Source organism: Aptenodytes patagonicus, chromosome 24, assembly GCF_965638725.1.
Source record: "Aptenodytes patagonicus chromosome 24, bAptPat1.pri.cur, whole genome shotgun sequence".
Taxonomy (NCBI): domain Eukaryota; kingdom Metazoa; phylum Chordata; class Aves; order Sphenisciformes; family Spheniscidae; genus Aptenodytes; species Aptenodytes patagonicus.
The window spans coordinates 4,300,279-4,440,865 of record NC_134972.1 but is presented as its reverse complement, the minus strand read 5'-3'; the positions used below and the strand labels follow the sequence as shown (position 1 = coordinate 4,440,865).

Here is a 140,587-nt window from a genome sequence, read left to right as displayed (position 1 = left end):
TCTGGACTCCATCGTAAGTCCAAGTTTCAGTTCTTGTGATCAGACCAAATGAGACCAAATCAGAGGACTGGGGGGGGAAATAGATTGAATGTGTTTCTTATCGAAGGGAAACAAAGCTCTGTTGTACAGAGGTACAGCTCTGATCTGCAGTTTGTGGCAGTGGTACAATGCTCCCGGAACAGCAGCCTGCAGAAGCATCCACGCGATGTGCACGTGGCCTTGTGCCGGGGGCCAGGCTGGGACCCTGGGAGCGGTGTGTAGGGACGTGTGGTCACAGCAGATTTCTGTCCTGCAGAGCCCAGGCTGGGTGCAGGTCCTGCGTGCCCCTGCCCTCGCTCCGGCCAGCACTCGGCAGTGCTGCTTGGGGCAGAGGGAGAGGAGTTCTGGACTCCAGTTAGCTGAGAGCTGAAATCAGGTTCAGGTAATAAAGCAGCATTCATCTTCACTCCTGTGGTTTCACGGAGTGTTTTGACAGGGGAGCCCAGCTGTGCATGAGCATGGAGTGGCTCCCTCTTGCATCTGGCACCAAGGGTTATAAAGATAAATGTGCTATTGCCACCTCTGCTAAGGGCTTGTTCTCTGTGCTCTTGGCTAAATGCATTGACTAATAAGTGTTTTACAGTGACTCTTTAATGTAACTTTTATTGTCTTCAAAATAGTAAGAGGATTTCAATGAAAGCTGAGACCTTGGAGAGTCCCCTTCCTGGGCCAGCTCTAGCTGCTTCCATATTAGTTGTCAAATCATTATAATTATAGATTTGGAGGGTACCAGTAACTGCTCTGTTACTGGTAAGCCCCAGCTTCAGGGACCTAGACCCTTCCACTGACACTGTCCCCTGTCCTGGTGACCCTGGGGAGAAATTGCTCCTGGCTGGCAGTGAGAAACCTTTTGGAGTAAAGCTCTGCATGCAAAAAGTGATGGCTTCGAGTCAGTCTATTTAGCCACTGTTTGTGCCTTGCAATACAGGGAGGCCCATTGCTTCTCAGAGGGGGTCACGTGCCACCTTAAGTGTCCACGTTGGCCACAAGCAAGTGCATCTTAGAATAAACCTCTCCAAGGCTGCCTGCCCTCTCCCATGCAGACTGCGTGTGCTTGTGCAGTGGGACAGGGAGGCAGCTGGGGAGGATGGAGTGACCTGCCATTATTGCTAATAGATAGGATCAATAATATGAAACGTATCATCCTTCTTCATTTCTCATCATCTTGAAATCGATACCCTGCCTTGTGCAGAGGCCGCTGCAGAAGGCTGAGCTCATCCATTATTGCACACCTCCTCCTGGATTTATACCAATGTTACATTTCTCTCATGTAAAAAATGGGCCACGTGTTAGTGTTGCTGATAGCATCTTGGGCTTGGTAACCTCAGAGCAACTGCACCAAAATTATTCTATAAGAGCGTCTGCATGCGTTAGTGATTTATCCAACAAATCGTGTACTCTCCTGTGACTCAGTCTGGTTGCTTGTCACTGCAGAAGGTGAGAAGAGTATGGCTGCCTCACTGAAATCACGCATTTCCATGAAAAAAGTGTGAAAGGGGGAGACATTTAAATAATAGTTATTGAGGACTAAAAGCTCAGTAAGTGCTGAAAAAAGCATATCCATTTAAGTTGTTGCATCAAACTCTTGCTCAGCAGAATGTACGCGATCTATTGGGGAAGTTTCTTCTTGTGGGAGTCAGGACTGTCTGGATCTGTGTCTGTCAGGGACTAAAACAAGAGATCCAGCTTGCTTAGCATTTTATTTAGCACACAGAGGCTCAGCAGTAGGGTGCAAGCCCTGAACCCTGGCAACATCTGGGCACATATAGAATGGAAAAATATAAATCAGCTGTGCCCTTTCCACAGTGCCCTCTAGCCTTGTGTGAATGCTCTCCTAGTGTCCTTGCTGCTGCCTGAGTGAGCCCTTATCACCTTCTGTTTAACTGAATTTAGCCCCTTTATAGGTTACTAATGGGAAAAGTGTATTTGTTAAAGTCAATATACTTTAAAGCAGGAAAAAAATTTGTTCATGGTCCTCTTAAAGGAAGAGGATGAAAGCTGCTTGTCACTTGGCTGGTTCACTATGGGATTTTGACACTGGAAGCTTCAGCTCTTTTATTAGCAGCAACTCTTTCAAGGCTTTAATTACTCTTCAGATGCAATACTTTTGCAGAAACTGACTCCTGCATTCCTGTCTGTCTCCCCATCACTCTTATCTGCTTGCAAATGAGTTTATTCCCTGGAGAGATGTCTCTGGGCGTGGATGAGGCACAAACAGGGAGACAAAGAAATGTCTTGTCCATCACTTGTCTTTCCTGCTTGTGCTTTTTGTGTGAGAGGAGGCCAGGACATGCATTTCCAATGAGCTTGTCCCAGGCCTGATCTCAGGAGGGTTTGCTCCTGATGGTTTCCAGAGCCTCCTGCGTGTAGAGGTGCAGTGCTGGCTGATCAAATTCTGACATGTTTAGACAAAGTTAATTACCAATTCTATAGAACTGTCCACATCAAAGGTTTAAGAATTGTACTTATTTGATAAGGAGTCACTTGTAATACCTTGTTACTTTCCCAGATCTAATTATGCTTATTGGTCCATGCTGATAATTAGCATTGCGTGCCAGGCGAGTACTAGCATGGTGCCCAGGGAGCAGATGGAAATCTCTCACTATTAAGGCTGGAGACATGCCAGAGGCAGTGTGGTGACAGCCAGGTGATAGTACAGTCACATGCTGGGGATGCCTTCCAGGCTGTCCCCAGCAAGGTCTTGGAGGATGCTTTCTGGGGTGGGTCACACTTCTACCTGGAGTGCTGAGACAGCACAGAGAAGCAGCCTCACCAATGTGCTGCACCTGCTCTGTGTCCAAGATCCCTGGCAGGCAGACATGGAGTGAGCTGCCTGTCAGCCCGAGCTGCCTGCTTAATTGTGCAGAAGGAGCACTTGTCCAAGGGCTTATTACTGCTCAAAGCTAAATGTCAGCCCCTTGCATTAACACAATCTTTTTCTAATTCTATTAAGTTATGAAAAAGTTTAAGGGCAACTTTCAAGAGCTTTTATAGCCATAAGATCTTGAGACTATTCAAGCCATCATCCAGTGTAACTGCCTCATCTGACCCACTTTCTCCTGGGGAAATGCTCATGAAGGTATCTATAGGTATAGAAAATCTATACTACAGCAGATGTGCTGCTTTGCTGCACTCTGCAGAAGGGTGGTGCAGGTGAAAGACAAAATTGCAGGAAGCTAATAAACTGCACCATTTACCAAACTATTAAACACACTTTTAAAGTGTGACTTGGCTACCCAACCAGCAGAAAACAAGGTACAAGGAAATACAGCCTGAAACAACTGCCCTATTGCCATTCTAGATGCATCTATTACAAAGTTGATGTGCCATTAATCGCCAGCGTATGGTTTTATCTTCCTGGAATATGTTTCTTTTTGCAAGTGTTTCTAATGTTTTAGATGTCCTTTTTTACTTAAAGTTCACAGCATTTAAAAAATACATTTGAATAGATTAAAAAAATAACACTTCCAAAATGCCACCTGCCTCCAAGCTGTGGGAGATACTTCAGTTAATATGAAAATTTGCCTGTCCATCCTGCTGGTGCCAGACTCTCCTGCTGCTGTAGTTCATGCCATTTCATTTTTTTAAGTAATGGCTTACTGAAATTCAAATATTGTGTTTGCATGTGTTGTCACTATCAGTTAAGTGGCTCACCTTTCAGAATTCTTCTAGTTCTCTATGGGCAAACACAGAAGTCGATTCCAAATAATGTGTGTGTGAAAAAGATACCCTTGCAACCATATACTGAAATCCTTCCAAGAAAACTGCTTTAGAGCTAGAAGCTTTAAGAAGTCATCTAGGAAAACCAGAGTAGCTTCCCAGGACAGTTCACACTTTTGTGTAGTAAACAAAATGATCATCTCGAGATGCGTTTAAAGTTGGAAGTACGCTTTCCTCTGTGGAACTGCTTCTTTAAGGTCTGAAAGAAAACCTTAAAGGTCTACATGGAGACCTACAGCTTAGCCTGCAAAGTAGTGATATAAAAGATATATATTCATTTAACAGGCAGCATACTTCCTCCTGTCATTTCTAATAAATGAATTCCCATTGTGGGCTACCAGTCTGTTGTTCACCATCAGGAAAATATGTATATATTCATGGTATTTATTGTGCTGTCCCCCTAAACACACAAAAGGGGTTGTTAAAAATAAATGCTTCCAGCATTGTGCTCTACAACATCATTACATTACTGGTAAAGCCACATGCTTTGTAGGTAGGGTTTCTATCTGTTTTAAGTAGGAAAGTATTACCAAAAAAATCTTAAACAAAAAAGCCAGTCAGAGGCAAAGAAATCTTTGGAGTATTATCCTATTATGTCTAATACCAGAAAGATCAAAATTTCCTAGCTAGGAGTACAATGATCTGTTGTAACTTGTGTTTTCTCTTGCAAGTGAAATTTCAGTTGTGTGAGAGTGAGGAGGGAGAGCAGTCAGCTCCCCTCCAGAGGCACTTGCTTTGCACGTGAGAGCGGGAAGGTGGGTGCTGAGGGCTGCTGGATGGTGTTTGCAGGGGCTGGGTGTTCGTAAGGCTTGACAAGCAAAGAGCCATTCTGCAGAAATGAACATGAGCTGATAAAATACCACAGGTATTACAGGTGTGCCTGGCAGCACTGGAGGATCACCCTCCTGCTCTGCTGGGGCACCACTCGGCTGCCTAAGATGTGTAAATGTTCCCACGCACCAGAAGTAGCACACTCAGAGCTGCTTCTGTGTGAAAACCCTAGCATCAGTCAAAGAGCATCCTCCTTCCCAGCCCTGCCCTAGGCTGCCATTCCTCTGTGCCTGGGGGTAGCACTGAATGCTGGCACTGGGCTTGGTGGAGCCCAGGCCTTGTGGCATCAGCACAAGTTTTAGCAGAAAACAAATAAATATAGAGCATTGTGCTGGGAGGGTCTGCATGTGGCAGATATGTCCCAGCAGAGGAACTAGGGATTAGTCATTTCTAATTGTGAATTGATATCCCTACTACTTCATTATTTATGTGCAATTGATGGGTTTTAATGCTGCAAAATTACTCCAAGTGTACCAGCACCTGTGCTTTGTTTGCTGTGAAATACTGCTTTACATTTCTGGATGGCACCTACTTATTCAAGTTTGTATTCAATAAATGCCTGACGTATATGTGAAGGGAAAGAAAGCATTAATAACACTCTCTGTCCTTACAGAAATGAATTATGTGAATACTTATTGTTAACAAACTACAGGAAAATGATAGGTATGTGAGCCAGAGAGAAGCAAACTATACAGGCAGAACTGTGTTCACTTGCATTCGTTAAATGTCTCCAGCATCATTGTGACAGTGCTTGACCAGAATATAAATTGATGAATGAGCCACTGCTCTAAACTCAGTTTTAAACTATATCATGTACCATACTTTTGTGATTGTTTGTGGATGGGTGGGTGCTTGCCCCAGCTGGGGCAGGAGCCTCAGCCTCCATCAGGTACAGTGTGTGCAGCTGCCTGGGAGCAACCCCGACGACTGCACAGCCCAGGCGCTCCTGCCCTTGCATACGTACTCAATTATTCATAGCACAAACCTAAAAATAAATATCTGCCAGTGGCCGAAAGGATGAAGAACTTCTCTTGGGTCTCCAGAGTTCGGCTGGAGGAATCCCCTACCCATCACGGGTCACTCTGCAGCTGCCACACTGAGCAGCCTCCCAAACACTCAGGTTGTGTTCTCTGAATACCCTGAGGACACAGGTTTTATGCTAATTGCAGCAGAAACAGGAGCAGCCCTTGAGGTGGACCATCCATCCCACTGCCGATGGCTCCTGAGAATATGCTAATTTGTCACTTCATATCTCTGAATGCTAATGCACCCTAATCAGCCGTGCTTCTGTCATAGAAGTTGGGTTCAGCACAGAGGCAAAGATAAAGTGTTGGTCTAGGAGCTGTGTCTCAAGAGAACTGTTGTAGTAAATTCAGTTATATTTTTCTTGTCCAGATTAAATGTAAATAACCTTCCTAGTGCTGCAGATCTTGATTGTAAACTTCTCTTGCAACCCCTTTTGGCTGAACTGTATTTTACTGTCCCAAAATTTGGAATTTACCACTTGCTTTTTTCAAACCTCTTGCTGCTATGTTTACATAAGTAATATCACCCTTACAGGGCTAAGTACTAGATGCCAAAGATAACAGATTTTGATTAGCACTACCAAAGATTTTAACATCCTCAGCTTATTATATATGCAGCTCTGCAGTGAGAGATAAACTAGGAAGAAGAACCTGTTGAGACCCAAATGATTTCCAAATGCATTACTGGGTTAAGTCCCTCTTTGCTTCTGCCAGGACATGACATCTTGCTGCAGAAGTGACTAGTAAGTGTAAATGTCAGGTCTTTGGCTTCCAGGATAAGAGTGCTACACTTGCTTGTGTTGCAGTTGCTGTGTCCCTCGTTCTGGAGACCCCTGCTAGTGATGTGCCCAGGGAGGGGGTTAATTAGCAAAGTGATGGGCACAGAATAACAAGTGGGATAGGGAAAAGGAGATCCTCTTCCAGGCTCTGTCTCTCAGCAGAGCCTTGTTGGAGAAGGCCAGTTCATCTCTGGTTGATGGCTGACTTCCCACCCTGGTTTTGGTCTGGGTTTGCTGCAGGCAGTGGATGTGTGTTTTGCTGGCATTGCGCCGCTGGTGCATGGTGAAGTCACTGGCATTGCAGCTATGGCTGTGGGGGCTGCTTTGCTCGGTGCTCCGTGCACGCTGCCCTTCCCTGGCGCACGCCTGCGCTGTGCGATAGCAGCAGCCGCCCTGCGCGATGCACCTGCGGGCGGCCCTCGTTGCCATCGCTGAACGGCTGCTGTGGGTGCGATGAGACAGCTGGCGGGTGCGGGGTGGGAGCAGGATGTGCATGTGCTGCCCTTCTGCGGGCAGGGACCCGAGCGCCAAGGACAAGGGAGGGTGTGCAGCAATGCCAGACCTGGGTGTCTGCTGCTGTTTGGTGCTGATCCTGGGGGCAGGGCACGCTGGGCTGTAGCATGCTGATGATCTGTCGTCTCTTTCACTTCCAAACTCTTATCCTAGCCATCCCTGCCATGGTGACCATTTTGGAAACCACTTGTTGATTGAGTACACAGCAAAGGCTAGCTGCCACAAGAAAGGATTGCATCGCAGATTATTGCACAGTTTTTGAGTGTGTGACTTTCTAAAGGTATTGAAGCTTTTTACTCTGCTGCTGGCATTAGGGCTTTATACCCCTTACAATTAACCTGCTAGCATTGTGTTTCAAAAAACAAGCTCCCAAAACCCTCAGCCAAAAAAAAAATTTTCATTGAAAAAGGTGGTAATTAAATACACAAGGAAAAGCAGAGACAATAAAAATCCAGACTGTAAAGACTGGGTGATGCCTTATCACAGGCTTGCAGACTGGAGTAGGCAATAGACTGAAATAAATATGTGGAAGATAGAAAGAGTCACAAAATGCAAGTAAGACAGGAGCTGTGCACAACCTGGGCTCCTGCCAGAGCGCAGGAAACAAACAAGTATGAGTTGTATGAGCTCAGTGCTCACAAATGTGGCCAAGCTCTCAAAATCGTTCAGCTCCTACTTGCAGTCGGTTGCTCAGAAGAGCAGAGATCAGCCACGCTGAGTGCTCCCGCAAATCTGGGCACTTGGCTGCAGAAAGCCATACTTGCTCTCCCTTGGGTGCCTTGTGCGGAGGCCATCAGTAGCCCCGCTCTGCTCCTCATCGCCTCGTCCTGCCCCTCGAGGCTGGGCAGCGCTGGCAGGGCTGGGGATGTTTCTGTCTGTGCAGGTGCCTGGGTAGTGTAGCATGGGACAGCCCCAGGATCCCTCCCGTCCCGTGCAGCATTTGCTGTCTCTGTGTCCAATGGAGCCATCCTTGGCGCTGTTCACCCGATGCTGATCCCGGACAGGGACCAAAGTGGTCCCTGGGGCAGGACTTGTGTGTTGTCCCATGCCCTGAGTGAGCAGCTGGGAACTAAATTCATTTATTCCTGAATAAAGGCCATTTCTGATGGAGCCAAATGTCTAGGGAGGGAAGTACTGCTGACCTAGTGCATGGTGCTAATTTTTGAGCCGGTTCAGTCTCGTTAATATATTTCTTCCCTCATTATTAGCCTTTCCTATTGTGACTCAGGGCAGATGTATTATCAACAAACAGCAAATCCCCTATTGGGCCTGTGGGCTGAAATTGGTGTTTTCCCGCTGGCGATGCAGCTTTGCTGGAGCCCGGTCTGTGGGGGGGCTCGCCCTGGGATCGGAGCTGCCTGAGCTCAGCTGCAGCTGCCAGGGAAAAGGGCTTGGAGGGAAGGATGTGCTGGAAAGCAACTCACACTGGCAGGTTTGGAGTCAAACATAATAAAACTGATAGCTTTTAAAAATTCATGGTTGTGTTAATGCACTCAGTCAAGTGTAATTAAATGTAGAGAGACTCAACAGTTTTTATATAAATACTTTGTAGGAGCCTGTCAGTCTTCCAGGAAAATGAACCACCCCCCCAAACAAATGAACAAACCTTTAAAATCTTCAGCATCTCCTCTTTCAAGAGCAGAGACGAAGGCTGCGGAGAAGCATCTGAGGGTCTCTTCTGTGCCTGGCGTAGAGGTATTTCCAGAGGAGATGTGTTAGCTGTTAGTACAGGTGGCTGAGGGAAAACTCTTCACATCTTCTGTTGTACATACCTTAGTGCTGCAGCACAGACTGGCAAATGTGGGACTGTAAAAAGCAGAATTGGCGATCAGAGCGTGTCCTGGGCTTTAAATGCCAGCAGATGCTGTGCCTGGCATTCAGCCTCACCCACCAAGAATTCCTCCTGCACTTGCCCTGTCCTTCAGGAGCTGCTGGAGGTACAGGACCAGGAGAGCTGCTGGCCTGCGCTTTGCAGTGCCCAGACCTCTCTGCTCTGGGGTGCTTTGCCTATCAAAACAGAGGCTACCTAACTGAAAATAGTTGTCCCAGTTTTAAAATCTGCAAAAAAACCCCAAAAAACAAAAAGGGGGGGAAAGCTGCTTGCCTAACTACGCGATGGATGGCTGTATTGAAAATAAGCATTTCCTCCATAGGAGAGGTTTTCTTCTACAAATTGCACTTAATTACTAGTAAGTAGTGGAAAGCAGATGTGTGCAAAGGGTACTGAAATCCTAGAGAAACCCCACCTGAGGTGCTGTCACACTGCCCGTGCTGCAGCATGGATCGGGCAGAGGTTGGTTTCTGGCAGCTCGTGGGGGCAGGACGCTGCCCTGTACCCCCCGGTGCTGGCTGCCCCGTGTCTCTGTATCTCCTGCAGATTGACTCGGATGTCTTGAGGCGTTTACTCAACAGACGTGTTTCTGTGGAAGATCATTGCCAGGACTAGCAGGTTGCCACCCTGAGTGCCTTCACATGGCTCTGTCGGCAGCAGGGCGCTTCTGGAGGTATTTCTCCACAGTTGCTTCCCAACAACTTTTTTGTGGTCGGCAGCAGAATTGGGGAAATCATCTGAAGCAGAGCAAGAAAGGGAGGATCAGACAATACTGGTATCTGACAGAGTTCAATTTTTCCCATTTGTGGTCTTTCCTTCTTTCCTTTGCTCAGTTGAATTCTAACCTTCTCACAACAGTTGTTGAATATCACTGTAAACTTAATTTATTCCTTTGTGAAGTTAAAGTAAATATGACTAAGAAAAATACATGCTGTACTTGATGTAAGACTAATGACATGTCCCCCAATTATCTTCAGTAGTGATATAGCTATAATCAAATTTAGAGAGAAGCTGTGTTGCTCAGTGCAGTTGACAAGGATGCAACGAGTTAGGATTTATGTCTGCCTTTTACATTAATTAAGCAACAGTCTGCTGGCCCTGGCAGTGATGTGCTTACCTGGCCTCGGCATGAGACTTGTTAACACAACATACACAGCGTCGGGCATCGCCAGAGCCTGCTCTGCCCCTCACCTTGGAAGTGCCCAGTTGCTAATCCTTCACCCCCAGTGCTGCTTGTCCCAGCTTGGTGCTGTAAATCCCTGGAAGTGGGTGGTAAGTGGGACAGGGCTTCCAGACATCATCTCCCTGCTGTGCTGTAGTGCCCTGCTGAGCCATCGAGTTGCACCTGGGTGAGATGCCTGTTCCTGACAGCTTCTGGGAAGCAGAGAAGTTCTTATGTCAGGCTTCAAAGCCAGTAAAGCACCTTGAGGTATTTTTATTTTTTAACTTTAGCACAAATGGGTGTCTGTGCAGGGGACTCATTTCAGGTGTCAGTTTTCTCAAAAAAAAAAAATCTCGCCACATTCCTGTTGTCCTGACTTCAGCAGGACCCAGACTGATGTGACACACTGCAGTGGGGAGGTGCTGTTCAGGAACAGTGAAGGAACCTGGTATTTCAATATCGCTAGTACCTTATGTGATGCTATTGGGTTTTCACAGTCAATCTAATAGCAGTGTTCAAAATAATTGCTATAGAGGAAAAATGTGCCTTATCACAGAGAGCAATGCTTTGACAATGAAAGTGTTTCAGAGCATATTTTTAAGACAGAAAAAAGTCGATCTAAATCTTACGCTTTTTTTATCATATGCCTGAAGCAGTGAAAGGGGGGAAAAAGGGATCAGCGTTTTTGCGGTGCTCCTCCATCACCAGCCAGTCTTTATCAGGGAAACATAAACTCGAGGACAGCCAGATTCAATGGATCCCACTAACACATGCACTTGCAGGAGAGGGAGAGTAAAACCTTTCATCCAGCCAGTGAAACAAAGAACGAATGCCCTTTTGGATGATTAAGAGAACTAACAGAACAAAACCCCAGCAAACCCCTTTTGTTATCAACTGTTTTACATTTTGCAGTTATTGCAGTGTCAGCTAACATAGAAGCATTAATAAAAGGAAGCGGTTCCTGCATCGAAAAATAGCTGCAGGCATCTGCAGCCCATTCCTGCTGGCCATCGGGTGAGGGGGAGGTTTGCACAGCAGTAATCGTGCCTGGGTAAAATGGGAGACATGCATGTGCAGTAACAGCCTCGTGTCTCAGACACAATTATATTCATTCCTAGCAGAAAGGTGGTGACTCTTTACTTAATGACCTGCCTACCCCTTCTGCCTCTCAATAATCCCTCTTTTGAGCTAAGGATACTTTAAAAAGTTTAGTTACACTGTCCCGGTGCTGTGGTCGGACAGCAGCGAGGTCTGCGTGCTGCCCCGAGTGCTGCAGGGATGGCAGGAGGGCAGGTGGCAGCAGATGCACCATGCAGGTGCTGCAGCACAGCAGAGTTTTGCCTCTCCGTGGTGCCTGTTTGGGAAAGTCAAATGTTTATGTATAATCTAAAAGTAAAGCCATTCTGCTAGTGTGGGCTACTTGGTAGTAAACGTGGAAAGGCACTGCAGGCAATAAAAGTAAATTAATAACTAGAGACAACAAAACCCTGCTTTGCTGACTAGCATAAAGCAATCCTTTGCTGAAGGGAGGACAATGTGACAGTTTGAGGAGACAGGTCAAGTCCGAGCGGAATGGGCCACAGTTTTTTGTGGGATATTTGTGACCAAGATCTCTTTTTCCTAAGCCTGTGTGGTTTATTCCTTCTGTGCCGCAGGCAGAGCTGTAGAGCAGGATCCTACTGAGACAGGGCACACCAGGACTAGGAAAAGCGGATTTGGACCCTGTTGACCCAAGCTTTGGGAGACGGCCCCTCAGCTCTGCAGCCCAAGGTGCCTCTGCTTCTCCCCCTGAGTGCTGATGTCTCACAAAGCCTGAGAAACCGACCCGAGATGCTGAGCTGGGACTGCTCAGGCAATGCTGACGGTGCACACAGTCCTGCTGCCCGCAGCATGGTGCCCGCGCTCGGTGCTGTGGTCCGTGCCAGAAGCTGCCCTTGTCTCCAGTTAAATCCTTGGTACACATCGAGCAGCAGTACTGCAGAGCGGAGGGAAAGCCACTGTGAACAGAGCCAAAGCCCACTGTGAGAGGCAGCACCCTCGGTGTGGTCCGGTGCCTGCTGCCGGTGTGGGGCTGACTCACATCTGCCCTTTCGGTTGTGCTGCTCATGCAACACAAATTAAGAGGCTTAATTATTTCAATAGAGGTTAATTACATTAGTCACTACAGCAAATCTCCGGTTCATGCCATGCTTTCCACTTCATTTAATTCATTACCCCCTGTGAAATTCAGTATATTTCTGCATAGAATTGCTCATTTATATCACATGTGTCCCTTCCAGCAGCAATCCTCCATATCTACCCCTTCTTTCTTTTGTTTTTGTTCCTCTAAGTGTTCATGGCTGGCAGTGACAAAGCGGTTTGATGGGAGCAGGTTGGAGCAGCCTGGGACATCCTCTGCTCCAAATCAAGGCAGTGGGTAAAACAGCGCTGTACCCAGCTTGCCAACAGACTCTCGCCCTGGGAGGAGCAGGCTGTGGCCCCCAGACACTGTATGTACCCTGTGCTGTAGCTGAGCAGCCAGTGATTCTGGATTTCATAAATCATCCCCTTCCCTTGTTGCATCCTTGCTCAAAACCTGGATTTACAGGTACATGTCCTCTCCCCACCTGCAGAGCGGGGTGGCTGTGCTGTGCAGGTCTTCTTTCACGAGCCTGATCTCTCCTGACTCCCTCGTGTGCAAGAAGACAGTCCGTTGTGGGAAAAATTAGCTGGTTGTGCACCCCTTGCAATGATTCTTAAAGAGCAGTTCCTCACAGTTTAACGTATTTCTGTAATAGTAATAGATGGGAGTACTAAGGCTCTTGGATGTTATTTAATTAGTTTTACTCTGCCTTCCATACTCAGCAGAGATCTATCTTAATAGCTGAAGGATTAATACAAAGGCATGCTTTAAACAGAAATTCAAACTCAAAATAATAGAGAAGAACAGAGATCTGAAAATAAACACAGATTTTAAGAATTGCCCAGATGAAATTGCAATGCAACAGGCACACAGTGCTCCTGTTAAAAGTAAGCTGATGAATTGCTCTCATCGGCCAGAAGCCTCAACTCTGACATGGCTAATGCTGGATTGCACGTTTAATCCTCTGGAGACACACTGACATTGGGAAGGGCATTCACCAAGCTGCACCAAAGGCTCAAAATGACTATGCAATGCTTTTCCCTGAATTATTGTTAAATTGGTGCACACTATCATTTGTTCAAGCACGTTTATCATATCCTGTGCTGAGCACAGAGTTTAATATTTGACAACTCTAAAAGTGCTCATAGCAAACCTAATTTGGATGTATGAAAAAGGAAGAGTGAAAAGGGCACTGGAAAAGGCATGTTTGCTTTTAGAAGGGTTGCCAAAGCCCGGGGAACAGAAACTCTCTGTGTTACAGCCTGTCTCCATTTCTCCTCTTTCTTTTTTGTTTTTAACCTTAGTTCATTCCTTTATTATTGCACCCAGGGGGGTTCATCATTCCTGTGTCGTCTCATCCTCCAGCACCCCTGCATACAGCATGTTGATGGCAGTCCTGTGAAACACAGCCATGCATAGATTTCCTTGCAAGAACAGCTGTATAGCATTTGCCAGGCAGGGCTCCCAGTAATGCCTGCAAACACCAGGTAACTTAATTCCTCAGTACAGCAATCGGTCCTGCCAAAGGGTGCAGAATAATTTGGCTGGAGCAGTCACTTTCTGCTGGGTCACCTGTGTGTGTCTATGCGGTCAGCACTCCAGTGGGATCTATAAAAGCTCACAAATAAATGCTCTTTCTGACTCTCCATTTTGTATAGGAAAGGGAAATAAGCACAGAGCTGGGATGAGACCCCCAACAGCATCCTCCTCCAAGTCCAGAAAATGGACATGGTGACTCCCACTCCCCAAAGGGAGGTCAAGAGTCTGGGAAACAGGTCCCTGCCCCAGGAGTGTCCAGCGCAGGAAGGGCAGCAGCATCCCCCATAGTACATGAATTGAAGCTGCATTTCACCTCCCTTCTCTAACAGGACTGTTAACAGACCGTAACACTGAAATTCAGCCCTGTTCATTAGTGCTACATTCTGTCCTTCAGCATTGATCTACCTTATTTGTTTGTCTCTTCAATTGTTAGCATGGATGATTGTTTGCATAATTATGCAAAATGATCTCTCTTCTTTCTAGAAGACGTAAGAGTAAAATGCAATTGCCTGCACTACCAGCATCATCAGACCCACATAATCTAGGGCTGCCTCTGCTTCGCTGCCGGAGGAAGCCATGAGCCTGGACACTAGAGCTGTGGGTGGGTGAGATTCCTCAAAAAATTCCAGCTCTGAAGGGCTGGAGGTAAGAGGCACGGGGTCTGTTCTGCAGTGCTTTGCATTTCACCTGCTCGTGCAAAGCCCTGCTTCAGCAGAGTGGTTATGAACACTGCCTGGCCTGAGCTGGGATAACGTACAAAGTGGGCAGGAAAGCTGCCCATGTAGGGCTTTATATCCGCTTTTCTGCAGGTATATGTGTGAGTTATAATCAGCTGTGGGAATGAACCACCAGGCTCCTGAGGAGGTTTTGGAGACAGTAATTATCCCATCTGAGCCCCAGTGGCCTCTCTCTATTCCAGTCTGATGCCACTGAATGGTTGGAAATTATGGTAAATTAATGTTGTCATTGCTAATTATTGATGGGGGGAGGTTTATGCAGTCATGTAGCCCAAGTGTCCAAATCATGTCTGCTGATATGTGCCAGGGGGAAGTGAGACATTTTCCACCTGTTCAGCTATTTTGCAGCTTGGTGGGATATCTCCTATTTTTAACTGCAGCTGCAGTTAAAGGAATAAACTTGTAAAGTCAAATATCAGGTAACAACCAAAGTAAGTAATTTTTTAGTTGCAGATCTGTCTGACTTTGATTTAGTACATGGTGAAGATTTTCTCTAGTATAATGATACTTCTTAGGGTGCATGATAAAAACCTGCAGTAATCGACAGACGCTGTTCTCAGTTATCAGTCTCATCATTAGCATTTTGCTACCATTAACCTTCACAGGATAAATTGCCTGCTTATAAAAAATATATTTTTGTTGGGCATTAGCAGGTCTAGTTCTGGATAGGGATGTGGAAATTGGTCTACAGAGTTTTGCAAACATGAATGTGAACTATAGGTGATTCTGAGATTGGAGGTCAGGCCAGTGTAAATCAGGGAAATTATTCCAGATTTTGATCTGAATTGAGGCTTAGGGATTTAAAGATATTCATGGGTGTTCACTTTGGCTGGGAAACAATCAACCTTGTTGTCTACAGGTGGTGGGACTGACCTACTCTGTGAGCCTGCCCCACAGCTGCTGCAATTAGGGGTTCCCATCAGCTGCTGCGAGGCTGGGAAGTGGCTCTTGCTGTTTGCAGGTAAGGGTCTGACCTCTCTCCTCTCCTTTCTTACATTTTAGCACTTTTCCTCTGGCCAGGGTTTTAGAGATGCTGCTTGTGGATTTTTTGTCTGTGCACGCATCCCCTGCTGCTGCTGGTGTCCTGCTTGACGTGCTGCGGGAGCAGGAGCTCAGCTGGGGTGCTTGCCAGGATGCCAGCCTTGGCTGGGTGTGCTGGAGGGGCACACGAAACACTTCAGCTGCCAGAAAATTAGATACACATTTATTTGGGAATCTGTAGTACACAAAGCACTTTAATAATCATATTCATCTAAAGGCTACAACAGTAGAAATAGTACTGCCTGTTCTCTGTTGAATGCCAGTTAGTGGGGAATGCTGTTATTAACATTTAACAGGAGCTCCAGGTCACCTTGATATAATCAAGCTAACACACATTTTAATGGCTGTTTAATTAGATTTGCCATAGAGAAGATGCCATGTAAGAAGGCTGCATTTCTGCTTTCAGTGCTTGAGATGGTGGTTCGATTAAATAAAAATGCAGATAAAAGACTGCAAGTAATAGACAAAGGTGAGCTGCTTTTTTCCCCTGTTCAATATAATTTTTCAGCCTGGTTTGAGTGGATGTGTCTGCTGTTGCTCTGTGCAAGCATGGCCCCTCCTCGCAGGGCTGGGTAGCTGCTCACACACCCATGGGACAATGCTGTTTTCAGATTACAACAAAATCTAGGGTACTCCCTAACGAGTGATTTGCTTTTAGGTGACCCGATCTTTTAGCGCCTTGCTATGAGGCTCTTACTAAATCACTTATTGGGAGTCTGCCCCTGTGTCGCAAACAAGATTGAAGCAGAAGGGAAGGAATCTGTCTGGTTTCCAGCAGCAATTTCCAAATGTTATGGCAAACTGGTCCCTGCATTAGAGAACAAATAGCTCATGTCCATCTCCCATCAATTTTGATACCTTCATGAGGCTATGGGAGACTCCGAGGAGCATTTTGTAAAACTGCCAGTTGCTCCTTTGTAGAAAATAACACATTGAAACATATTGCTATGACACTTCTCTCAATGGATTTATTAAGAAGACCCCTAGAGTAAAGAGTTATAAAATCTGATCAAGTCAGCAGTTCCAGCCGTGTAATTGATATCCATTATTTCCTATTGACTGCTGTGCAGGACTTCATTTTCTGTAGCATCAACAAATTCCTCATCTGCCTACTACAGAACTACCAGGGGGTTCAGCAGAAAACAAAGCTGATCAGCAAACGCAGAGCACAAATCCCAGGAGAGCGCCAAGGCATTTTTCCTCAATTGCTTCCTATAAATACACACCTTTATCCTAATCTACACTGTTTCTCAAATTATTCCATTTGCACAGGGCAGTTTTACAAATACGCTGTGGCTTTGCTGGAGAACAGACTGGGCGACAGTTTCGTTTCCCAGATGATACAATTTCTTCTCATCTGCTCCATTTTATGGCAACTTTCTATGTTTTACTGGAGTAGGATTATTATAGTAACAATTTTACTGAAACAAAATAGACAGAAAAAAGCTGTCCCCACAAAATGCATCGGTTTGTTTTCATACCAATTCTCCAGCTGGCAATCCAGCCTCTTGCTGGGAAGCGGCAGCAGGACAACTGCTGTGTCTCGGGTCTAGCCCAGCAGAGAGCTGGCACTAACCCTGCACAGCTTCGGGTTTATCTCATGTCAGAGCAACCCCAGCTTGTTACAGGGCCACGGTGTAGCTCGGTGTCTGTCTGTCCTAAGTGTTTGTCTGTCACCTGGCAGGACTAGAATGGCAGATTGCTTCTCAATGCTCCCACAGGTGATTTAGGTATGGGACTTATTTTTGGTGGATGTTAGAGCAATGGAGAATAACTGAGAGGCTGATAGTAACTGTCCTAACATTGTCAAATATTTGTAATGAGTAGCTGCATATTCCGGGTCTAAAAGTGTATTTGTCTTCCCACCTCTGCTGAGCAGGTATTTGTTGCCGATAATCACTCATCTCATGGGAGAGAGTGAGATAAAATAGCATGGAATAGAAAGAAACAGCATTGTCTGTGTGGTCTGGAGACCAGGGTATAGCTACTGGTGCAGGGCATGCTGCTGGAAATCAAAGCTTTCTGGAGGGCTGAGGCCCCTGGGGATCCCGGAGGTGTTGGCTGTCCCGGGGGGCTGGCACCCGCTCCCGGGTTGTTCCCTGCTGGCAGGACTCCTTCTCTCCTGGGGAGGCTCAACACTGCTGCCCACGGAGGGGTTTGCAATCTATATTCAAAGTCCCATATTAAAAAACAGACTGTTCTGGTATGGGGGTCTTGGTTTTTTAAAAATTCTTATTCTTAGCTTTGTTTCTCGCAGACTGCTGTAATTGATTGAGCAGCAAATGGCTAATGTGAAGTGGCAGCGTCACGAAGCGTAGGTCCCTTTGAATTGCAGAGTGCCTGTTCAAGTGCGTTTTCAAGTCCTGTTCCTCAGTAGGAAAGAGGTTTGCAGCACCAGAGAGAAATCCTGTCAGAGAGCAGGGAGGTTTGTGCTGCACTGCATGGTTCAGAGACCCCAAATGTGGTTCTCCTCTGCCCTATGCATCACTGCCCAGCTTTTGGCCAGGCTGGCAGCGCGTCCATGCCAGCCTTCTCCTGCCTCTCCCCTTCTCATGGCAGTGTTAGGCAAACCAGTCATTTGTCCCTCTTATTATTTAAAGCTTTCCTGTGCTATTGACCTCCTGCCCCTTCCTCCTGCAAATCATTTGCTTTTCCAGATGCTTCAGTATTAACTTGTACCATTTCATTTCTTTTTTTTTTTCTCCTTATCTCACCTCAGGAAGGAGAGGGATTACCTCATTCCCGCCGCCTCAGAAATAAATCCTCATTATGGATTTGTACCTGGGGAGGAAGAAACTGATTTCCACTCCCAGCCAGTTCTGAACAGATATTTGAAGGTAATTGTTCAGTCCAGGGACATCTCGCTTGTCTAATAATCATGAAGAGTGCTTTTATTAGTGCTGTGTTTGAGGTTGGGACTATTTAGAAGATATTTATGTGGAAGATATTGCAAAAAACTAGAACACGGACATCAGATTTATGTTTTTATTTCGAGGTGGAGCAAAGGGGAAGGACCTAACATCCATTAAATGTGAGTGCTGGTGTGGGGCTCATCCCCAGTTTGGGCGAAGCACGGGTGAGGGGAGGGGCTGCACTGCGCTGCCGTGGGCGCAGCTGCCTCCTCGCAGCACCCACTGCTGGCGATGCTCCCATGCCCTCGGCGAGGTGTGCTGGGGCTTGGCAGCACAGCTCCTGCAACAGGGGCTGGAGGGAACCCAGAGGGTGGAGTTTGCTAGTTTGGAGCGGGAGACAGCACAGGGCAGGGATCCCTGTTCACGTTCACATGGACAATCTATTAGGCAGTAAAAAGCCTGGAGGTGGGAAATTCCAGTTTTCTGTTACCTGTCTTCTGGGATGCAGGCTCAAACCGGGATCAGAAGCAACTGCTTGTTCTGCAGCGTGCTTAGTGCAATACAGTGCTCTCATACTGTCAGGACGGTTTGATCCCTTGTACAAAACCCTTTTGCATATCCTCCCCCTCCTGGCGCATACACGTTTTCAGGATTGCCTCAGATTTGTCAAAAGTCATTTCCTGAGATGGCTAAAACCCAGCAGGGATGAGTAGCTGTTATCTCATGCTGTAGTTGTGAAAACTCTGATGTGCGCTAGCAGACATTAATAGTGTTTTTACTCAGGATCCAGAAGGTACCTCTAGGTTCTGTCTCCCTAAACACGCTGGAATACATAAGGCCGAAATGATGGTGTGATGAGGCCCTTTTTTCTTGGCTAATTGCTGCAGGGTGAAATAAAGGCCAGAATAAAATGTGGTCATCTGTTAAATGGCTGCTGCACCCGACTGTCAGGCTGTTTACTGCAGCTGACAATATATTGACTGTCGCGGCTTTTGAACGCTCCAGCTCGGGTGAAAATCATGCAGTGACTTCTCTGGGCTTTAATAGACCTGGTTCAAAGCTTCTCTCGCATAGCCAGCAGTGATTGACTACATGAAAATAAACAAAGAACAACCAATGAGAACATTCTAGAAGAGCAATTACTTGGTCCAGTTTTGCAAATTTACCCTGAAATACAACCAGGTGTTTTCGCTTCTGCAGATGGGCAGAAATGCTCGACAGGAGTCAACAGTACTGAGGCTCTGGGACACTGGGACTCATGATCCTGTGCCTTTTTCTTTGTGTTTGTGCCATGTACTGCTCTGCTGCCAGCTTTGGAGGTAGCAAGGACCCCTCACCCACCCGTTTAGTATCCAGCTGCTGGTAAAATTTTTATGAAAGGTCCTTAATTATTCATGAAGAATGACATCTCCGTTACACAACCCATCTCATGGGTGGAGTACAATCGTTTAGTACTCGATGCTCCAGGGTAATGGGTTCTTCTCATGCTGTAAGCCTTCTTCCCAACCTCTGATCTCACCTGTAGAAGATGACAGGAGGATTTGTTCATACAGGTCGTGACACAGACAAGTCCAAAGCCATCCAGCTGAGTGGGTGCTCCTGGTTCAAACCCGAGTAACCCAGAGATACCCTATGTTCCCTCAGGAGACGGCATTTGGGGTGGATGCGGGGCAGCTCTGACACCCCAGCTTACTTCCCAAAGGGCTGCTTGGCCAGCAGCCATCCCAAGGGCTGCGCTTTCCTGGTCTGTCCTCCCCAGACAGGATTTAATGTTCCTCCCTGCCCATCCCTCTGCGCTCGGAGCCATCCAACTCGCAGCAGGATGCAGCAGCTCTCTAACACAGCCTGGCTACATTTAGGATCCTCACTCTTAATGCTGGAGGTGGAGATATTGCAGCCTGCTTGTGTTACATGGATCTCCTGGGATCCTAGTGAAATTGGGAAAATGTAAATCAGACTAAAGTGCCAAAAATGAACGTGGCAAAGGAGCCTGGGCAGCGCTGGAAGCCTGCGGCAGCCTGTTGAGCCAAGGTGCTCGAGCCACCAAAAAACCCTGTCTGTCTCTGTAACCCCTGGGGACTTGGGAGCCGGGATTGAGAAGTGTACCCTGTGCTTGTGCGGTATTTAGCTGCTCTGCCTCACATGGATTCATGATGGACTCGCGTCTTGTGCAGTGAGTCTTGTTGAACATTTTCTGTTGCTGCCTGATACTGCTCCTCGTACAGGCCCTGAGCAGGGAGGGTAATTAAATAAATGTTGCAGCTGTCAGTGAGATATGCATTTCTGTTTCTCTCACAGGTGGATCTGCAGATGCTGCATGTGTCCTGGGGCTGATCATTAAACGTGAACATCGTGCACTAGTGAAATGGGACGGAGGAGCTGGAGCTAAGGGAAGAGCTGGAGGCGTTCCCCACTCAGTCTTCACTCTAAAGCTCCTTGACTCTGTCCACACATGGTGGATATGTCCTTGGGCTCTTAAAAGCCTGTGCAGTCATCTCTGGACCTAAATAGTCATGACTTTGAGTTGTGCGGAGTCTATGTAACTTTACCATTTTCTAATAGCCCGTGCATAAGAAGAGTAAGCACTAGAAAGCTGTGAAGCTGGATGTTTTAAAGGTAAACTGAATCCCAGTCATGCTTTCCTTCCCATGGAGCAGTTTTAGATATAAAGATGATGATAGATTAAATTACATTTGACTGACAGATTTAAATTGGGACTTCTTTCTGCAGCCTCCACTTCCATGCTCTAAATAGGAGGCCTGGGATTAGGGCCATTAAATTACTTATTTTTCCAATAAACTATCAGGAACAGATGAAGATGAAAAGAGAGAGAAACGCAAACTGAAAGTGTGTTAAAAAATGATTAAGCTAAGGTAGCAAATGAAATGGAATAGCACTAAAACTAGATGACATGTAAGAAATTCTCTCAAAGTGGCAGTGCTGAGGGGTCACTTAGGCTGTTAAAATACAGAGCTGTGAAGTTAAAGACAGATGAGCCTGATATTGCCAAGAGCCTGAAATGGTTTTTCAGCCACCAGTGGTGCTGAAGGTCATGCCGGGGGCAAGGTGCAATTAAAAAAGAAGAGAAACAAACTGCTTTGGGGTATTATAAGTGTCACAGGTTGCATAGCTTTTACAATTACACAGTGCAAAGAAACACCTTGCAAGGCAGACAGGCCGCTCCAGGAAAAGCAGCCCCCCTTGGCTGGGTGGTGATCCTTCAGAAGAGCGTGCTGCAGAAACACCCGCACAGCTCATCTTTCTTTGGTCACTATGGTCAGACTTGTTTCACTGCTGACGAACGTGCCTTCAAGAAGAAACTAAAACAGAGTTTTGAAAGTTATCTTAATGCCAGGGTAAATAGGCTAGAAGGATGCTGCAGGACTAGGTCCCCTCCAGTTCACTTCCTGATGACCCCTTTGTGGTCTTCTCGGGGGGGATGCTCTGGGCATCATCACTCTTCTGAAGAGAGTTTCTGTCCCAGGGCTGCACTGCAGCACAGCTTGCTGGAGCATTGCACACTGCTTCGTACACCCACACGCCCTGGTACCCAGGCTGGACCAGCCCTCTGCCAGTAGGGATGGAGGAAATGAAATGCAGGCTGTGGATGGAGTTGAACCTCTGGCTGTCCTCGTTGCAGCTTGAAGGCAGTAATTGCTTCTCCTTTCCAGGTCCGTGCACCAATCCCAGAGAACGTGCTCACAACAACTGGAGTTTGCAAGGTGGTTGTTACTGGCCCTGGTCCTGCCTCCCTGCTTAGCAGTTCCCGCGTGCCTCCACCAAATCCAAGCAGAGGTAGGTTTCTGTCTGCTGGCTTTGAATAACTGCTTTTAACCTCTCTGAGTCTTTGCATCTGTATTGCCTCCCTCACTCTTTCCAGTAATTACATACAAAGCCATGGAAAGAGATCAAATTCTGCCGTCTCCTTTGAATCCTGGAAACTGCCTCTTATGGTACCCTTGAGTCTCTTTAAAGGAAATTAAATGCTGCAGCCCAGATGATTGCAGGTAGAGCTGTACACTGGAGGACCTGGCAGTTTCCAGATAGCCCTCTATATGGCTAGTGAAACATTTCCAGGAGATTGATTTCATATCGGGTCTGGGGAAATTCTGCAGCTCCACAGATAATCTATCACCGCCTGCCTGGAGAGGAGGGATAAATTCTTTGTCATCTTCTCGAGCATCCATCGTGATTGCAGGAGGAGCAGCAGTGCAAACTGTTTTCCCTGCACATGAAAAAAAAGCTAGGCTTAGGTCAAAGGAGCAGCTTTCAGACTCTCCTTCCCCTCCTGTCATGATTCATTTGAGTCAGGCTGCTCCCCCAGCAGGTCCTTTCCCATTGTGCAGTTACAGCTGCGATGTCTGGCAGAAATTATTGCCCGCTTTCTTTTCAGATTTTGCTTTAGATTTGTTATTATGATGGGTTGTTAATTCTCTAGAATAGCAGCATGTGTCCACACGAGTGATATTTGTATGTCCTCGCTGACACATGCAGCTTGACCTGATGAATGTCACTGTCCTCATAAGCAAAATGTCTTTGGGTAACCATGAGACTTGTGCACCGTCCCAGGGTGATGCTTCCCAGGGGAGATGTCCTCCTTGTCCTCCTCCTCTCAGCAGGGCAGGCTGGCGGGGCTGGCAGCAGGGACTCTGCAGTGTGCCAGGTGGCATTTGTAGGGAGCAGGTAGGTGCCACTAGATGACAGCGTTGGTCTGCAGGTGTGTGGCAGAGGGACAACTCCTCTGCCACCACCTGAGGAGGTGCAGGATGCAGCCTTTGGACCTGGTTTAAAGTGGTTTAATGACATCTCAGCGTGAAGGGGAGAGTTTGGACAAATGATGTAAGAGAACGTATTCTCTTAACATTAAATCACCACTCTGGGTCCTGTTGCCATTGGCAGCCTGAGAGATATTTTGCATAGATGCTAAAACACATTGTAAATTAGGAAAACAAAACAGAAACCAAACCAAAACACCATATTGTGCTAAGATCATTTCTCTTGATACCAGAAAAGCTTCTCAGAATAAACCACCTCATTCGTGTTTACCCTTGGTGGTGTTTTTCTTTATTTGAAGAAATTGTTTCATTTCTGCTTTTCTATAAAAATAGCTATTGTCGTTAATAATATCTTTGGAGTCTTGCCTCGCTGCCTGCAGAGGTCAGCAGTTCCAGGCAGAGCCCTGGCAGGATGCGGGCAGCCCTGCTCCGGGAGAAGATGCCGGTCCCAGGCGAGGAAGAGGAGAAAGCACCTCGCTGGTCCTGGCGGAGCTGGGGTGGGTGAACCATGCGCCGAAGCTGTGGGGAGCGGGAAGTGCACCAGCCCACACAGGTTTAACCAGACTTGACTTGCTCAGACCTCCCTGCCCAGTGAAACCATGGGGAGGGAAGGTGCATCTTCTGTGGGCTCAGATGTCACCAGAGATGTACAAGGGCCTCTTGCCGGGATGCTCGGATGTGTCCTGCACCCGGGCTCTTCGCCCTGGGCTCTCCCTGCCGAGGCCGGTCAGGCTGCAGCAGCTGAGCGTGGCTTGCACAAGCCCCTCCTGAGCCTCCCCGCACGGCTCCCGCATGTCTTAAAGTTCAGCCTGTGCACCGGCATAACAGCTGAGCACCACGTTCAGCACCAGAGCAGAAACGTGCAGGGAGAGCATGAGCGGGTCTGGCAGGCAGTGTAGCAGCACCAGGCAGTGAGCAACTGTGGCAGCACCCTGCCAGGAAGGACTGTTTTATCTTGAAGGATATTGATCCTTTTGCCAGGTTTTAGAGTAGCTTTTCGCTGTCTCAGTTAGTTCAAGTGTTCCAGTAAATGTGGCAAACCGGCAAAGAAAAGAAACAAGACTTCATGATCCTTAAACTTGTTAAATTTGAAACTTGAAAAGGCTCTCACAGAAACCTCAGCAACCCCAGGTAAGTTTTCTTCAGTCATCTTTGTTATTTCTCTACAGAGAAAGCGGGCTTAAGGAGGGATGAATCCAGTCCATAATTACTTAATTCCAGTCTATGGTTACTTAAGTAAACTGCAAAAGTTAGCTGGAGAGAGCGTTCTGGCTTGCATTAAAAGGAGAAAATTGCAGCTATTTGCCGTTTTTGATCTGTTATATGAATATATGCAAAGAGGGCCTGAAAAAAGAGGAGGTGAGGGTTCGCTGCATCGTCACCCCAGGAGGTGCAGAGGCTGCCTGGCCTGGAGGACGTCAGCGACGAGAGGTCTGGTGACATGGTACTGTCACCAAGGGTGTGGGAGCTGTGCGCCATATGGGGCAGACTCGTTCAGCAGCTAGTGTTAAGACAGCTCTGACTTCAAAGACTAATGCTGCAGGGAAAGGAAGCCCTGGCTAACTATTCAGCACCTTCACGCTTTCAATTATTTTTGCTGCTTCTAATGTGACTGGTCTAAGATTTCCCAAAAGACCTGTAGGAAACCCAGGGAAGATCAGACGTGACATTCTGGACTTCTCATATGAAAAGCAATTCAGGAAAAAAATAGAATAAAATAAAGCACAAGAGAGACTTCTGGCTATACTTTATACATTTAAAGGAGAATAAAGAGACAAAAAATCATGTGCAGGTCAATTTTATACAAAACATCAAAGAGGGGTGGGAGCGACTGCTCACGGAGATTGCCAGCACAGGGGAGCAGCAGCACAGGAGTGACTGCAAAGCGCAGTCACCCAGGGAGCCCAACAAAAATACTGGGGACGTGTGTGTGAGGAGTGTCTGTGTGCTCACACACGACTGAGAAACCTGTGCAGCATCGGGGGAGCAGCTCCGATCTCCAGGAGTCGTTCCTGCGGTGGGACCAACCGCACAGCCCCCAGGCCCTGCCTGCCTGCAGAGGGGATGGCACAAGCCATCATAAGCCCTGTACTTAGTAAATATTGAGCTCCTGTAGTTCACAACCATAAGTCTTTGTAATAGTCTGGTCACGAGCCTGATGGACATGTGCCACAAGAGGCAACTTTTGTAAAATAATGTAAAAAAAGTAAAATAATAACCCTTTCGTACTGGTAAATCTCTGAAATTTTCTTAAATTCAGGCTGGGTTTTGGGCTGAACCACAGAAAAAGCCAATCATGAGGCAGACCAAGGACTTGAGTCTGGCTTCCCACATGATGAATGAATTATTTTGTACTGTGGTGCTGAAGTGGGGTTCGTGACCACTCTCATTTTTTGAATGAAGAACAATAAAGGCTCTAATTTTCACTGTCACAGAGAACAAAACCAATGCCTGAAGTGCTCAAACTTCTAATCTTCCTACTAGCCCTACTCAATAAGTCTGTATTGGGTAAAGATTTTACTTTTATTTTTCTTATAATTTTATTTTTATGTGGATTTTTTCCGATTTTTTTGGGGGGAAGATGGTTAACATTTAATTGGGAGGAGGGATGTTAGTGCAATTAATGTTTCCTTCATGGTTTTTTTTCTTTTAGCAGTTCTTGCTAGGGTGCAATCCCGGTTCAGCCTGAAAGTCCCTGTAAACCCATGTAGTCCAGCTCCACCTGGGGGCAGATGGTCAAAAAGCTTCGGTGTCCACCAGCTCCAGCTCCACGCATGGCCGGAGCTTGGAGGGGGATGCCGCCGAGTGACGCGTGGTTGGGGTTGGGGAGGACCAAGGCGCGGAGGGAGACGGAGCGTGATCGCTGTCGATAGAGTTTTACTCTGTGAAGAATCAGGCTGACTGCAGCGGAGGCTTATCATACCCTGAGGTTTCTGCAGAGGTTAAACAGAAGGACTTGTGGGTATGTTTCTGCTGGGGGCACCCCAGCATGGTCTCACTTTGTTTTGCTGGGAGACATCTCGAGCTGCTTTGCTTATGGTGATCTCCTGCCCCGGTGGGTGAGTGGGTGGGAGCCGGGCAGACCCAGCCCTGCACCAGCGCTGATCCCACTCACAGCCCCGCTGTGGATCCGGCTGCGGTGGTGGGTGCTGCAGGCACCCAGGAAGGGAAATGCTGCCTGAAACGCACACACATCTGGTGACCCGCCTGCGGGTCCCCGGCCACCACTCTCTCTGGCAGCGTGAGCAGCTCTGCAATTAAAGGCCACCTCCTGCTGATAGCTTCTTAATGGGGAATGGCTGAGGCAAATTATAAAATTAAAAGAAATAGGGTGAGAATACAATTAAAAGCAGTGTCTCTGAAGTGGAACGGCTTTGCCATGAATTGAACATGCCTAAACGTAGTCATGGTTGAGCGGAGCTATTCCACTCAGCATTGGATTAACTCATCAGCAGAGAGCCCAGAATCTGATTTAATTTGAAAGACTACAAAATTATATTTCTCTGCTGATTTTCCAGGTGGCAGGATTAGATGTGGAGCTTTTAGTTTTCGACTACTTCCTTTTAACTTAATTTGACAGAAATGGCTTTTGGTACAAGACAGTGTTTGATGGGTACTGCATTGGGGATAATGAAAACGTCAGACAAATGGCAAAGCATAATTGGGGGAGCTTGTTGTCCTCTATCTGGAAACGCGCTGGGTTTGATAAACCATGAAGAATGAGTTTCCTGGAAGAGGATAAACCAGGGAAATTTGCTGCTCTCATGGGATGTTCGATGCTCCACCAGAGCAGCACCTCTTTCTGGGGAAAAAAGCGAAGACCGAGACTTGCAGCAGCATCTGGCAGATTCGGTGTGTGATGGCCATCGTGAGGACACAGGGAGGGTTTTTTTGCACGGTTGGCACAGGTATGGCCACGGGCATTGCGGCTGCAGGGGAAGGAAGGGTGGTGGCCAGGGAGAGGGGCAGCCGCAGGGACGCCCTGCCGCAGCATGTGGGAACGGGAGCTGCCCTTCCTCCCGGCTTTGCTGATTAAGGAGCTCCTTTTTTTGGCAGTTTGAGCTGGAATTAAAATATTGCTGGGAGAAAGACCCAGGGGGCAAGCAAACAGCTTGTTCCCAGCTGGCTCAGCACTTTCCTGTTTGCAATTCCACCTACCAGAGCTCAAAAAAGGCTCCCCCGAAGGCGGTCCGATACTGGCACCTGGCAGCCCCCGACACTCGGCAGCCCCTAGGCTGGAGTGTGGTGTGGGCAGCTCTGCTCGTCCTGCTGGGAAGGCAGCAGAGCTCCTGGTTCACATCCCGCCAGAGTGGCATTGGAGCAGAGGCGGAGGCAGGAGAAGGCTGTGCCCAGGCTGATTTGGAAGCAGTTGTCCGAGCGTTGAAGCAAATGGGCTTTTTTGGCAAATCATTTTCCCTTCTGTGTTTGGTTCTCAGTGGTAGTTTAAGCATCCATATGTATGGAGGGGAATGTTAATGAAATACAAGCTCCGTGCAGGTATTCACAGTAAACCTGGTCAGGGGATGGAAACACCCCACCAGCCCTGTTCTCTCACCTCCAGACACCTCTTAGCTTGCTCATGCCACAGGCTCCTTGGGCACATCAGACCTTACCCAGAAATCTGTTTATCAGGTTACAGTAAATACAAATGTATGAAAATCACCAGCTGCCAGAACACAACCTGCAAGCAGAATAAAAGGCAGTATTTGTGGCACCTACTCTCTTTTAGGAAGCCATTCCTTCTCTCCCTTTGAGGCCTTTCCCAAAGGCACAGCTCTCCCAGGGGTGCACGGCCTCAGGGAGGGCATTTGCAAATGCCAGCGTGCTGTGGCATCGGCATCACTGCTGCTCCACGCAGACTCCAGCTGTGCACATCAGGGGCCTGATGCTGATGCTTGACAGGAGGAGGCAGTGAAGGAAGGCCAGGATCCGTCCAGGACTCCAGGACCCAGCAAGGACACTCATGTTTTGGCGCACTCTATGAGCTCGTTCGGAGCTCCAGGATTTGAATGAAGCCCTATGGGGACTTTTAGACAGCTGTTTGTATAGGATTTTGCCTTGCTTGCTGTAAAGCTGATTTCCCAAAGCCCTTTAGAAGGGGGTTTCTCCTTGCACAGGGACAAGACCCTTGTGGGAGCTGCTGGCTGCCCAGGACACGCCGTGCAGATGGTTTGTGATACAGCTCGTGGTCAGGGGGGACCCAGGGGGACCCAGAGCCACCCCTGGCACAGCCTGAACCAACCCAGCCATTTCCAGAGCTGCCGATCCCTCCTGGAGTGGCATGGAGGGGGTAGGGGGGATGGACCGAAGGGTTAAGGGTGTCATTGCAGGGTTCTCTGTGTGCTGGGGTGGAAGAAGGGCTGGGAGGGACTTGCTGGAGACCAGCTCCTTGAGAGACACTGGCCTCCCATGAGGAGCAGGAGGCTCTCGCCCTTTGTAAGGGGGAAGCTACAGCAGTAGAAGGTTTGGCAGAATCTTAGAAGAGGCACGGAGGTGAGAATAAGTCTGGTGTAGGGTCCTGCTCTTTTCTGTCCCTAAAACATCTGGGGTTGCTTTGGTCCCTTTGGATAGAGGCTGCCTGGCTCAGAGCCCTGGAATGGTTGTTTTGGCTGGTGATTTGGCTGGGTGTTTGTGGGGGTCCTGGAGGCTTCCAGGGCTTCTTCCCTTCTCTAGGGAAGAAAGGGGATTGTCAACCTGACCTCCAAACTACAGGAGCTTGGGGGAAGTATCTGCCCCGAGGGGGGACCAGTGCAGTGCCAGATGGTTTAAAGGCCAAGTTACTTGCCTGCTCGTTAGCCTTCTCCTCAAGTCATGCATGCCTCTGACTGCTGGAATGATGAAGCTCCTCTTTGCTCTGGGAGAAGAAGGGACGGACCCAGGTTAATTGACCCCTGTGCACAATTCCCATTGCTCTCCTCTTGGTCTTTACTGCCAGGCCCAAGCAGAATGGTTTGGCTGGGAAATGGTCTGTAAATTTGCAAGCAATGTGCTTATGAGAGACAGGTTTCTAATGACTCCCCAAACTGAGATTTTTCTCCCTATAAATGCAACTAGGTCTCAGTGTCCCTGATTAGCTTCTTGTGATGAATTCCATCTGCCTGCCTGGGATCAACAAAGACCTAAAAAACCTGAGCACCAGACATGCAGCCTACTGTTTTCATGCTGAGCTTTGTTCATTATAGGAAATCACTTACAAAACAGGAAGCTCTTCCTTGTTCCACTCAATTTATTGGGCTTATTTGCCATGAAATGTCACCTTCTCAGATGAAAGAATGGGATTTATCACAATTAAGGGAGGCTTTGACATGTCCCTTTAAGTGAATCAAGGGTGCTTTTAATTCTGAATCTCTGCAGGATTTTGTTGGTGCAACACGAGTCCCTTGCAATTTATAATACTCATAAAACATGCACATTCTTGGGGAGTGGTTGCATAGTTTTTGTTACTTCCAGCAGTGCTTGCTGCAGAGAGCTGGCTAGCCTTTAGCCTGTGGAAGCTAATGAAGCGTGTTTACGATGAGTGACTGTACACACGCTGACATAGCACTGCACACGGTTGCTGGGCATCGGGTATCGGTGTGGCATAATTGCTGGGAAGGCAAGCAATAAACCGGGGCAATCGCAAACAAACAGGTGCGTGACGGGGTAAGTGCTGAATGAGTTAACCTCTGCTGTAGAGAATAAAGTGTATTGCAATGTTCCTGGCTGCTGGTTTGTCCCTGTTCCTCTGTGGTGCTCCCAGAGAAACCTTGGTGTGGGTTAACTTGCTGCTCCCTGCACAGCACCCACCCCTGATCCCCCCGAGACAAACGGGGGAGACGTACCCCAATGCACAAGCCCTGACAGCGGGGTGCAGGTGTGAAACCAGTCCCCAAGAAGTGCTGAAGCACCGTTCGAGGCTGGGGAGTGTGACCCAGCAAAGAACCCACCACAGACCTTGGGGAGACGTTTCCTACTGAGGGGGACTTCAGCTGAATGCTACAGCAGTTTTTACTGCTGCTTGCTGTCATTCTTTGGGGTAACTACTGTGTGCACCCTAGGGAGAAGATGGGGGTGGGAGAAACTGGTGTCAATAGGGAAAGCTGAGGAAGAGATTAATAAAAGCACAGGTGTCACTTTTAAAGAATAACTAGGGTTACAGCTGGCCTGGGGGGGCTATGGCCGGCAATGCTGGCAGCAGTTGGGGGTGTGCTGGTGGGTTCCGGGGCTCCACCTGCCCAGGGCAGAGCTGGGCTCCTGGGATAGTGCTGGCACTGTCGGCCGTTAGCTAATCATTGCTCTCCTCAGTTCATGCCAAGTGCTGTGGCAGCTCGCATGCTTATGTTTGGCTTCCCAGTCTTTGTGTTAGCTGTTCTGATAGATACTGTTTCTCAAAGTGGAAAAACCAAAGCTAGCATGAGAATAAACAAAGAAACGTACCCGCTCTGGCTGACTGTAAACTCCCCGCTAGCACCAAAGGTAACAGCGACAAGCTGAGATAACATCCCTGCAAACTGTTCCTTCTAACTGAAATCCCTTTTTGATGGGTTACATGTCCGCAGAGGGGACTCGAGTAACTCCCTTGAATTGCTGGGGCTGAGACCAGTGCACGGTCACTGTGAAACACCCGGGGCTTGGCTCCTGCTGAACACAATCCCCTCTCGTACCACGTGTCAGGGAACGAACTTTGGCTGCGCTGTGTCTTGGCGAGGATGTGGTGGGCGAAGCTGTCGAAAGGGCATCGGGACACATTCTCGGGCTGTCCGTTGCCTTTAAATGTGTGTGGCTGATTTATAGTTGCATTGATATCATATGTATTTTAGAAAAAATCAAAAGGGTTATTAGGAAAGAAAGGGTCCGTGTCTTCTTCCTTAGGAATGCAAAGAGAGAACTCCTGCGCTGGGTTATTGATTGAGCATTTTCGTATATGTGTCACTGGCCTTGTCAGTCACCCACTTTGCTAGAGAGCTTTTTTTGGCTGTTATGCGAGATGCAGAGGAGATGAGTCTGTGAAACACAGGTTTTTCTCCCAAGACGCTGGTGGCAGCAATTGCAGAGTCCAGGCGCAGTGCTGGGGGGCAGGCGGCAGAGGTGGGCTCCCAGCTCTGAGCAATGCTCTTCCACCATGTCCGCACAGCTGCTCTCCCTGCCCTGTGACTAACGTGTGCTTGTTCACCAGCTCAGCCCTTCCCCTCTGGCAATTCTCGTTCTGCAGCCGAAAGCTGCCTCACTGGTGCTGGTGGCCTTGGATCAATGTCCAAGGTGCGGCAGCAGCATTTGTACCTGCATCTTGCCGGCTTCTTTGCAAAATGTTTGATATGGCCATACGTTATTCCAAAGCCCGCGTCTGTAGCTGTGTGGGTTGCTGCACCTCGCTGGGGCACTGGCTATGATGCTTTTTCTGTGGCATGCCTGATCTCTTCAGTGACTTGAGTTGCTTCAGCAAAGTTTTACTGTATGAAACACCCTACAAAAATGTGTTGTGTTTGCTGTTGCCATAGCACAAGTAGGAAACCTAGAACGTGTTGCGGAAGTTGATGAGTCACTGGGGTGAAGCATTTATCCCAAATCCCCCTGTCCTGGAAACCTTTTGGCGTGTATGAACTTTACAGAGCCAGTAGCCCTTGGTGGGAGTTAGTGGGACCAGTAAGTGTGTCCTGGCTAGTCATGCCCACCTACTCCAGTGTTATCTGGCCCAGAGTAATTTGGAAATCATCAGTGCTACTAGCAGATATGTTTTTTGATGAAGTTCAAGTAACAGCCTATCATTAATGGTGGTCGTGTGCTCCTGAGCCTGGCAGGGTCTGCCACCTCGCAAGGTGAAGGGCTCCGCAGCAGCCGGTTTTAATGGACTGAAAATAACTGCTTCCACTCATCTCTGAAGGCAAACTGTTATTCCAGCACTGAGTACAGATATCTCAGAGCTTTCCTCCTGAGGACATGGCTGTGTTTTTCAAACATTGGCTGCAACTGCAGCTGATGCCTTTGCTAGGCAGATGCACTGAAGCAGGGAGCAGAGGAATTTCCCTCAGCCCTCAATCCTGCCTGCACCTCTGGTGCAAGCCCCGATGGCAGGAGAAGGGTTTGCCTATCGGGAGATGCCTCCTCCAGGCTGTGCATTTACCTGGAGAGCTGAGGGTGCGGGGAGGGTGCTCAGGCCTGCCTGGTACAGTGTGGTGCACAATAAGGAGATGGGCATCTGTTGCATCCTGCTGCATCCAGCCCTGCAAACCCCCACTGTGTCCCCAGAAAGTGGAGGCAGTCGCTGGGGTGCGGAGTGTCTTGGGAAGGCAGAGTGAGGGCAGCGTTGGGAGTACAGGTTTTCCTTTACATAAGTTATATAATTTGTATTTCCTTCCATCCTGCCCAGCAAATGAGTTGCGTATGTGCTTGGATTGCTGGCACTCATTGCAAGTCTTCAGGCACCCCCTTGGTGAGTAAGCAGCACTGCTTGGCACCGCAGTGCTGGGCTCGGCCATGAGTTTTTATGTTGTCGCTGGGATCCTTCCCATTTGGTGGGGACGAACTGGGCAGTGTCGGTGTGTGAGGCTGAGACCTCACAACTCATCAGTGTGATGGCTGCAGTCTGCATCAAATGCAGCCTGGAGAAATGCTATTCGTGGGACTTTTTAAATTAAGGTTTGTTTCTACTCAAGCATAAATTCCACTGTGGCAATACAAAACCACAGCAGTGGTTTCACCAGAATGGTGAGGTGTGGCGGTAGCAAAGCAACGTGTGTCCCACCAGCGTACCTTTTCTCTCAATGCTGTCTCCACCCTCTGCAGCAGCATCATGAGCTAAAAGATCGTAACAATAACTGAGGATAAAACCCCCTTCGGCTTATAAGCCTCTTTCTTGCATTACTGCTGAGTTGCTGTGGCTTCAGATGCCAAGCTGAAGTATTTAGCATTGCCAGACCAAAGGCAAGGCAATAACTGTAGGTTTTAGTTACTTGGTTATGTTACATCAGATTTTTAAGCTGTTTTTATTCCAACTCGAGCAGTTCTCCAGCCACAGGAGGGCGGCACCACCGCGAGCTGTAAAAATGCTGTTTCCAGCTTGCCCAAACGGCTGGTTTTGTTATAAAATAAAACTGCTTAACGGGAAGAAAGGGGGGAATCCTCAAACACCCGTCCACAGTACTCAGGATGCATATGCAGGCTGCTTTACACAGGCCACGCTTCTGAAAAGCAGCACCCAACCCAGCTGACCCCTTTTGGCCCCACTCCCCAGCTTCTGCTGCTGCATTTGGGGTTGCTCCAGAGAGTTTCACAGCGCTGACACGAGGTGCTGAGCCCAGTGCTATTGCCAGGCAGGCAGCAGAGAGGAGGGAATAAACTGGTTCTTAAATTAATTGAACATGCTCAGCTGCCTTTGGGCTAAGCGAGGCGGACAGATGCAGCTCCTGCAGACGGGCACAGCAGAGCCGGGGTGTCGGGAGACCCTGGCAGCAGGACGAGAGCGTGTGGTGGGTGCCTGCAGTGCACGGCAGCGTGGGGAGAGGCTGTGCATGGGGCTGTACTGCAGGGGACACCACTGTGCTGGGGCTGATCCCCCAACCCGCCCAGCGTGCAGGGGTGCAGACTCGGGGCTCTCCAGAGCTGCTGCAGGGGTTGTTGGTGTTACAGCACCCAGAGACTGGACACACTGACCCAGACACCACACAGATGTGTGCAGATGAATACCTTCAAATGTCACTTTTGATCTAGAAATGTTACTGCTTTCACGCTTCCTCCTCTGTCCTGCCCGTGGGAGTCTGTTACACGCAGGGTATTTTCTCCATTTGGTCTCTCTTCCAGAGACCCAGGACTTTCTCCATTCCTACAGAGAAATATGGGACTACCCATGCTCAAGGATTAAAATCTAAAATTACTATTATTAGGAATTTGTTAGGTAAGGGACAGCAAAACCTCAGGATCTGATCCTGGATTTAGGCTTGGTCCCATGCCCAAAACTCGAATTACAAACTCAGACGAGAGGGTGCGAGGCAGGTAGAGCTGGGGTGTTCCCCCAAACTACAATAGAGGGGACCTCCAGCAAACCCAAGCAGCCCTTTCGGGCAGCCCCAAAAGCACACGCAGAGGGACAGCAATGGCATTCACAGACTGATAGTGTGCGAACAGCAAGTTGCCTGTATTAGCACCACGGCTTGTAACAGCAAAACATCCACAGCTCAGGAGGTTGATCTCCTGTTACAGTATTAAAACTTCCCTGCAAAGTCTGTGGGAACCAGTGATGAGCCCGATGCAGAGATTTACCGGGTTATCCCAAGGTGACTTCACTTTACTGGCAGAGCAGTCCCCAGCAGCAATCCAGGAGATGCTCGTAGCCTTTCCCCTCCTCAGCAAGCTGCGTGGGCTGCGTTAGGAGTATGAATCCAGGGGGAAATGTTAATTAGTTTTCAAACCAAGATTTATCCCACTAAATTATTTTTTGAGTATCAAAGGAAGGTCAAAACCCCATGAAGTGATCTAACAGAAGAGAGAGCTGTTTCCTCTGGAGGCTGAAGGGGCTGGAAAGCCGATGGGATTTAGGGGCAGCTATTTCTGGGACCTTTCCATGATCAAAGTTTACTACAGGGGACTCGGGATACTCTGACTTAACACACTATTCATATGAAAAAAGTATTTTCAGTTTCAAATATCTCATGTGGAGTGGGAAAGATTTAAATTGTTGGGCTGCTTTGGTTGTGTGTTTATAGCAGCTTGAAAAATAATTGAAAGAGAAACTAGTGCAGTGTGGGTGTGGAGATCCTGGTGGGCTGAGAAGCCGGGTCTTGTTTGTGGATTGCCTTGTGGTGCAGCTACCGTGGTGGTGGCAGGGGCTCGAGGATGCCCCAGCAGCGGCAGAGGCGCCCACAGGGATGGGCTTAGAGGCATTCATGCAACGTGCTCCTGCTTCACGTAAATAGTGTAAGTGGTAAATTATATAAATGATATGAAAAGGTGGAATTGCTGGCCAGGTGCTGTTGTGCTCTGCAGCTCTCAGTACTCAGCTGAGGTTTAACCTGAATACCCGCTCAGGTAAATGGGACTTGGCCTGTGTAAGGGGTGTGTAAGGGTAAGTCCAGGCCAGTACAGATTCAGTGATGTTTTCCTCAGCTAAAGATAATTTCAATTTGCTTAGTCAAAGCTCAGTCAGCAACAGAGCAAGGGCATTATCTCCCAAGAAGGCTTGTTCGCTTAGTTTAAATGAGATGTTTCTGAGAAAGATCCCTGCAACAGCTCAGTCACGAGGGTTGCAGCGGTGAGGTGAAGAACGCCTGTGCCCGTGGAAGCGTGGCCGTTGCATGAGGAAAGCAGCAAGCCCCAGCTGCCTGGCTGTGCCTCTCCCGGGGCCAGGGACTCGCACTGGAACAACCAGGAGAGCGGGAGGCATCTGCAGGGCACAGGGGCTCCAGCCCGTCCCTGTCTGTCCTCCAGAGCAACGGCTCAAGGTTAAACTAAGAATTGCCATAAGGTGACAAGGGACAGCATTTGGGACTCGATAAACTGAACTAGCCAAACCCTAAAAAAACAAGTACAAAATTGGAATTATTTTATTAGCTTTCCCTTGGCATTGATACCTGCGGACTTTTATCTGAAGCTGCGTGGGAAGAGATCATGCTGCAAATATAATTCCCACAGGATGGTACTTTGAGTAATCAGTTTAAAGGCTTGTGTTTGAACTGTTTCTGAAGAAGGACCCAAACATGCTGATTGCACAACGGATTGCAGAGAATAGTGTTGCAACAGAGATTAACATGATTAGAGAACTGAGAGGATCACTTGACCTAAAATACTATGCAAAAGGATGAAATTTTTAATGTTGTAGTAAGCAAAACCTGCTATGCATAGCTGAAAGCAGAAGGGAGGTTAAACCCAGCCTGTAAGCCAGCCTTCGCAGGTATGCAACATGATTCAGCACTGGGAAGCTATTAACATATATTGGGACACTGTTTCAAGTTCAAGTACTTCACTTTGGTTTTTATAAGATATTAAAACTGTTTACATTATTCAAAATGAAAGGGTCTCAAAAGTAACAGCAAAGCTAAATTTCAGTCTGTAACAGCTGACCTCAGATCACCTCTGGGTTTTGTGCCAAAATAACCCGGGTTTCTGTGAGGTGACTCTGGACTCTGCTCTGCCTTGTGAACGGGGCGGGTGCATGTGGCTCTGTGCATTAATTACAGGCAAAGAACAATAATTCCCTCCTTAAAGCGAGGAAAAGCAGCTTCCTCATCCACCACGCTGGGGGAATGGCATCAGTACAGAGGTGGTGGAACGTTTCCCAAGCTGGTGCTGCTGCACGCTGCAGCCGGCACCCGGAGCCACTCCTTGCTGCCGGGAATTAATGGGGCTCTTCATTCAGCTCAATTACTGGGCATCCACCTGAGAAGCTGTAAAGAATTGAACAGTAAATCTTACAATCAAATATTAAATTATACCTAATTTATTTACTTATGGCAAACTGTGAGCCCTGCAATCAAGCGTGTAAAGGTTTATAACACAAGCACTCCTGGGAGCGAGGGGACGTGCCTGGCAGCACGCCGAGGGGGGTTTACTGAGGCTCGGTTCGAGGGGGGGGACAGAGCGGGATTAACCACTGTAAACCCGGGGTCTCCCAGCTGCAGAGACCAAAACAGCGCAGCCCCTCCGTGCAGCCTCGGCCGGGCAGATGAGCAGTGGGCAGCTTGCCCTCCGCTCCTGCGTGCTACAGAATTTTGCTACCTTAGGCTTACCTGCTCCCACCCGTGGTGTGGGAGGAAGGAGGTTGTCGAGCCTCCTCTCAGCCCTCCAAAGCTGTCCCTGCGCTCATGCCTGGCTGCTAGTGGCCTGCCTAAAAAATCAGAGGCACTGGCTGTCCCTGATCAGTGACCAGTGGCCAGTGAAACTGGCTGTAACCCTGCGTGAGCTCTGAGAGCTGAGTCCTGGGCTGCGTGGTGCATGCCCACGCAAAGCCTGGCTGCAGGCATGGCCTCTCTGAAGCAGAATAAACCTTCTGCATCCCATCACCCATGTCGCACCGTGCAGGCTGCTGCATCTGCAGTGCGGCTGCCGCGCGCCTGAAAGGCAGCCTGGTCTTGAGGTTCACTCCATTGCATGCTTGCTCTTCTTTATCATGTACGTGGTTTTGCAGGGCATGTCATTTCGCTGAATACATGACTGATACGAATTGCTATAAGAAAAATATAGGGAGGAGGAAATTTAAAAGGTTTCGCTTTAATGGACAATAAATTAATAATAATAATAATAAATGGACAGGAAATAAATGTGTATCAGTTCATGCAGGCAGATGGAAACAGACTGTTAAAATGTCCCAATCTGAGTATTAATTGCTTAGGTGCATGTTGCTTCATGCAGGACAGCCTTTATAGTAGGGATCAAGCTAGCAGTGACACACTGTATTTCTGCAAGCGAGTGTGGTTGGGAAGGGCTGTTGAAGGGTGGTAACCAGCAACAAACAGCGAAACGGGGAGGGGGCCTGCAATGCTACGCAAGCAGAAATGTACCTATATGTTTTTGTCCACAAGGATCATGGGGGAGTTGGTTCAAGGCAACACGGGTCTTTTTTTTTTCTCTCACCTGCAGAGAATTAATTGCAGAAGGCAGATACTGTTTTATTCATTTTCCTAAAGAAAAGCTATTTTATTTTTTGGCCAGTTAGCCAGGGAAAACCTGGTCCTTGACTTTGATAAATGTCTCTCCACCATCATAATGCATTTTTGCATACTTTTTATTGCAGTTAAAACACTCAGTATTTAGGAAGAGGCTTATTGTTTGATTCAGCATATGTTTGGCAGCGCTTTCTGCAGAATATATTCAAGGTTTTTGCTTCTGTACAAAATCCTTCAAGTCTCCTGTATTTTTTCCATGGACTTCACTCGGGTCAATATTTCGATATGCCTTTGAATTGTAGGTTTGTCTGTGAACTCTGTGGCAGCCCTGTGCAGTCATTCTGCAAATGGGCTCAGAAAATGACACTCGGGCGAGAGTGGTTGGATGTAAATCAGAGCCTCCCAAAAAGTTTGGCAGAGGCAAAGGGTCTGATGGCTCACTAGCACATTTGTGAAATGATAAATTGTCTCGTACTTTACAGTTCAGAGAGAGGGAGAGAAAAAAACGCCTCTGGATTAGAACTTTTTTACCATTCAGGATGGCAGGTGAGTTTTAAATAGAAACCCAGCTGGAGAATACATCCAATCTGGGAAGCATAATTTGACAATTTTCTCTTTCCTTTTGATTATGCAATGTCAAAGCAGAAACAGTAGCAAGTGGAGAAAGTACTTTGAGTTGTGTCAAGGTATTGTGAGATATTTGTATGCCAGTTTTTGCCTACTTCCTTGAGGCATAGAAGCACCTTTACTTTGCAAAGACAATGGAAATGCACTTTTTCTTTTGCATGGATGTTTAAAAAAATGGAATTGCTCTCCGATATTGTGGGAGAGCAGCAGGAATGGAGCAGGAGAAATTGGTGCAGCCACCTGGTCAGGTGCTGTGCACTGTGGGAGGCGGGAGCCCTGCCCAGACTGCGGTGCCATGAAAGCCGGCCTGTGAGCCGCAGTGTCGGGACCTGCTCCTGCTTGCAGGCACTGGAGCACCGAGCCGTAGCGTGGCTGGTGCCTGCGAAAGGGGCGTCCCCTCCCAGAGCAAGAGCTGGGTGCATCTCTGCTACCCCAGCCATGTGGGACATCTCTGACCGCTGGGATCAGGATAGACTGGTCAGTGTGGGGCTGGGGCAGCCGAGGGATCCCAAGCACTGCTGAACCCCCACCCTGGGGCAGCTCCTGGAAAGGGCTCTGCCGGGGTGGGCAGGCTAGGGGACCTTTCAGGCCCCACGTCCCCCCTGAAAAGCTTCACTGCTGTGTCCTCTCAGCCCCTTCCGAGCATTCACATAGCTTCTTGATACCATGGGGAATATCTTCCCCTGGAGCGACGGGGTCCTGGCCCCAGGGGCAGACCCCAGCTTGGTCCAGCAGCGCAGCGCCCCGTGGGAGGGAGGCAGGAAGCAGGCAGGGCTCGGCAGGACCAGCACAGCTGCCTGTTGTGCAAGCAGCACCTAGGAGCTGCTCCACGTTGTTTCCACCCGGGTGTTTTGGGAACCAGTTGCTTTAGTGTGAGTCAGTGAGCCCCCCCGGCCCTGGGCCTGTGCTCGGTCATTCGGAGGAAGTGGGTTTTCCACGGAGGAGGATGCGGTGCTGAGTCCCAACTGTTGCTCGGTTACCGGAGCCTCCACTTGCGCCGATGATGATGATGCTCCCTGCGCGTGGGCGCCTGGAGGAGCTGGAGTCTGGGAGGTGACAGCTCGCTGGCTCAGCTCTGATTCACTGCCCAGACCACCCCGCCCTCCCACCAGTGAGGCATGCACCATAAAAACCTCCTGGCATGCGAGGGAGCCCACGGGCTGCCTCTGCCAGCCCTCCCAGCTTTGAACCCCTCTGTGCTCTCCTGGAGAGCCCTCAGAAGCCCCTGTGCAGATAAACATCATGAAGTAACTAATCCTGTAAGAGATGGCACTTAGGTTTTGATGCTTTAGAAATATCTTGGTACCTTGGCATCCCTTGTAAGCAGTGGCTTCTGAAGTGCTTACTGTTGGATAGGGATGACTTCACTGCTTACCACAGCAGAGAGCATCGTCATGCCGTGCCATGTGCACCAATTCGGTGTACAGCTCAATGGAGATAAGGGGTTTTTTCAGGACTGTGTATTAAGATTCTGTCATAGCCTAACTTTTATTTTTTAGCAAAGATATATGGCAACTGTGCCATCTCTTGTTGGCTACAGTATTTCTTCTCATAAATAGCCTTGTCTATCACTTCAAAGTGACACTGTAGCACCATTTTTCTGCACGTGAGGCATTCGTGCTTTGAAACCGCAGACCACCTCTTTTCCGTGAAAACCATACTAACCCAACCATAAATCTCACTGCTTTATAGCTCTTCACTCACATTTAACACGCTTTATAGTGGAGGTTTTCCTTTTGCAGCCACGGATGAAATAAACAAACACGCTTCGTCTGTGCCTTTTTCTACAAGCAGGTGGTCCCGCTCTGTGCTGTACCCTCTGATGCTGAGCCGGGTTTGCCCGCCTGGGCACTGTGGCTCTCGCACTCCTCCTTGGCTGGGGGAGGCTGGACAGGTCCGTCTGCCCACTTGCAAGGCTGGGCCACCTCCATCCCAGCCGCTATCTATCCCTGTGCCTTTCCAGGCTTCCGTGGGAGGGAGGGGTTTCCCCCGAGCCCTTCGTGGGTGGGTGGTGTGCCGTGGTACTGCACCGAAGCTGGTCGGGTCTGGCACTGGCTGGGCGTCGTTCCTGCTGAAGTTTAGCCATGCAAGCAGAAAAGTCTTTTTTCTTCCTGCTCACTGCCCATCGCTCCTGAGCAGAGCTGCTGCCAGCCTCTGATTTCTCCCCTTGTGCCATCGGGGATGGGTGGGCAGGCAGGAGAGGGGGCCGGCTTTTGCCTTGCCGTGGGCCAGCAGATGCCTTGTGCTCAGGTGCTTGCCTGTGAGTACTGGCTTCCCTAGGTGCACCCAGGGTGCTGAACCGCCTGTTTGCAAAGAAGAGTCTGTACCTCCAGGCAAAACAGATGTGCAGTTCAGCTGAACAGTCAATTTTTAACTTGCCCCATTGCTCAATGGCACGGAAGGGAAACTTGACCGGGAGGTATTGCCGTTGACTGGAGCACCCTGTCCCTTTGCACAGAAACACTGCCGTGTGAGGTCTGGCCCAGCTCCTCTTTGGACTCTGCTCATGTCGTGTGCATTTGATTTCACCAGAAATTAGAAGGTCACAGTACTGGGTGTTCAGACCCTGGGGAACATCCCCATCTCCGTCTGAACACAGTGGACAGGCTGAGCTGCACTGTTGACTTGTTCCAACGCCATCTTCCCATCATCAGGACGGTTGCAAGAGTAGTTTTTTGGAGCGATGGGGATGGCTGTTTGATGGGGGGATAGATCGTGGGACCTCTGCACTGTCTACTGTAACTGACCCCCCCTTTGCTCTGGGCTGTTTCTTTCCAGCACCCTGCGAGCTGTTCCTCACCTTCCCCCATCTGTCAAACCAGAGCTTGTGCGAAAAAGGCTTCTGTTTGTTTTTGGTCCCGGCTTTCCGTGGCTTTTCCCCAGCTGCCTGCAATGGGGAGCCCACTGGCACGCTCCTGGGCATGGCCGCTCGAGCTGGCGGTGCACAGCCGCCCCCTCCGCTGTACTCCTGTCTATGGCAGAGCATTAGAAAAGCTAGATAAAATTAGCTATTCAGACGCATGTTCCTCAGGATGCCGGGACAGAGGGACACCCAGTACAGCCAGTTTGACTCATGGAGAAGAATTAATGGAAACGCCCGGCTCCTGGAGGGAGGAAATACCTTGAACAGCCTTTTCCTCTGTTTGTTGCGTGGGAAGGCTGACAATAGGCTCTGTGTCTGGCAGGAGCGCTGCCGGGTTGTCTCATGAATGCAGCACACACGCGCTGATAGACACTGAGTCTGCAGCGCCGAGCGCTCAGGAAGGACTCGGCACAATGCGGGTGACCTGCCCTCCTGCACCTCTTCTGCACAGATCGTGGCAGGATCGCGGAGCAAAGCACAGGGCGGGCACCAGTACCCGCGGTGCTTTGCTCGGCTGTACCCCTGCAAGCACACAGGCTGCCACAAGCGCTGGATTGCCAGGGTCCAGCTCCGGGTGTTCTGAGCCTTCCGTTGTGCCGCCCTGGTTGCAGGGAAGGCAGCACCATGAGTGTGAGGGGCCTGCAATGGTTGGACGTTTGTACCTCAAACTCTCATTGAGAAATGTTTCATAACAATGAATTGCAGTTCATCCTGAGCCCGCTGCGAGACGCGCTGCTGTTCACGAAGCACAAACCTGCCAAAACGGCATACAGGCTGCAACCAAGGAAAATTGCCTTTTTCCACTGTAAAAATCCAATAATCACATAACTTTTTTGTAAGCGGCCTTTATTTATCAGGGATGCCACTTGGGCCAATAATTTAAATGTAATGAGACAAGAGGGACTGTAAGGCCCCTAAGTCACAGGATCTCGTCAATCATGTTATGCAAATGTTTGTGAGCAGGAATGTCTGGGCAATCGTAGGATGTGCCAGCAGCAACTGCTTCAGTTGGTGTTGCTTTCAGTCTGCCGCAATCATGGCTTCCTTCAGATTCTCTTTCTACAAGGAAAGAAAGTGGCAGATGATGCAATCAGGCTCCCCTGGTTGTTGGTAGCATTGGGCTAGATGTGGATACAGGGAATCGGAGGGACCGTAGCACAAGTCAGGGTGCTGCTGTCCCTATGCGGGCGCATGGTGCAGGCCAGGCACGGGGACGTCTCTGTCCGGGGGAAAATGGGTGGCTGCAGCCCTGAGCAGGACTGTTGCCCCCTTGCAGACCTCTGCCTCATGGTGGGCAGGTTCTGGATGCATGCTTTAATTGTGGTTATCAGTGTGAGGGGCCATGGGTTCTGATGGTGCATGGTAATGGCAGGGAGCCCAGTTGCCTCGCCAGCCACCGCAACAGGCTGTGCGCTGCGCCCGGCAGAGGCTCTGCCCATGTCTCGCAGCACCGGCATCCTTGTGTGTATCCTGCTGTCGGCCCCCTCTCCCCAAACCACACGGGGTGCCAAAGCACCAGTCCTTCCCTCGGCATGCCTTGGCCTGTTCGGAGCTGGGTGCGTGGTTTGGTATTGGGGGCTAAGAGGGTGGTGAGGCTGTGACAAACCCACAGCTGGCCCTGGCACAGAAGGTGCGTTGTGGAAAGCTCGATGGTCCGGGGCAGGGGAGAGGGGGGTAAGCAAAGCCCCAGCAGCACAGGCAGGGAACTGGAAAGCAGCAGGACAGCATAAAGCTAATTTGGTACCCACGGGGGGTTTCTGAGAGCATCCTCTTGCAGCAGGGTTGTCGGGGTCCCATCATATAACACACCCCAGAGGCAGATGGATTTGGTGGCTGCATTGCCCCACTGGCTTCTATTTTGAGTGTTTGTAACACAAGAAATGGCTCTGATGGGAAAACCTATCGGAGTGGGAGGAAAGAAACTGCATCCCAAATGCCTTGAGCGGCTGGGTGGAGGCAGCGGGAGGGGCAGTGCGGCAGTGTCCTGGGCTGCGGGCGGCCGCTCAATGGCCCTGTTTGGCCTTTTTTGGAAACAGCTGTTTGAGGCAGTTCATGTCACTATGGATGGTTTTGTGGGGATGTGTCATGAGTCAGTGAAACAGCTGCAGCTGAGTGTGGGACACTGCATTGGAACAGGTCGAATGCCGGAAAACTGGCTACTGCCTCTGGAGCAAATCCCACGCTAAGGCAGATTTTTCTGAGCGGGGCAGTTCTGAAAAGCCTTCGGAGGTCCTTTCAAAAAGGTCCATCCTGAACCAGGCATGACCCCAGCTCCCTCTAGTCTTCCTGGGAGGAGGGACCACCATGCATCTCCCCTCCTCTGCCCCAGCGAGGTCTCTGTATCTGATGCTGAGCGTGGGAGTGATGGGAGCACAGGGCAGCGGTGCCTGGAGGTGCTCTCCTGCTGCCGTCCCAGCCTCTCACCCTCCAGGCTGCGGTGAAGGCTGCAGACACCTCTCTCACCTCCTGCTTTCGGGAGTCCGGTGCTGTGCTGCATGGCCTCAGGGATGCTCCAGGGAGCCGGCACTGATCCTCACACTGTGCATTGCGTTCCCAAGCGTGGTGCTCTTGGGGAATGCTTGGATATGCTTCATCATGCTATAAATACTTACAATTATCCATTCTATTAAGTAATTTAAAGGATTACTTCTAGTCTCCCTGACTTATAGGCAATTTGGAGTTTTTACTGTACGCAAAAAACCCTGTAGCTGGTCTATCATTAGTCTGAATTGTTTTATCTTTGTTGCTCTAAGCAGAGTCATGAGAATGTTTTTTTTCTAAACCAGCAGGTTATTAGAGGACATACTTATAAATAACTAGTCTTGGCTATTTTTAAGTGTTTTCAACATACTCTATCATGATGGTATGGCATAACCTGCAGAAAAACTGAGTCCAATTCCGCTGCCAAAGCGGTCATAACTCACTTCTGTTTCTTTAGATGATGGGGAGCCAAGTCCGAGTTGTCGGTCTGCTTTGCAGGAATGCAAAGAGCCTGGGGAACTGCACCGCACTCTGTGGCTTGGAACTGGTCATTTTCTAAACTGATTTTTCTGTTACACTATTGCAAAAAATGTAATTCTCCTTTATTATATAGAGGAAACTAGCAGTTGAGTCTGATTTACAATTAAATTTGGTGCAGTCTTTCTAGGGATGCCAGAGTCACCACAGCAACTGTGGGTCAAACTCTGGTGCTGCTGGAGTGGATGGTGGGACTGCAGGGAAGCCAGGGGCTGCTGCCGACTCTGAGAACAGGCTGCCAAATCGACACTTGGGAATTAAGGAGAGGTGCAGGTAGTCTGCTCTTAAAACAGAATCTATAGGAAATGACCAAAAAAGTATAACCCCACTCCTCCAGGAGAATTGAGCATTTCAGACAAGAGAAATTATATTTACTTCATAATTTATTAAATTTCAGATTGCCATATGCAATAAATTATAGTCGATATAATAATAACGTTGTCATAAAATATTACCATGAAGTACTCGTCTAATATCTATTGTAATCTATACAAATAAAAACTGTAGTTATGATATTTAGATTTTTAGTATTAATGGGAAGTGAACAAAATATTAAGGAACTTCACAGTAAATTCAGGGAAATATGTCATTATTATTGCTTCTGTGCAAACAATTTATACTGCGCACATACAGCTCGAGAAAGAAAAGGTACAGTTGCGTAGTGTGTCTCTAGAGCAAATCCATTCCCTGAAGGTTGAACTTACTGCACCCATACGGTGCACTTACATGCATTTTAACAAATGCAGAGTGATCCATGATCAGTAGCTGATCAGTCTCTAGAACCTCCCTCCTAGCCCACAACAGCAAGGCTTAGCAAGGGCTCAGACTTTAAGGAAACACGTTTGAAAAGGCAAAGCACACAGGTGAAGTCAGTAAACACCGAGTCCATCAGAAGGTCTCGAGTCGTGCCCAGGTGCGGGGTCCCCCCACAGCTTGGTCCCATGGCCGGAGGAGCCTGGCTGCCTCCCGCTGGAGCTGCCTGCCCTCTGGGAGCCTCTGGCTGACACGCTGCCGTCCGCACCGATGCTGCCGTGGGCACCGATGCTGCCGTCGGCGCTGTGGTTTGCTGTGTGCGTGGTGGGGCTGAAGCCCTGCAGGCGGTCTGTCAGGTCCCATGTCCCGCCAGCAGCTCGTGGGGCAGTGGAGCGTGCTGTGCGTGGTAGGAGGTCACAAACAGTCCCATCCTGAAATGTTCTCCTCCATTTCTGCTCCCTTCGCCAGTTCAGTGAACTTTAATGGAGTATTTCCGAAATGTCAGGAACTGGAGCAGCTTGTCTTTTCGCCTCTGCTTTAGCGCCATTAGTGCTCTTGTTTTCTCCTCCAAATCCTGGTCGGTAGCGAGGATTATCTTGGCTCTTTCCTCTGCCTTCTTGTCCCCGGAGTTTTTGAAGAGTTTCTGTAGGGACTCTTCATTGATGCTTTCAAAGATGTTGGCCACGGCTTTCTTGCGCAGGGCTGTGTCAAAGCGGTAGCCGTGGACGGAGGGGCTCACTCGCAGGGATGTGGACATGGCTGGAGTTTTGTAGCTTCTCTTTGCTTTCATCTATGTGGGGTGCTGCTGGGTTTGTTCTCGGGTCCAGTCAGAGGGATTGGTGCTGTGCTGGCTCCCAGGACTGGTATTTAAAGGCAGTCTGGAGAAAAAGCCGGAGGGCTCAAGTTACAGTGATGAGATCACGCTGATGTCAACACTGAATAGTCATAGGCGAATTTAACAGTTAAGTTGCCAACTTTCTTCTGCCGTGCAGCCGAGATGAAAAGTTTTCTGTGTTTCTGTGATGGGTATGGTTTTTCCTTGACCCACTGCAGAACAGGCTTCACACAACTTCAGCTATCGCTATGGGACTTTGAGCTAGTACAGCTCAAACTCTGCTCCTGGCCTTTTGTTCATGCAGAAAAGCTCTGCATTCAGAATATATAATATATAATTAATATATAATATAAGAAGCAGTTAAAACTCCAGGTGGGAACTATTGCAGTACTAGCAAGAGGTGTTGGCTGTGAGCCTGCGCATGCAGACATGCACTTGTCTATGTCTTGGTCAGGCAGAAGTACAGCAACACAGCAGAACCTGCTCAGGTCTGGGCATGGAATGCTTTCTGCCGCTTCCCAGATGATACAGCTCATGTTTAGTGCTCACAAAGCTGTATTTTTCTAATTGGCAAGTGGTTTACCAAAGGCAGCTGATCCATAATGTCTTCTGAGGTGAGTTTCCCGGCATGTTACACCCCACAGCTGCCCATCTGGCACATGGCAATGCTCTTACCGGGGCAGCAGGTAAAATCTTTCTGCCCCACTGTGCTCGCTGCGCTGCAGCAACAGCACCAAGCAGTTTGTTGCCCTGCTCCTGCCTCCAGCATCCTTTTTCTTTAATTTCCAGCTCACCAGTGCAGTTCCTCTGCTCCAGAAGAGTTTGTGGTCTCCACCCCACCCTCGGCTCATGCCAAGCCCTTGGGCTGGGCAGACTCGCTCTTAGTCATACGGTTTAGTTTTAGGTAGTCCTGCGAGGAGCAGGGAGCTGGGCTTGATGATCCTTATGGGTCCCTTCCAACTCAAGATATTCTATGATTCTGTGACTCCCTCTCGCTGAGGACGTGGACAGGGCATGGCTACCTCCGAGGGGCTGGCTCTGACCACTGGAGCGTCCTGCTGGGCTTAGAAATCTGATATTACTGAGCACAACTAAATCTGGCCCAGAATGGCAGTGAGTTCAAAAGCCACTTGAGGCCACGGAGCCAGAGATAAGTGTATTTTGGTTAATGGCTTAAAAGCAGCCGGAAACTGCAGAGGCACTGTTTGCATAATTAGCTGCTTGTTTACTGGTTGTGTTGATGACCCCTATTACTCATCCTTACTGAAAAAGTCCAGAAACAGCCTCTGTCCCCATGCTGGTTTGGCCAACAGCCCCAAGGGGTTTCCCTTATTTACTGGAGAACTATGGAGGTGATCCGTGACTGCATTTGGAGCAGATCCAAAGTAACATCTCCCAGTTGCTTGTCATTCCACATTCCCTTTAAAACTTCTATTCCTTCGGACAGAGTGAGGGGATATGTCTGAGCGCAGCCCCTGCAAACCCCCCTCCTGTGGCCAGCGGGAGCCACGGGAGAGGTAAGAGCACCTGAAGTCCATGTGCCAGGCGTTTGTGCCGGCACGGAGCAGAGAATGGGATTAATTGTGAGCTGTTGCTCACCAGGCAGTGCGCAGAGCAGGGAAGGCTGCTGCCTGGCCCCCAGAATGACTGGCAGTCCCAGCTCCATCCAGGCTCTCATGGACTTCCAGCTGGCAGGGGCTTGCCAGGCTTTTACCTTTAGGAGAGGGAGTCGGCTGCATTTCAGTGTTTGACCACTTTCCTGTCTGGAACTTAGGGAATCATGTGTAAGTGCTGGGCACGCCCTGGCGCAGCCCGACGCCCTGCATTTGCCCGCATCCCGCCGGAGGACTGGCTTTCCCTGTGGCTGCCAGGACTTTGCTCCGCGCCGTTGTTACTGGCACGAGCTCTCCCTGCACGTGCCTGCCATTTTTTTCTGCCGGTTCTGCATCGCTGTCATTGTGCAGGTTACTTTTTACAAGTTTGTTTGATTTTCTTTTGTATGTGCTAGCTGTTATGTGCTTTAGTGTATAAACAACTACTTTGCAAGGCCTTGTGATTCTCCTGCCAGAAAGACTTAAAAGCCTCTCACTTTGCTGTAGTCTTGCTGAATTTGTGGGAATTACACATCAGCCGCTGTTTGCTCAACATTTGCAGGGCTGGTAAATCCACCCTGAAAATAGGATCTTTTTGATGTGGCTGGCTCCTGGGTCTCTGCCTGTGAAAGAGCCTCATGTTTTATAGACTCCCGTTAACACGAAATACGAGGCGGGGAGCAGTAGGAAGAGGGACCATGCTCATCGCTGGTCCCCTCCTGCTCAGATGGAAAGTGCTGCCTGCAGCGCTGGGGCAGGGGGAAACCTGCCTGTAAGAAATGCCTGACCGAATTGTTAAAGGTACTTTGCTTCACTGGACAGGTAATACAGTTTCGGAGTACTTAGGGCAAAAATAGTGCCAGAAGATCGGCCGTGATCTTGTGGTTGTAGAAAATGAGCCCTTCTTTTGCAAGGCATGGTTTCCCCTAGTCGAAAACAAGAGCTGAGGCATGTTAACATACGCCTGGTTTTCACCGCTCTTACTGCACATGGAATCATTCTGCAGGTATTTGCATGATATTCTCTCATGGCTGAGAGAATAAATTAGCAATATTTGTGAAAGATACAAGCTCAGAAAAGTATCTGCCATGGAAACCGAGAATAAAGCCGATGCTTTAGGAGTAAGACATCAGAAAGCTGCCAAGATGAAGCATGTGTTTTCTTGTGAGCTCATCTTGCACTGAGCAGTAACAAATGTCTTTGCCCCTTCAAGCTTCTCTGCCCACTTTGTATAAATTTAGTTGCGTTCAACCCTAACTGAGAGATGAAGCATGCCTCATCTGCTTTTTCCAGTAATTTTTGTTTATATCGGTCTTTTAATACTGCTTTCCCAGTAATGCCTAGGAGGAATTATTCATGTGTTGGATTGGAGCGAAACTTCAGACAAGATGTGATTTCTATCATAGCTCTCCTGTTATTATTGTATAATTGCTTCGTGAAACGCAAATGCTCTGTTTCATACATTAATGGGAGGATTAATTCCTATCCCCACCATCTCTGCAGAGCAGCTCAGCCACATCCCTAATGGCACTCTGCTTCTCACGACGTGATGGGTTTAGAGTGCTCCAGCTGCGGGGGCTCTTCTGTCGGGGGGACAGGCAGGTTTGTGCCGAGCTTTAGGGTGCATGGGGCAGTTCTGCGGCATCTGGCAGCGCAGCTTGCCAAGCGCCCCACAGGCATCTCGTCCCAGGTCATGGACATAAAGGTTTTGAAGCTGAAGCGCTTATGATTTATTGTAGGCTAAACAAGCCTCCAGGTCTCGCAATCAGAGCAAGCAGTCGCCGGAGGGAAAGATTCGGGAAGGATGGTGACTCAGCGGCCAGGTCTGCACTCTGCTGGCAATGCAAAGCATGTTTAAATAGACCTGTAGGCATCTCCGTCTCAGAGCTGCAAATTGCCAGAGGATCCCGCCAGCCCTGGCTGCACCGTTGTAGGAGTGGGGCAGGTAAAGCAGGGAAAGAGGGAAAGCCCCCAGCCCCTGCAAGGAGCCGGCAGCCCCGAGAGCAGGGGGTGGAGGGAAGACCAGGGCTACCCTTGGCGGCAGGGGTAGCTGGAGCAGCCAGTGCCTTTCCCGCAAACTCTTGCAGAGAACTTAGTCTGCATTTATGTAACCATCCAAAATCACTCCAAAGAAGGTAATCTGGGATGCCTTTGCATTTTGCTAGGGCATGTTTTGCATAGCTTTCCTTTCACTAGCCTGCCTAAGCCTGCACAGCTTGTAATACCACGTTGGCATTGAAAGATGCAGCAGTCCCCTAGGAGAGCATTGGTGCTGCAGAGACCTTCCCAGCCATATGCGAAATACTCAGAAACTCAGCCTTTGGAAGGGCATCTAGAAGGCTTTGGGACAGGAGAGGAAAGTGAAATTATTGCCTTAAAAATATATATATGTGCTTTGTCTTTAGCATATATAAAATCTAAGAACCTGAAATGCCCAGGAGCCTCAGACCACCTCTTCTCTTCCCACCCTTTCCCTCCCCACATGTGTTTGACCTCTGGCTCACTCGCAGCCCTCACTTCTTCCGCTGGCCATGGAGGTTGGAGAATCCCTGCCCTTCTCAGGAGCCACAAATGCTGCTCTTTGTGTTTTTTTCTCTGCTGGGAAATGTATCCAAGATGGAGTGCTCTGCAGCAGACAGCTGTGGGATGGCCGTAAGGTCAAAGAGGAACCGTTTCATCATGTTCCTTGTGGAATCCAAATTCCTGGGAACTTGTCAGACATTCAGGTCGTGCGAATGGCAGTGCCTGCCCCGGCTCTCCAACCTCCCTGCCTACGGCTTCTTCCAACTGTGGCTCGTGTGCCTCTTTCTGTACAGCACAGACTCCACCTGGGTTTTTCTGTTTGTTTGGTTGTTGGTTGGGTTTTTCTGTGGTTTTTGTTTCTTCAGCAGAGCATCTGGGAACACTTGTCCCAGATCTCACGGCAGGACGCCGTGCCCTTTGCTTACAAAACCCGAGAGCTTAACTTGACCGTGTGTGTTCCCTGTGACTTGTCCTGTGGTCCCCAATTCAGATGTGCAGTACAGTGGGATGTATTTTAACAGCAATTCTGCTGCAGCTAAGTTGCTGGAAAGTTTTCTCAGACATTTCTCAGACAATCCTGCTCACACAGCTGCCTGCCTAAAAAACAGAAAAAAAGCTATTGGTTTTCAGACAGCAGTAGACACGATTAAGCTGGTTAAATTCCATCGGAAAAGTTTTTAATAGGAAAAAAAATTTGCACTGTGTCTATTTAATACTTTTCTTTGTCCTACTATGAAAATTAAATTAGATGCTGGCTTCTGGGCTGCTAAGACATGCGTTGTTATATCAGGTGTAGTCTGCACAGCATTAATTCTGTGCTCCAGCCAAGGCGAGCAAGAGTATTTTTTATTAACATCTGTCACTCAGCTGCAGCCAGCAGCTCTCGGTATTGCTCCATGGGGCTCCCTCTGCCCCGTGCCTTGTCTCCTTCACCAGCAACCTGCGCACCCGTTCTGCTGACACATGGGAAAACCAGCAACAGCCGGCGACAGCCGAGCTGGTCCTACAGCTGGTGTGAAGTTTACCATTTTAAGGGCAGCACAGGCTGCTGACAAATTAAGAAAATGACAAATTTTCACGGTGTCGATGCAGTAAGAGGAGTCGGTAAAAAGTGTTGGGGTGCAAAGTGAAAACATAGCCTTGCCCCCCGCTGATCCTGCTGTGGCTTTCTGGCAGCGGTGTTCCTGCGGGCAGGTCTGTCCCTGCTTGGTGACACCAAGGGTGCAAGCTGGACTGACTTGAGCGAGGGGGACTGTGGCCTTTGAGAGGAAGAAAACGGAGCTTTGCAGAACAGTGCTGTCCTGCACAGGCAGAAAGAACGAGCTGAAGCTGCCTGGCTGTGTGAACACTGCTGCTCAGCCACGGGAGCTGAGCATCGCAGGGAGACCATATAAGAGTAAAGTTTGTGGTATTACTGATAATGAATGTCTCCTCATTTCTCATAAATTCTCTGCTAAATGTACGATCACTGAGTTAATAATGGGGTGGAGGACATAATGAATAGCCAGTTACAGTAAGTAAGTCATGCCTGTTAAGAAACAGAACAGAAACAGAAATTTCTGGCACTTTTAAAAGCTAGTACCCTTTTAAAGAAGCCCTGCATTCAGCAAAGCTGAGCTGAGGACACAGCAACTTCTGGCGTGAAATGCTTGCTGTCACGGGGGGCTGGAGAGGCTGGGGATGGGGAGGGGAGGCTGGCTGTGTGAGGAAGCCACGGGTGGCTTCTCCTGTTCCTTGAGGCTTCCCAAAGCCGTCTTGCAAAGGGAAACTCAAACTGTGGTGCTCCCCACTTGTAGTGGGAGATAATTACTAGAGAGGCTGGTGGCAGATTGCCAGCCAGAGCATGCGGTACAGCTGAAAGCCTTGTTAAAAACCGAAAAGCCGTGTCTAGCGGAGATGCAGGCAGCAGCAGGCAAACGATGGGCTCAGAGCACGCGGGCAGGGTAGAAGTGAGCAGGTTTGCTGGCGGCCCAGCTGGTTGCTGGAGGGGGCTGGGGTGACCCCGCAGCCAGGCAGCTTCTGTGGTGAGCAGCAGGGCTGCTCCATCAGATGGGTGCTGCGTGCTGGCAGGACCAGCATCCTGAAATGACACCTACCCATCATGTTTGCAGACCAGCTCACCATGTCCTGCTATTGCCATGGGAGCCAGGGAACGTATTTTAATATCCTGACTTCAGCATCTTCCTCCTGGGTCAGCAAGACTGAGCATGGCAATGAAAGTTTAGACTTTCAAGCACGAACAACCTTTTTCTTTCTCTGCTGAATTTCCTGTTTGATCTTCCTGAAGGTCCCCGAGTACCCCTTGCTAGAGAAGGGTGAAGGCAGAGCCGTCTCCAGTTGTCAGACAGCTCATTGTCTGGTGTCGAGGGGACGGGCTCACGGGAAATCCTGCCTTGGGGCTGGGACGTGGGGCTGGCTCGGGTCATTGTCGCAGCCCAGCCCATGGGCGACAGTACCAGACACACGTACCGGTGCTCAAGTGCCCCCCTCATCAGGGCTCTAATCTCTGCCGAGCCGCTTCCTCTGCTGCAAAAGGGGTGGCAGACAGGATGCATGCCTTTGTACAGCTCCGGCTTCTGGGGGCCCTCGGTGCCCCCCATCGCTCCTGGAGCCACAGTGGCTGCGGCCCAGGTCTGTGGACAGGGGTTGGCGCCGGATCGGGAGCCAGATGTGCAAAAGGGCATGGCACAGCGTCCCATGGGGCTTGGGGAGCGGGGTCCTAAAGCGATCAGGATGGAGGCAGAACAGTGGCAATGTGCAGTCGCAAGGCAACGTAGGGGTCTAGGGGGGCATTAAGCTGCTGATCTGTGGTACCTGGTAAGGGCTGTGATGGTGCAGAGGAGATTCTGGGCTTGGCAGCAGTTCACCAAAGGCTCAGAGCTGGTGGTCTGCCTGGGACCGTGACACAGGGGAAAAGCCTGGGTGACCTCTGGTGCAATGCTGCGACTCTGAGAGCGGTCCAGCGTGGCTGGGGAACCAACAGAGGGACCATGCCAGGATGCAAGAGAGTTAGTTAAAATGGCAAGGCATCTTCAGTCCAGTGTGCTCAGCCTGAAATCTAGTTTTGACCTGCATCTGCTGCTTATTTGCCTGCTTTGAGCGAATTGCTGGGTAGCAATAAGGCTATTTCCCAGCTCTGGGGCATGGGCAGTGACTGACCCCTCACCACTTTTGAGGCAGTTTGCAGTTCTGATTTGCAAAATGCCGTACTGGTTTGTGATCCACCCAGAAGCAAATTAAAGAGCATTTCCCCTGGTGAGGAAAGAAGCACCCGCTTTGTGCAGAGGGAGCTGAGCCAGGTTCTGGTTCAGAGGGACAGGCTTTAATAGCAGAAAACCTGCAGATTTAGTTTTCAGTTCCTTAATCTTGTGGCAAAGCAAAACAGGCACATGGCAGAGGTAGCTCATGTCCTGGCTGTGTTTTGGGGAACAGCAGCGTGTATCTGGTAGCAGTGTGCAGTCGAGGCTTGGGGACACGTATCCGAGTAACGCTGAGAGAAGAAAACTGCTAATCAAAGCTGAGGGAAACACCCAGCCTGCGCCTATGGAGATTTATCAGGAAATCAACCGATACGTAAATCGTGTGGGAAATTAGCTTGAAATTGTGGTGTTATCAGCCTTGTAGTTCATTCCTCCAGTAACAAAAGAGTTCCTCGGAGAAAACAGATGGTGTTTGCCTCCCATCACCCTCTCTCGTGGCCTGACAGCTTTCGCCTTGTAGCTGCTAGAAAAGCAATTTCTGCGATCCTCCTCCCATCACCGCTGCCGTCACTGGGGCGGCACTGCAGCCCAAATCCTCTGCAGAGTCCTGCCTTTACCCTGCCTATGGCAGCAATGGCAGTGGCCGGCCGAATCGCAGGGGCTGGTGGTTGCATACAGGGTTTTGGGGGTTGTTTTTTGCATGCTGAGGCCCTGCTGCAGATCCCCCTAGGGCGCACCTGGGGCTGGCGGTGCCCCTGCTGCTTTGGGGGGATGGGAGCTGTGCTGCACAGGTGTCGCATGGCTTTGCATGGGTGTTGCATGGGTTTGAGACCCACACAGCCGCCAGAGCCGGGTTCGGGCTGTTCCCAGGACCCTTGCGGCTGTTTCTGGGGTTATGGCAGGTTACTGACCTTCTGCCAGGGGTTATTTTCCCCAGCAAATTGTAATCAGCAGTGCACGTCAGCTCTCACTCTGAAGAGCAATAGCAGGGCTGTAAAGCCTATCTCCAGGACAGAGGCGAGGCTGGCAGTTTCAGGCGCCGGGCCGGCCGGCGTCGCCTGCCCCGGCTGAGGTCTGTGCCAGGCAGAGCTGGGGCTGGGGAGACTCCTGCGATCCCTGAATCATCGAGAGTGCAGCGGGGCACGGACCCGCTCTGTACAGCCGCAGGGTGGGAAACCACCCCCAAGCTTTCCAAGCAGCAGCCCCCTGACAGTCTCTGCTCTCAGACTTGTTTAGCTCTTGCAGTGATGCCTTCTAGATGTTTCCCAACAATCACGTTGCCTAATTGTTATAATCTAAGTGACTGATGCCTTGTTTACAAGGGAGCCTTGTCTTTGTTCTAGAGATCTGCCCTTGAATCCTTGTCAAGTGTCAGCGCTGGTTTATGGGTATTTCGGTCTGTCTGCATTGGGTTATTTACGCAGGCAGTTCAAACAGAAAAGAACAGTTTTAGAACTGCAAGTTTATTTCAGCTCTGTGTAGGAGGGGAGGAAAGGGGAGAGAGATGATGCTGCGTGGGACTGCTTTGCAGTCCCTCTGACAGAGACCCAGTTGATCAGCAAACTGCTAACTGAGTGCATGAGCTGTGATTGCGCCTGCTTCGGCTCTGATCTGTCAGAGGTTCGGTGTCAAACTAGAAACCAGCCCGGTTTGCAGTTTGTGCTCTGAAGTTGTCGGCATCTGCCTGGGAGTAGTAAATCAGACTTGTCTTTATGCCTGCCTTCGGGAGAGATCTGCTCGTCACAAGGGTCTGTCTGAGACTCACTGAGCGAAGCGGGAGCCAGCACTGATAAGAGCCGCCCCTCCTGCTTGGGGAAGATGTCTGGGGAGAGAAAGACCTCTGAGCTTTGTATTAGGTCTTATAAGCCTGACTGCTTAGCTACAAATCTTCATGTAGGTTATGCTCTATATTTAATAGGTGAAATTGTTGTACATACACTGCAGAGTCCTTACTGCAGGTCACAGAGCTGCAAAGCCTGGTCCAAATGATGCAGACGAGTGTGGTGACTGGTTTCTTACTGGGGCTGGAGTGCCGGGGCTGCTCACGCGGCAGTGCTGGGCTCAGACGGAGGCTGTTAACTTCTCGGTGTTCAGAGTCGCTGCTTCGTGGCCTTGATGTGAGCCGGATCAGCACACCGAGCAGGCCGGTCAGCACGCAAAGTGTTTTAGAGGTGGATGGGAGAGCCCTGATGCTGCTTCCAGCCGTGTCCCCTTTCCCTCTTTTCTTTCTTACATAAGAAATCCTGAAAGACAAATGGGTCAGAACAGGCATTTTTCAATCTTACTGACATCCTCCCTGGCCTGGCATTGGAGCTGTGTGTGGCACAACCTTCCACAGCCCCCACCATAGTGGCCGACAGCTGCAGTGTGTGATTAATGTGCCGAAACGCCAGCGTGGAGCTGCGTGCTTTTTCCATAATACATGAAAGGGCCATTTAGATGGAGAATGCTGGGTAAAACAGCTCTCATATGGGTTGTCCGCTGCTGATCTGAATGCACTTGAGTGCCTGGATTGCTCTGAGCTGCTCGCTTTTGCTCCACGAAAGCATCAAGGAGGAAAAGCTGAGCAATGCCCTGTGTTTTCGGGAGCAGTGCAGGTGAAGGCTGGAAGGTGCAGGTTCTGCCCCTGCAGTGGGCAGGGGAAAGGGAAATTCAAGGTTTCAAGGTTTGGGTATTAACATGTGTGGGGGTGGTCACTGCCGCTCCTTAAATCACCAGTTGCTGTTTGAATGGTGCGCGCTGACCCCACGAGCGGCCGTGCTTTAGGCAGGTTCGTGCAGGAGGGGCTGGGGGAGCCGGGGATGCCGTGGGGCTGGTGGGGATGTGTCGGGAGCCCCGTGCACGCCACTCTGACGTGAGGCGCAAATGAAAATAACATACATTGTCTATCAGTAAACAGTGTCGAGCGTGACGTCAAGTTAACAAGGCCAGTGAGCTCATCTCCAGAATCCCCTCCGTGCAGAAGGCTGAATCAGTTCCGGCCACCATGAGGTTCATGGAAGGAGCGTTTCCCAATGCTGTTTAGGGAAATCTTAAGGAGAAAGTAAACAAAACCCAGCAGATATCTGAGCCCCAAACCCTGCCCCTCCACAGGCCTCTCTTATCACGGCAGCAGCTGGGGAAGAGAGGATCCTGTGCAGCAGAGGGGACGGCGCTTGTCCCCCTCACAGGCAGGGCTGCAACCGCAAACCTCAGGGCAGCCGTGTGCGAGGGACGGGATGGGGCGGGTGAGAGCTGCCCCAAGGAGCTTGGGGGGGAGATGGGTGCCCCTGCCCTTGTGTGTGCCACTGCCCCTCACCCATGCGCCACTGTCCACCCCCCCCCGAGCTCCGGGGTCTTGTCACCATGAGCAAATGTGCCCAGCCCTGGCATCGCCGCTTCTGCCTGCACGCAGCGGCAATGGCCTTGAGATATTCTCAGGCGCTGTGTTTAGCCAGCACACAGGTAAACACCAAATCTCTTGTTCAGCAAATTAATTGGGAAGAAAAAGGATTAATAGCCTTGCTAACCGCTCCTGGCCTTGCAGGGACTGTGTGCTGAACTCGCTCGTCTGCTCGCGGGGCATCCCACTGTGGGCGAGCTCTGCCCTGTGTCTCCTCAGTGAAATAGTTTCCTCGGGAACTTCTTCTCCCCCCAGGGCCATGGGGCTCCTCTCTGTTGAGGAAATGTCTTTGATCAGTAGAAATTAAACCAGGAAAATATTTTCCATTTCTGTCAGGATAAAAATGGCTCAAGCCAGGCGTGATTGATTGCCGAAAAAGATCGGAGCAACCCCGGTGCTGTTTCGGAAGGCTTCCTACTGTTCTTGCGTACAGTAAACACAGAATATATTTAGCCGCAGAGCCCAGCATGAGACAGCCTCTTACTGCAATAATAGCAGTGCCTTGTCTTTTTTTCCTTTTTTTATTTTTTCTAAGAAATCGGTGTGACAGAGCTCTTGGGAAGCAGGGTACGGATTGCCTCATGGGGTCACCATGCCTGCCTGGAACGCCAGCGCCTTTGTTTGCCCTTGTTTACCCGGTCTAGCAACCGTGGGCTGCAGTGACTAACTCCGCAAACAGGCATTGGGGCGGACACGTCGTGTCCTCTGCGTGGCACCGGCACATGCCACCACGCAGGTGGTGATTAAACCCCGGCTCCTGGCGTGAACGGCCACTCCAAGCATTAGAGAAATCGTTCCCAGCCGCCTGCCCACTTTCCCCTCATTAGACCAAGCATGCACCCCGTGGCTGGGGCTTGAGTCAGGCCCTTGGGGACGGCACCTCTGCACCACTGCCCAGCGGGTCTGCATGGCAAACGTGGCACAGCTTTCCATGTGAGGAAAGGCTTGCAGAAATGGGGTCTGCCCCGACAGCATCACCCCCTCAAATCCTAAAATGCGAAGCCAGTGGAGCTGGAGTAAGAGGCGAGCTAAAAGAAGGGGATGTTAATTTATTGCAAATCTTTGTCAGACACTCCAGCCAGCACCAGCTGTCCCAGATACACTCTCTTGATATTATACATGCAAATAATAGCCATGATTTATTTATTGGAAAAACCCATATTTCATAATAATGCACTTTCTTCATGGTATTTATTATTCAAATTACTCTAACGCTTCGTCATAAACCAGGAACCTGCTGTGCTCGTCTCTGAGTAAATACAGAAAAAGACAGCCCTGGCCTCAGAGAACTTGCGCTCAAAGCCTGTGGATTTTATCACCTGTGACCAGCCCAGGAGCTGCTCCGGCAGCGGGTGTGTGGCCGTGTGTGGCCGGGAGAGCCAAGCTGGCTGGGGGCATGTGCTGGGATGGGGCAGCCAGCATCTGCAGCCAGAGCAGAGGGAGCCCCGGCCGCCCCCTCCTCCAGGGAGCCCCTTGCTGCCCTGGGGTGTGTGGGGACCCCATCTCCTCCCCTACTTCACTGCAGGCGAAAGGATGCCCAAAAGGGGGAATTAAAGCCATCACTGCTGGTTTCTTGCCCCTGAACACACAAGATGTTTCTAGGCCACAGTCATGATGTATTTTTAATGGTCCTCCAGTCTGTGGAGGATGGGAAGGTGCATGGCATACCCCTCTCATCCGGGTGCCTATGCCCTAAAGACGAATCTGCAAACCCAGTCCTATATCCTGCCATGCACTATATTTCTGCTACACATTTTATGAACAAGTGTCCTGGTTTTGGCTGGGATAGAGTTAATTTTCTTCCTAGTAGCTGGTACAGTGCTGTGTTTTGGATTTAGGATGAGAACAATGTTGATAACACACCGATGTTTTAGTTGTTGCTAGGTAGCGCTTACACTAGTCAAGGACTTTTCAGCTTCCCATGCTCTACCGACTGAGAAGGCTGGAGGTGCACAAGAAGCTGGGAGGGGGCACAGCCAGGACAGCTGACCCCAACTGGCCAGAGGGATATTCCATACCATATGACGTCATGCTCAGTACATAAACTGGGGGGGGTTAGCCAGGGAGTGGGTGACCGCTGCTTGGGAACTGGCTGGGCATCGGTCGGCAGGTGGTGAGCAATTGCATCGTGTATCACTTATTTTGTATATTATTTTATCATTATTATTATTTTCCCTTCCTTTTCTGTCCTATTAAACTGCCTTTATCTTAACCCATGAATTTTACTTTTTTTCCCCCATTCTCTCCCCCATCCCACTGGCGCAGGGGGAGTGAGCAAACGGCTGTGTGGTGTTTAGCTGCCTGCGGGGTTAAACCACAACAATGGGAAAGTGATTTTTGCTGTGTCCCAGAGACCCATAAAACCCTGGCTGCCAAATGAGACACTCAAGTTGCTAGCGGAGAGCTTGGTGCAGGGCTGCGGGCAATGGGGGCTGCAGCAGCAGCAGCGTGCAGTTACTGTGATGTTTGTAATCCTAAAAGGAGGTCAAAGACCTTTGTCAAGGCCTGTCTTTGGCTTGTTTCCAAACTGTGTTTGCCCCATGCAAAGCTATTTTTATTCCAATGCTAATGTTTCAGTCTCTGGTTCCTCTTATTTCCAAACAGCATTAACAGTGCAATGGTTTATAAATGCTGGCCGTACATCGGGGACTTCAAGGCTTGAAATAAAGTCCTTTCCCAAAGGTCCCTCTGGGTATCCTTCCATCTGGTGACTTGCTTTACACCGATGCTGTTTCCCAGCACCGACCATCCATGGGAAAACATGACCAGCGTTTGTCTGACACCGGCTGCGCTGTCCTTTTAGCTTCCCAGCAGGCAGAAACGTAAGGTGCCGGGAGCTGCAGCCGAGTCTAGCGTGTGGCTGTGTGTGACAACCCCAGGCATGCGTTCCTTGTCACTTCGCCCCAATGCCACTGCAGCGCTGACACTGCATCTGTACAGATCACACGCTGCAGTGATGAGCCAGCAAAAGAGAGGAAAGCTTTAGGCTTCAGCAAACAGAGGCAGCTACAGGAGGTGATGGATAGTGTGAATGCAGCCCGCATGGACAGAGCGGAGCAGAGCGGAAGAGGGATTCTCGCGCCGTTAGCAGATGGGGTAGAGATGCTTGCCTGCCTGGTAAGGCTGGGAAGCTAAAACACAGCAGAAACCCAGAGATTTACTGGAGGTCACACTGGGAGCATGAACAAACCCGTTCCTCCAAGGCTTGTTCACAGGCTGCTATTGGGCTTGGGCTGGCAGGTCCCAGGGACACTTGGGCAAAGAGCGTACAAAATCAAGTGACAAAGCAAGTAGAACAGGATGATGCAAACTGCAGAGCAAAAACAATGTTGGCAAGAGGTCTGTGGCTGCCTCAGGGCGTTGCGTCCGGGGTGTCCCCAGCACAGCGGTGCCGGTTGCCCTGGGCTGGGACAGCCCGTGTTGATCATCTCTGCAGCGATGGCTTTTCAGTCTGTTCCTAACTCCCCTTCCATATTAGGTGTAATTTAGCAGCTCCTCTCTCCTCCTCCTTCTGTGCCGTAATTAGCACTTTTTGGCTTGAGTCATGTCCTTTAATCCTATGTGGACTGCAGTCACTCCTGCCAAGGTGAGTAATTCCCTGAGCAGAGATAAAGCCCTCTGTGTTTCTTGTGCTCTTGCCAGGTCGAGTGTTCAGAAGGATGTGGTGCTCAGGGCATGCACCCGATGCAACGTCATATCTCGGGCAAGCAGCAGCACCAGAAAGAAGGTGAAGGCAATTATTTTCTGTGCCCTCCCATTCCTCCCAAGGGGGAAATGCAAAGCAAACTTGGTTGTTATTAATAAATTGCTTTGAGACCTGTGGCTGAGCTGTGCAGGAGAGGAGAGCCCAACTAGGAGACAAGTACTTGTCTGTGGAGATTATGTCACTGGGGTACGCGTCCATCACAGGCGTGCCATTGGGGATGCCTGCACCGCTCTCCCTGCCCAGTGTGCCATAATGTCCATGCCCGGAGCAATGTGCTGAGTCGGTGGCCGCTTCCACAGAGACCTGCTGGTGGGCTGTGGGTGGTTTGAGCTCAGGCGTGAAGGGCAGCATGAGCAGCCGTCCCGGCCAGTGTCTCTCCAGAAGAGCCCTGGGACAGTCCCTGACCGTATGCAGGGACAGCTGGGGCTGCAGGTGTGACAGCTTTGGGGGGGGGGTCGCTGCTTTTCCAGGGTATGGTGAGCGGTTGTGGAGCAGGGCAAAATTTGGGATGTCACTGTCCAGAGCCCGGCAGCCTGTGGGTGCTCCCAGGAATGCAGCAGGTCTGGTACTCGCCTCCAGCCATGCAAGCTAAGCAGGAGTTGGGGGGGGGGGGGGGGGTGTGCTCTGAGATAAGCTTGCCAGTGGATAGAGAAAGACAGGGATAAAAATGAGCAATCCTGGCACAGAACAGGAACACGTGGAGAGGAATGGCAGACGCTTCAGGCTGGAGCAGTTGGCAGTTTCGATGGGACCTTCAGGGTTGTAACAGCAGCCAGGGGATCCTGAGATGGGGCTGTGGACCTCCCAGGCACTTACGGAAGGTTGATCATGAAATGTTTTATAGCTTATGAGGAGCTCGTAAGGCAGCCAGGACTCAGATAATGGGGGATTTTAATTACTTGGATATTGATGGACATAAGTGTGCAGCAAACCACAAAGGAAAACCTGTGGCTACAGGGGAGAGTGAGATTGATCTATGCACAGCATGTTAAATAACCTAAATCGTTCGGCGCCTCTTCTGGCCCTGGTTCAAGGAGCAGAGCCAAGTATGATAAATAAGGTCAAGGTTGGGAAGTGTCTAGAATCCAAATGTTTGTATTCTTGTTCAGTTTCAAATATTCATGGGGACAAAAGCGGTAGCAGGAGTCGCAGCAAAGTGCTTGGCTGTGTCTGCCCAGGGGCTGCGAGACGCCCTAGGGATAGGGGCCAGCAGCCCGGCCGCCGGGAAAGTGGCTGCGAGTGCCCAGAGGCATCTCAGGAACTTTTGCACAGATTTGCCGCAGCGGAAGGTGACCTGGGTGAGACCCAGGCAAGGCGAGGAGGGAACCAGAGGCCAAAGCTATTGAGGAGAAGGATGGGAAGTCTGAGCAAGCAGAGTGGGTGGGATGGTGGCTGCCAGGCTGGGCACGGCACAGGGAGCGGAGGGCTGGCGGGCAGGCCTGGCTGCCATGCTGCGGGCAGGTTCCGGGGCCGACTGGGGCTCTTGTCAGTTTTGGTGGCATCGAAGGTGCACCCAGGCGAGGTATCCTCCTGCCACCTTGGGTGTGCACCGGGCTTCCTTCTCCATCACACAGGTCTGACCATCAGACTTCACGGGGGGGGGAAATCTCTGCTTAATAAAAGGGGGTGACAAGGTGTCAAGAAGAAGGTGGGCACGCCCAGAACAGAGCTGGGAGTGCCGTGCTGGGGCTGCCAGGTGGCTCCCGAGCTGCAGATTTGCAATGGAAATGTGTGCATCAGCGCTGCAGGGGCAGGGCCTCTATTTGCAGTGATAAGATAGCTTTCTGTGTGGGTGGCGCTACTTTGGGTCTGTAGCTGCTGTTCTGGTTGTGGCCGAGAGCTGCGACATCCCTCTTGGTTTTGCATCAGCTCCCTGGCAGGCGTCTGTCCTCGCTGACCTGGCAGATGCTGCTGGGTTTGGGGAGGTGGTGCAAAATCCCATTCTTGTTTGTGTGGAGCCTGGGCAGAAATGGACTTAACCCTGTCCATCGCATTGCAGGCAGCATTGCAAGGCGTCTCAGGTGTCCCACAGGCTCTGGTTGTCCCAGACGGGGTCTGGGCTGTGACCATGGCACAGATTGCTCTTCGTATTGTCCTCGGTGGCAGAAGGGCCATGCCACCCCACGCGTCCTGGGCTCCCCCAGTGCCTGCCAAAATGAACCCTTCAGGGCAGAGCGAGACCTTGGGTCTGCAGACCCATCTTGCTGTGTGGCTGTGGGCAGTGCATTGCAGTGTGGTTCCTCATGGCGGCACGCAAAATGAATGCCAAGCACCGTGTTGTTCTCAAAGGTATTGTGGCATTTTTAGGTGTAGGTGTAAATTATTTAAATGCAATGTGCTTCTAGTCGTAATGCACCTGAGACCTTAGATGTCTGCATCTTGTGATCCATATTAGACAGCAGTGGTTTAGAAACAGAGAGAAATCAAAGCTCTCGTGAAGCAGCTGTCCCAGCCTGCCAAGAGAAAAGACGGGAAGGGTCTGTGCATCACTGTGCATCATTGTCTGGGTGCTGCGAGTGTGGCAGGATCCTCCCTGGATCCAACTTTAAAGGAGCTGAATCTGATTAATGCGTGTGCTGTTGCTGGATGAGTCGCTCACAAAGCATTTCGCAAACTGTAGTGGAATGTAGTGAGCCCTTCCTATATAGTTTGCAGACCTGGGAATGCCGTGGTCTGACTCTGTTTCTGTGCAGCTTTTTAGGCACCTTCCTCATCCCCCAAAAGTCGTGTGTTGAAGGTGAGTGTGCCCACCAGTGCGGGGTACCCCCTTGGCTTTCCAGAGCCCTCTGGCATCTCTCCTCCAGTTTCCCAGCTCCCCTTTTCTGTTCCAAGGCAGCACGCATCTGCCTGCCTTCCTCCTGAGTTGGAGTGTTGCTGTGATTCTGCCGGTCCGGGGCAGGGGCAGCATGTGCAGGGCAAGGCCCCGGGGCTTCGCAAGTGTTTGTAGCAGGAACAAAACTCCCCCCCCCAGGGGCCCTTTGCCCCCTCCTGGTGCTGGCATCGCTGCTGACCAGCATGGGTTCAGTCACTTCACAGCACGCATGGAGCCCACGCACCTCCCCTGCAGCAGCTCCCCGTGAGTCCTGATTGTATTTTTCATTTAGCCAGAGTGATTTTTTCCCCCCCCCCTCTAAGTTTGCTCTTTTCCTGAAATGGTCTGAAATGTAATAGACCAAGACAATCATCAGAATGAAATATTTCCTACATAAAATATGCAGCAGCTATTCAGAAATGAAGATCGAGTGGAATGAGGGCTGCCAGGCAAAGATTTAAACGTGCTGACATGTTTCCATAGGTTGTTTACTGAAGATATCTTCTCCTAAGCCCCAGTTTTAAGACTGCCTTTCAAAAGAGGACACAAAATAAAATTTAGCAAGGAGCTTTAATAATTCAAGCTGCCGTGTGCTGAGCTTTTTGTTGCCCTTATGGGAACGAAGCCTCATTTCAAAGGACCTTGACTCTCTTCTGATAGTGCAGGAGAAGTGGCACTGCCAGAGCTATTTTTGCACCTAGACAGTGATTGGGCGTGAAACCTGTCTCTGGTGGCTGTGCCAGCAAAACCTGGGGAGGCAAAACATGGAGGCACATAGCCTGATTTCCCTAAAGGTGCCGATTCCAAGGAATTTGGGGGTACTCCCTCACTGTAAAAGGGCATCTTGGGCACCTGGCATTATGAAAAGAGCTTCAGTACTGCTCTTGGCGCAAACATCTGCCCACCCATCCCAGCGCGGTGGGGTGAGGCAAGCCCAATCCTGCAGCCTCGGGCCAGGGAGCAATGCGTGGGGGAGCAGTCGGGAGCCCTGGCAGCTGTGCCAAGCTGCAGGTTTGTTTGCTGGTCTTGCTTCATCTGCTGCGGTGTCTGTATCGTAGGAGCCTGTATATTAGGTCCTGGGCTGAACCCGGCATCAGGCTGGGTGTTGGTCTGCTGCAGATGCCTGGTGAGGACCATGGGTTTGTCTGTGGCGTTTTTTTTCTTGCTGGTCCCTCGAGGAAACCGTATGTACCCGCATCCCCTGCCACAGCATGATGTTGCTCATGGAGACTTAAGAACGTGAATCCTGCGTGTGCCCAAATGTTACAGCTTTGCCCCTGTGACATCCTGAACTCTTAATAAATCAGAAGCTGCAATGAAGCTGGCAATGGAGAGTAAAACCTTGTGCCCTAATGCAGCATCTCCAAGGGAACAGCAGCCTCCTTGATACCCTGTGCTTTCCCCACCTGCTCTGCTCACTTCTCTTGTCCACTTTCCCCTCTTGGATGGGTTTGAGTGACTTCAGCATCATTCCCATGACGGGAGAATTGGTGTTTGTCAGCAGACTTCCCCTGTGAGTAATTGTGGTCCCACTGCAGACGCACCAGCTCTGTAAGCTCTCTGCCTGTTATTCAAACTGGGAGCAGGCATTTCAGCAGACAAAACTGTCTGTCTTGTGCAGAAACAAGTAATTGTGAAATGCCAGGCAATCAAGAGTCCAACTTTTAGACCGGACTGCTTGTTGTTACCAGCCCAAGTATCAGGATCAGGCTGAAAGGGTTGATGAGAATTGCTGATCTGAGACTGCCTTGGTGGTTTGGGACCCACACGGACCTGACAGTCCTGGGCACATAAAAAACGTGTTATGTCCGGGTGTTAAAATGGCAGGGCTGGTTGTTGTGGGGGGAGAGGAGCCATGTCTGGGTGCCAAAGGCTGTGGGTCGCAGCGGGAATCCCCGTCTTGCGACCCGCTGCACCCCGCAGCCCCCAGCACTCACCGCAGCCCTCCCAAATCCCGACTAGTGTTTTGTTTTACTTGCCCTCCCCCACCCCCCCCCGCAACTTGTTCCTCTGCTGCGAGGGAGCCCGTCTGCGGCAGAGCCAAAAGCAGGTTTCTGCCGCCACCTCGCGATGGAGAAGCGCTGGGATGTCGCGATGGGCTGGCCGGGGGACGCGGCTTCGCAACGGACGCAAGGCGCGGCAGCACGGCTGGGTTTGGGAATCGCTGCTTTATTAGTCCGTGTGACCCCAGCCGTGTCCAGCCGCGCCTGCAGCCCCCGCAGCCCCCGCAGCGGAGCGGCAGCCCCGAGCCCCCGCGGTGTCGCGGGGAGCGGGCGCTGGTGGGACGCAGCAAGCAGGGCTTTGACGGACACGGCTCTTCCCGGTGCCGTGGAAGGATGCTGTGCCCATCCCGGTGCCGTGGAAGGATGCTGTGCTCGCTGCTTGCCTTTCAGGGCTTATCAGCAGCAGTGCTCTCCTCCCTCGACAACCCAGAGCTTGTTCCCCATGTCCCAGATGTGCGCGAGCGGGAAGGGTGCTGCTGAGAGGAGGTTTTCGGTGAAGGTCGCTGTAGTCAGATTTTGGCTCGTGCACCGCAGACACACACCTGAGCCATTTGGCCTCCTGCATCTGCTTTGAGCAGTGCCTTGCAAATCCTCAGGGCAAGTCAGGCACTTATCATCCCTTCCCTGGTGGTGTCCCTGACACTCTTCAGGAAGCTGAAGATGTGGGACCCGCCGGTCCCTTTGGCCTCCAGCGCAGACGGAGGCTTCCCTGCGGAGGGGCCAGCCCTATCGCCCAGCTCTGCCCGCCTGGCCTTGGCTTTGGCTGCCGCAATGGTGATGTACTTGGTGACAATGGTGATGTGGTAGGACCTGAAGTCTGCCAGCGCAGAGATGCACTGGTTGAAAGCTGCGCAGAGCCGTGCGTCTCCGGAGGAGAGCACGTGCTGCTTCAGGGAGGGGGCACGGTGGATCTCCTCCACAAAGGCTCTGTGGGGCAGGGGCATGTAGTCCCTCATCCTGTGCAGGAAGGCGGCTGCAAGACACCAGCAAAAGAAGAAATAAGTTGTGGGGGAGTGGGTAAAAGCACCCTGACACTCTCAGAGAGCGACTGGACTGGAGCACTGGTGCTGGCGCAGTCTGCAGGGACCACTGCGCCGGGTGGTATCCGACAGCCTGCCCAGCCTCCTGGCCTCCTCTGTTCTGTCTCGGTGCCTCCAATTAATTGAGAAAGAAAACCCATATTAGGTCAATGCTCCATTAGGGTTGGTTTTAACCCTAAAAGGCAGGTTTTAGCCCTTGCTCTCAGCCTTTTGGTTTCGGGTTGTTTGGAGGGGTTTTTTGCTGTTGGAGTGGTTTTGCTAATTTCTGATAAATATATTCTGTTGTGGGCCAGACTAATGCAAAGCTATGTGAATGGATGTGCTAAATTACTGGCAGGATGCTGGCGTGCTCTGCTCCCTCATCTCTCTACCCATATATAACCTCAGTAAAAAGTTGACGCATAAAAAGCAAAATCTGTCCATCTGGGAATTTATAGCGGCAAGGAAGTGCCTGCCAGAGCCTCGTTTATAGACTTCCTCCCTAATGAACTGGGCAGAGCCTCATCCCAGCCGGGCTCTGCGAGGGTTTTGTGAGGGCGAGATGGGTGCGTGTCCTGTTGACTGGCAGATCCAGGCACAGCCATGGGAGTTGCTCTGGCTCGGTTCTTCCCCTGCCCCTTATTTGCTTAGAAAAAAGAAAAAGTGTGTGACTTACTGCTCTCCTCATTATGGTGAATCCCCAGGAGCTCGTCAAAAGCGTGAAGGACGGTGCTTTGTGCCGCGCTCCCTCCCGAGTATGCCATGGGCTCGTCAGATACACCTTCATATATCAGCCCATCCGGCATGGCGGGGTTATCTTTCCAGCTGAGTGGGAAAACACAGCAGTCAGGCAGGGAGCGGCTGTAGGACGGCTGATAATGGGGGAGCTGCGAGAAGGGACCGTAGGCTGGCAAGATTGAGCGAAACCTTCCTGACCAGGCCCATGGATCTCCTTCTCCTCACTCAGCCTTGTCAGCTGTCCTCAAATGCAAGATAAATTCAGAAATCAAACATTGTGTCGAGGTGCATGACAAGGTCATGGGTGTAGGGAGAAATCCTCAATTATCCTTTGCCTAGGAGCTAGGGATTGTTCTACGGGATTGCCGCCCACCGGTGAGCACCCCAAGGCATGGTCCCGGGACAAGCTGCTCTGTGCCATGGCTGCACCTCCATTTCCTACTCAGGTCCTGGCTTGGGCAGGTGCCGTGTGGCAGTTTGCACATGCAGAGCTGCTTTGGGTGTGCAAGAGGGGAGGGGGCACTTGTCTGGGCAATAGTGGCACTTAACGTTAATTCCTTGAAATCCCCATGGCCGTTAGGAGAAGCTGGGTTGCCTCTGCGGCAGATAGAGTCACCCAAACGCTCTTCTGAGCCCTTGGAAGTTTGTACGTTGGATTTTTGTCTGTTCTTGTTACTCTTGAGATGTTGTCTTTAAAGACAGCATAGGACAGCCTGCCTTTATTTATTTCAGCAGAGGACAAGCCTGTAATGTGATTTCCTCCCTCTCATAAAGCTGCTCATCCTCAGCAAGCCCAGGAACTGGGCAGTGTCAGTGCCTCCCCCCCACACACACACCATTAACTCACAGCCCCTGTCATCCGGCTTTATGCGCCTGTTGTGCAAAAATGGATAAATGCTCGCTCACAAATGGAAAGAGGAGTTATAATTTCAGAGAGATAATGTGCCTGGCACAAAAGTATCTCTTGACCTTCTGAAGAATGCACCATTTCATGAAGCTTTGGGTGCTGGCTGCTAAGGCTGTTTGACCGCTGGAGCAGATTTTGCACAAACTGCAGAGAAAATAAATTCATTATCAAATACTGTAATATTTTTAGCTCTTCCAGGGATGTATTTATAGTAACCTTTACTAGTGAGAAGTTCTTATAAGCAGAAGGGAATTTAAAAGGCATGTTTTTCCAGGCTGATGACCATCAAGACAAGGTCAGCTTGGATAAAAAAAATGAGAGAAGCTTAATCAGGATGCATGGAGCCTTTTCACTTAGGAATGCTGAGATATGCTGAAGAGAAATAAAAATAGAAACCCCCTGAGAAGCCCGGGAGTGGAGCAGCTGGGGATGCTTGCAGCCCTGCAGGGAAGATGAGGAATAGCAAACCCGCAGCACTGGGCTCTCATGGCCATGGTTCTGCCTTGCCCAATGGACTTTTTTCAGCATTTGAGGGGGATTGTTTTTTTTAATTAATGGAATTGTAATGGAGCAACAGTAAGAGGCTTGTTATAGATGTTTCCTTAATACGCAGGGGGAAGAGACCCCACTTGGCTTTGTAGCTTTGTGTGTCCAGTGTGCGAAGTAAAGAGAAATTAGCCTTCTCCTGTCAAAACTCTTCGGGCCAAGAGCAGGAATGATTCAGTTCTGCACAATTATGGCTGTTGCGGTGCAGAGACTGTGCGGGGGCTAAACTGAAGTGTGGGATGGAGAGAAGCGGGGGGGGGCAGACCCCAGCCCTTCTGCCGCGGTCCTTGCCCAGCTGCTCTGGCTCCACGTGGGTGGATCAAGCACCTAGGAACTCCCTCTCTTGAGGGCAGCAGGACTGCGTTGCCCTTGGGGCCACCGCTGCCGGACACAGCTCCAGTTCCTTTCCCGCCCTGGGGGACCCTGTGCCCCGTCTGGGCTGTCCCTTCCCAGCGCATCCCCCTGCTCCCCCTGGCCCCAGCAGCTGCTGACACAATGGCTTTGGAGAATAAGGCACCACGCTTACCCAGAGAGAAAGATCCGGATCACAGCGTAAAATACTGCTGGATCCACATAGTCTAGGAGGAAATCAGATCATAGATGTTACTGCAGGCAAAAGGCAATTAGTTCCCTCTACATCAGTGTTTCCCGTGTGGCAGTGCTCCCCCCCGGCCACAGCCGAGGTGACCTGGATCTGTGCTCCGAGAAGGACCTGGCAGGAGGGGCTGGCATGTTGCATGGTGCTGGTGCACCCTCCCTGCGGTGGACTTCCCCTGGCCGGGCTCCTTGGGGCACTGCTGTGTGCAGGACAGCATCGGTGCTCAGAGCTGCTCAGCCTGAAAACACCCCACACTTTTATCCCGGGCCCATTTGGGTGCTCAAACCCCATATATCATCCTGGGAGCACTGAGCTTCGCCTGAATTGCTCCCACCTCCTCCCGCTCCGTCCCGCAAGAGATGCTTTATGGGCCAAGTGCAAGCACATTTATGCTAATGCATCCTATAAGCTAAAGCGTGCACAGTGATATGAGGACATGAGTTGCCCTCCAGCTGAAGGCTGCTGTTACCGTGCATCCGTTTCAAAGCCTTGCTCATGTCCCCAATGGCCTCTGCCAGCTCCTGCAGGGCTTTGTGCAGGGTCTCCTCATCGAGCTGCAGGATGGCATGAATGGCCTGAATAATTGCCTGTGAGAGGAGAGGAGGGAGAGCACGAAGGGTTGAGGAAGCTGGGATGTCTGCCCAGCAGCTCTGGACACCCACTGCCACCCACGCCAGCTCTGCCCTTTCCTCCAGCCCATAAGCAAGCGTGCAGGGGATGGGTACACCTCATGGGTGCACACCTGTGGGCGCTTTCTGGGCGAGCAAAGAGCTACGGAGCATGGTGGTACCCTACCTTAATCCCAGGCACAGCCGCCTTCTCAACCAGGAGGGTGATGAGGATGAAGCCTCGCAGGCTCTCTCCCCCAGGCAGCGAGATGATGGTGTCCAGGTTCCTGCAGGGGTGACCGGTGGAGCGGCCGAGTGTGTGGGGGTTAAGAGGGCACTTGCTCAGGATTTCCCTGCACACCCCAGGACTTGTTGAGCCCTTGGAGCAAAACCCTCCTGGCTGCAGAGCCTCTTATCTGCACCCCAAACATAGACGAGCTGGCACAGAGCAAAAGGGGAGAGGGGCTGCTCTGGTTTTGAGGGATCCACGACCTTCCCCATGCACTCACTGGGCCAAAAGTCTGGCCCATGACAGCCAGGCTCTGCGTGGACTAGAGCAGCCCACAGTTCAGCTGTGGTCATGGCACTTTGCTGTTGTTGCAGTGGCATTTGTGTGCCAAAGACTGAGCTGTTTTTGTTGTGCTCGTATATCAAGAGATAGGTTCAACCTAAGCAGAGCCCTGCAGTGTTGGAGTGCTAAGCCAATTCAAACAAAACTAATACTATTAGAAAATAAATAAGCATCTTAAATACTTACTCAATTTCCAGAGGCCTGAAGGTATTTCAGTTGTTGCCAACAAATGCACAAGAAAAGGAGAGAGAAAGAGAGACGTTATAAATTGTTTCAGCAATGGACTGTGTTCTGTGGGAAACAAATGAGCTCGCTGGCCCGTGGGAAGTGCCATCCCCTGGGGGGGATGCTCCCAGAGGCACCCGGTTCCCCACTGGGCACCCATGTTTGCGCCCAGAGCTGCAGTGCCAGCAGCCCCAGAGAGCGCCACTCCCCCCTGCCTGGCAAGACCCTTCCCCAGACCTTCTCCATGAAACAGCCCCCAGTGATGGATTTTCAATGGTTTTTGGCAGAACAGGAGTGGTTTGGGAACCTTTTGTGTCCGTTGCGCTGGACAGGACCTGCTCAGGTTCATTGCTGTTGCCCCGACCGCAGGAAAAGCCGCGCTCGGTCTGCCCGCGTTTGCCTGTTTACCCATTGGGGTTCTTCCTCCTCCAGTTGGCCAACACAAAGTCCGCGTGGCTGAGGATGGGGGGGAGGCCAAGGGCCTGTGAGACCTCCCAGAAGGGGACAGCGAGATTTTGGGGCAGAACCTGAAGGGCACAAAGCAGAAGACAGGGATGCTGTCAGGCTGGTGAAAGGTGCCCATCTACGGGCACCCAACCAGGCAGGAGGGGTCATGCCCCTGCTGCAGCCTCAGGAAAGGGGCTTTGCTCCCATGGGATGAGTCCCAGGGGAGCAGCATCAGCCCCCAGATCCCAAGGAACAGGTTCACCTGCTCCACATTGCTTTTACCTTCACAGTGCCCTCCTCGCCCTCCTGCCAGAGGTAGCCCATCGTGATGAAGCTGAGCACCAGATGTGCCAAGTGCAGCTCCTTGTGCCCTTGGAGGTGCCGGGCACTCAGCTGCGGCATCTGCCAGGGAGACCCTTGGAAGCAAGGGGCACCACAGGGAACGCCAAGGGCCCCCTGTGGTGGGGGGCCGCCCCGCCAGCTGGGGAGAGACCCTCCTAGTTCCTCTCCCTCCCCTTGCCCTCTCCCCACAAACCTCCATTCCCTCCCACCTCTGCAGGCTTTGCTACTGATTTGCTGTTGGTGGCTTGTGAGCATGGACAGTAAACTGCGGGATTTTACTCAAAAAGGTGTCCCTCTCCCTTATGCTGGGATGCACGCGAGAGCAGAGCAGCCCATCCCCATGTGCTGGCGGGGTCCAGCTGGGCTGGAGGGCTCATGGAGCGCCTGGGCTCCTCAGCAGGGAGTGCGGCTGGGATGAGCTGCGGCTCTCGTGACATCTAGAGGGTTTCCCCTGCCACCGCACGCCGCGCTCCAGCCCTCGCTGCCTCAGCTGGCTGGTGCAACCTGGGATCTGCTGTAGGAATTATTTCTGTGCCAACGTTAAGGCTTTGCTTTTGCATGGTATTAGTCCTGTCTGTGTGAGTCCTTGCTAAGGACATGGCTTTGCTGTTGGTTTGCTTTTCCATGCATTTTGCAGATACTGCTGTGTCAGATGAAGGTCTGAGAGCACTCCAGAGGCAGAAGAGGTAACACAGGTACCTGGTGAACTTGTGAGCGGAGCCGATGACTGGCAATCAGCTGAGGCAGGTCGTGGGCAATCTCCATCCAGGGACCATAGGGCGCTGGCAGCTCTGTCTTAGTAGAGAGAGGTGAGAGGGAGGGCTGTAAATGCACAGAGACTGGCAGCACATGGTGTCTCAAGGCTGCGTCTCTACTCTCCCCCCCCCCGGTTCCTGAGCAGGTCAGGACTGAGGCAGGAGGAGATGTGTCCAGGGGTAGAGCTGGCTGTGGAGCCCTGCAAGAAGCAGGGACAGGCTTGGGGTACAGTGCAGCCCCCTCCCCTGAAGAAGAGGCTTCAGGGCTGTGCTGGGCCAGGGGGACATGTTGCCACCATCGTCCTTCACAAAATAGCGAGACGGGACCTGGAGCATCCTGGCGTGGGCAGGTGGCAGCTGAGGGGGGACAGGTCGCAGCAAACATGGCACTGCCAGCACCAAGCCTGGGAGGAAGTCACGGGGCTTAGAGGTGATGGGTTGGTTGCCCCGGCCCCTGGATGCCGGGCTTTGGGAGAGCAGAGGGGAGCGTCCTCTGCGCACCCACAGATTGGGTGCAGTGGGATGGCCAAAGTGGCCCTGCACCGACATCTCTGAGGACCGGTGTGACCCTCAGGGAGTTGCTGCAAAGGTGGACAGAGCCTGTCTGTCCCTGGATGGGGAGGGTAACCCCATGCTGGGGTATGGGGGGGGCGCTGGGACAGGAGCAGGAGGGAACAGAGGGCTTGGATATAAGCCCAGCCCTGGGTAAACTCTTCAGGCTGGCTGAGAGGCAACACCCAAACTCTCCTCCTCCAGACCCAGCTCTGGCTGTAACACGGAAGAACCGTATGGTCTGGGGAGAAAAGGGAATCAGGGGAGCGATGGCAGCCAGGTGATGCACGGAGCGGTTGGAGTGGGGCTGTGACCTGCCGCTGGGGCTGGGCAGCCCCGGGGAGGGCTGTGCTGGACATTGCCTGGCCGGGGAGGACTGGGGGTCCTTTGCCGTCCCACTCTGTCGCATTTGCAAAGGTTTTCCTGGGGCTCTGGCAGGGCTGCACTCACGCCTGTGGGGAAGGGAGGGGAGTGGACGCAGCCAGCCCGGGCTCCCAGCATCCATCCAGCCTTGCACATCGTGCTAATGGTTTATGTCTGGTTCCCCCTCTTGTAATACCAGCCTGTGTAATTGTGAATTAATGGATGATAAACAAGTATCTGCCTGTCCCTGAGCACTCCCACTGGGAAGTGAGCCCGGTGATAAATGGCACAGCTTTCAGCACGGGAGATCTGCAGTCTGACTGCTCTCCTCGTACGCCCTGAAATCCTGTAAAGCCAAGGCCAATGTGTGAATTGCAAAGCTCCTTCTCCTCTCCCCTGCGCCACTTGCTGCAGCTAGTTTAATAATTTTTAAAGCTAGGCGTTTGTCCTATGAAACTGTCTAAGCCAAAATAGCATGTGCCTTCCTCATTGCTTTTTATAAATTTATAGAGTAGTGTTAAATTGAAACCCAACCAGAAAGCCGCTCACCAACCCCTCTATTTTTCTGTTCTCTGTCTCTTGTAGCACACAGATGCGGTGGCGCAGCCATCTCCTACCAGAGGATCAGGAAGAAGGAAGCCATACTCCTCGGAGAGCTGAAACTTGGTCAGTGCCAGAGGCAGCAGGGTCTCCTCCGTGCCGTCGCAGGCCTCCATCATCGGGCACTGGCCACAAAGTCAGGATATGCTCTGGCTCGGCGGAGACGCGCCGGCTGCCCCGCTCCCGGTATGTGCTGAGCCAGCACCACGCGCCCCGGCCATGGGAGTGTACCTTGTCCTGGGGGGAGCCAGGGCCTGGCCGCCCAATGGCCGGAGGGTCCGAGCAAACACGGTTAAAGGTTGCCGATAAGGTGTTGTCATGCAGCAAACATCGATCTCCGTCCCCATGGGCATCCACCTATGGGGAAGGCTCAGGGAAGCTCCCTTGCCATGGGTAGGGATTGTGAGCTGCCTCCCGCCGGGGCCTCCCCTTGGAGCTGCAGGGATGCTCCAGGCTCCCCTGGGAGGTTGCATCAAAGGAGCCCAGGGTGCTTTAGGCTGGCAGCAGTGCAGGGACGCTGTCTCTGCAGCTGGGTTTCCCCAGGATCCTGGCAATGCTGAATTCAAGTCCTGTGCACTGTGCTTGATCTGCAGGAACCATGCAAGAATCGGGGACCATCCACGTCCATGTCTCGCTGGAGGCTGCAGAGCCCAGGCACACCATGAGTGCAGCACAGACCCTACACCACGGCACAGACCTGCAGCCACCACAGGCACCAGGTGTGGCCCCGGCAGGGCAGATGTGTGTTGATGGCTCTAAGAACTGCCCGCGGCTCCCGTCAGGCTGTATGCAACACCCCCCAGGTGCCAGGGGCCCGGGGACCTCTGTCCCCGCAGGAGCGATATACGAGGCACGCACATGAGGTGCTGCTGATGTATGCACTAACAATATGCCCAGTACAACCAAAATAAATTAACGGGAGCCACACCCAAAGCAGCTGCCACAGAAGTAAGCGCTGCATGGCAGCAAGTGAAACTCCCTAATCCACCTTTTGTGTCACTTAAGGGTTTATCTGCATTTCCAGTGAACTGCCTAATGACTGAACGTGAGCTGACATTGCCATTAAATTCCCAGTGCCAAACAAAGTGCAGGATCGTAATGTCGGTTTTAATTGGCAGTAGTGAACGGTGTGCTGCTAGCATGCCCGCACCAGAGCACCGGCCGTGCTCTCCCCGCGGCTGCACGCACCCACCCCAGGGAGGCAGAGTGGATGGTGATGCACGGAGAGTAATTAGACCTTCTTGCAACGAGGGTCTGCAGGCTTCTGACCTAATTGCGATGCACAGGAGCAGAACTCTCTGCCCATTGGGTGGTTAATGCTGGCGAGGCTCATGCTGCTGTCTGGCCAGAGATGAATGAAACGAGGCTGAAAGAGACCTCATGGCGGAGGCTGCCGTTTCCCCGTGTTTCAGTGCGGTGCTGCCTTTGTCCCCCCAGCAGATCAGTCTCCTCCCTGTGGCGGGTGCTGCTGCCATTGCAGCACAGGAAAGCGCAGGGCTGCGGCGATGCAGTGCCGGTGCTGTTTGCGCCTTGGGGACCAAGGGGCCCCCCCGAGGTGGGGGCACAACTGTGCAGGTCTTTCTCGTGGAAAGGCTGGAGGGGCATTGTGTGCCTGGGTTTGCCAGTGCTAGGCAGGGCACCCTGAGCCCACCCCAGTGTGAGGGTGAGTGCCGTGGTTTGCCTGTCCAGGGGACGTGGGCTGCAGCCAGAGTGTGGAGGGGGCTGCCCGGCACAGGGGGGTTTCCTGGCACGACATCTGCTCTGATGAGTCAGGCTTCCTCCGCTGCCACCACCCCAGCCCATCCCTCCCGCCAGCGGGAAGGAGCCTGCGGCCACAGCAGGGACCGCGCATCCGCCCCGCGCTCTTCCTGTCTGTCGGCCGCGATGGCGTGAGCCCCTCGGCGCCGCCAAGAGCCGCCCCAGCCCGGCGCCTGGCAGGGCAGGGTCCCCATGACTGAGGGTCACTGGGGCAGCCCAGCAGTCCCCCCCATCTGAGGGAGGCTTGGCAGGGTGCTCTGAGCAGGGCCTGCCAAAACAGTGGTTTCCTGGGGGAAAAGCAGCACCGTGAGCACTGCTTGTGCAGAAAGCTGCCCGCGCCGGGGGCCGGGGCTGGAGATGCCATGGGTGCATGGAAAGGGAAGGGCTGTGTTAGTTGGGGCATGGACAGCGAGATGGGCCTCTCTGGGGGGTGCAGGTCTGAAAGCACTGCAGGAAATGTGGGTGCCCCCTCGCCGGGGCAGGGGTAGAGGTTAGCGATGTCCTGGCCCACAGGCTAAGGCAGCTGTGCTGTGCCATGCTTGGGGCAGTCGGCTGCACCAGGGGGTATCGGCAGCCCCTCTTCCAGGGCTGCTGGCTGGTCCTCAACACCTGAGGACAGGGACGGGAATAGGAAGGTGTCTGTGAGGGCTTGGCGCTGGCAGAGGCTCTAGGGGCCTCCTGGTCCAGGCACGGTTCTGGCACACGGTGCCGCTCCACAGGGATGACACAACTCCTCAGAGATCGCAGACACCTTTTATTGAACAACAAACACCACAACAAGAGACATACTACACGCTTACAGTGACCGCTACACAGGCTGCGGGCCACTTTGCTCCCAAGCCCGGGGCTGTGGGCATCTCTTCTACTGTGCCGCACTGCAGCGTCCTCCGTGCAGTGCTCTCCATGGACTGCGCTCCGGCACCTGCTGCCAGACGCTGCCAGGCCCCAGACACTGCTGGAGAGGAAACACCACAGAGGCACCACTTACTTCTGGACAGCACCCACCGCCAGCCACCACCACCCCAAGGTCCCTGCCCGCCCAAGGGCTGCTTCTCCTGGGACCACCCTGGCAGCCTGCCAGGCACGCTGCCGCCACCCTCCGGGCTCACGTGCCAAGAGACATGGACCCCATCAGGGGGCTGAGCCCACCACAGGGACAGCCCTCAGCACCTCACCCAAGTGACGCTTGGTCCAGCTCTCCTCCGAGTCTGCAGGACTCGAGACGGGCAGGCACCTCCATGCACAGAGCCGCTCGGCACCCCGCACCCCCCAGGGCCGCCCCTGCTGCATCCTCGCCAAACATGCGTCGCTGCCACCCGCCTCCTCTGCACGAGTACTAAGACCAACAACTCCCCAACTTGGACAACGCTCGCTGCCACCACAGTCCTCCCCTATCCCCCTGACAAACCACCCACCCGTGGGATCACTGAGGTTGGAAAAGACCCTTAAGATCATCCAGTCCAACCGTTAACCTAACACTGCCAAGTCCACCACTAAACCAGGTCGCTAAGCACCACGTTTACACGTCTTCCAAATACCTCCAGGGATCGTGACTCCACTGCTTCCCTGGGCAGCCTGTTCCAATGCTTGACAACCCTTTCGGTGAAGAAATTTTTCCTAATATCCAATCTAAACCTCCCCTGGCGCTACTTGAGGCTGTTTCCTCTCATCCTGTCACTTGTTACTTGGGAGAAGAGACCAACACCCACCTCGCTACAACCTCCTTTCAGGTGGTTGTAGAGAGCGATGAGGTCTCCCCTCAGCCTCCTTCTCTCCAGGCTGAACAACCCCAGTTCCCTCAGCCGCTCCTCATCAGACTTGTTCTCCAGACCCTTCACCAGCCTCGTTGCCCTTCTCTGGACTCGCTCCAGCACCTCAACGTCCTTCTTGTAGTGAGGGGCCCAAAACTGAACACAGTATTCGAGGTGCGGCCTCACCAGGGCCGAGTACAGGGGCACGATCACTTCCCTACTCCTGCTGGCCACACTATTTCTGATACAGGCCAGGATGCCATTGGCCTTCTTGGCCGCCTGGGCACACTGCCGGCTCATGTTCAGCCAGCTGTCGACCAGCACCCCCAGGTCCTTTTCCGACAGGCAGCTTTCCAGCCACTCTTCCCCAAGCCTGTAGCGCTGCATGGGGTTGTTGTGACCCAAGTGCAGGACCCGGCACTTGGCCTTGTTGAACCTCATACAATTGGCCTGGGCCCATCGATCCAGCCTGTCCAGGTCCCTCTGCAGAGCCTTCTACCCTTGAGCAGATCAACACTCCTGCCCAACTTGGTGTCGTCTGCAAACTTACTGAGGGTGCACTCGATCCCCTCATCCAGATCATTGATAAAGATATTAAACAGAACTGGACCCAGTACTGAGCCCTGGGGAGCATCCTTCCCGAGACTGACCCTGGCCACGGCACCCAACTCTCACACGCCCTCGGCTGGCCACCATTGGCCTCTGCGTGGCACTGCTGGGACACGTTCCGGCACCCGCACACCAGTGCGTCACGCTGCTGGTTGTTACACTGACTTGCCCCACAAGCTGCAACAACTACAGCAGCTGCATTAAACAACCATCGCAGGTCCCTTCCAACTAACTCCACTATTCCAGGCCACTCTATTCCACCCTACTTTCCTATTATACTCATACCCCTTCTCCCAGCAAGCTTCACTGCTCAGAGCTCATGCTAACTCACCACCACCCAGGCTGCCATCTGCTGCCATGTGCCCAGGACATTTGGCCAACTGCCCGACCACCTGCTCCGACTCCCATGGCTTCGACCGGCCACATCTGCAGGCACCCAGGAGCCAACATGCTGCAGAAACCCTGCTGCCACCCACCCGTGACTCCAACAACCATGCTGCCTGTGGTGCCCTGACCCCCAGACAGACACTCCCACTAAGGCTGCTTTCCTCCCAATGTCAAGGCACACATAATGGCTCCCGCTCCCCTATTTCCACTGCCAGCTCCACCACCACCACCACACAAGCCCAGGACAAAAAAAAAACAATCAGCCACTTGGGCAATGACTTACATTTCAACGTCCTTCCCTGCTGCGCCGCTCTACATCTGACATGCTCCTTTCCTCATCCACACAGTCCTTGTCTTCCAACCTAGAGTGGGACCGGGAAGGCAGCTCCTGTCAGTCGCAGAGCTGCCTAAAGTTGCAAGGAGCAAAAACCCTCCTCCCAGCATCGCCATCGGCCCCATGGTGGCACTGCCTCGTCCCTTCATTGTCCGTCGCTCCCACTTCCTCTTCCTGCCTCAGACGTGCTGCACGGTGAAAGTCTTTGCCTGGGCTCCAGCTTTACTGCTGCCTACGGCCACCTCTGTGCCACCACACCATCACCTCAACACCCTTTGGTGCAGAGAACAGACTCACTTGTCTTCATCCAACTCCTCCGTGGTGGGACAGCGCCTTGGGCCGCTTCTCCTTAGTGCCATGAGGATGAGTCCGACGGCAACAGGGACAAAGAGGCAGAAGGTCAGAAGCAGCCACAGTTTTGGTGAGCCCTCGCTCCCGACATCTGCTTCATCTAAGCACAGGAAACAAAACAACCTCCTTGAGCCCATCCTGGGACACACCGCAGGACCCAGACACTTGCCTACACGGCCCTGCTCTGGCAAGCCACTGCCAGAATGGGAATCCATCGCCCCGGCCCCAGAACCACCTCTTCCCGTGATAACCCTCACCCCGAGCAGCCACTGCCCTTGCCACTTACCATCTCTGGACGGGCTGCTGCCGCTCCCGCCCATCGCCCCTGCTTTCCCCTGGCAAGTTGGTGGTTTCCACCCGGGCTGGCAATGGCAGCTCCCTTGGTTATTGCAGACCTGCATGACAGGCAGGGAGAGACAGGATTTATAGCCAGCTGCAGAGGATCATGCCCACACATCCTCACTCGCCAGACACTGGGCACAGATGTCAGGGCACCTCGTGCCAGGCAAAGCTTCCCCGCACGCAACTCGCCTGGGGCTCACACGGCCAGCCCTTTGCCTCAGTCAATGCTGGCTGTCCCCTCCCGGGGCACTGCCTTCTCCCCAGCCTTAGCGCTTCTTCCAGCCTCCCAGCAGGCTCAGACCCTTTCCGTTTGGCTGATTTACAAAGAGGAGCCGCTTGGCTCTGTGAAGGAGTTCTGCTGGGGGCACTACACATGCAGCCTCGAGAGATGATCCAACCCCCCCTCGGCTGCTCTTCCTCACAAATATGACCCAAGACGCCGCTTTTGCGAGCCACATCTCCAGAGAGTTGAACAAACCACAAACAACAATGCGCAGCACCGTTACTTACACCGTGATTGTGGCACTTTGTCTTCATCTCACATTTATAGTTCAGGACAGTGGCAGGCACACACTGCTGGTTCAGGCAGATCTACAGCACAAGCACACGGGCAACCTTGGGTCAGCCAGCCGGGCAGTTACGCACCCAGCTCCAACTCAGGAGAGCTGCAGATTTTTCGGGAACTCACAAGGGAGCATCAGGCTTCATGCCGGACCCCGTCTGAAGGGGGTCATGCCGCCCATACATCCATCCCGACTCCTTCAGGATGAAGCTGACAGAAAAGCCACTGCCCTCGGGGCGCCGATGCCGCTACTGCAGCAATACTTTCTACAAGTCCTTCTTCTCCCAAGGGAGCTGCTACACGTCAGGGGATCGCTTACCTTGTGGTCATCACAGACGGTGCCATCGTTCACCAGCATGGGGTCCCTCTCTGTGGGAGGCTTCATGTAGTCTAACGTTACACACAGCGTGTTCTGCACCCGAGCGTAAATCACGGCAGCCTTCTCCTTGGTAAAGGGCTTAGAGCCCAGATATTCACACACAAGCTTCCCACATCGGAGATCCCTGCAAAGGCATCGCGAGCAAAGGACTTGACAACAGCCACCTTCATCCTTCCATTTCAGCTCTGTTGCCAACACCAAGCGAGTGCTTGGAGAATGGACCCCCAACACCCAATTCCCAGCACATAGACATGGCACGCTGTTGTGGTTTAACCCGGCAGGCAGCTAAATACCACACAGCCGTTTGCTCACTCCCCCCGTCCCAGTGGGATGGGGGAGAGAATCGGAAGAAAAAAAGTAAAATTCATGGGTTGAGATAAAGACAGTTTAATAGGACAGAAAAGGAAGGGAAAATAATAATAATAATAATAATAATAATAATAATAATAATAATAATAATAATAATAATAATAAAAGAATATACAAAATAAGTGATGCACAGCGCAATTTCTCACCACCCACCGACCAATGCCCAGCCAGTTCCCAAGCAGTTAGCCACCCCCTGGCTAACCCCCCCCAGTTTCTATACCAAGCATGATGTCATAATGGTATGGAATATCCCTTTGGCCAGTTTGGGTCAGCTGTCCTGGCTGTGCCCCCTCCCAGCTTCTCACTGGCAGGGCATGAGAAGCTGAAAAGTCCTGGACTAGTGTAAGCACTGCTCAGCAACAACTAAAACATTGGTGTGTTATCAACATTATTCTCATCCTAAATCCAAACACAGCACTATACTAGCTACTAGAAAGAAAATTAACTCTATCCCAGCCGAAACCAGGACACACGCTTACATCCACCACGGGCCCTTTCCGCATCCCCCCCTCCCAGCCTGTGCACTGACCAGTTCTGCACAGGCACATCCAGTGCCCCTGCCTACCCCAGCCCCGGAACGGCACGTTTCTCTCCGCCGATGAGCGGCTGAGCTCAGGAAGCCCATCTGCGCTCTGCCTCTTCCCTGCCATGGGGCTGGGCTCCCCGCTCCATGGCAGACCACGCTTCGGTCAGAGCACCCCGGCACCCTTGCTATGGCACTTACTTCCATGCACAATGCTGGTAACCACGGCGATCGGAGCCGCAGTGTCCCATTCTGTCCCTTTGGCTGTTAATTTCTTCATAGCAGGCCAAGGGCCCGTTCTTGGCACCTGCAAACACATAACAACACTCATGGTCTGTCCAACAGTCTCTCTCCGCCTCGGGGTTGGGCATCACCATTTAGGCCACACACTATACCCGCTACTCAGTGATGCCCGGGGCCACCTGCATGCTCACAGGCATTTGGAGCCTTGGCTGTGTGGGAGCTCAGACCCAGCCTGCTCGCCCTCATGACCCCTACAGCCTGCCGCAGTGGGATGCTCCAGCTGCCTCCCTTCTGCACCCCTGCATGGCCATCGGCTCCATGCCAGGCTCCCCCCAGGACAGCCACAAGACCTTCCGGGACATTTCTGGGAGTTGCATCCCAGAGAATGAGACCATCCACCTGACTGGAAAGGACAGCACTCGCAGCTAGCCAGCCCCATCCCGCACGACAGTGTCCCCCATCGACTGCTCCCACCACCACTTCAGACTACACACTGCTCCTTCATTGCCAGCCTCCCTGGAACAGCATCAGTGCTGCAACACATCATGTGCACATCTCATGACCCTGCGGTCATGAGGCAGATGCTCATTGCGAGCCATTTCTCCAGGTGCCCAGGGCACTCACGAGTGCATTGTACCCCACAGCATGCCGCCAGTGCAGTCCCATGTCTCCTGGCAGATGTGCTGTGCCACTCCAACTTCAGTTATGCCAGCCACAGCCAGGCCAGCTGCCCACCCTTGTCCCTGGGCACCCTTCCTGTGGTGCACTCGTGCTTTTCCACCAGCCCCTCGGCTGCTTGCTCTTTCAACCAGCTTGGATCAACTTCCGTGAGATCTCTTCTCTCACTGACACGTCCACTCCGGCTACGGGGACCTGGTCCCTTACAAACACCCGCAGACTAACCCATGCCGCAGCAGCACACCGATGGACAGGCAGCCCAACACGTTTCCTCCCTTTCCTCCACATCTCCTGCCCTTTTCGCCCGCACACATGGGTTGGGCTGCCGGGGTTTCCCACTACAATGCTTCCCTTCCAGGACTTTGCATTTCCCACATGACAGCCAGCCCCCCTCCTGCAATCCCTTACCTTGGCCAAAGACCTTCTGACACTGCTTGTCGGCTGTCTGGCATACTCCCTGGTAGCAGAAGGCGGTGTTCCTGCTGCAGGGATGCCCGTCCATGACCCAGAGGTCGGGTGTGCACTCCCCAGAGGTGCCGTTGCAATATTCCTTCAACTCGCACTCGTCCTCGGAGCTGCTTCTACATAATGTGCCTCTTTTCACAAACTAGAGGAAAGAAAATAGATTAGATTAGATTAGAATAGAATGTCAATAGAACAGAATTACAACAGGAAGAGAAGAGAAAGAGAAGAGAAGAGAAGAGAGAGAGAGAGAGAGAAGAGAAGAGAGAAGAGAAGAGAGAAGAGAAGAGAGAAGAGAAGAGAGAAGAGAAGAGAGAAGAGAAGAGAGAAGAGAAGAGAGAAGAGAAGAGAAGAGAGAAGAGAGAAGAGAGAAGAGAGAGAGAAGAGAGAAGAGAGAAGAGAGAAGAGAGAAGAGAGAAGAGAGAAGAGAGAAGAGAGAGAGAGAGAAGAGAGAAGAGAGAAGAGAGAAGAGAGAAGAGAGAAGAGAGAAGAGAGAAGAGAGAAGAGAGAAGAGAGAAGAGAGAAGAGAGAAGAGAAGAAATATTTTCCAGTTGGAAGGGACCTACACCAATCATCTCGTCCAACTGCCTGACCACTTCAGGCACACTGCTGGCTCCTATTGAGCCTGCTGTCGACCAGCACCCTCTGCTTCCACCACATGGCTTCCAGCTGCCTGGAATTGAGGCCCATAAGGGAGACATTTCAGACCAACTGCTCTATCTGCCATTTTCAACAACTGCATCAACCAGCGACACAAACAAAAGGACCCCCAAAGTTTCTCCCATGGTAACACCGGCTGGCCTGATCTGCACAATGTGTAGAGTAAATACCTTCCAGACACCACAGTGGCTCTCCCCCAGAAAGAGAAGTCTCAGCTCCTCTGGCTCCTGACCACACTGCACCCTGTCTTCTCTGTACATTTGCAAGACCAAAGCTGCCGGTACTTTGAAGCCCCAGCTCCAGCTGCAGCCCCCCCCAAACTCCTGCACACCACAAGACTGTTGGCACCTGCATAGCCCGACACGGCGTGACTCTCATGTCCTGATTTCTGCTTGCCCTGCCTTTGCTCTGGCTCCTGCGGCCTCGGCTCGCTCCTCTGCCCCGCCGCCCTCCCCTGCAGCCTGCACAGCTCTTGGCAAGGGGGCAGACATGCCACCACTGACAGGAGTCACCCCGTCCCAGGCAGCCTGTGCTGCCCAGCTGGGAAGGCCAAACAGGGGGACACCGCTACAAGCCTCACATACGGCCATAAAGTTGGCATCTCCTTCACCTCGGTACTTTGGGAGCAGGCACAGTACCTGTGCCCTAAAAATACCTTCCTGGGACACAGGCACCTAACTGGCACCAGCACTTCACAGCACTCACTTCACTTTCTGACACTCGCTGACCCTCCACATCAGCGCACTAGCCAGTACCGTTGGCTGGACACACAGTCCCCATTTACCCCTGCGGTCCCGTTACATTCCCGCTTCACATTAGTCGTGTAAGCGAGCGATGCCGGCACGGGGGCTATCCCTAGGGAATGCAGTGTATCTGCTCCCGCCACACGGCTTACCTGGCATTTCTGGCAGCACGGTCCTGACAGGCACTGCACCCCTCTCCTCATCTTGCAGCCAATGGTGCAGCACAGGTCGCGCCGACATTCCTGGAGGTGACCGGTGGGGACAGTCAGGCGAGGTTCCACCTCTCCCAAGGACAACAAGGGAACAAACTGGAGAGCTTAGCCTTTCCCTCCAGCAGCGCCCACCATCCGAGGTAGCCACCTCTCAGGCTCTCCAGTAGCGCCCAGGGTCCCTGGGCAGAGTCCCTCCACCACGCTGGCTGCCCCCAGCCATCCATGCTCCCATGGCAAGACCATATTTTCCATCCTCACAACCATACATGCTTGAGGCCGGGGGGGAGCCATTGCCAGGTCTGGCAGCACTTGCGGGGACAGAGATTGCTCATGGATGTGTGTGCACGGCTGCACCCAGGTTGGCAGAAAACTGGGGGTCTTCTAGCAAGACAGTGGAGTTCATCCGCTGCTCACCAGTTCTCCTCTGCGACAGGAGTACTGCTCCTCTACCAGACCTTCCCCACTGCCTCCACCTCTGCCTACACCCTGCCAGCAAACCACACGACCACTACAGCACCCCTGCCTTATTGGCATACTGCAGTCACAGAGTTTCTCCCCACAACATCACCACGTACCACTCTGGTGTGCAAAACTGCTTCCCAAGTGGTATCAGCAGCTGGACACCTTGTCAGGTCCCTAGGGTAATCCTCCCAGCACCATTTCAGGCTGTGTCCCTGCAGCAGGGGGCTGGGGGCAGCCCCTCATTGTAGCTACAACCACTTACAAGCTCCCTCTATCCATCCGTTACCAACACCATACGACAGCCCTCTATGACAGCTGCTTTGGACATGGTGGCAACCATAGCTAAGCGTCTGCATGGCGCCAGCGCTGCTTTAGGGTTTCATAAAGCCTCAGGCCCTCTCTGCCCTGCACAGAGGTCTGGGGCGTACAGGAGCAATTCACGCCTCTCTTGGGACAGTTCATCCCCCCCAGGGACACATGGCTTGGCTCCCTCCAACTGTACCAAGGCTCCACAACTAACCTCTGCTGAACCGCAGTCACAAGCCTCTCCCGGCTCCACCACTTTGTTGCCGCACACGGGAGCTTTATATGCTGCATCCATAGCTGGCCTGTTCAGCAGACACTGCCCTTCTCCAGCGTTGAGAAAACGCTGAAAGTCTCTTACGCTGCAGCTGCTGAAGGCTTTCACACCAGCTGAGTGTCTGCAAGTCAGAAGACAGGGCTGCCATTACCACGGTCTGCATTTGGGGCTGTGTGGCCCTTCCTGCCTGCAGAAGATGTCGGTAACGTGGGGCGGCTGCTCTCCGCTGCGGTCGTCCCCAGGAGCTGCCCGCTGTCTGCCCCCTCCGCCCCTGCACACTCCTGGACACGTCCCCTGCTCTGCCCCTCGCAGGTGGCATCGAACAGATGGGCACCGTGCACACCCAGCGGGAGCACACCCCACTTGTGCCATCACACCAAAACCCACCCATGCGCCGAGGGGGCAGGGGGAGCCTTACACCGAGCTGGCCTGCATTACACAGACGGCTCCTGCGCAGTGACAGCTCCCGGGTTCGTTGTACGCCATCCCCAGGCTGAGCCCCAGCAGCTGGGCCACGACGACTGCAAACGCCTCAAGCGTCATAGCCCTCCGGTACTGCAGGGGGAACAAGGACCAGCCTCAGCCCGCCATCGCTGCCGCACCGGAGCGCCTTCCCTTGGGGCTCTGGTGGGCTGCCAGGCATGAGGGCTCCTGCAGCAACAGCCCGGGGGGCACCCGCTCTGTGCCCTTCCAGCACCTCCGCTGCATTGCTCGCAGGGCTCCACTCCCACCCAGAGGAGCCTCTGCTGCCAGTGGCTCCTCGGCCTTAGGCTGCATGCGGGGCTTAGCTCCTGAGGCACCGCTCGCTACCTTACCTACAGGCACAGGAGGTTATGGGGACAGACAGACAGCTCAGTGGTACCGTACCAAGGCAACCCCTCCAGCATGATTTCTGAGACACAGCTTCCTTGCAGAATAAGCCCCCACGTAACGGGACTGCTCCCTGTAACTGGGAACAGACCAGACTCAGTCTGACACACGGTATAACGGCACCTTCTTCTTCCTTTTGTTTCCACGCTAACACAGCCATCCTCGTCTTACACAAATAGGAACATTGTGTCCTGCAGCCGCAACACACGATGCACATTTTTCCACTGCAAAAATCTCTGCAGCAACTCCTCAGCATCTCCTGTGGTTGGGATTTTGTTATTTTCTGTCCAAAACTCCAGGGAAGACAGTACTATTGTCAGATTGAGGCGAGCAAACATCTGGAGGCAGACAGACACCACGGCTGGTCCACAGAGCCCTGCTGCTCCATGGCCTCCCGCTTGCTTTAGCTACGGGGCCTCATCCGTACTGCTACCACACATTTCCCATGCATGTTCAGGATGTGACCAAAAGCAACTTACACTGTTCACATAGCTGAAAAGCTGAACTATCTTGGCCGTCACAGCATCCTTGTCTGCCCCCATATAGTCATACTGAAAGGTGACAAACAAAAGAGCACGTCAGGGCACCGTGCAAGGCAAACTCTCCGAGAGCGCTGGCTGTGGTCCCTGCCACAACATATACTTGTCCATGCCCAAGGGAGTTAGCTCCCATTGCACGGAGACTCTCAAGCCTCATGCAAATTGCCCTTGACATTCCTGAGCAGCTACAGACTTGCTGCACGCAGAAGATTTTTCTAGGGGCAACAATTTACAGCAGAGAGGATGCAAAGACTTACCAGAGCCTTGTCCAAAACTGCGTGCATTTCCAGATACCGAGGGGATCTACTGACAGGTTGCTTACTCTTTAGGAAAATCAAATAACAAAACAAACTGAAGAATAAAAAACCTGCACACACACATTAGTGCAGAGCTTCTGCAGTTCGTAGCAGCTCTGCAAAGGAGACCTTTAGGTCCATGGTCAGTTACTGCACTTCACGGCCATTTGGAGGTGTAGGACAAACAGCCCCAGATTCCCAGAAAAACAGTCTTTACATCATCTACAACATGACATCCTCAGCCACAGATTCCATCCGTATTTACAACAACAGACATTTTGGCAAGGCCACAGACCAATGGAAAAAAAGGCAACTTACAACAGAGAGCAGAGGCAAGCATTGACTCCTTCCTATTCACAACAGCTCTGTAACCCAGCCATCCAACAGTACCACACACCAGCCGTCTGCTGGGACCACTGCCCTCCCAGCACTGCACACTGCCAGTGGCTTTGCCCCAACGGGTAAGTTCCAGCGAAGGAACATGCCCTCCCCGCTTGCCTGGCTCTCTTCCGTCCCATTAATAAGCAGGCAGGGTCGACTCTTGCATGATAACCACTGCTGAGAAATCCCCGTCCTGCTTGCCCAGCCTTGGACCACCCTCACAGCTCCCACCCGTCACAGGCAGACACCTCATCCTTAGCACAGACGAGTTACGAAGCCCTTTAGCATCTGCTGTACCAAATCAACTCAGAAACAACACACTATTGCACAAATCGAGTCATCCATCGGCTACAAGCTTCTCATGTCTATGGCTACCATCCCACCAAAGATCAACCGGACGGGAGGTGTACTCACTGCTACCTCCTCCAGCCTCCGTGACGCCTGCCCAGTCCGGGCAAGAGAGTTGTTTTCTACGAACAGCTGAGTCTCTACGTTTTCGTTCCACATTGGGTACACGAGATGCCGATACCCAGCTGCAGCCTCCAGAGGCTTGATCCCGTAGCTGGCATTCGTGAGCTGCAGGATCCCGCTGGAAAGCAAAGGTGCAGAGTGGCAGGAATGGCTCTTCCGCCACCTTGGGATGACACCAACACTGCTTGGCGCTCGCACTGATGCCTGTCCCCCACGCAAAAGCAACTGCTTTACCTCAGGCCGGAGCAGATGCTAAGTGCCACGAGCGAAACAGGGAAACCCTCAATGTAGCCTTCGTAGAAGCAGTCGCGCTGGAAGGATCAACATATCAACAGCTCGGTGCCTTCTCCCCAGAGACCTGGGGAGCACTGCAGCGTTTGCGAGGCACCAAACCTTGCTACCGCCTGCACTGCAGTCCCTGTCCCCGCAGAGGACGGACACACAACACGTGTAGGAAGAAGCACAGCACTGCAGCCTCCTCTGGGAACAGACACCTGCACTGATCCCCCGGTTGGTCTTTGTCCCTTCCTCAGCTCCCTACAGTCCTCGGGAACCCGTTACACCCCTGTGTCAGCCCTCGCTGCGGCAGGGTGCAAGCCGATGCGTGCCCTCAGCGTGGCTGTCGTCCCAAACACTGCCAGGCAAAAACACATTTGCCTGGCAGCAGTTGCGGCCCCCCAGACAGCCCGAGCCCGCACACTGTAGGACAGGCTCCACTGTGAGATGTGCGATTGCTTGCATCGCTGTGTCAGCTAGAGGCCGAGCCCACACCCCTGCCCCTCTGCAAAACCACCGGCTGGCTGCTGCCCACCTTCCTCCAACCATGTGGTACCAACCATGTTGACGTTTGAACACCGCTGGCTTGGTTACCCATGGTCCCAGGGAATGGGTTTGGTGCCTTGAGAGAGTTCCTGCTGGCACTGTGTCGGGGGAGAGCAGGGCTCTACGGAGCACTGTGGCAGAGGGGAATCTCCTCTACACGTTCCTCCTGGAGCACTTCCACAGCTGCTCTATTCCCAGAGACGCTGGGTACAGCATGCAGGGTCGTGACTATTACCTTGATATGTGCCAGTTCGGATTTCGCAAGCCCCCCTCGGCCGTCGGTATAGATCCGGAAATCCTCTGGCAAAAACACTCTAGGTACAAACCAGAGATGACGCCCTTGCAGTCGGCACTGTGGCCACACGTGGTGGCCACCGCCCGAGGCAGTGGCCCTCCTCGGTCCCCAGCCGTGACCCCGCACAGCCCCGGGGGCTGCAGAGGGGCCGGGGGACGCGCTGCCTGCCCGCTGCACCCCACTTACTGCTGCCGCAGGTGCACGGTGCGGGGGGTCCCCTCGATGGGGATGATGTAGGTCCGGGCGCGCTGCCCGCGGGGAGAGGAGCGTTAGGGGCCGGCGGAGCCGGGGGCGGGGAGCGGGGCCGGGGGGGTCCCGAGGAGTCCCGGGCTCCGCACCTACCTGCGGGGCGCCGCCCGCCGCCACCAGCCGCGGCACCGCCGGCCGCGCCCCCAGCGCCCCGCCCGGCCGCCAGCCCAGCGCGGCCAGCAGCCCCAGCCCCAGCAGCCCCAGCCCCAGCGCCAGCCCCAGCGCCGCCCGCATCGCCCCGCCAAGGGCCCAACGGCCCGGCCGGTAACGGCCCCGCCGCCCCCCGCACAGAGGCGCGGACACGCGGCTCCACCCAACGCCTTTATTCGCGCCCGCGCCGCGGCCCCGGCTCCAGGTCTGGCTCCGGCTCAAGCTCCGGCTCCGGCTCCGTGTCCCGGCCGTCGCTGCCCTCCTCGGCGGCGGGGCTGCGCGGAGGCACGGAGCGGCGCCTCAGCCCCGGCCCCGCCAGCCCTGATGTTCCCTGTGTCCTGACCCAGCCCTGCTTCCCCGCTCGCCCGAGCGCCGTCTCCCACCCGCGCTCCTCCTCCACATCAGGCAGAGCGAGCTGCCGCTCTCCGTTTTTACTGGGACTTGCAGCTTCTCCTGTATCCTGCTTTTCCCCTTTTTCGGTTTGCTTTCCCCAGGAATTAGGAAATGGAAAACCTATTTCCTCCAGCTCTTGCACACAGACAGCATGCTTGGTGCCAGGAAATCCACCCTTAGTTTTGCTTCTCCTACATTTGTATATTTTAGACATCTGTTTGCTAGTTTCTTCCCTTTATGACCAACAAACAGTAACTGTTTCCCAAGTGCCACTTTCCCTGCTCTGCCCAGGCTGTAAATCCCGCTCACCACCTTTTCCAGTAATTCCATCATGCTCCCTGCCCATCTCCCACACCCAGAACGGGGGATTTGCATTAAGTAACTCATATCAACTTACCCATCCATTTGCAATCCCCTCCTTGCACAGAATCTTTTCAGCCGGCTCCACTTTGTCATCATGATGGTGCCACAGACCAGGGTGAGGAGGACGATGCCGAAGCTCAGCAGCAGCCGCCAGTTATTCAGCACAGCCAGGGCAGAGCTTTTTGCGGTATGATCTAGGGAGAGAAGCAAACGTACAGCTCCGGCTAAGAGCTGGGCCATGCCACAGACCGTCTGCTCAGCCGTGAGCCTGACCAGGCCATTTGTGGGGCCGTGGGACCTGCCATCGCACCTGGTAAAACCACGGGGCACCCAGAGCCCGGCTGCAGCACTCACCAGGGCCCAGCATGCTGTCAATGCTGCCGCCTACAGAAGATCCTTGAGTCTTGCACTTGGGGGGGTTCCAGCCCGGATCACAGTGGCAGTTCTTCTTGTTATTGCACACCTGCCAACACCAGGGCGGGCAGAAAGCATTCCTCACTGTAAAAACCCCTACTGAGGAACAGTGCTCCATCTCCATCCAGATTGCTGCTTTCCCACCCGCCCCTGCTCTCCTCCGCACACCACTGCACAGCCTGCTCCCATGCTGCAGTCACAACCAGCCTGCCAACACCCCTCCACACCGCTGTGTGAGACCCCTGCTCAGCCTTCCCCTGTGTTCCCACTCCACGGTTCACCATGCTGCCTCTCGCCTTGCACAGCTATGCTGATCGTTTCCAACACTACTTCAGTTATGTGCGGTTAAATCCTCTCTAGAGGCTCTTTTCCAGTTTTCTGCTAATCTAGACAAACAAATACTCCAAGCCCCTTTATCTCACTTATTTTTCACTTGGGACAGAAAGTAAGTTAGGTAGTCTCACTTAATTTCTCCCACAATAACTTGTTACTGCGTGATGATTTCAGAGGAAAAGTGCTAGCCCAAAACACAGGTCTAGGCAATTCACAGACAAGCCCCAGTGGGCATTTTACCAGAACTGCTTCAGCAATATTTGTCAAACCAATAACACTAATTTAACTGCATTGCTGTTACTTACTCCATGCCCGTGGCATTTTTTCTGCACGTTGCAGTCATACTTCAGGACTGAATGCGGGTGGCACGTGCCATTCATACAAACCTGAAAGACCGAACGGAAAAAAATCCTGCTGGGCACTTTTTCGTCACCCTTTACCATGCTTGCCATAACTCTAAAAAGGATTCCTAGCCCTAAAGAATCACCAAAAGTCAATAGCACAGGTAATAATTACTAAAAACCTAAGTACAGAGCACCTTTAACTCATACTGCAAAACGGCAACTATTTCTAAAACTGTTACGGTCATGAGAATTATATACCATTTCCAGATGCTTGTGCAATATTTCTTACCTTTCCAGGACCACATTTTGTTCCGTCTTTCACCAGGAGAGGATCTAGAGCTGTGGGTCCATGCATAAAATCGAAAGACACGCACAGGTGTTCTTGCACTTGAGCATAAATTATGGCACCCTTGACTTTTGTGAAGGGAATACGATTTGGGTATGTACATACTAACTTTCCACATCCCAGATTCCTAAAAAAGTCATTAGCACAATAAATTAGAACAGTATGCACAGCACCTGATTGATCACAGTGCTGGAGACATTGAGGTGCACAACTCGGGGAGGGGGATTTAGACAAAATAAAAACACAAGCACATGAAGTTTCAGAAGAGTTGAACCCTTGATACCAAGGGAGAAGCTGTCCTATGAACCATCAGAACATTAAATGCTCGCACAATTAGGTGTGTGCTGAAGTTGCCTTTGGAAGTCTCCAGTTTCTCTACAACACCGTTTCTCTAAAGAATGCCTAGAGTGAATATTGCAAGTCAATTCCACCCAGCAAAAGAAAAACATACCGAAGGCAACCTTCTCACAGATTATTACTTTGCATCAACAGTGAAGGGAAGCACAAATTAAGTATATGTTCCCAATTCAATACTTTGCATTCCCTTGAAACTTACGGCCAGGAACAGGGCTGATAGCCATCCTTCGGGTGGTTGCCACAGTGTCCAAACCTATCCTGCTGACTGTTGACTTCTTCGTAACAGGCCAAAGGAGCATTTTTTGCACCTGGAAGTTTAGAAATAATACTGATTACCACTGAGGGTAATACAGACTAAGATACCTCTGTTGCCTCTAACGCTTATCAGTTCTGGCCTCTGACAGAGGAATACTTGGCTACCGCTCCAGTCCCATCGCTAGCCACCTCCGTTCGGGTTGTGGGACAGATCTCACAGACAGTGGAATGGCCTGACCAGTCCAAAACACCTTCCACAACAACATCAGGGTATGTTTCTGGCTCGTCCTGCTCTCTGAGGAGGCAGTGAGGTGTGCATGACTGGCTGTGCCAGCCTGAAATCCCCATGGAAACCGTCACCCTCTTCTGATGGCCCATTCCCTTCCCCTCTCCGCAAGCACGGGAAATCCATCCTGCAGTCTCCTCTGCTCTTCCTTACGCTGCATACTCCCAGCGGTCCCCAACTTCCCCAATTTCATGCAAGAGAGAGGGTGGGCATCCATTGTGCTTGGATGCCGCCTTCTGCCCTAGAACAGCCCTGGAGCTCAACCTTAGTACTCGTGACGACAGAGCAGCCTGTTACCTTTCCCATAGAGCCGCTGGCACTGCAGGTCCGGAGACTGGCAGCGTCCCTTGTAGCAGTAGCCGGTGCCGTGCTCACAGCCGTGCCCGTCCTGTACGTACAGGTCGGGGGGGCAGGACGCGGAGGACCCGTTGCAGAACTCGGGCAGGTCACACTGCGCATCGGCGGGGGGGCGGCACTGTGAGGTTTTCTGCTTGAACTGGCAGAGGAGGCAGAAAGGACTCTTCTCTCTTCTCTCCACCCTTACACACCCACCAGCACGGTCCCCTCTCAGGCCCCACACAGACCCTCCCGATGCTGTCCCGAGACACACCCCCGGTCCCTCGGGACCCCCTCTGAGGCGCCTCGCACGCAGGTCAGCACATTCACATTGGAGTGACAATCCCAGTCTTCCCCCCGTAACATTCCTCCCGGGGGTTTCAGGGAGCTGAGCTGGAAAGCCCTTCCCCGGGAACCTCTCCGACTGCACAGCAGAAAGTTTGTCTCCATCCTTCAGCACTGGAACATACTATTTCTCCAAAAATAAATAATGATCTTGCAATAATTATAAAAACATGCCTTACCTGACATGCCTTACAACATAATCCAGAGGAGACAAAAGGCAGCACAAATATCATTAAGTTTTTTTGGAGATACCCGTCTGAGCAAAACCAGAAAGCTGGTTGACAGTGCTGTTATAGAAACTACTACTGCTCCAAAGTTTTAAAATGGCTTAACTTCTGCCAATTATGAACACACCTTACCTGGCAATTTTCACAGCATAATCCCAAGGAGCACTTCATTCCTGGTTTGAAGTTACACTGGGGAGTACAGCATTTGTCTAATGCACAGGCCTGCAAACACACCAGAAATCATTATTTGCTGCAAATTTCCCCATCTGCAGGATGACTGCTTGCTCTGAGCCCCATCCTCCTAACAAACAGCACGCCTCGGAGGAGCTGAGGGAAGAGCAGCAATGCTGCACTTCTGCGTGTTACCACAGAAATGCTTTATACAGCACCTAAGACCACTTCCAGCTGACAGCCGCTCTCAGGACCAGAAGAAAGTTCAACCCTCCGCCGGAGTGCGGCACCCACCTCTGGTGCCCCGCAGTCGCACTGCTCGCCAGGCTCCACGATGCTGTTGCCGCAGATGGCTGCGCGGTAGGAAGGCTGACGCAGAGCATGCCTGATGAAAGGGCAGTCCCTGTTCTGCTTCAGGAAGGTTTCGAAGTCCCTGATGCTGCAGCTGCTAAAGGCTTTTGCCCCACTGAAACGTCTGAAATAAAGCGATTATCCATACTTGTTTGTGTTACCACATCTACCGCTGTTCACTCTCTCAAAATCTCTGTGCAATTCAAGGACTCGTTCAGATGCTGGCACAAGGCGAAATGGTCCCCTGGGCGTCTTTCTGTTCACTTGTCAAACCAGATTTTACAATGCATTATTAACAGAGACTGAGAAGCATTCAGAAATACCTTGCTTTTGAAACTAAAAGTGTCCATTTCTCAAGTCAAACCACTACTTTATACTTTATCGTTCCTATACTAAGAACAACTCCATTTTTTTCTCACAATGTTTTAAGTTCCTTTTAGGACATCAGTCTAGACATGCTATTTTAAAGTATATTCAACATGCAATCATTTTGTAAAATGACTCAAATCATGTATGACTAATAACACAGGCAGAAGTGCTGGAAGAGCATGCTCATTTAAAGCAAATACAACTACTACTTCTCAAAAATATTCACTAACACAAACATTGCATTTTTTATGGCTGAGATAATAAAGTGGAAGGCCAAAATATCTCAAGATTTCTAGTAATTAAAACACGTTTTTATTTTAACTCCTAACACTGCGGTACCGCACACGCTTGGCCAGGTGGCGGGTGACAAGTGGCTGCACGAGCTGGCTGGCGCTGGCCACAGCCGCGAGACCGACCTGGCAGCTGCTGGGGACCCTGATCTCCCCCAGCGCGTCCTGCCCACCCGCCTCATCTGCCCCGGCCACCGCAGCCCCCACAGCGCGTGGGCAACGCCGCAGGCAGGGATGGGACGTGACCAACTCACAGCGCCTCTGGGCTCATGAGGCAGATGCGCCCGGGGCAGCGGCAGTCTGGGGAGTCGTCGTAGCTGATGCCCAGGCTGCGTCCCAGCAGCTGCGCCAGGAGGACAGAGAAGGACTCCAGCGTCACGGCCCCTTGGTACTGGAGGGAGGAGAGAGCAGGGCTGCCGTGGCTGCGCTTTCCCTGCGGAAGCCCCAGCTCCGGCCACGGATGCTCCTGCCCGTCACTGTCCCTCCCACCCATGGGCGAGCTCCGGCTTCACGGACACGTGGGCTGGTGGGGGACAGGCAACACCGTACCACGGCCACTGCGCCAGCAGCGTCTCTCTGACATGCCTTTCCCGGAGCCGTTGCGCCCACGAACCCTGCTTGGTCCCTGTACCTGAAACACACGTGTGCTCACCAGCCATCCAGCCCGGGACACCCCCTCGCTGCCAGCCCCGGCCAGAGCCAGCTGATCATGCCAAGCTCGGGTAGGGCTCACTTTTTGTTTGCAATACCTCATTGCACTCTCAATTTTTACAAGAGGCATCACAGTCATAGCGAAGTCTATTGTTCAAAAGTACATGCATTCAGCAGGTTGTCTGCTCTTAAATAATGATGACAATTTATTCTTACAGGAGCAGATACGGCACTTCATGGGGCTGCAGAGCGGGGCTTGTCTGCTTCCACTCCAACAGCCGCACCAGCACTTCTTCTCCATCCCCTGTTGTCTTAAATGTACTGTTATCCATCCAGACCTCCATGGAGGACAGTGTAACTGTTAGATTAAGAGACCTGAACATCTGAAAGTTTAACAAGAGAAGTGGCTGCTCCCATATGTTTCATTTCAAGCGCTGTTTAAATGTTTGTTCTTATTAGCAGCCACGCTGCTTCAGGAAAACAGACACGAGCACTTGGCAACTGATCAGCTGCTTTGTACAAGTGTCATGAAAAAGGTGTAGGAAATACAAAACTGAAAGACACAGAAGTGTGTCCAAAAGAGCAAAAAAAATCAGTTCAGCAAGAAGGATCTAATAAACCCAAAGACAACCTAAGCTTGAATAGAGAAATTAAATAATTAAACGTACAGAATACATAAACTTGTCCTTGTCTGCATTTTTTTAGGTTTCCAGGAGGAAACACAACACTCCCTGTGATTTCAAGCCAAATGCTCACCCAGCTGTGTACTACACAGGCAGGAAAACAATAAATCACTCCCCTAAGACAGACAGATGGAAATGAGCAGCGGTGGCTGCTGGCATCTGCCTAAGTGCAGGACGGTCCCTCGGTGGAGCACGTACTATGGGACAGTGTGTTGTCACAGAGATTTTAGGAATAGGCACTGCTGGGACTCTAGAGCAGCACTGATTTAAAGCATGTGTTTGTGTTGGACAGTGAGGGGCAAAATCCCCTCCACACCTCCTACCCCAGTCTGGACAAGTCCTAGACAAGCTTGGAGCTCTGACAGACTAAACCAAAAAGTCAGAAGCTAACAAGCTGAGACTCCATATTTCCAGAAAGCACATTCAATAATTATCTTCTCAAAAATTAGACAAATCCTACCAATACCTAGCCGTTAGTTGGCTGAAATAAGCCATCGAAATTTCCATCTCGGTACATATAAACCAGGAAAAACTTACACTGCTGAGCAAGCTGGAGACCTGAACTATCTTCTGTGTGACAACATATTCGTCTGCACCCAGGTAGTCGTACTGAAAAATGACATGAGATTATATCTAGGTTATTTACCGTGCTGAAGCACACGAGGTTATCGTGATATTTCTCAGAGTGGCTTCTACCCACTGACACATGGCCGCAAGGCACGGAGCGTACAGAGCCAGGCAGGACCACGCAGACAACCACGGTGAAGCTTTATCGCAGCTCGAGCAAGGGCAAAGAAAATAAACACAGAACACAAACTGACTGAAACAGACTTACCAAAGCCCTTTCCAAAACTATGTGGAGTGCCATCTCTCTCTGGTATTTGGACACTGACTGGAAAAAAAAAAATTCTTCACTGTTAATAATTCATTTCTTCATTTCAGTCATGAGGCATAAGAAATGTTGACTTGTCTGGGGGACTGAGACACTAAACCCTCCACAAGGCATTGCCATTTGCTAGTCCTGTTTTCAGCGCAGAAAGCAAAAGCTGTATATTAGGACACCTAGGAGAACATTGAAGTCTTTTGCTAATAACATTGGCTCTCGGCTCAGATGAATATCGGGGCCCTGGGACACTCCCATGAACCCCGTGGCCGAAGTAGCCAGCACATCGCTGCCAATCATCTGCAAACTGGAAGGAGAAATACCCCCACTTTTACAAATCCATCAATAAATCTTGTACCCCTTGGTGATGCCTCTCATTAGGCACTAGTTGAGTAACGATCCCTGCAACACCCCAGCGCAAGCACTGGCACTCATAAACCCCCCCCCATCTGCGTCCGTCCAGACAACACCGGACAAAGCTTCCTGCGCGATCAGACCCCTCCTCGAGTGACGGGGACATCAGCACCACCGCGAGAACAGGCACAACACTCACTTCATCATCTCCATGTGCTTTGTACGACATCTCCTCTGCTGTCAGCCCGCCTGGCCCTCTCTCGGGGTGGCTGTTGGCAAAGAGGGAACCTGCCGTCTTCTCGTCACTCACTCGATACACAAAGTGCTCGAACGCAGGAGAGTAACCCAGGGGCTCAATCCCGTAGCTGACGTTCTCAAACTGCAGCAAGCCCCTGCCACGGTGACGGTGCGTCATTTGTCACTGGCCATTTGCCACCGGGCGCTGGCAGCCACATCGGGGAGGCTGCCCCAGCCGCCTTCGAGTGAGGCTGCAGGGGCATCCCTGGGCTCCCCCACGGCAAAGGCCCGGCAGCGCCTGTGAGCACTAACGGGCACGGCGGCGCGGGGAGGTGGCGGTTCGTTACCTGAGCCCCGAGCAGGTGCTGAGGGTCACTGCCGAGCTGGGAAAGCCATCGATGTACCCCCGGTAGTAGCAGCCTCCCTACATCACGACAGAGGACAAGGAGCCCCTTCCGTGGCCGTGAAGGCAACTCCACAGAGTTGCACAACAAGGATTTTGTGGACAATCTCTCCTTGGCCCAAGTAATTAGAAACAAATCCTAGTGTGAGGATGTGGCGTCCTCATGATAAGGAACTGCCCTGCCTTGTGCTGAGCCGCACTGCTGGGGAGTGGTGGCTCTTCTCCTGGTCTCTTCGTAAGGAACGGTAGCCACGGTCAGGATTACAAGCTTTGAACCAAGCAAACTCAGCGACTCCAAAAACCTTCACAAACATCAATCTGACCACACATTTGCAAGGAAAACTTTTTGTTTCACCCCAGCACCTCCTGCTGTGATTAGGAAGCAAAAATGTGGAGAGAGAGGGGAAGAACTGCTCCCCTGCAGTAACTAGTGACATCCTCCAAAATATCAAACAGCGAGGCTACCCTGGAACAAAGCAGCAACACAAACACCAAGCAGGTCACCAATTACCTTGATATGGGGCAAGTCAGAGTGCAAGGATCCCTTCTCGTTATACGTGTAAATCCTGAAATCATCAGATAAAAAGAATCTAGAACAGAAAACCAATAAAATCCTCTGAAAATGCTCTGAAATGGTCTTACCCAGAGTTTCTTGAGCTTATTTTCCAGGTCCTGCAGCCTGCGCTGTTGCACTGGCAGATCCAGAACCCGCTGGCACCAGGGCTCACGGGCACAAACATCCCTCAAACCCTCCTCCAGCCCTCTGCCGCCCCTCGGCACTCGGGCACGTGGCACACGCACACGTCCCCTGCGGGCTTTGGGAGTGCCTGCAGCAGGGCACGATCCCGGCAGCTGCAGAGGCTGGAAACAGCCCGAGGGAGCAGCGCCAGCGTGAACCCCCACAGGCGGGAATCGCCCCGCAGCCTGGCACCATCCCGTGCCGGGGACAGAGCACACAGCCCAGCAGCCGCCGGGGAACGGGACAGCAGCGGTCAGACAAGGCAACGCCAGGGCCAACTTACTGCTGCTGCAGGTGAAGGGTGTACGGCCTCCCCTCTATCGTGAGGACGTAGGACACTGTGTCCTTGTGCGTGCAGAAAAGCAGAGAAAGCGAGAATTAGGAACACCGACTTCAGAAAAGCATGCTCCGAGGGCAACGACAAACACCGAGGGCAAGCACAAGAGCTCAGCAGAGCGTCGTCCCCCCATCAGCTGCACAGGCAGAACGTGGTTTCCTAAAACTGTCCCTCTAACCAGTCACACCTCGGCTGTTGCACATCACATTCCTGTGCGTGTACATCCACTCGCACACACACACAAACACAAAATAACTTAAGTACCATCTCTCCAGCTGTTTTTGAGAGCAACCTCTGGGGAACTGTGATGTGCAGCAGCATTTGCGAACCTAGAGAAAGAATTTGTTTCTTAGTTATAATCACAGATTATTATCACCACGGTTGTGCCCGTCAGCCACAGTCAGAATTGCATATGCCTGTGACAGACACCTTTATAGCCACGTGGACAGACGTGGTCTCTACCTGCAGAGGTTCACCAACTCTACTTTCTACCCGGCTATCATTCATCCACACTTTAAAGTATCTAGACACTTGCATAGAAAAAACAAAATTATGTGCACTTACTACTGCTGGATCAGAGCCCAGGAATATGAACACTGTATGATGGGAGCACGAGAGCAAGCTCCAGCTGAACAAACCCACCTTGCATCAGGAACCAAAAGTGGGCAAACGCCCACTTCGGAAGCAGCCACACCACCTGCTCTGTCCCTGCGAGCATCACTGTCCCCACGGTACAGTTGCCAACGTCACACAGCTTCACACACTTAGCAGATCGACAAAACTCAACCACCACAATGTGCCCACGGAGAAAAAGGGTGCTAGCAACGGCTGCAGCCCCTCAGCCCCCGAGAGCAGGATTTAACACTTGTCAAAAAGCACAAACTAAGCAATCATAAAACCCTTCCACGGGACTCCTCCTGCTGGAATGGGTGCCGTGCTGGGAGGACAAAATCACCCCCGCGTATCCCTGCCAAGCAGCCAGGAAGAACAACCCCGCCCTGGCCCAACACCAGCCTTGGGACAGACGGGCTCCCACACCGGGAAACCTCGCCCCGGGCCCCGGCGGCCCTTCCCTGGAGTCATCACCAGCCATGACACCCTGCCGCCGGCCGGGGCTGTGGGGCCTGGCGGGGCTCAGGCGTCGGGGGAGAGTGACCGTGGGGAGAGCTGCCGCTGGCCTGAGGGCAGCTGCCTGGCCATGCTGTCAGTTTCCAGCACATGATGTCAGTTTCCAGGGCGTGACATCAGCTGCCAGGGTGTGATGTCAGTTTCCAGGCCGAGAGGTCCCCGCAGGCCCGGCCGGGAGGGATCCCGCTGGCAGGAATCGCGGGGGGTGCCCCGGGGGCCTGCCCGGCCGCGGGGGCAGCGGGGGGCTCCCCCGGGCGGGGTGGCGGCAGGGGCGGCCCGAGGGGGGCGGCCCGGGCTCTCACTCACGCAGCGCGGCCAGCAGCGCCAGGCCCGGCCCCATCCTGCCCGGCCGGTAACGGCCCCGCCGCCCCCCGCACAGAGGCGCGGACACGCGGCTCCACCCAACGCCTTTATTCGCGCCCGCGCCGCGGCCCCGGCTCCAGGTCTGGCTCCGGCTCCAGGTCTGGCTCCGGCTCAAGCTCCGGCTCCGGCTCCGTGTCCGTGTCCCGGCCGTCGCTGCCCTCCTCGGCGGCGGGGCTGCGCGGAGACAGGGAGCGGCGCCTCAGCCCCGGCCTGGCTCGGGGAGCGCCACAGCCCCCCCGGGCATCACCCCATACCCCCCCCGAGGGAACCACCTCAGCCCCCACCCTCCCCCGGGGATCACCTCACCCCTCCTGGGGGAACACCGCGGCCCCACCCCGCGCCCGCCGCCCCCCCCCAGGGATCCTGTGGCGGGGAGGGCCCCCACTCACCCCTCCGTGCTTGGGGGCTGCCGCCTGCAGCGCCGGCCCAGCGCCTGCCGCCGGAGGACGAGGCAGATGGCCCCGGCGAGGACGAGCAGGAGGAGGCAGGAGCCCAGCACCTGCCAGGCCGGCGTCGCGTCCTCCAGCGCCCGCAGCAGGGAGAGGCCTGGCAGGAGACAGCCCAGCTGGCAGCGGGCAGGGGGACCGGGGCCGCCACCCTCCCTGCCTGCGCCGGGGACCCCGGCCCGGCGCCTGTCCCCACCTCCGCTGCGGGTACTAACCACCGCCCGTCACCCGGAGGCCGCTGTCGACGCTTCCACCCAAGCGGGATCCCTTCCGCAGGCAGTCGGGGGGTTTCCAGCCGGGGTGGCAGTGGCAATGTCTCTTATTATTGCACACCTGAAAAGCCCGGGGGTGGATGGTAAAAGTTGGCAATAAATTCATGCAATGGATTCTCCTGCCCAGACCGGCATCAGTCTCGCTGCCACCGGTTGGGTTGGGACAAAGCTACGCACACTTATTGGCATTCCGGCAATTTAGGAAGTGTATCAGACAAGGAGCACACCATAAAGTGCAGGCTCTAATAGCCTTGAGACATTGAACAAGCATAAAACATCACCCTCCCGCAAAACCCGCGTGCATTTCTGTCTGATAAGCAGAAAACAGGAGCAGCTTGCCCCGGCTATCCCCACTCCAGAGCCAGGCAGGGGTCCAGAGAGCCCAGCAGCCCTCCATGCATCACAAAGCAGCTCTCCTGCTCCCTGCAACCACACATTTTTTTATCTACACAAGCTCCGTTGCCCTCAATTGCATGTCCCTTCAATTTTGCTTTCTTTTTCCCCCCCTCTATAAACCAAACAAACCATCAAATCCTCCATTTCAGTGAATAAAAACTGTCACGATATTTTTATACTGGTTTTAGGACCAATAGTTTAAATGGTTTTACTCCATGTACTAGCTGACAAGGTCATGATTTTATAGAGTATCAGCCTAAAATGGGTCTTCAGCCAGTTCCCATACAAGCCACAGCAAATCTTTACGACAAAGCCACCTGCCCTCCGCAGCACCACGCCTGCTGCATGGAGTGACTTACGCCGTGGCCGTGGCACTTCACTTCGCTGTCACAGTCATATCCCAGGACCGAATGTGGGTGACAAGTGTTGTTTATACACACCTAGCAAAAACCACAACAGTTCAGTTCAGCATTGCTCTACCATCGCAGCACTCAGCCCATCAGCCTTATGTCTCAAAAGGGAGTGAAAATATACTACTACTTAAAAAACAACAGTGCTTTTAAAAAGCTACATTTACTATCTTGGGGTTGGGTTATGTCTAATGCTTACATATGCCAAACCTTTAATGCAATGTTAACATGTTTTTACAGCGTTTGTAAATATCAGGTACACTTATGCTGCAAAGGAACAAATATTTCTAAAACCTTTTTATCATTTACAATTTATATCTGACATTTTAGATGATTATAAAATGTTTTCTTACCTTTCCAGAACCACACTTTGTACCTGGCGGAACCAGAAGAGGATCCAGCCTTGCCGGTGCATTCAAATAATCCAAAGATACACATAAATGCTCGCGCACTTGGACGTAAACAACAGCGGCAGTGTCTGATGCGAATGGAGTGCTGTATGGATACGTGCAGATTAACTTTCCACATCGGAGATTCCTATAAAATTGATTTGCATAGGATGTGTATCACACACACACACAAATATATATATATACACACTACCTGATGAAACACTAGAAACATTAAACAGCGCAATACAAATCTGGAGCACTGCATGATAAGAAAAAAAAAGCAGGATTGGGAAGTCCAAGAGACGATCTGTGACATACGGGGAGATGCCATATTACTAACAAGGAGAACTCACGCATAACTGTCTATTTATTGCTTCACAAATCTTACTATCAGCTGGAGTCTTGATACTTTCCTTGTCTGTAAAGTCCCAATTAAATATGCATTTTTAGCAGAGCAAGTGCCCTTTCCCTAGAGCATACCTCCAAGCACAGGACTTATAGCCTTGTCTGGGCTGGAACCCGCAGTGTCCAAATCTGTCCCGCTGACTATTGAGTTCCTCGTAACAAGCCACAGGAGCATTTTTTGAACCTACAAGTTTAGCAATAACATTTATTATCATTTAAAGGAACACAAAGGGACATATTATGGTATCTAATAACTTCTTATTTTTTCATCCTGTTCACAGCAGAACATAGATGCTGTTTACTAATTAGAGAAAACATAATACCTGTCCCTGAACTGCCAAACCCTCAGCAGTCCTGAACTCCAGAAACATGGGATTAGCAAACAGTAGGTTAGCTCTCTGATTAAGTTTGCTCACAGATAATAACTTGGTTTTTTTGTTGTTGTTTTCATTGTTATCTCTGGAGAATTGGGAGAACTACATGCTGCTGAAGTGGATATTAACCAGAGTCAAAACTGAGCTTGAAACACTTTCCTAAAGCTATGTCCCTTCCCTCCTCGGGTGCCCCACTCCACCCCTCTGCCCTCCTTTCGGGTACTGCCCCCCACCCTTCCCAGGCACCACAGTCTCTGCTCTCCCTCCTGCCCCCTAACTGCATGCACAAGGAGAAGCCAGGACCCAAGGCACAAGTCTTGCACGGAGCACAGTGCCTCATCACTCATAATAGATACGTTCCAGTGCAGTCCCTAAAAACCCTCCTGCTTCAACAGGTGCTTGAAACTGGGTTCGGGCTCACAGGGGAAGTATCAGAAGCAAGTTACCAACCAAACACAAACCCTCATTTCCACCGAAACCAGGCTAAAAAGACACAATGAGACCGACCTGAGATCGATGCATTAGAGAGCAAAGACACAAACTGAGCATCGTTACTACTGCAGCCACCTCCTGCACCTGGGCAGTACCAGTAGTACCAGCACAACCAGAGCAACCTCTGCTACCTCTCCCGTAGAGCCGCTGGCACTGCAGGTCCGGAGACTGGCAGCGTCCCTTGTAGCAGTAGCCGGTGCCGTGCTCACAGCCGTGCCCGTCCTGTACGTACAGGTCGGGGGGGCAGGACGCGGAGGACCCGTTGCAGAACTCGGGCAGGTCACACTGCGCATCGGCGGGGGGGCGGCACTGTGAGGTTTTCTGCTTGAACTGGCAGAGGAGGCAGAAAGGACTCTTCTCTCTTCTCTCCACCCTTACACGCCCACCAGCGCGGTCCCCTCTCAGGCCCCACACAGACCCTCCCGATGCTGTCCCGAGACACACCCCCGGTCCCTCGGGACCCCCTCTGAGGCGCCTCGCATGCAGGTCAGCACATTCACATTGGAGTGACAATCCCAGTCTTCCCCCCGTAACATTCCTCCCGGGGGTTTCAGGGAGCTGAGCTGGAAAGCCCTTCCCCGGGAACCTCTCCGACTGCACAGCAGAAAGTTTGTCTCCATCCTTCAGCACTGGAACATACTATTTCTCCAAAAATAAATAATGATCTTGCAATAATTATAAAAACATGCCTTACCTGACATGCCTTACAACATAATCCAGAGGAACATTTCACTCCCGGCTTAAACCGACATCTTTTAGTACAGCATTTATCCTTCAAGCATGCCTGGGGACACATCGCAAAACAACGTTATTCTACTTTTTTGTTCCTCCAGAGGTTTTTACTGACAGAGGTTCTCCTCTTCCTTCTTCTCCCCATAAAGCTACACTTGGGCAATATCTGGCAGAAGAAAGCGGGCAAAGCTGCCGTCAGATTGATGCCATCATAGAAACGATCTAAAACTCGACATAATCCTTCTTGGGCTGGCCTCTACTTCAGCTGTGCCCTTAGTCTCAAGGGTTCATTATTCTAAACGTACGAACAGTACGAATGTACGTATTTAGCCATAATTCCCGCAGCACCCACCTCTGCTGACCCGCAGTCACACTGCTCGCCGGGCTCCACGACACCGTTGCCGCAGACGGCCTTTCTCCGGTAGGACAGTCCGGTCAAGCGGGGTCTATTGAAAAGGCACGCGCCTCCATCGTGCTTCAGGAAGGTTTCGAAGTCCCTGATGCTGCAGCTGCTAAAGGCTTTTGCCCCACTGAAACGTCTGAAATAAAGCGATTATCCATACTTGTTTGTGTTACCACATCTACCGCTGTTCACTCTCTCAAAATCTCTGTGCAATTCAAGGACTCGTTCAGATGCTGGCACAAGGCGTCTTTCTGTTCACTTGTCAAACCAGATTTTACAATGCATTATTAACAGAGACTGAGAAGCATTCAGAAATACCTTGCTTTTGGAGAGAAAAGGTCTCTTCTTTCAAATTAAGCATTGAATCACTAATTTAATTATTCTTTTTTTCCTTCTTAAAGGAATAAAGGAAGATATTTCTGATTTCTTATAGTTTTTGCAACAGAATGACATTTGTTGAGGACACCTCTGATGAGAGGACACCCCGCAATCATCCCCACCACGCAACCGCAGCACCGCACACACTCGGCCAGGTGGCGGGTGACAAGTGGCTGCACGAGCTGGCTGGCGCTGGCCACAGCCGCGGGACCGACCTGGCAGCTGCTGGGGACCCCGATCTCCCCCAGCGCGTCCTGCCCACCCGCCTCATCTGCCCCGGCCACCGCAGCCCCCACAGCGCGTGGGCAACGCCGCGGGCAGGGATGGGACGTGACCAACTCACAGCGCCTCTGGGCTCATGAGGCAGATGCGCCCGGGGCAGCGGCAGTCTGGGGAGTCGTCGTAGCTGATGCCCAGGCTGCGTCCCAGCAGCTGCGCCAGGAGGACAGAGAAGGACTCCAGCGTCATGGCCCCTTGGTACTGGAGGGAGGAGAGAGCAGGGCTGCCGTGGCTGCGCTTTCCCTGCGGAAGCCCCAGCTCCGGCCACGGATGCTCCTGCCCGTCCCTGTCCCTCCCACCCATGGGCGAGCTCCGGCTTCACGGACACGTGGGCTGGTGGGGGACAGGCAACACCGTACCACAGCCACTGCGCCAGCAGCGTCTCTCTGACATGCCTTTCCCGGAGCCGTTGCGCCCACGAACCCTGCTTGGTCCCTGTACCTGAAACACATGCACGCTCACCACCCGGGTTGCCCCGGTTTCTGTGGGTAAGTGGGGAATCCTGGGCGCTCTGTACAGCCTGAGTCCCCCTTGGTCCCCCCCGGGCTGCTCCACTGTCCCCCACTGCCCCCCGCCAGCCCAGGGGAGCTGCTGGCAGTGTCTGCACGGTGGCCGGTGCCTGTGCCCAGTGCCAGGCAGGGACCGGGGCTGCAGCCGTCCCCTTCCAGGGCAGCAGCGGAGCCTCTCCTCAGCCACGGGCTGCCAGGACGAGCAGCACAATCGTGTATGCTACATTGCCACTGAAAGGCCGGCTAGAAGGTATGTCTCGAAAGAAAAACTTTCAGAATATTAAGGAATTAGGAAATATGTAAGAAACATGTTTCTTTTAAAAAAACATTTTTCATGGGAATCTTTATAGTTCAGCCTACATTGGTTTAACTGATTTCTACCATGTAACCTTTAGTGAGTAAGGAAACCTTCATCTTACACTAATAGATAAGCTATGTCATACGACCGCAGAGCGAGATATGACTGTTTCCACTGTAAAAATCGCTGTAGAAGGTCATCTGCTTCCCCTGCCGTCGATATTTTATTCTCCTCTGTCCACAGCTCCAGGGAGGACAGCACAATGGTAACATTAACAGGATTAAACATCTGAAAGCGTAACAGAGGAAACGCCTGCTCACATACCTTTCCTCTGAGCAGAATTACAGCTCAATACATAATAAATCACGTAGGAAAAGCCAATTGCTGTTGTCAGTCACTGAATGACATCTGTACAACAAACAGGATGAACAAACCTAAAAAATAAAAAGATATACCAAGAGGCATGAGAACAAAGCTTAATAACTTCATAGGAAGGTTTTAGGGTTTTTTTGTGAATAACTTCTCATTATACACATGAATCATAACAGCACCTGTAGAGTGAAGAACAGGATTAGGAGTTGCTTATAAGCACCTGAGTGGAAACAGATTAATCGTATGGCTGATCATCGAGACAGGATCTGCAGCACAGAGAGGGGAACAATCTAGGAAGCCTCAAAACATTGGACTTTGGCTGCCTTAAGGCAAACTGCCTGCATTTTTGTACATCTGCATGAGACGTTGCCACCGCATATAGAAGGATGTTTGTAGCAGATTGACGTGTCCAGAGAAAAGCTCCTCGGGAAACACTTTACAGGCTATAGATGCCAGACAGCTTACTGCACGCTCCTGGTGCAGTTGCACTGCGAAATGGAAACGGGGGGGCAGTGGCCAGGTCCCGCGAATTCCTACTCCATTCTGCTAAACAGAACTTTCCTCGATTCCCACTTGTCGCAGTTCAAGACTCACCCCAGGCAGCTAACCGTAACTCTAGCACGGACCATGCCGCTAGTGCCGTTACAGCTTCAAGAGAGCATATTTTCACTAATTTTGCTAAGTTGCTAAGCCAAACCTTTTTATTAGCTCACCGGGACTAAACCCCTCGCCCACCTCTGATCAAGTCTGGACCAGGCTGCCGAGAAGCTAGGAGCTCCTGCCAGGCCATGCCCAGCCATCACAGCCAGAATGTCGCGAGACAAGACCTGGAATTTTTTACATAAGCTCCTCCTAAAACCAAAAGCAGCTGGGAAATAGGTGGCCATTACTAACATCAAACCCCTCCATCACCTTACTACAATACAAACCAGACCTTAAAACTTACATTGTTGACCAAATTGAAGACCTGGATTATCTTCTGCGTTGCAGCATTCGTGTCTGAACCCATATAGTTGTACTGAAAAATAACCCAAGAGGACGCAAGAGCAGACAAGGCATTTACCACAATGAAGCAGAACAATGTTGAAACACTGTCATGTTGCCAACATCCAATCATGTAAACGTGAGCTACGAATTTTCATTCTTTCTTTCCTACAAAATCCACAGTACACGTAACTTTTCAAAAGGGAAAACAAATACATATAAAAGCTGGGAAATGGCACCATTTCTATGCTCATAAGAAGTCAGGCAAACACAAGGAGTAAATGACTGGCACGGACTTACCAAAGCCTTGTCCAAAACTACGTACACTTTAAAGTATTTGGGAGATCGTGCTGCAGCTGGTAGTGGCTGAAAAAGAAAATGGTCTCCAATGCTATATATATTTCTACATTCTATAGTCACCTTATTCCCGAGGTTTGCTACACTACTCAAGTGTCCATTCAAAAGCAATGCTTCGATGCTGTCTTCAAATTAGCATAAGGTAAGAAGCCATTCCAACTTAGCCATTTCCGACTTTTTTCAGAAGCCTTTCTACCTTGGTGATGCCTCTCATTAGGCACTAGATGAGTAACGATCCACACGACACCCTGTCACAAGCACTGGCACTCATAACCTACCCCCCCCCCCCATCTCCGTCCGTCCAGACAACACCGGACAAAGCTTCCTGCGCGATCAGACCCCTCCTCGAGTGACGGGGACATCAGCACCACCGCGAGAACAGGCACAACACTCACTTCAAGGTAGATGAACGTCAAGATCATCTCCTCTGCTGTCAGCCCGCCTGGCCCTCTCTCGGGGTGGCTGTTGGCAAAGAGGGAACCTGCCGTCTTCTCGTCACTCACTCGATACACAAAGTGCTCGAACGCAGGAGAGTAACCCAGGGGCTCAATCCCGTAGCTGACGTTCTCAAACTGCAGCAAGCCCCTGCCATGGTGACGGTGCGTCATTTGTCACTGGCCATTTGCCACTGGGCGCTGGCAGCCACATCGGGGAGGCTGCCCCAGCCGCCTTCGAGTGAGGCTGCAGGGGCATCCCTGGGCTCCCCCACGGCAAAGGCCCGGCAGCGCCTGTGAGCACTAACGGGCACGGCGGCGCGGGGAGGTGGCGGTTCGTTACCTGAGCCCCGAGCAGGTGCTGAGGGTCACTGCCGAGCTGGGAAAGCCATCGATGTACCCCCGGTAGTAGCAGCCTCCCTACATCACGACAGAGGACAAGGAGCCCCTTCCGTGGCCGTGAAGGCAACTCCCTTACCTGTCACCCAAACAGCTGAACCGCACATACCGGACAGCAGCTCTACGCTGCAACGCTTACAGTACAAAAACCCCAAAGCAATCTAAGGTTACCTTGATATGGGTTGAATCAGAGCGCAAAGATCCCTTCTCATTAGACACGTAAATCCTGAAATCATCAGATAAAAACACACTACAAAAGAAAGGTGTAAAGCAAAGCACTTAAAATAGTATCTCTTACCCAGTTTCTTGAGCTTATTTTCCAGGTCCTGCAGCCTGCGCTGTTGCACTGGCAGATCCAGAACCCGCTGGCACCAGGGCTCACGGGCACAAACATCCCTCAAACCCTCCTCCAGCCCTCTGCCGCCCCTCGGCACTCGGGCACGTGGCACACACGCACACGTCCCCTGCGGGCTTTGGGAGTGCCTGCAGCAGGGCACGATCCCGGCAGCTGCAGAGGCTGGAAACAGCCCGAGGGAGCAGCGCCAGCGTGAACCCCCACAGGCGGGAATCGCCCCGCAGCCTGGCACCATCCCGTGCCGGGGACAGAGCACACAGCCCAGCAGCCACCGGGGAACGGGACAGCAGCGGTCAGACGAGGCAACGCCAGGGCCAACTTACTGCTGCTGCAGGTGAAGGGTGTACGGCCTCCCCTCTATCGTGAGGACGTAGGACACTGCGTCCTTGTGCGTGCAGAAAAGCAGAGAAAGCAAGAATTAGGGACACCGACTTCGGAAAAGCATGCTCCGAGGGCAACGACAAACACCGAGGGCAAGCACAAGAGCTCGGTGCTTCCCCAAGGAGCAGACACAGCCTTTGCTGTGCTGGCAGCACCGGTGCGGTGCCTCCGTTACAGCTGCCAGCACATCTGTAGCCCCCCCCCGCCCCTCCCCTGCAGCTGGAGACCACAGCCTCCTCCGCAGTCCCCCCCCCGCAGACCCCCGAAGCGATGTGCCTGCTGAGGTACCGGCTCTCCCGTCGCGTTTGCCGGCAGCCGCCGCGGGACCGCGATCTGGGACAGCGCCTGCCAGCCTGGAGGGGAGAGAGACCCGCGCGGTGCCGAGCCCGGCCCCAGCCCGGCCCCCGGCGGAGCGGGGCGGCCCCAAGGGCGGGGGGGGGGCCGAGGGGGCCCGGCCGGACTCACGCAGCAGCAGCAGCGGCAGCAGCAGCGCCCGGCGCGGCCCCATCTGCCCGGCCGGTAACGGCCCCGCCGCGCCCGTTCGGCCCCGCCCGCCCGGGAAAGCAGAGGCAGACGAGAACGCCTTGTACAAAACCGGCATCTTTATTGCTCGTTTGTTTCTTACAAAGGGGGTCGGTAACAGCCCTTTCGTCAGACCCCGAGGGTACAGGAGCGCCGCGCGTCGCCGCGCTGAGAGCGGGGACGGTTCTGCAGAGCGCAAAGGATTAAACGCGTGTCAGATGGACATGGCCTCCGCTTTCTCCAGACCTACTCGGGGGACGGGGATAAGCGTACACTTTACAAAAGAAAGTCAGTAGTCATCTTCAGTATTCAACACATGTAAAATCTGAGCTATTTCCTTTCCATAGGATCGCTTCTAAAAACCGCATGTTCACTGCCCTACACCACCACCCCGCAAATATTGCTAGTGTGCATGCTGGAAGTATAAAAACTCTTTATCTATTAAAAGGCACCATTTTCAGCATAGTTTTAGTTCACACATACAGCTTCAAATACAATTAAGTGCGTCTCTCCCCCGGATGACTTCATTCCCTGGATTCCCTCCTCTCGTCCCCACCCTCCGAACCAGGCCACTCGAGTCCCGAGCTGCCGGCAGAGGCTCCCGCGGACATCGGCCTCGTTCAGCTGCAAAGCTTAGTCGTTACAGCCAGCCAGCCCAAACTGAGTAGAACACAACAAAAATTAGGAAGTGATTATCTTGGAACAAACAGAAGACCCCCACAAATACGTCTGGTGATATTCTAGGTGACATTTTACATATTTTAATAGTGTTATAAATCTTAGTCTAAGTTTATGGGAAACCACAGGAGTTCAAGTATTTTATTACTGCAAATGCAAACACTATATATATATATTTTTATATATGTATATACAGAGGAAAAGACTTTTTTTTGGCAATATTATGGGGGATTTTAAAGATTGAGTTTGTACTCGGTGGCTAGCACAAAGTGAAAAAGCCAAGCACTCTTTTCAGTACTTATTTCACTTTTAGCAAGTTTGTGCAACAGATTTCTATTTGTGACCACCAGCATCCAGTTTCTACTCACGGCACAACGGTATCACACTTAACAGATCTCCGCTCCTTGGCCAGCACACCAAATGCTACACACTCCTTTTTGGAAAGAGTCTTAAAATCTGGTTTAGTCAGTGGTGTAGAAACGATGGCAGTCCAATCTAATGCAAGTTAGCCTGTAAGCATCCTGACTGACACTAAAAAGGTTTGAGGATTAGGTGAAAAGGTTGCATTAGTCAACAGGTTCCTGTTTAAAGTGCTCAGGGAAGCTCAGGTGTCTAGGCAAATAGGCATTTTTTGCTTCTCAGCGTTCTGCAGGGACCGCTGCTCAGCCTTTAGACCCAAATTAAAACCTAAAAGCACCCCACTTTTTAAAACCAAAATATGGCCATGTCTTTTCGTACCTTTATCTTCATTGCCCGTTCATGATATTAGTGGAAATTAGTACAGGATTCTCATTTAGCAACTCACAATTACTAATTTAAAACCATTAAACTTAGTGCTCATATAGCACAGCTTAGTGTCAGTCAGCATGAAAGTAAGAATTTAAGTGCATTATTACACATCAATAAACATATATACATGCATAAACATGTTTACAATATATTTATCTTCCTCTGAAAAAGTACACTGATACCTTATTTCACTTGTGCCATTAATGTGTAAATGGGTAACATTTTCCAGTCCATGCAAAATAATTTTAAATTAATTGGCCAGATTTCCTTGTTTTGAAAACGGTACGGGTTACTTCAATTCTTCACTGTACATTTAGAAAGACGACAACAAATCAGACAATTTCATTATTAGGGCTCATCGCAGAAATGGGGAAACCGAAAGCAACTCCCAAGTGCTGTACTTCAAAGATTATTTAACTGCAGGCTGCTCCACTTCCAGCTGGACAGCCCTGCTGCAGTTTACAAAGCCACAATACTCAGACAGATCTAAGAACGGATTAGATGTTTTCAGTTCCTGTAGCTTTGGTAGAGGTATTTAGTTTAAAGTTTTACATTCCTCGTTTCAATATCTCATTTGCCTTATCCCAGGCTGCAGAAGGAAGGCTTTCCGGGATTACCACGGGCCGCTCAATGCAAGAAGGATAACTGCAATTTCAGCTCTGTCTCAGTGAACAGGTCAGCTCACGTGAAGGCCCCAAAGAAGCCAAAAGCTATTTGGGAGGCAAAGGTGCCGGTCGAGAAGGAAAATACTGTCCCTGAGGTAAACATTTTTGCTGTGATGGAGGAGGTCCCTGAGGTGCACATTTCTGTTGCGGCGGTGGCGGCCTACAAGGGGGACAGAGGAGGAGTCGTCAGTCCAGGCGAGTACATCCAGTACGCACGTCCCTCTCCCCCTCGCCTTGGCACGAGCGCCGCGGCCACTGCGGAGACTCCCCCCCAGCCAGCTACACCGCTTCTCGCAATCTCAGCTTCCGCACTGAAGACTCATTTTGAACACGCCATGGTCAGACTGCTTTCCATTGCCTGAAATCCTCAGGGAACCCCAGTTTGTTAACAGACCATTTTTTCCAAAATAGTTTAAAGACCCCCACGAGTTTCCCACCAACACAAACTATTTTGAACTACTCCCTCTTGATACCTTGCGCTTTCTGGATACGCATGTTTTATGGCACAGGCATTACATCTTAGAAATACAATCAGCAAGTAAAATGAAAAATAAAGGAAAACTTTCTCTTCAAAGTTAATGAGAAATGATCCTGTACTTGGCAATAACGTTCACAAATCAGCAAAATGACAGATTTTTGAGTAATTTCTTTTTAAACTGCATATTTTGAGAAGCATTTTATTCACCTGTATGCAGGGCTAATCTGGTCCCAGAAAAGCATTCTGAAACCTGTTAATCAAAATGTAGCCATGACAGCATGTAAAATGAATGCTATGGGTAACAGCACTTTTGTTCCACAGTGTGAAATGAAGGAGAAACTTCTTTCAATAAAAAGTCAGTCCTGCTTGCATATAATATGTGATGAAATACCCTAATGCTTGCAGAGATGAAAGCAATGACAATCTATATCCATCAGCGCAACTGCCAATAGTTTTTTGCAATAACTCAACCAACCTTGTCGGCAGCTTCTGTGGCTGTGGCGCCTGGTATTGCGGAGACGGGTAGTAAGACTGGTGGTAAGCCTGCTGAGGATGCTGGTTAACTGGGTAAGATGGAACAGGAAAAGTATTTGGTTCCATATCCTACAAAGAAAACATAACGAGAACGTTCACAAATCTGCACGTATTTGTTTCATTAGTTAAATGACATTAAGACCACCTGCAAACAAACCTGGAAATGTCAGAGTTGCTCTTTCCTTCTGAGAAACTCAGTAGAAAGCAGCAACAGCAGTCTGAAAAGTACTGTATTTTGGAAAAAACAGACAGGCTGATCACAAGCATTTGATTTGTTCTCCAAGTGTGCTTTGGCTTGTTACTGCATTCAGAGAGGTAACTGGTCTGCAAAGGAGTGGGGCTAGAGAGCTGACAAGGATTGCTCCCCTCCTTGCGTGGGGCAGGGGGTTCCAGTGTAAGGGAAAGGGGGTAGCAAAGCAGGTAAAAAAGCCAAGCCAAGCACAGCCTGTAAAAAAGCTTAAATAGTGGGAAACTGAGGAGTTCCTAGACACACACCTTAGGAAATAATTATTCTCTTTGCCTCTTATCAAAGAGAAAACCCAATTTGCAGAAATGAAAAAATAAAGTAACTTTGAAGCTTTTATTAGGGCAAAGATTACATAAACTGTCTTCATCTGTAGTCATCTTTAGAGTAACAGATGACAAATAAAGTAATGGAAAGTGGATCATTCCTACCATGGGTACACCTCTTGGAGCATAAGGCATGCCATGCGAAAAGCCTCTGTGGTGGTAGTCTCTCGGTTCGGTTTCTGTCCTAGGAGGTGGTGGCTGAAGTGACCTGAAATCCAATTGATACGGACTGCGTGAGCATATAACCTTGACAGAACGACTATGCAGGCTATGAATCCAAGCACTTTGAACCCACTAGATGGATTTATACTATCTTAGCACACATCAAATGTCAGGAAGATAGTATTTGCCACAAATCTAATAAACAACATAACCCTTTTTCTGTTTAGGACTATGACAGCTTCATTTTGCCACTTTATACCAAAGATGGGACCCAAAAATATAAAACCCATCACCAATGCACGACAACAAACATAATGGTAAAAAGAAAGTTCTCTGCTCCCTCAATTTAAGATGAATTTATCTTTTCTGTCACTGCCCAGGGCAAGCTACATGCACCATTTGATGCAGGGGCCTTTGCCTGACATCTTGGGACTGGAATATGGCTCCATACTTTGGCATTGGCTCGTGTAAACAAATGTCTATGGACTACTTCAAAAGGGCAGAGGAGAAGGTAAAAAGGAGAATGTACTTACGAATGGCAGCGTGACATTAATCTTCTACAGCATCGCTTCAGCCTGTCTCTTTTTGCAAATGCCAGAGCAGCAGCTATAAGGAGTGGGAGGACCAGGAAAAAAAATACCAGCAGCCCATTTCTCAGTGAGGTGTCTTTGTCTGATGGGGACAAAACGACGGAGAAGAAAAAAAGTATTACATTGCATTACCACCACTTGACTCATTGTAGCAGTGAATATTTGGTAGGATTGGTTCTACAGCTATTTTCCATTTTTCATAGAAGAAAAAAATAAAGAATCTAGTAAGATTGTAAGATATATGCCCAAATATATTCTTTTCTGATTATCGTTTCACAGGGATTGTCTGGTCAAAAATGAAAGAAATGTAGGTGCCATGATACCTTGGGCTGTAACAGCATATTGAATTACTAGGATCAATACCCAATTTTTCTTCCACTGCATTACTGTGAAGATCTTATGATGAGAGTTGATCCTCTCAACTGAAAGAGAGGAAAACAGAGCTTCTGCCTTTTGGTCTGATCCTAAATCTTCCTCTTCTCCTACCATTGTTTGCTGTAGGCAAAGAACTCGGGTTTGTAACAATCTCTACATTTTTATATGCAGCAAATTTCTCCACTGCAGGCTGTACAAAAAAAGCCTTTCCCTTTTTTTGTCTGATGATTTGAGGCATCTGTCCATGCTTCAACGTGATTCTCCAGTCTGTTATTGCATCAACATTGCATAGTGTCTAGCTTCCCCCAAAACCCACACCATCTTATGAAAAACAGTCTTCAAGATCATTCTTGCAGCTCATAGAAGGGACTACATCAATCCCATCTTTATATACTCCACAGGGGCACTGCAAAAGTTTTCTCCAAATTATAGGTTGGATTTGGCTTCCTATTTCATCTTCAAACTGTCAATGAGAAAAGTAAGCGTCACAGCCTCTTTCAGTTTGCTTTCTCGCGTGTGTGAATTGTGCTCCCTGGCCCCAGGCACCATTTTCCCACTCCTCACATTCAAACACAGATACACGTATATTCCAAGTACATAGATACATCATCTTGCCACCTCAAACGTTGACCTAGTACCTTTCCTGGGGGAAAAACTACATGAAAAACCCCCACAAAATTCCCTCCCCAGCCCATCTTTTCCCTCCGCAAAAAAGCAGCGAACCAGAAGTCTGCAAACAATAGTGTCACAAACCTCTGTATCTCCCCGTTTCTTTATCGCGTACCCCTCTTCTATACCGTAAGTTGTTTGGGGCAGGGACTACATTTGTGTTTACTACCAAACGAAGCATGCTGTCTGCACTCAAATAATAAACATTAAGAAAATAGTGACTTGTTAACATGCATTGCCCTAGCCCACCTCGGCCAGACGTTAGCCCTGCCTGCACTGCAGGTGCACATGCAACTAACCTGCAGATACCAGAACAGGGCAGCTACTCATCTCTGCCACCACTGCCAGAAGCAGCATGTCCTTATGGAGATGCAGATTCACATCCATGGATTTGAACCCACACCCTCAGCCAAATTTCATGTTTTGTTTGGATCTAAGAATGGAAGGGGCTTCAGTTCCCAGCTTGGATACAGAGAAGTCCAAGAGGATCTTGGTCCAAGGTGGCAGAAGTCACCTGAAGGCAATTAAACCAGCCCAGTATCCTTACAGACCCCCAGCACCCCAAAAGTTTGAAGTTGCAACACCTTGAGCCCAAAACCTTAACTAGAATTGTTTGCAAATGAAACCCGGTGAAGAGCCAGCCACCAGCACTTCAGCCACCACAAGTTAGCTGCTTCAGAGCCACCTCTGCCACTTCAGGCACTCCGCACTCAGCCCAGCACCACCCTTAGCAAGGCAGGCCCACAGCTCTGGAGTTGCCTTACAGCTACTTGCCATTATAAGGAGGTCCACTGTCCAGACTTCCTCCATAGCCTTTAGTATCACAGTAAGGAGGGGCCCAGCCTGCTTCACAGTGACAGTTCCTGTTGTTATTGCACACCTGGATTTAAACACCACAAACTTCACAGTAAGGTCTATTTAGTAACTTAAGTTTCCATATATTTAAAAGCAGCATGCAGTAGCCATGACTGTCTATTTTGTCCCGTATCACTCAGCCTGGAGAACTTTAACCAGTAACTCCCACATCAATTCTAAATAGTCCTTGGCCAGGCACCTCAAGATTTCACATGACTGAGCAAGCACAGCATTGTTCAGGATGAGCTTCCAAAGATTAGCTATCCCAACGGCTTAAAGAGCATGGCTTTTTTTTTTTTTTTTTTTTTTTTTGCAAGATGCAGAGTTTCAAATTACATTAGTAATACTGGAATTGGGAATTCTTCTTGCCTGGCAAAAAAATATCATCTTAAGAGCTTTTGTGAAAGATTTTTTTTTTTATACTGTTATAGGCTCTCTTGCCCAGAGACATTTTATAGAGAGTTTTACAGCTAAACAACACAGAACGATTAAGTTACTATCCACCATTTTAAAACTTGCTCAACTTACATAACTTTGGTCCAATTTTTGCTGTCAAAGGCACTTTTCTTATTAACAGTACCAAAAAGCAGTGTTTTATAGCAAAACCCATCCTCAAAACCCCCCCTGAATTTTTTAATCACTGCATCTAGCATCAAGATTACTTTATTCTGCATTAGTTACAGCCTTAAACAGAGAAGGGCAAAAGACTTCCTAGGTGCAAAAAAGACTAGTATACAGACACTATTGATTAAGCACAATTACAGTGTACCTGGCTCAAACTGGGACTTTTGATAAAAAAAAAGTCTGTTTACATATTTGCACAGTCATTGGCTCTAAAAATCTAGTGTTCTCGTAAGAAACGTGTCAGAGGACCTCACATAGAAATACTGCCAGTTATATCAAAACTTACAGACTTAGTGTTCATTGTAAGTGAACCATCAGTAGGAGGGGAAGCTTTTGCTCCACTTACCCCATGTCCGTGACACTGCCTCTCCACGTCACAGTCGTAGTTCAGAACAGAGGCACTCACACACTGGAAGTGCCTGCAGATCTAGGGGAATTGAGAGATGCACACAAATGAAGCAAGATGGCATTTCACTGACCTACCCCTTCTTTCCCCGGCTGCCTGCTCCACAGCACACGGCTCTGCAGCCACTCTGTGCTCACTGACCACAAAGCAAGGCTCATACTCTTACGTGATAAGCCCCAACTCTACAGAAACACGTCTGTTCTACAAAAGGCTTCTCAGTATGGGGTCTGAACTGTCACTGGAAGTCTTTTGTCTCTAGTCTGAATGTAAAGGAATAGCAATTAAATTGTGCACAGTAAGGATACGTGGAGTGCACATTCCTCTGCTGGGGCAAAGCTTCTAGGCTTCTTAGTTCAGTTGGATTTTAATTGAAAGCTGTCTTAAAGGCATTTGTGTGTGCCTAGCTCTTCCTGCTCATTGAAAGAGCAAAGATTCTGGTTCTCCACAAACTTAATTTCTTTTGCTTCATCTATAAATGAAAGGCTCATTACATTTTTTTATGCACATGCACTGCAGTACTAGGCAGTGTGGGGAACAAATGGACTTGCTCAGTTTCGCATTAACTATAGGCATTAATTAACGGCCATAAATATTCATGAAACAATGCAGCTGAAAATTTTATTCACATGAAAACCCCAAATTATTACTTTAAGAAATCACTTTTTAATTGTTAATTACCTTTCCAGTATCACATTTGGTGCCTTCATTCACCATTCCTGGGTCCGGGACATCAGAGCCTAGCTGGAAATCTACACCCCAGCACGTGGTGCCTCTAATGGGAGTTTGGATAATAGCAGGCTTAATTCCAAAAACAGGCATAGTTTTTACATTTTCACATTGCAGCTTCCCACACATGGCATTCCTACAACATCAACATATGAACACTGTAGTGACACTTCAATTTATTCTGAGAAAAAGACTATCACGCATTTGATATGATCTTTTCTTTCTACTGGAAGACACTACCTGAAAATAAAATTGAGGCAACTCGCCAAACAAAATTGAGCTGGGCCTCGTTTCAGTACTGCAAGAGTATGGATTTATCCCTTCTTTCTGTAAGCTGTTGCGATCTTTACATTAAAGAAAACATGACGATTGCTACTCGTTTTTCTGTATGTGAACACCTTAGGATAAGAAAAATCAATGATGGGAGATGTGGAACACGCTCTCCTTGCCACAGCCCCACGTCTGAACGCGTGATGCACAGATCCCCTGAGGCCAGAGAACACTGCACGCACAAACTGCGGCACGAGCCCAAAAGCTTCAAACCCAGCTACGGAAGAATTGCCTGAACATTCAAACTCATTTCAACTACTATGTTCAAGAGTTAAAGCCAGACAATCTAAACCAAAAGTCAACAAAACTTACAACTGTGTACGTGTGGGGGCTTTAGGTGCTAGTAACAGCTTCAGAAATTTGGATAAAACACATCTTTTCTATCTCACTGTGGTTTCAGAATGATGCATACATGTCAATAAGGTTAGATTATGAGATGACATGTCTCTCCCCAGTGCACCTGCTAAAACACCCCAAATAACACTACAATACCCGAATAAGGATTCTCAATGATACATTTAGGAACTTCTTGATGCACTGGGCTCAACTCACCAGCTGGAACATTTCTTGTAGTCATGGCCATGGAAACCACAGTTGCCAAATCTGTCACCCTTGGAATTCACTTCAGCAAAACAAATGTTGGGGGCTGCTTTGGCTTCTGCAAACAACAGCCCATCCCCCAGACAGAGGAACCAAGTTAAATAGGGACAGAAACATCTCATATCAACATGTCTCCTTTACTCAGAGCAATTATCCTGCTACACCTAGTATTTTCCAAGCAGCACAGAGAGCTTAAGAACTCAATCAAAACAATAAAGAGGTGAAAACGTCAGCACTACAAGGTTCCAAGTTTAAAAAGAGAGAGTGAAAAATAGCCACTTAACATTGAGTCAATTATACCATTTGATATTCCTTCATGGCTCCTTTACAGCCCTGTACACCAGAAGCCCCACTGTAATAGGAATGATCAATGCAAGGAAATTACTACTTGAATCACCAGCACAGCATTAAATGTAACAAAGGGAGAATGTGTGAAGGCTAAGCCATAAATACCACTATTTCAAATCCTTTGCCAAAGCCAGCTGGTCTTTGTTACAGGAAAACAAGTAAATATATTTTAAATAAACTTAGTGTATTCTTTTAGCTACGTCTCCTAGAAAAATTGTAATACTGTGCTCTTCCTTACTTGAGCCAAAGATATCCTGACACTGTGCATCGTAGTACTGGCAAATGCCATTGTAACAGTAGGCTTCCTCGTTGTGGCACAGGTGACCGTTCTGAACAGTGAAGTCCGGCTGGCAGAACTGGGACGTGCCATTGCAGTACTCGGGAAGGTCACACTCGTTGTTACTCGCCCGACACTCAGTTCCTCCAGGAAGGAGCTAAAGAGAGAGAGGAGGGGGAAACCGCATCAGAAAATAGAAACCTTACAGCAGAGATGAACACTGCACCCGACCCACAATATGCCCCCCAAAACGGGGCACTGATCTGAAGCCCTCAGTGGGTACTTTGTACATGCATGACAATTCCCTCTCACAGATGCACTGGCCGGGCTAATGCTCTCCTTTTCTCAAACACTGAAGAACACTTCCAAATACTATGTTTGAGTCTCTTACCTGGCAGTTTTTACAGCAGTCACCATAAGCACATTCAGCACCAGATCGGAGTCTGCAAGTACCTGGTTCACAGCAAGGATCACTTTCACATTCCTGAAAATAGAAGTGCTGTGAATGTCAAGAAATCGCACCCTTCATCAGGCACAGTCCCCTCTCCAGAGAGGGGCACGCAAGGCTACTCTGGCAGCATTTGTAAAACACACAAGCCACTGACCTTTGGTGAACCACAGTCGCACTCCTCCCCGGCATCTACCAGCCTGTTCCCACAGTATGGGACGCTATAGGTTTCATCAGGCTTGGGAACGTTGAGCAGACAGCTTCCACCTTTGTTGAGAGTTAGCTTCTCAAAGTCTTCTGCACTGCAGCTGCTGAAGTTCCTCGATCCCCTGCAAGAGAGAACATGAGCTTATCTTTAAGTCAATCCACAAGCATTCCCTCAGTTTGTAGAACAAGGTAACATTTGCCTTCCCCATGAGCTGCAATCGTGACACGACTCTTTGCAAGAGTACTTTGAAGATGAAAGCAACCTGTAAAAACTAAGCACATGGGTGGGGAGTTTTGACCCTTGGAAAATGCCTTCCCTTTTGTCAGTTACTTACGATGCTCCAGAGCTCATAATGCAACTGCTTGCTCCACAGTGACAGACACGTTCATCATCGTGGTTCATCCCCAGGTTATGTCCCAGTTCATGAGCCATAATTGATGCAAACATCTGTATACTGATTCTTCCAAACTGCACAAGAGCAAAACAGAAGAAAATTAGCGGACAGCTTAAATTGAGAAAGTCAGTGTTTACTTATGTGCCAAAAAGACACTTCCGTCATTCTGTCTCTACATTAACAGGATTCTCAGACCAACTCTGCCTGCTTTCCAACGAAGTACATGTCATTTGCTTAGTAATAAGAGCCCTTAGATAAACATATTTGGGACACTACCTAACAACCTCTACTTTCCAGTGCAGCTGCAACATTAACACAAAAACTAGAGTTCTCCACACCAGTCCAAATCTCCTTAAATATGCAAACTCCAATTCCGGTACTTCTGTCACTAGTCCAAGAAAACAAGATTGCTGGGATTGCCAGTTATCCGAGATCAGCAATTCAGTTCATTAACGCTCTGCAATTTCACATAAAGAGGGCAGTCAACCAGCACTGCTCTAGGAGTTCATGACTGTGGAGGTCAAGCAGACACCAGAGGACAGATTTGGGAACACCCACAGCTCCCACATACTTCTAAGGCAGGGGTGCTTAAAATGTCAGCAGAGAAATCCTGTCCCTTTTTCACGAGTGCTGCACACTGGGGAGAGGGAAGGCTGAGCAGAGGATGCAGAAGACTACAGAGTAGTTGTGATGCAGATATCATGGAAGTGCCAGAAATGGTTGGGGACCACGTAAGAGCCCCCACTAAGCCACTTCAGCTTTGTTATTAAAGATTGCGCACCTCCAGGAAGACGTCTGGAGTGCAAAACTCTTATCTTCATCACATTCACAGTATCACTAAAGATCTCTCACCACATTAATGCCTCCTGCATGGCTCTTGGAGCACACTGTTCCAACATAGGCCATTCCAGCTGTGCCACCAAACCCCTTCTTCCTACAGTCATGGGGAGAAAAAGGAAAGGCAATCATCCCGACTGTACAGACACACAATACTGCCAACGGTACAGCCCATCCGCACAGCCACTCAATACATCAATTCTGCTTGTGGGGCACAAAATACTGCTTTTCCAGCTTTCCAACACTAACAAAGGAGCACTACTATTGACTGCAGGTACGAGTGTACCAGTTCAGCTTTATCTTTCTGTTCATGGTTCTTTTATTCTTTTAAATTAAGACAAGAGTTTGCAGAGAAAGTTATCCTCTTCCACATCTTCCCTCCAAATATAAAGAGGTGAATGGTCCACCCTTATAATCATTTGTTTTAATTGGCTGTTAGCTGCCTTTCTACCATTGCCAAACTCCATAGATTTCTTTCCTTGTCAACTTCCTTTTCATTACCATCTTATTTTGTTTCTACACAGTTCTTAAAGCTTAAGTGCAACAGCACAATGCACCACATTTTACTTCATATAAAAGAATTTTTAAAATTAGTATTTTTTCAGCCATTTCACCCTCATCACCTGAACGGTACTGTTCTGCCTTGGAAGAGAAGAGGCTCCTAGCTCCTGCGGGAAGGGGAGCTACCGCTTTGCACAAAGGCAGGCTATGCCGTTGCCCCGTGTGAAGCACGCTCTTGCTTCTGCCCTTTCTCGTACTTTGGGCAGTGACTTCCTAAGGACTGAGCTATCTCGGGAGCGGGAAGTGCACAGGGGCATGCGTCCTGGAAGTGGGGCAGAGACGACAGCTCAGGAAGCTCTGTGCTGGTTTAAGGTAGTAGGGATGGACAGATTAACGGTACGTGTCAAAGCTCAAACCATGTAGCTAGCTTCTGGATACCAACTGCAGAAACAACTTTTGCTCCATTAAAATGCAACGTTCTACACCAGGTTTATGCTCATTTTCAAGTGGAAAAAGCCCTAGATTACAAGTCTAACCAGTGTACAACCTGACAAAGGATTATTTGAACGGAAGCTTTATACAATACAACGTATAACATTGCAGGACATGCGGGACAGGAAAAAAAATTGTTATTTAGCAATATACCTGTCAGAGAGGACACTGAATTCAAGGACTGCAGAAACATTCTTAAAAATGCTTAAGTTGACTTGGAATGTTTTCACAAGTAAATAAAATACAGCAGATTGCACTGGGTTCTCTGCTGAAATACAATGGCTACTTTTGATACTAAAGCACGGCTGAGCAGACAGGAGTAGAATAAGCTTCTTAAGAGTCAAAGGGAGGGAACTGCAACTCACAGAACAAACTGGGCACTGTCATGTCTCCGGCGCAAAACAAGATTCTTCTCTCGCCACTGTACAAAATTTGCCAGCACATCACCAGCACCTCCGTCTGTGCTAATTATGTTTTCATACTTCCAGATCTCTAGACCAACCAGCACAATGCGGATGTTCAACATGATGTACATCTGGGGAGGAAAAAAAAGGAGAAATATTTCTGAAGACCTTCACATAACAACAAGTGGTCTGGCATTATGGATCTTATTGCAAGGATCTACTTTTTCTGTTTGGGTTTTTTGTTGGTGTTTTTGGTTTTTGTTGGTTTTTTTTTTGTTTCTTTTTTAAATTTAGTACACAATTCAAATCACCAGAATGCATTTTCCCTGGGATTCAGACTTTCATTAGCTACAGGATCAATGAGAAAATCCAAAACAGAAATAAAAAGGAGTCTCAATCCTGACAAAAAGCATCGTCTGAAATAGTCAAGTTGAAAGACATGCTTTTTCTCTAACCTTGACAAATACTTAAGAATTGCAATTATTGCAACAATCTGTTCTGTCTCTCACTGTACGTACCGCAGGTTGGAAGAGTTCTCTAAATTAATTCTCAAGTATGATGAGTGCAGATGAATTTAGAGGTTGAAAAGCTTTCATAGTGATGCATTCACCAAAGCCTGCTGCCAGTAAATACTGCCATCACTTTGCAGGCCTTGCTCCTTTGGCACTCCTTCAGCACAATGTGCAGGCGCAACTGAGTTCTACCAGTCATCAATACGATGGCCAAGGGAACAAGTTTAGCTCCTGGCTTGATAAAAACCTTTATTTCATTCTCACCAAACTGGTAACAGAACAGACTCCAAGGCAGAAGTTTACACAAGTAAACAGAGCTTCAGGGCTGCTGCACACAGCATCAATTCCCGCTTATGCTCAGCATAGCTTTAACTCACACTGTCAAGGAAGTTTGCCAGTTGCACCATGTGTTCTCTTACTTCTGTTTCACTCTTCCCAAAATCTTCAAACTGCAAGACAAAGAAACTTAGTCATGAAGAGATAAAGACGAGTTAGAAAAAGAAACAAAACATTTTAAGACCAGTAACTGAAAAACATTTTTGCCTGGCTCCAAATCTCCTGTCAAGAAGATGCTAATTGAGACAGCAGGATCTTCACTGCTATTGCTCAACAGCTCAATATTCAAGAGAAAACAGCAAAGGCAGTTTTTGCCACGTTTTCCTTACATTATTAGATTCCTTGCTGACAGAAACTCTCCATGTCTGACAGTTTACTCTTTTCCTGAAGAGTATTGCACAGAACATGTTTATTCAGTTTTAGGTTAGCATATTTGCATAACCTTGGCTAAAGCGTCAGTGTCTTTCAACAATTCATTTGGGAGTAACTAAGGCTGAGGGCTTTTCAAGCCATCTCCTGGGGAGAAGGTAGGGAAAATGACACACGATCCCTACCTTTTCTTTATCCACAACTATGAACAGCTCCACGTATCTGGTTTGATGTAGGACCGCTCTCTTTCTCTGCGGAAAAAAGTTTTAGACAACTTCAATTTTATTAATTCAAGTATAAACAAAAAAAAAATCATGACATTGTCATATTTCACTTGATACAACTAGTGGTTTGAGAGACACACCCAAAGCACACTGTGCCAAGATGAAAACAAGCCAAAACCAAGAAGTGTAATCCAATGCAATGACAATTTCTCTATGAGTATTTTACACTAAAATTTAGCTGCACAAAGATTTCCCGTGTTTCAAAAGCAAGAGACCTTTTTACTTTCCACACAGGTTTCTTTGGAAGGACAGCATACACTTTCATAAAGGAGCAGAAAGATACTAACAAGCAAACACCAACAACCTTGAAGTGAAACACAATGTTTTTCATACTGCTTTTACTGCAACCTTATTCCTGTATAGCCAGTCTTTAAACAACAAGGGGAACCTTCACACCAAGCTGTTATTCTGATGGTTAGGAGAATGAAATAAACACCACAATATTCTCCTGGCTTCTGATGCAAAACTTTGTTAACAAGCCTCTCCAATGAGGGTAGTGTTCCTGCCCTTAAAAGCCCCAAAAAGCTCTGCCCATGAATAATCTAACTAGCCACTTGACTCTCACTGCTGTGTGCAGAAGCAGAAGGAAATTGCAACCGCTTTGTTGAAGAAACTGAGTTCTTCAGCAGCGTAGAAAGCCCTCTGAATCAGAAACCTTTAGGTATGTGTTAAACCCCAGGAAATCTGATAAGCTGCTTCCATATTCTTAGCTGAACACTCACAAAACGCATTATAGGGGACTGTGGAGAAAACAGTGGAGTACTTACTCGCAGTAGCTGAGTCATACTGGGATGGTGATTTTCCTCTGTATGTTCTCTTTCATGATCTTTGGTGGTTACTCCACACGTCGTGGGCTCTTTCTTCACATTATCCAATCGATATAAAATGTGTTTAGAGCCAGAAGAGGAATCCATGGGCTCAATTCCATAGGTGATGTTCCCTATTGTCACCAAACCCCTAAAATATGGTAGTGTGAGAGAGGACAGTTACCCAGATTGTTATAGTGAAACAAAGGAACAATTAGTCTTTGATAACTAAAGGCATGTCTATATCTCAGTCCTTGCAAAACAGCACACTTCAAGCCTGAAAGCAGTCTTTCACTGGATAGGGCCTTCACAAATACAGCAAATTAAGTATTTTTCTAAGAGTCTGCAATGCCCAAGAAACTAAGTCACAGGCCTTAAGCAGAAATGCTTTAGTTCAATTACTATTGCCACTTTGGTGTCTGACATGGCACTGCAAAAAATCAAAGTCCCAAAAGATATGGAAATTAACCCAAAGCAGAAAAAATTTCCAATCAAATTTGATGTGCAAAAGCTTTAGGGCCAGTTTTGTGAAATTTGCAGACTAGTGTTCGACACTCCATTTTTCCACTATGTACAGTTCTTTGTAGTGACCGTCTATGCAAATTAGAAAATAAGCCAAAATTCGTGTCAAAGAACAACTTACTGCACTCTGATAACAAATTGCATTAATCAATTTATTTAATGGCATTGCAAATATCTGTTAACTACGTTAATAAAAGATACCACAGAAAGACTGCACAAAGGCATACACTATTGCAGCTTGGCCCTCTTCAATGAATCCCCACCTGGCTGAACAGTAGTTAAAAACAGAGTAAGAATTTTGTTTCAGGTTCAGCGAGCTACGAGACTCGGGTGACAACAAGGACACAAAAGAAGAGTTGTGCTACCTGAGCCCCGAGCAAGTACTGACAGCAACCACAGAATCCAGGGTCCCCTCCACGTATCCCTGATAATGGCAGTGATCCTACACAGGAAAACAAGGGCGCATCACACACATATTCCACACGTATCTGCACACCCAGTGTGATCTCCAATCGTGTAATCGCTATGCCTGCCACTGACAGGCAGTAGTTACAACTTGACAACATAATATGCTTTAAGTTAAATTTACCGCATGCCCTTTATCCACAGTCTACAGCTTCAAACATGCCTCTAGCACTACCACAATGTAATAGCGTTTCCTTCGCTAATGCACATCTAAAAATTTCCTCACCTGTGCCTTAGTGCCACAAGGACTTACATATATGAAGCTAATCAAGATGCCAGGGGTATAGCACTCCAGCTGGATCCCTACCTCCCTAGTCTGTAAAGCAGACGCTCTTCACAACTCGATGGGGCCAGCAGTTCATTACAGATTTCAGTTTAAAATCCCGCTTGCCCACTCAGTCAACTCTACCTGAAGCTGGATTCAGAGCTGGCGCAGCCAACATGTTATAAATACCAGCCAAGCAGGGCTCAGAAGCATTATCCAGCAACTGGATTTCTTAACTTGACCGTAAGCCATCCTACTCTCAACTTCTGTCCTCCACCCTGCCTCAAATATTTCGAGGCCAGCCCCTCCCTACCAATTTCGGCCAAATCACCATTCAGTCTTCTAGAAAACAGTCCTGCAGAATGCTTGACTTATATGTAACCTCTCTCCAGCAAGAAGAGGGCCAACACCTGATATCCTCACCAACAGGCGCTGTGCTGCCAGAACTTTTCAGTTGCGCAGTACATCTCTCATCAGCTCTGACGAGACAGAACACTTCCATTTTGTCCTCTGTATATACACATTTTGGAAACTAGACAAGGAGGTAGTATGGGGCAAATACACTCCATTTTCTCTGGCAAGTGCATTTTTGAACGTTATTATAGGGGTCAGGTAGATCATGTTGCCTGTTGTTTCAGCAACGAATGCAGAAAGAAAGCACTGAAGGCATGTGCTAATCTTTCAGGGCCACTGTGACTTTCATGACCTCGTGCAGAAAAAACATTTTTCCTCTCAATCACTTTTAACTGGGAAGTAAATACTTGGCTGACTCAGGTGCTCTATTTTCAAAAACAAGATCCTATGAATCATATACGACTAACACTTCCCTTTCAAAGAACAACATTGATACATAAGAAGAGTGAAGCCATTAGAAATACTCTCATGCTTTTTGTATCACACGAGCTGCTTTTTACTCTTATTCTACAGAAGCAATTAAATTTTCAAAGGCAACCTATCAGGCAGCCTGCTTGTACAGGAAAAGAGGGCTGCAACTGCTTTTTCAGTGGAGTAACTCCAATGCTAGCCAGGTAACATCCTTCTCAAAGGTCCTCCAGACTTGATCTCATCCATCCCTTCCAGTAGTTCCCAAACTTCTGGACTAACGGATAGCCTGTCAACCCTCAAAAATTCTTAGAGACACTAACAGACAGCCTCACACAACTGAAAAGATGGGTCAGCAGCTGAGCATTCATTTTGACTTGTGGACTAATCTGGAAGACTGATGTGTGTAAAAGTAAAAGCTATACTCAGTCACTAGACCACCCCAGTTCTGCTCCGTGCGTTCTGGTCCCCGTGAGAAGCAGGGCCCGTGTCCAGAAGCGATTCCAACACTGCACTGTGCTGTATGACAAGGACAGCACCGCGCTCAGATAACGAGATATCTGACAGCTAAGAGCAGCATTTCCTTTTTAGAAAAGAGTAGCTTTTAATTAGACAGCAATCACCTCCACATAAGAAAATACAGGTCTATTACAAGCTCCAGGCTAGAGCCTCATCCAAACTCAAGGCTTCTCTCCAGGAAGAGTGCAGCGCGCGCACGGGATTAGAAGGTGGCCCAGCCAAAAAGACAACTATCACTTTATAACACGACTCCCTCATCTTGTAGATGCTCAGTGTTCAAGTCACCTTCAGTAAGGGTATAAAAAGACAGAAATCCTACCTGGATATCTGGATATTCAGATTGCAACTTCCCCTCCTTATTATAGGTATAAACTGTGAAATCTTTGGGCAGCAGTTCTCTGTAAGGAAAGGAGAGAAGGAATACAAGAGGAATTTCATGAAATGACTATGACACTATAGCAGGGCAATAAGATGATCCTAAAAGTGTCACAAATATGTAAATTGCAATTAAATAAGGAAACATTCAAAAGGAAAACCCCCCAAAATTAACAAAGAAATTGTGCATTTCCACAGCAAAATCCAAGATATCAGAATGGTGGAACCGTTAATGAAATCAAATCAACCACCTCACCCTGGACAAGTAAAACAAGCATCAAAACCCATTAAATTGTGCTAAAAGCTTGCTTTCATGCAGAATTAAAAATTAAAAAAAAAAAAAAAAAAATCACAGCACTTAGTCACATATGCTGCAGATCACCTCTCTTCCCCAGTTTTGGAAGGAAGTGCATTGGGAAAGTCTCCCACGATTAAGACTGCTGACCTATACTGGTAAATCCCTTGATGTGGTGTAGCTGAATTCCCATGTTTCTGAGCATCAGGGGCTGGGCAAGTGGCAGCTAGATATCCCTAGGGGCTTGTACATTTAAATAGTTCTGTCTTTTGTCTATTATGAGGGCAGTTTTAAGAAGCAATAGCCTGACAAATGGTAACTTGCTGTTGCTGCAAGTAGCCCTTTAAAAATTAAACTCAAGACAGACAACATCTATATTGTCTATAAGTTATGGATATTGAGGCCTTGGATATAAAGTCAGCTTCCTCATTTATTAGTATTTTTGTGCTACCGAGACAGGAAAAAAAGACCCTGAAACAATAAACAAAACCCAGAAGAAAGTGAAAATATTTACTTGAAATATAGTTCAGTTTGTTTATTTTTAGATGTAAATGGAGAGTGTCATTTCAGCAATTCCCCAGATCCCCTTTGAGCAAACTACTGCTTCCTTCACTGAAAGGGGATCACCAGGGTTGCCGGAGTTCAACAAAATTTCTGGCTGATAGCCAAGACTGTGTGACTGAATCCACTTTTGCCGTCTTCCTCTGCAGATTTTGCAGAGCTAGCATGTAACTGCACTTCTCAAAGAACCTCAAGAATCAGAACTCGCATGCTACCTGCCAGCTTGTTATTTGGACACAATAGATGGAATTAAATAATCTAAAGAAACTTATCACTTACTTGTTCTTTTCTAGGTGAATCGTGTATTCTTTTCCCTCTATCTCAATAGCATACGACTCCTTGTCCTGAATATAAAAACAGTTGCATTTTACTCATGTTAATGAATAAAACATTCTTTGAAATCAAAAGTTTGGCAGAAAATATCTCTGCGAGCCCCGTTACTGCTACTGCACCTTCCGTAACTCAGGACTAGTCTGTATTGTTAGCCTTTTTTGATATAGCTGTAGTTGCTGGAGATGCAGCTCATACCAACAAAATTTAAACCACCTCCTAGAGGGATGCAGAACTCTGTCGATCTGAGCTGCCTCTCCCATCATGCTTCTTGCTGGTACCCCAACGCTGGTCAGGGGAGCGGGTGTTTCTTGTGCTCCTAGCCGACTTCGCTGAGACCACAAGACTTTGCAATGAGAAGCTGACCACAGCCATCAGGATTTGCTCTGGTTCCCTGACATCCAGCAGACAAAACGACTGCCATGTCCACACATTGAAATTGCCAGATACTAAACTAATAAACTTTCCTTCTTAAACCTTGCTAGTTGCACCAGACCAGGAATAACCACGTGTGGGTGAGCCTGAAACCTATTTTATAATTGTCCCTACCGCCGGAACCTGGCATCCCTTCCTGTGTAACTGGGGAAGAGTCATATGAAGGAAGCTATTTCAAAATAGCTTTGTGGTTTTCTTATTCCTTGTTTCTAAGACTTCCACAAAAAACCCTCTTAGTTACAGATGGAAAAGGACAATACGGTTTTATTACTGAACATTCACAGTGAGCCAGTACCTCCACAGCCTCACATTAGCCAAGTGCTACACACAGCAGCTAGGGTCCTTAAACATTAAGCGGATAAGCTGAATCGCCTGACCACTACATTAAATATCACAGCAGGAGTACTAGTCAACGACTGCAATAAACTGCAAGGCATTTTTGTTAATATTAAATTCTGCCAATGTTTATAAGATTTGTGACTAAACACAGTTGGTCTAATCCAAATACTTTGAAGTGTGCAGTCTTTAGTTACATGGCTACAGCAGAATAATGTAAGCTGGAAAGTACCACTGGAGGTTGTCTAATCCAACCCCCTAACTCAAAGCAGGGCCAGCTATGGAGTTGGCCCAGGCTGCTCAGGGCCTCCTCCAATAAGATTTTGAGTATCTCCCAGGATAACGATTCCACCACCTCTCCGAAACTCATTCCAGTGCTTAACAACTCTCATTATACAGCTTTTTACACCCAGATCAAAAATCCATTGCTGCAACTTGTAATCTCTGGAGCAGGGAGGTATTTACCATAACTCCGCTCAAGACAATGCTAGATGTAATAGCTTTTGTAAGGATGGATATTTGTTTGCTGCTAGATGAGTCCGATGGTGTTTTGTGAGAATTTCAGGTTTTGGGTGGACCTCATTAGGAAGTAGATACTAAACTGAAGGCATTTTTAAGACTGCCCAGTACCTGTACTGAGGAGACATTGGAAGCCTCTCGCCGTTCTCTTCCTAACCTCTGCGGGATTACAACTTCATAGGAAGACAACAGAGAAACCTGCTGGAAACCTAGAAAGCAGAACAGAAACACTGGCTAAAGAAACAAGGCAATCAGAAGGATAAGGCACAAGGAAGAAGACGCTATTTCAGGAAAAGCCCCTTCAGTAAGAAGGAGGCAGCCTGTGATTCCAGTTTAGGTCTCTAACTTACCACAGACCCCTGAAACTTCGGCTGCTCAGTGTGGGTCTGCAGCGCTGCACTGGGCAGATCCCTCTGCCACTAGACTGGCATCGCTTCTTATCGCATACTTACAGGATCTACTTTTAAGAAACAACACAGCACCACATTGCCAAGGCACCACACATGTTCAGAGAGCTGTAACCCAAATAGAAAAAGCCAAAGGCCCTGATGCACACGGGAGAGCACAGAGCAAATCTCAGAGCAAAGCACGCTTGGATGCCTTGTAAAAGGCCAGAGAAAACGACACACAAACAGCAGAGAAGACACCAAATTTTCCAGAAGGTTTCAAATTGAAAGCTTCGCATTCCAATTACTGTCTTACAAGTATCTATCTCATACACCATCACTTTTCATCAGCAGGAATCGGAGCATTTAACAAAGCAGGTCAGCACAGAGAGAACTTGCTCAAGGACACACAGAAAGACAGTGTCAAAACCAGGTGTCCTGTGCTGCAAAGCTGCAGAACTGCACCAGCTCGACCATGCAGCCTCTCTAGACTAGCTCCCAGGGGCTCCAGCAGTTCCTGTGCTTCCTAATGGCACGGCGGCACAAAGCCAGCCCAGCAGAGCTCAGCATTACGTCCTCACCCTGCACATCACAGCCAAACTTCTGACACAAGGCCAGTACTACTCATTATGTTCTTAGAGAGCTCTTAAGGACCTTATAAAAACAAGTGAGGTGAAACAAATGCATGCAACAAAGTGGCCTTTTGCAGATCACTTTATAAGTGATTTGCATATGCAACATCAGCCAGATCCTCTAATTGAACAACCAGCAAACAAAAGTCTACAGTCCAAGTTTCCTTTATAAGGCATCAGTTTTTGCAAGCAACTGTTCTACATCAACTGTGTAAACAATAATAAATTGCATGTGTAAACTACTTTTCCCATCAACAGTCTGCCAGTGCCTGGCTCGGGAGCTGCTCCCCCGGGAAGCGGGAGGTTGGTCGCCTGGGATTGCAGGCAGGATTAAGAGCAACCGTTTTACTAGCTCATGGCAATGGAATCAGTGAGCTCATCAGAGGAGCCTGAGCTTCCCAACCCAAAGGTAGGGGGGAAGGGAACAGTTATCCTCCTGGTCACCATTTATCTCCAGAAACAATCGCCACACATCTGGGGGGCGGTGAGGGGGTGTTTAGTTTTTGAGATCCTCCAAAAACTCTCAGAGTGGGACCAAGATGCTGCATTCACTTAAAAACCAGCCATTTTGAGCACACCAAAACTCACACTGCAACTCCGAAGGCACTGTGTGCTTGAAGCCTCTGCCAGAGGCCTGCTCCATCGTTTGGGAAACAGGCTGGAGCCCCCACGCAGGCTTTAAATGCCAGGGGTTCCCCTGAGACCCTCCCCGAGCCAGCACCGCCAAGCTGCAGTGACATTCAGACTCCTGCAGATGCTTTTGCAGCCTCTCTTCCCGTCCCCAGCAGGCTGTCGCGCAACCTCAACACTATGAATATCACCTCGGGTCAGCGTTTCAAACCAGCGTCACGGTAAGTGACTGCCCCAGTGAAAAGCACATCCACATCCCTGCACTCTTTCCACCGATATCCCCAAAGAGGAAGCAAAAGCAGTTAGATTGCTTTCAACTTCTCTCACGTTACAGCATGTATGTACGTCTGGAGAAGACAGATGCACTGCAGTGCACCTCTTTGTAATACAGCATTTTTGTCACACAAGCATAGGCAGAGCTATGTTGTTTCTCAAGAAATAACATAGTACACATACTGCAGCAGAAGTTTCGTTAATTACAGTGATTGCTGGAAAAAAGGTATAAAAAAAGCAGAGAGAAACTTCCTGAACGTAACCCTTATGTTCAGAGGCTACAGCAAGTACAGTGTCAATACCTCCTTGGCCTGAAAACAGGGGAGGGAAGGGCTGTTTCCTTCCCTGGAATGAACCACCAAAAGTACATACTCCGGCAAATCACTTCTCTACATTTGTCATTTCCAACCACACATTTCACTCGTATCCGGTCCCGAGCTCTTGTACGTCGCTGCTCTGCACTTGTTACTTCCCCACTGCCGTCCAGAAGTGCCTTTATTAGTGGGGGATGTGACACTGTGACATTTGGACAGTGTTGGAGACTCTCTTAGGACACCCCCTACAGAAACAGCAGGGCACGGTTAATCTTTGCAGTGCTCAGAAAGCGGCCTGCCTCCCCAAAAGCAGCTTGGAAGCAGAAGACAAAGGAGTGAATCATCATATGAAGCTAGCAAAACTGGGAGGGATTTCTGGGAAGAGTGCAACTCTGAGAGGCTTCCTCTTAGAGGAACGGCACTAAAAGAGTACAATTTTCAACTCTCCAAATACTCTGACAGTTCTCCCCCTGTTTTCTGCTCTCCTTCCCTCCCTTCGCTACCACCAGTTTGGGAGTTGGTTTCAGGCACAATGCCTTATTCTTCCCTTCCTTGTGGGCAAAATTCATCAGAGGAGGAGGGCGTGTTTGTCTTGATCAACAAAGTGCTTCCTATTACGACAACCTAAAATATAAGGGTAGGAAGGCACCACCTTGCTTTCTAGCAGAACTAAAGAGAGAAAAGCAGCCTTCACATTAACAGTTAGAACTTAATGCAAATAGCTTTCCCTTTAACTTTCAGTTCTCTTTCCTTTTCCAGCAAAACCATACTTTCTCTCCCCATGTTTCAGCAGAGATCAAATTGACAACAAGCCCGCTGATGTACAGAAGAGACGAGAGTTTGTTTTGTGGGATTCTCACCGGGAGAAAACCGCTCCATGGTGGCTGAAAGCACAGCACGCCCCTTCACTGGCACCCCCCAGAACAAAAGCATCCGTTATGGCAGGTATCTCCATTGCATTGACCCTCACCTTATAAAGAACCTACTTCCATGCTGACTGCCCCATGCAATGTTTCACACATCACTAGCAACCCTCAGAGAGGGCACCAGACTAGTTAATCAAAAATCCAATGAAAGGGACAAGTGCAACGAAGCAGAAATTAGAACATGCAAAAGACAACCCTGCCCCAAATCTTCCTCCTACAAAGGCTGCTGCTAGGGGACGGGCCTTTTTCTTTCTGAGAAACACAAATCTTGAAAGATATGTCCTTAATCCAGTAACACATTGGCCACCTCAAGTCCCACCTAGCACCCAACGCTCCTTCTAGTGACTGACCCATTGAGACCTTATCTCACCCAGCGAAGAAAAATGTACTCAGTCTGACCTAATTAGCACAAGGTGAAATTCTAGCAAGGACAAGGCAGTTTGCAGCTATCGCAGCAGTCTAGATAAACGCTAGGTTCCAGCATGCTGTGAAGGCATTATCAGATACGTTCCTGCAACCACATCGCTATTAAGATGCTACCCTCCAGTCAAGGCAGTTACTATCCATGAGAATTCATCCATACATTTCAGTACAAAGTAAAGGTGGTTTAATGCATGGCAATTAAAGAAAGGCAGAAGTGACAGCAAAAACCAAACCCAGATACTCAGCTGCTTTCCGCATAAGTTGTTTGAAGACATTTATATTCTGTTTTCCTAAGATATGCTATTTTTTGTAGCTTTTTCTCCACCCCCTTTTGAGAAACTTCATTGCAATATAAGAAGTATGGTTCTCAAGCACAGTAGTTTGCAATAAATTTTTCAGTAACTTACAGGACTTCTTGTACTCAGGTGCTTCCCGCCACTGGCCAAGGCTGCCGTCTGAGTTGTGCTACACGTCACCACTGAGAATATGCTTATCATTCATTCTTGGGTGTAACACTAGTTGAGATTGTATTTCCAAGGAGAAAAAAACAATTGCATCCACTATATTTACCTTGTCTCATTAAAGACTGCCTTTAATTACCAAGCATCGGAGGCAACTAGGAAGATGTGAATCATCTTCCCCTCCCCGCCCCAAATCCAGAGTAGGAATTTCACACACGTTCCATAGCATGCGGGAGCTTGAAAACCATCAAAACGTGTCATAGCCGTTACGGCTCTCCAGACGCTGATGTAAGCTGTCAGGGTGTTCACTCCCCAACAGGTAAGATCTGTATTCAGCAAAAGTCAAGCTGCATCTCCTGTCTTCGTAGACCCTGGTGTGCCTGCAGATCGTTGGCTCAGTTACAGAAGTACAGCACACAGCTACATCCAGTCACCCCAGTTGTCACCCTTCTTTTACCGTAACTCTTTCCCAAGCCTACTAAAGTGAGGTCAAAGACATACTCTTCAATGGAAGGAAAAAAAAAAAAAAAGAAAAAAATAAACAGGAAAGTTCAGACTGTAGCCTATTACACCACAAAATGAACTCACTTCATAAAAACAAGCTCATTAGCACGTGACCAGCTCAGCAGCTCAGGCTGCAGACAGATGCTAACAAGGAACGTGCAAAAAAACCACCCTTCCCGCACCGAGGAGGAGGACTGGATTCGCAGAGACAAGGCTCAAAACCCACCCCACCTGCAGCATCACAGGGTCCAGCAGTGTGCTGGGACTGCCAGCAATGGCTGTGGAGCTCGCTTTCTGCTCTGACCACCCCGTTCAGATCCCCCACCGCTTTCAGCATCACAAGTGATATCGAAGAGCATCATTCTGTGCAATAAGCAAAACACTGAAATTCCTCTGATACTACCCAAATTTGTTCACAGCTGTCTATCAGTGAAACTCAGAGCGAGGACAGCCAGTACGACCATTTACTTGTATTTGCCTACTTCAGTTTACTCAGTCCCTAAGTGAGAGTGGAAATGGAGCCAGGAAAAAAAAATCAGCACCACACAGAAGTAAGGCATTGCTAATGCTCTCTCCAGATTTATCCTGTGCCTGCATCCACACTGGTAACTTTTAGAGACTTTACTATAAACGTAAAGGCTTGACCAAAACCATACTAAACCTAGAGCATCAGTTAGCAGTAATGAGTTTTAGTCTTCTATTAGTTGTGTGTGTCTCCTTGTGTCACAGTGCCTGTTTAGAAGGTAGGAAAAGATGACCAACTATCATGGCAAGAGAAGCAAATTCATCTACTCGATTTATTGCTCACCTGGAATATTTGTTTAACATTAGAGCTGGCAAGAACAGTTAATGTAATTTCTCTTAGTATTTTACTGGGGGTGTCGGACGTTAATGAGGATATTGAGCTCTTCTACAGCAATATTTCCTAGAAAATTCTTACCTCCCTCTTGCTGAAATCCTGACCTATGCTGTAAGTGTTTCCTGTCTAGACTCTTACTATTCTTTCTGCCCTTTCTAAAGCCACGCTAATTTGTCTGCAAGACAACATTTACTCTTGTTCCACAAAAAGGACTATCGCTCTTCTCTGGTACTGTCGCAACAACCTCTCCACCTTACAAGGAGAAACAGAGCAAAGCCACACTATCCTCCGGTGCAAGACGATTAATCTCACCGGGACACCATTCTTCCTGGATCAATGGCCCTGGAGTCTCTGCCCTTCAATCCGTGACAGCCTTGCCCCTGGAGAGGAGCTCCTCGCACACAGAGCCTACTCACTTCCCCACGTCTCGTCAGCTGTGTAGATGTCAGCTCGCTTCACACAGGGGAGGTTCGTGGGAACGCTTCTCTTTGGAGATGTCACTATCTTTAAATTTGGCCACCAAAGGAAACCACGCAATACAAATTCAATCAGAGAACTCGGTAGAGTTGAGCAAATGAACTTTTTTTTTTTTAATTTTAGCTTGAGAAATGAGAATGATCGAGACATGCAAAAACTACAAAGTTATGTTTCAAACTTCCTTTTTCTGAAAACAAAGCACTATAAGAGGCAACATTAGCTACACTGAGATTTCTTTCCTCTTTTTATTCTTCACACGGAGGAAATAACCACAAAAACCCTCTTTACTCTGCTGAATGATTGTCCTAGATTTGTTGAAATATGGGTGAGGCAGTGCTGTGTTTTTCATGAGCTGAACAACAGAATTATCTTAACCAAACACTGCATCTCCCCAGAAAATTCAAACCAAAGTGTTTAGACACTTTAAGAATTCCTTTAAAAACTGGTAAAACGTGCCTAGAACATCCCAGTATGTGCATGACACCAAGTACCAGGGAAAAGACCCAGTAGCAAAAAACCACAGTCTCTGCCTATGGCAATGCCAGACGGTTTCTTTATGAATTTATACAGCCAAACACTGAGGCCTCCTACAGACACGAATAGCAGGGGAAAATCTACACTATACAAATCCCTTAAGGCTACACATCACTATATGATTATATTCATTCAGGAATTCTCAATTAGTAGTTTCCGGTAACACCCCATTTCTGCCTCATATCCCTATTTATTGGGGAGTGTCCAAAGCACTTACATTCCAACCCAAAAGTTGGAAGTGCCAGGAGAAACTGAAGCAGGTGACTTGTTTCTCCCCTCTCCTTCATGCTCAGACCTGAGATGAAGGAGGTCCATTATCTTTCATCGCAGATTTGGCATTACTAGCTGGGACAGAGACTTCAGAAGGCAGAGAGAAACACTGCCATCCACCATCAGTAACTCAGCGACCCGTGTTTCCTCCCACCCACAGGTAGGAACTAAAATATTACTCCTCAAAACTCTGACCAGTCAGTCCATTGGAAGCACAAGCATTCAGTATCCCAGCGATGCATCGTTTAAGACTTTGCTCCTCAGTGCTCTGGCAAGGCAGTTTCCAACACGCTGCGCTACCTCCGCCACAAGCCAACAGCCACCTTTCAAAGCTCGGCTTTCGTCTAGCGCACAGCTCACAACCGCCAGTAACAACACGCCAAGCGAGAGGCAAGAGATTCGCAGCACAGAATCCCTCGGGGAGAGATACTCACCAGACGAGCGCTGTTTCTCAGCATGAAGCATCAATATTAGTTTTAGAAAAGATTCCTGAATTAGGAAGTCCTGGCTATAAAACTACATATTAATGATAAACACAGAAATTTAACACCGTGCATATATCCCTTCAAGAGGAGGAAAACAATGACAGAGGGGGCATTTCTGCCTATCGTGTATATGTAACATAAGAATCAGCATCATAAAAGCGTATAAACAGAACAGTTTCAATTCATGAACAGCCCATAAAGACAGCACAACGTCAACTCATTAAAAGCCCATAAAGAGAACACGGTGTCTGTTCACTGCCGTTAGCGATGGCACTGTGCTGCGCCTGAGTTCTTGCCCCAGGACGCAACCTCTCTCCTCCTCAGGGGAGAGCAGCCAGCCAGGGTCCTGTCCTGTGCCCGGCTGTGCCACCGCAGGCGGTGCCCTGGCACCATGATGGCTAAGGCCACCCAAACAGAGACGGGGAAGACACAGGTACCTGCACACGTCCCTTGAAATGCAGTGGAAATGATGTGGGTGTTCTGTCACCTCAACACAGAAATGCAACATCCTCTGGGTGGGGAAATTACACGGTTGTACCCCGGATCTGCTCACACAAATTTTCGGGAGACCCATGAACAAGCTGCTCACCCCACCGCACATTTTACAGGCTTTCCTGTGCACGGATTGCCACCTGCCCAGCAAGAGCCTGGAAGAGCATCTGGAGAGCAGACTGCCTAGCCTGGCACAGGAGGGCCGGAGAGCAAAGCAACAGCGTTCCCCGGACGCCTGCAAACTCAAGCAGGTGTAAGGGGACCCCGCCAGCTCACCGGCTGAGACTGCCTCCTCGCATTTCAGGGTTAAGACAAAGGCCCTGCTGTCCTCTCGGCCCCTCCGCAGCATCTCTGACCACGCGCAGTATCTACCAGGAGCGTTTTGGCAGAGGCCGCTCTGGACAGGGCCCAGGTTGTGTCGCCACCCGCAGCACCCTCCTCCCGCGCGGTCCTTCAGACACCTGTGACCCCCGCGCCATGACCGTGACCGTGTACCGCCAGGGCTGCCTGCACAGGGGGAGATCCCCCTGCCCTCAGGGCCCCACGCATCGCGGGGGGGGGGGGGGGGCAGACAGGGACAGCCGGGCAGGACCCCACCGCTCCGGCAAAGGGAAGGGGGGGTGTCTCCCACCCCACCTGCCAGCCCTCGGGGCCAGGCCGGGCCCTGGCAGCCCCGAGGAAGGGAAGGGGGCTGCCGGACCCCCTCAGCTGGCCCCAAACCCAGGCCGGGTCCCGGCAGCCCTGGGGGTGATGGGGAGGGGGCCTGGCGCTCACAGAGGGGACGGGGAATGGGCCCGGCCGCGCTGCCCCGGAAGGGAAGGGGGGGCCGGAGGCCGCCTGCCAGCTCGGCCCGGGCCTGCCCGGCCGAAGGGAGGGAGGGGGTGTCGGCGGCAGGCCCAGGCCCCGGCCCCGCCGCCCCGGCGCACTCACCCGCGCGGCCCGGCTGCCCGGGCGCGGCCAGCAGCAGGAGGCAGAGGCAGCTGCGCGCCGCCCGGGCCCAGGCCATGGCGCTCCGCGTCCGCATCGCCCCTCCCGGCTGGGGCGCTGGGTCCGGCCGGCGGCCCGCGGCCTTATGGAGCCGGGCCGGGGCCTGCGCCGCGCCGCCCCCCGCCGCCCCGGGGCGGGGCCGCTCCGCCCGCCCGCAGCACCGCGGGACAAGGGGCGGCCCCGGCGCCGGGCGGCGGCCGAGACCGACAGCGGTAACCCCGGGCCCTCGGATGCAGGACATCGACGAGCCGCCCGCGGCAGCGGCACCCGCCGAAAGTCCATAACGCCAACCGTCCCGGCGCCCACCCGAGACACTGCATCCCGCATCGGCCCCACGGGACGGGGGCTGAGCCGCGGCTGGCTGCGACCGCACGGAGCAACGCCGCGCTCCAGAAAGAGCCCCCCGGTGCCAGGAGAGAGACCCGAACGACACCTCCTCGTGTGACACAGGCTGGGAGAAATCCAGCGTTAACGTTTCCAGTACTTTCTTAGAGAAAAAGCAAGCGAGTCCCAAAGAAAAAGCTTGCTGAAGGGAACCGGTGTCAGCGCTGACCACAGACACAGTGACTCTTCTGGCCTTTCCTTCCAAAAACACATTACAAATTTGAAGCACACGGAAACACAACTTCGCATTAGCACTCCACGGCGCGGTACCACGGGATACAGGTGAGTAAGAGGAAAACTCTCCAGAACGAAACGCCGTCGCAGGCTTTACTGCCCTCCGCTGCAAGCGTCATACGGGTTGCGCTGACCTGCCTCCGGCCGGCGTACAGCAATCCATTAAACACCCTCCCCAGGCACTCCATGGAGCAGGGTGTCTTCCTCCGGGAGAAGGAGGAATAAACAACATGTGACACACCAGTCACATTACCGAACAGGTGATGGAGAAGCACCCTCATGCCATAGTGATAAGCAGCGTACAAAAGCCGAGACAAATAAAATCCAGTTTTACCGGAAACTTCTCAGATATCGAGAACCTTTCCTGGTTTTCCAAGTGTGGTACTTCACAGGGTTTTCTTGAGCCTCCATGTTCTTTTCCCTAGTAGGTCGCTGCTCTTGAACAAAACAGATGCGGCGAAATACCTCGCTGTAGATGCAGAGCCAGACCTACACCAAAGGCCACACACATCTCATCAGCACAAACAACAACTAGACGTGAGTGCCCTTTGAGGGCTGTCGGCCAGAAACACCCGTACACACCCAAGTTCTCACTCACAGGGGTCTGACCGACATCTACGACGTTTTAGAAATTGCTTTTGAATGCACATAATGCAAGAGATGCCATTAACAAACACATAACAGGCTGAGCGATTGGCGCAAGTCTTCCCCCTCTCCTTAACGATGAGTTCTTGGCAGACTTTCTAAGAGGTTTATACTGCTGTTGCTACAGTGAACAATTAAAGGGGAAAGAGTCATTTGGCCCTTCGCATTCCAAAACTCTGCATCTATTTTTGCAGGAGCTGTAGGAAGACAACCTGTGACTCAGGTTTCCCCCCTCGCAGCCTCCAGCAACCAGAAAACCTCCTGCTCCTGTTGGAAGGAGGTGACAACTTGATGTTTTGAAGCCACTTTTACGTATCCTAACGGACCAAACCATAAATCTATGCAGGAAGCCGGCACGCTAAATTGTGCAATACTGCAAGGTGAGACAGAAGATTTTATTCCCACCTGATGTTAGAAACAACATAGGGGTTATGTATCTTCAACCCTTATGGAAGCTGCACACAGCTTTTGAGTCAGGTAATACCCTGTGCTTCCCATAAGCTGGGCGTTACCCGAGATACAGGAGGCTTCCCATGGATTAGGTTAATACCATGGATCAAATACAGATACCACTGTGCGCTGTACAAGTAACGCACAAACTTGAATCATCCCATGGTTCCTGCCTGAGGGCTGTGAGATTCCCAGGTCCGTATTTAGCAAGAGCTATATCCATCTCCCTTGACTTCTCCTGTCACTCACCACCACCATTGCAGCCTTGCAGTAAAAGGAATTGAAGACAACACACCTCAAAGCTCCAGAAACGAACCAGAAATGAGGCCGGAAAGCTAGGATAGCTTCTGAACACACGTT

At 50.4% G+C, this 140,587-nt stretch overlaps 6 protein-coding genes across 6 annotated transcripts; all 6 read right to left on the bottom strand.

Annotated features, from left to right (window-relative positions):
- Positions 1-44,412: 44,412 nt before the first annotated feature.
- Positions 44,413-45,627, bottom strand: TCIM (transcriptional and immune response regulator). Its single transcript, XM_076358920.1, has one exon. It carries the CDS (start codon positions 45,588-45,590, stop codon positions 45,270-45,272), a length of 321 nt encoding a protein of 106 aa, XP_076215035.1. The 5' UTR covers positions 45,591-45,627; the 3' UTR covers positions 44,413-45,269.
- Positions 45,628-65,006: 19,379 nt separating this feature from the next.
- LOC143170542 (indoleamine 2,3-dioxygenase 2-like) lies at positions 65,007-73,304 on the bottom strand. Its single transcript, XM_076358917.1, has 10 exons — positions 73,142-73,304; positions 71,554-71,649; positions 70,795-70,914; positions 70,474-70,592; positions 70,027-70,041; positions 69,457-69,556; positions 69,131-69,248; positions 68,590-68,641; positions 66,549-66,697; positions 65,007-65,826 (listed from the first exon to the last, which is right to left on the bottom strand). The coding sequence occupies exons 1-10, from the start codon at positions 73,241-73,243 to the stop codon at positions 65,456-65,458; spliced, it is 1,242 nt and encodes a 413-aa protein (XP_076215032.1). The 5' UTR covers positions 73,244-73,304; the 3' UTR covers positions 65,007-65,455.
- Positions 73,305-75,616: 2,312 nt separating this feature from the next.
- LOC143170437 (disintegrin and metalloproteinase domain-containing protein 32-like) lies at positions 75,617-89,328 on the bottom strand. Its single transcript, XM_076358750.1, has 20 exons — positions 89,305-89,328; positions 88,390-88,451; positions 88,144-88,222; positions 87,321-87,397; positions 87,030-87,204; positions 86,196-86,261; positions 85,879-85,950; positions 85,571-85,737; positions 85,397-85,478; positions 84,948-85,084; positions 84,470-84,650; positions 83,428-83,517; positions 81,819-82,017; positions 80,691-80,796; positions 79,538-79,721; positions 79,167-79,247; positions 78,601-78,709; positions 78,261-78,414; positions 77,913-77,991; positions 75,617-75,834 (listed from the first exon to the last, which is right to left on the bottom strand). Exons 1-19 carry the CDS (start codon positions 89,326-89,328, stop codon positions 77,916-77,918), a joined length of 2,121 nt encoding a protein of 706 aa, XP_076214865.1. The 3' UTR covers positions 75,617-75,834; positions 77,913-77,915.
- Positions 89,329-89,388: 60 nt separating this feature from the next.
- LOC143170436 (disintegrin and metalloproteinase domain-containing protein 2-like) lies at positions 89,389-98,576 on the bottom strand. Its single transcript, XM_076358749.1, has 19 exons — positions 98,532-98,576; positions 98,334-98,417; positions 98,016-98,077; positions 97,505-97,583; positions 96,938-97,014; positions 96,549-96,745; positions 95,952-96,004; positions 95,654-95,725; positions 94,650-94,816; positions 94,332-94,413; positions 94,037-94,173; positions 93,068-93,247; positions 92,734-92,842; positions 91,991-92,189; positions 91,352-91,460; positions 90,739-90,922; positions 90,411-90,491; positions 89,713-89,821; positions 89,389-89,552 (listed from the first exon to the last, which is right to left on the bottom strand). The coding sequence occupies exons 1-19, from the start codon at positions 98,574-98,576 to the stop codon at positions 89,389-89,391; spliced, it is 2,190 nt and encodes a 729-aa protein (XP_076214864.1).
- Positions 98,577-99,607: 1,031 nt separating this feature from the next.
- LOC143170435 (disintegrin and metalloproteinase domain-containing protein 2-like) lies at positions 99,608-109,229 on the bottom strand. Its single transcript, XM_076358748.1, is given in 20 exon segments — positions 99,608-99,734; positions 99,950-100,212; positions 100,214-100,339; positions 101,034-101,114; positions 101,438-101,621; positions 101,957-102,065; positions 102,879-103,077; positions 103,442-103,531; positions 103,832-104,018; positions 104,604-104,740; positions 104,899-104,980; positions 105,468-105,634; positions 106,665-106,736; positions 107,003-107,068; positions 107,455-107,644; positions 107,837-107,913; positions 108,064-108,142; positions 108,571-108,632; positions 108,917-108,981; positions 109,094-109,229. Coding segments are annotated over 20 exon segments (2,499 nt in total).
- ADAM9 (ADAM metallopeptidase domain 9) lies at positions 109,211-138,552 on the bottom strand. Its single transcript, XM_076358899.1, has 22 exons — positions 138,458-138,552; positions 129,973-130,070; positions 128,521-128,585; positions 127,330-127,408; positions 125,305-125,381; positions 124,379-124,568; positions 123,513-123,578; positions 123,000-123,071; positions 122,072-122,241; positions 120,729-120,810; positions 119,817-119,950; positions 119,432-119,603; positions 119,218-119,310; positions 118,788-118,983; positions 118,154-118,259; positions 117,224-117,407; positions 116,486-116,566; positions 115,435-115,540; positions 113,560-113,698; positions 112,970-113,072; positions 112,236-112,363; positions 109,211-111,442 (listed from the first exon to the last, which is right to left on the bottom strand). Exons 1-22 carry the CDS (start codon positions 138,549-138,551, stop codon positions 111,328-111,330), a joined length of 2,550 nt encoding a protein of 849 aa, XP_076215014.1. The 5' UTR covers position 138,552; the 3' UTR covers positions 109,211-111,327.
- Between the last annotated feature and the right edge of the window lie 2,035 nt (positions 138,553-140,587).

Bases quoted from the DNA above. Each gene is read 5' to 3' on its own strand.
- LOC143170436 (XM_076358749.1), bottom strand. From the start codon at position 98,576: ATGAATGATAGCCGGGTAGAAAGTAGAGTTGGTGAACCTCTGCAG. The intron at 90,923-91,351 runs GTAAGTTTCAAG...TGACTTTTTTAG, and splicing joins TATCAGCCCTGTTCCTGGCC to GAATCTGGGATGTGGAAAGT. The intron at 89,553-89,712 runs GTGAGTGCTGCA...TTCTCTCCCTAG, and splicing joins TGACAGCATGCTGGGCCCTG to ATCATACCGCAAAAAGCTCT.
- LOC143170437 (XM_076358750.1), bottom strand. From the start codon at position 89,328: ATGATGGAATTACTGGAAAAGGTG. The intron at 87,205-87,320 runs GTAAAGCAGTTG...TTTGCTTTCCAG, and splicing joins AGCATCTGCTCCGGCCTGAG to CGGGATCCTGCAGCTCACGA. The intron at 79,722-80,690 runs GTAAGTGCCATA...ATGCCTTTGCAG, and splicing joins TACCAGCATTGTGCATGGAA to GGATCTCCGATGTGGGAAGC.
- TCIM (XM_076358920.1), bottom strand. From the start codon at position 45,590: ATGAAAGCAAAGAGAAGCTACAAAACTCCAGCCATGTCCACATCCCTG.
- ADAM9 (XM_076358899.1), bottom strand. From the start codon at position 138,551: ATGCGGACGCGGAGCGCCATGGCCTGGGCCCGGGCGGCGCGCAGCTGC. The intron at 127,409-128,520 runs GTAAGTGATAAG...CTTTCCTTACAG, and splicing joins ATTCACCTAGAAAAGAACAA to AGAACTGCTGCCCAAAGATT. The intron at 122,242-122,999 runs GTGAGTTAAAGC...TTTCCTCCCCAG, and splicing joins TGGCAAACTTCCTTGACAGT to ATGTACATCATGTTGAACAT.
- LOC143170542 (XM_076358917.1), bottom strand. From the start codon at position 73,243: ATGATGGAGGCCTGCGACGGCACGGAGGAGACCCTGCTGCCTCTGGCA. The intron at 70,593-70,794 runs GTAAAAGCAATG...TGTGCCCTTCAG, and splicing joins GCGAGGAGGGCACTGTGAAG to GTTCTGCCCCAAAATCTCGC. The intron at 65,827-66,548 runs GTAAGTCACACA...GGTGTCTTGCAG, and splicing joins TCACCATAATGAGGAGAGCA to CCGCCTTCCTGCACAGGATG.